Consider the following 102,990-nt stretch of genomic DNA (forward strand, 5'->3'; position numbering starts at 1 on the left):
TCAGGTATTGTATATGTTGGGAGATATAACAGCAGGTCCAGCGTATAGGTTTGCTCAATGGCTGGAGTTGGTTCGTAAGAGAAGTGGCAAGTATCGTGCCTCAGGGTTCCCGCACCGGTCTTACGGGCTCGAAACTATGCCCTCTAGGTCTGCCATCTCCCTCTCTCTATGTCATTATTTATATCAACCATCAAACTAATTATGGTGATTAGTTCTGATAGACTGAATGCTGATGATTTATTGTTAATTTTACTCTTGAGGCAGATAGTTAATGAGCTTATAAGGGGAACCTTTGAAGTAGATTTGCGATAATATGGGAAGTGAGATGTGAGAAATGTGAGTACAGGAATTTAAGGACAACTACCTTAGACATTCAACACAAAAGGGAACTTTTCTTAATTCATGTATGTAATTCTAGTGTTGATAGAAGTCATCTAGTTTTTGTCTTTAGATGTTTATAATTTTATGCTCTTGGGAACGATAGGAATGCATCACCAGCAGAGAAATAAATTGAAATTTGTCTCTCCTAATTGCATTTCTTATTGTCATGCCAAGAAGCGCCTACTATAACTATTGGCAAGAAGCCTGTGATAAACCACCTGCCTGTTTCATTACAGCAAGTGAATGAGGGGGAGATGTTGGGTAGTTCTATGATCATATAAATGAAACTGCAAACATTTCATACTAGTTTTTTTTGTTTTTGTTCATTAAAGCATGATGCACATGCTCTCTCTCTCTCTCTCTCTCTCTCTCTCTATATATATATATATATATATATATATATATATATATAAATACACTCAGAGTGAATTTTCCTTTCATCTAGTTGTCATGATTGCTATGCAGTCAGGGAGAATCTCTTGTTGATTCAAAAAGCCCACCTCCTGAGCAATCTCCAGAGATCAGTTTGTGGGACAGGCTTGGTAAAGCTGCTGCATTGGATATCGAGTTGAGCTCTTTTTCTTGGGACATGCTTTCTTCCCTTCACCACACTGAGCATAATAGTAGCAATGAAAATTCCGAGGATGAAATGAGCAAAGCCCTTGAAGTATGTTATCCAATTCACACTAGTATAGTTTAAACAGCATCTGCTTTTTAATATATATTATTAAAAGCTAAAGCACAAAGCCTTTGGGATGACATTATTCTTAAATGAATACCATCTTGATTCTTATTTTTCAAGGTAACTGACTAACCTGCTTATGAATCAAGGGTTGTTTTGGATTTGTCCAACTGAGTTTAATTTATTCAATAGCATAGACAAGTTCTCAGGTTATTGACAAGCTAGGATTTCTGTGTAAGACAATGTTGAACTGCTATATTTTCCATTATAGGGGTATCATTAAAGAATATTGAGTTTTGCCTGTATGTAACAGAAATTAGAGAAGAAACCAGTGCATCACGGTTTCTATTCTCATTGGCCATCTCAAATTCTCTTCAGCTGTGTGCATGTAGGTAACTGTAAATTCTGGGGGGGTTGTCTTCTTTGCCTTATTCAATCAACCTGGAAATGTTGATGCTTTTCATAAGGAAGCCGCAGCTGTCATAAAGTTTTCTTCTTCCAGGATGGCCACACAATCAGAACGTCTTGGCTATGAATTTGCAAAGTGGTTAGGAGTCCAAACTCCTCAGGTTACACTGTTATAACCCAGTAGTTACTGGTTTTTCTAAGACCAACCAGCATTGAAGTCTCTTCTTAAAAAATCTTGCCTGGCCTTTTGCTTCCCTTCTTAATGATGGTAAATATTTCTGCTGGAATGTTACAGGCTAGAGTCATTCATATTTGCAGCCCAGAGTGGCTCCAGATCAAGGAAGCTGGAGAGAAAGCAAGAGTTGTAGCAGCTTTGGAAGGAGATGAAGTAGGTGAAGTGACGTGTTCTGAACTTTTGGAAGCTCTTGAACTTAGCCGATGCCTTCTTCTGATGAGGTGAAACTAGAACCTGATTTGTGCATTACATATTATAAAGTGATATCATAAAAATTTTCAACTTCCTTCCCATGCTGTCTCCTTATCTAATAGGCTGAAAGGGGAAGGGTTGGGAAAAGAGATTTATGCTCTTTATAATCCATATCATGAGTGTGTGTAATGAAATTCAGATTTTTAGAATCATGAGGTGGCTACACTGACCTGAGCAGTACCGCACACCCGTTTACCAAGAAACTTAGGGACACCATAACTAAAAGTTTGAGCTAGTAAAGAGTATTACTTGATATCATCATATGCTGATTCCTCTTTCCTAGGATACTCAATCAATTCCCTGGTCTCTACTCCTTGTACTCTAATATTATAGTGATGGGGATGCACAGTTTTTCATATCACAAGCATTGCAAAATTGCCTTTTCCATTAGTGTTTCAAAGGCCAAAACATCCTGTTTTTGCAGCTATGTTCATGGATCTCCTTTATTGGAGAGCTCAAATTCATTTGAGTCACGTGAAACTGCAGAAAGAATTGCAGCAGCAATTGGTAGGGTCTTCCTGTTGGACCTTGTCATCAGAAACGAAGATAGACTACCTTGCCGTGAGCTCAGATGGCGTGGAAATCCCGCAAATCTGTTGCTGGCTGAGAAAATGACCCCGTCAAATGTCAATGCCTTGGAGGATGCTTTTGACTCTGCAATTAACCGATACCGACCAAGGGTGATTAAAGCTCTACAGAAAGAAAGAAGGGCAACTTCAGTGGATTGCAGGCTTAACTCTCATAATCAAGGAGGACCAGGAATGAAATCACAGGGCTCGGATGTTTTTGATATTACAGAAGCTCCAAAGTCTAACAAAGTGCTAAGAGTTCGAAAATCAGGAGAATCATTGTCTTCTGATCTCATTTCTCATGCTGTGGCTATTGATTCTGGTGTTCCTCGTTGGCCTCCTGCTGGAAAACGCACAAATGACCAGGCAAATTATCCTAAATTGATTGAGTTGCTTATCAACAGTTCTGATTACTCCTCTAATTTGTTATATGAAATAACTGGGGGGAAATTAGGAGCTCCTCCATTGGAAGGCACTGACTTCACTGATACACGAGTAACTGAAATGACTTCAGCTGTTCAGGAATTTCGTGGTGGGTTTCGTGCTGCTCTCAGGGATCTGCAAGGTTTCCATATATTCCTTCTCACTCTTCACCAAAAACTAGATAGTGTGTTACGAGTGTTTTTGAACATCACAAATAAAACATCAAGGGACTGTGACAGAGATGATTTGGTGGTCCCTGAGTCACCTTCACATGGAGTTGTTCATTGTCCTTCTCCACCGAGTAAGGAACGGTTTCTTAATGATAACCATCCAGAGTTTAGTGATTCAGATTTGCAGCGAATTGCTCAAACTCCAAGGTCATCTTCAGGAAATAAAGAGTGCTCAGATTCTAGTTCTCCCATGTCAAGAGAAAGCTGGCATGGAAAGTTTCCCAAGGGGAGTGTAGAGCCCCTTCGTTGCCTGCGTCTGGCAACAAAGCTCCGAGACATTCATAAATTTGCCAAGGTAAGCATGTCAGTTAACATGGATATGAAAATCATATGCTCACTAGGCTTAGATCACTGGTTATGGTGCTTAAAGATGACAAATCAGAAACCAAATAATCATGAAGCAAAATCTTGGTTCCAAAAATGTCTTTTTTCTCCAATTCCATGCTCGACTTTACTATATCTTACATATTTTCATAATTGAAAAAATGGACTGGTTAAGTTCTCATCTTTGTTGTTAATCAGTAGCTGGCTCTTTTAACCAATTGATGTGACGCTGCATATTTAGCAAAAAATGGCACAGTGAAAAAAGGGTAGAAACATGATCGAGGAATGCAAGAGGCAAAATGTCCAAATTTTTTAAGCCATCAATTGGATGAGAAGTAATTTGCTCATGTTCTACAGATTTTTCTCCTTCTTACATGGTTTTAAGAAGAAACAATTATTGCATTGATGCATCGTACTTCTAATAATCTTCTGCAAAATAGCCCCCTTTAAAGTGAGGAGGAAAAAACCAAAAAACCTCATGTGTTAAGAATCAAAAGAGAATAGATAATTATTGATACTTTGATTTCATAATTTCCATGTGGATCAATAGCAGGCGTCACCTCATTGAGTATAATTAAACATCATAAACTCTGAAACTTGACTGGAATAGAAGGTCATGTAGCAGGGGAACTGTTTAGTATTTAATCATCTTACTTTACTAGAAACTCTATTTTGTGAGAAATGTAGAGAAGCATGCCATGACATGTGCTAATTAGCAAGCAAATAAGCATACATTTGAAAAGGGCTGAAAACTTTAGTTACTGCATTGTGTAAGGGGAAGAAAATAAAGATGTTTTTCATTGTTCTAACATCTTAATGTTTGACATGCATAATTATATGCTCAGGTGGATAATGAATCAAATAAAGAACTTGAACAATGGAATGAAATGCTGAGAAATGATGTTATCAAACTCTGTCAGGAGAACAATTTCCAAACAGGGTTTTTTGAGGGCAGTGATAGTAACTGCGTCGTGGATGCATACGAGTTAAAGGTAATAGATCCATTCAATGTTCAGGTTGCATGTCTAATATGAAGTTTTTTATTTTTGTTTATCAATTCCTACTATAGAAGACTGATCCATGGAACATCTATTTTCCTTATTTTAGGATTTTTGTTTTCCATTTTAACTTGCAGGTAAGATTAGAGCACATTCTTGAGAGGATATCATTGATCTCCGAATCTGCAAACACAGAGAAGCCATCATCAATCACAAATAGCCTGTTTATTGGTGGCGCCTTGGCTGCAAGATCTGTGCACACTTTGCAACATCTAGGAATCACACACGTTTTGTGTTTGTGTGCCAATGAAATTGGACAGTCAGAGTCTCAACACCCAGATCTATTTCAGTACAAAAATTTTTCTGTGAGTTTTTCTTTTCCATTTGCATTAGTTCCATACTTCTGGAAACTATGCTCTGTTTTGTTTTATACGTATGACTAAAGCTGGATCAATTTGTTAAGTTTCCTTTACAAAAAGGAAAATTTTATTATAATGGTAGAAGCAGTTGCAGTTGTAGTGGTCTCGCAACTTCTTTAGTTTGCAACTATAACAATGGATAGAGCTTCATGTGTGCTCCTTTCTAGAAAAAGTAAATAGATTTTAGAAAACCTACTGTTTTTCTCTGCGACTTGTTTTTGTTTGTCGTCTTCTCCTAATATTGCAGCAGACTATGATCATAAAATTTAGAGATGATTTTCTTGATGTTTCTAATAGCCAAGTTTTCACATATTGATCTCTAAACAGCAAACACTCTGTATCATTGTTGATCAACAATCTTGAGCTCGTCATTTTTTATTCTTTTTCCAGCATATACTTGGAACCTGTCCTATATTCATAACACTACTTTCTACTCGAACAGATAACTGACGATGAGGATTCAAATATCAGCTGTATCTTTGAAGAAGCCTCTGATTTTATTGACCATGTTGAATCAGTAGGAGGGAGGGTTCTAGTTCATTGCTTTGAAGGGAGAAGTAGGAGTGCCACTTTGGTTCTTGCTTATTTAATGCTCAGGAAGTAAGTGAAAATCGCAAGCTTTTTCATTTTGTGGAAAAATTGCACAATGGAAGCTCTATCAGCACACATAATGATATTGAATTTCTGCAGTGGATAGACTGCTGCATCATAAGTTCTGTATGTTGAGCTTTTTCCTTCTTGATGCAGGAAACTCACTCTACTGGAAGCATGGAATGCTCTAAGACAAGTTCATCGGCGAGCTCAGCCCAATGATGGTTTTGCAAGAATTTTACTGGATCTTGACCAGCGACTGCACGGGAAGGTTTCCATGGAATGGCAAAGGCGGAAGCCAGAAATGAAGGTCTGTCCCATCTGTGGGAAGAATGCTGGTCTGAGCAGCAGCTCGCTCAAGCTTCACTTGCAGAAATCACACAAGAAGCTATCGTCAGGCAGTGTGGACAGTGCAATGACCATGGAGATACAGAAGGCTCTGGATGCACTGAAAATGACAAGAAGCGGCAGCGTCAGCCCTACTTTGAGGCAGTCTTCACCAGCTATAGATGACTAGGTACAGGAAATTCATTTCAGTGCGCAAGAAAATCAAGAACTTAACCCATTTCGCTTGTGGCCAGTTGTGAAACCACGGCATCTGTACACAGCAGCAAAATTTGCAGTATCAAGACATTGAATTGCAGCCCACATGATTTGTTGTACTAATTGAACACTGCAAGTTTTCAACAGAGGTTATCAAATAGACTCGGGTCAGTGCCACAGTGCTGATACGTTTTGGATTTTAGATTCAAGTAGACTGAAATGAGTGTAACATGCCCTTCATATTTTTCTAAGGAAAATTTGCAATAAATGGTTTTTCTGTATCCAAGCTTCATATTGAACACTTCGTGAAGAACCTTGACTTGCCATCTCTTGTATGCCTGGTAAAATGATAGTACATGATAAAGCATGCTAAGCGGCACAAATAAATAAAAAATAATCTTAAAGATTCCTCAAGATAACAATTTTGTGGGTAGCCATCATGAAATTTTAATGGTAAGGGACAATCTCCATTATAGAAAAAGCATGAACACGATTTTCCAAGTAAAATCACAATTTGTATTACTAGACGGTTACATAAAACAATCTTTCACGATTGGTCATTTCATTAAGAGAGCTAACCCAAACACCATATCCCCTAAACTATTCGAGCTATCATGGTGTAATACATACATATCCTTGAAACCCAGCCAGCGGTGAAGAAACAGCTCCCAGTTCCACTGCCAAGTAGTCCTTCGAATAAAACAGACTACACAACTATTTGCCAATTCGAATGAATACCGGAGTTACAAACAACATGCTAGCAAAGGTTTGCTGAGAAAGGAGTTGAGCTCTACGCAACATTCAACACATCCGGCAAGGCATCGGGAGCACCACCACTTTGACCATTGAGAACAATAACATTCCCATCAGAATCAACATCTATAATAACAGAATCACCTTCTTTGATCTCTGCTGAAAGCATTTTCTCAGCCATGCTGTCCTCGAGAAGCCTCATTATAGCTCTTCTCAAAGGCCTTGCACCATAGGCTGGGTTATACCCTTCATCTACCACCCTATCTCTAAATCTCTCTGTCACCTGAAGCTCTATTTCCTTGGCCTTCAACCTCTCAAAGACCTCCTTCAACATTATATCAGCAATATCCTTGACCTCCAGCTTGGAAAGTTGACGGAAAACAATCATCTCATCCAATCTATTTAAGAATTCCGGCCTAAAATACTGCTTTAACTCCTCTGTCACCAGGCTCTTAATCCGATTGTAACTGCTATCCTTCTCATCATAATCAAGATCAAATCCAATCTTGCGTCCTCCCTTCTCAATAACACTGCTACCAACATTTGAAGTCATTATCAGGAGAGTGTTTTTGAAGTCTACAGTCCTGCCCTTGCTGTCTGTCAACCTTCCATCTTCAAGAATTTGAAGCATAATGTTAAAGACATCAGGATGGGCCTTCTCAATCTCATCAAAGAGTACCACAGTGTAAGGACGACGCCTAACAGCCTCTGTCAACTGACCACCCTCAGTGTAACCAACATAACCAGGAGGCGAACCAATCAGCTTAGCAACAGTGTGTCTTTCCATGTACTCACTCATATCAAGACGGATCATGGCTTCTTCAGAGCCAAAGTAATACGCAGCTAGTGCTTTTGCCAATTCTGACTTCCCGACACCTGTTGGACCAGAAAATATGAAGCTAGCAATTGGTCGATTGGGATTCTTAAGTCCAACACGAGCTCGGCGGATGGCACGGCTGATTGCCTTGACAGCTTCATCCTGACCAACGACTCGCTTGTGAAGGGTATCTTCCATCTTTAGGAGACGGTCAGATTCATCTGTGGATACTTTCTCTACTGGAATGCCAGTCCAGGAAGAAACAATGTGCTGAATGTCTGTTTCAGTGACAGTGGGACCTACATCCCCTGCCTCTGTCTCAGCTTTGCTCATCTCTTTGCCTTTCTCCACAATAGCTGCAATCTGTGCTCTAAGGTCCATTTCTCTGTCTCGCAATTCCCCAGCCTGTTTAAGATCACCAATGAAGTGAGTTAGCTCAACAAATTGAGAAAAAAGATCAACATAAAGAAACAAAAGACAAGCAATGGGTGGTCTTATAGTCTCAGGCTGTGGCACCTCTCCTGAAACAACTTTTTCACTGTTCAATAATTAGACAACTCAAAAATTTGAAATCGTACCACTATAAATATTTTGGAAGTTCATTGAAATGTCTGATCTCATGGAAACAAGCAGGGTAGTCCTAGAAAACCCAATTAGACAATTGGAAAGCACAAAGAAAGAAGCAATCTGTACCTTTTCAAAGTCTTGGCCACGGACAGCTTCATCCTTTTCCTTTGTGATTTGTCTGACCTCTTTCTCAAGCTCTCTTGCTTCCTCAGGGACCTAAAAGAATAAAGTGGGGGGGGAAAAGAATATTGAAGGATGATGATGGATGATGATGGAGTAACTGGATACAAGACTGTACCTGTGCATGACGAAGCCGAACCCGAGAACCAGCTTCATCGATCAAATCAATTGCCTTATCAGGCAGAAAACGGTCACTGAAACAAATGCAAGAAAAAAAATATCAAGGAAGGGACAGCTTCTAAGGACTGTAATTATAGAGAGGGAGTAGATCTTTTGAAGGACTACTTGTACCAGACAGACATGGAAAAAATGAAAAAAAAAAAAATCTTCTTCTATAGAAAGGTACTTCATAGAATTACAACAGAATCTCATAGGAAAAAATTGTGAATTTGGGAGCATCTGATAGAATTAAAGCCAAGTGGAGTAAAGCTTCTGAAATGGTCCAAGCACATTTCTGGTGTATTGTGGAGGGTACAGTAGGAAGGAAAGAAAAATAGCAGGGAAAAACTTATTATGCACAGATCAAAAATATCAGCTCCAACAGAGACTGTCTGCAAGGTAGTCAAATGGCATCAATAACTACTGCAATTTGAAATGCTACCACTAGCTCTGCCAAGATGCATGTAAAATGCACCCCTACAGGGAATGATATGCCAGGTATTTTCATCTCTTTCCATTGATAATCTTGGGTAGCCCATCATATGGTATCTCACGTTTCAAGTAAGCTTCAAGGTATGCTCAAAAGACCTAACAATGGACTTCAGAAATACATTACTTGTTTTCTTAAGATATACAAGCAATGACTTTTCTCCTCTATAAATAAGCATTTGTAAAGCAATAAGCGTGACAAATGCCACAGATATGTGAAATTATAGAACATAAATGTGAACTAGAAAAAAAAAATGTTTATTTATGGCTCACTTACCTGATGTACTGGTATGACAACTGAGCAGCTGCTACTAAGGACTCATCTGTGTAACGGAGCTTGTGGTGGATCTCATATCGCTCACGAAGTCCTTTCAAAATCTGTATCGTTTCATCTACAGATGGCTCAGGTACTTTGACTGGCTGGAAACGTCTTTCTAAAGCAGGGTCCTTCTCAATGTGCTTTCTGTATTCATCTAGGGTTGTAGCTCCAATACACTGCATTAAGGAGGACGAATCAGAATCGAAGTCGAATTTGAAACTCAGAGCCACAAATTTCACATATAAACAATAAACTATATTGGCCATACACAGAGGGACAGTGGCCAGCCCCAAACGCTGGATATAACATTTTCAGTTATTACAACATATAATAATCAGGTCCAATAAAGACTCAATAATTCAAGGAAACACAAACCATGACAATTTAGAGACAAATTCATAGTTAATAAGAAGACTCGGTACAGGAAAGGCTTCAGAGTTTCCAAACCATTGAAAAAATCGGGCCAGAAATTGAGAGAAGGTATGATCAAATCAAGTTTAAGCACCAAAAGAAATTTTTAAAAAATATATATAAAAAAAAAAAAAAACTCAAAAGTTTCACACACAAGAGGCTCCAATGAACGGTTCATCAAGGTATGATCAACTCAACTTTCATAGTCAGCATTTTTTTGAAAAAAATAAGTGAAGCTTAATAGTCAGCATAGTAGATGTAACACTCAAACTGCATGCAACAAACTGATAATGGCCTCCAGCCATAGCATTTAACAATTACCCCCAATTACATCTAGCTGGTCCCCAAAACTCAGATGGTTAAAAAAAAATAGCCAGTGAATATCATGTGCACAAGACAAGAAAAAGTTACCTGCAATTCACCTCTTGCAAGAGCTGGTTTCAAGATATTAGCAGCATCAATAGCTCCTTCTGCAGCTCCTGCCCCTATCAGGGTATGCACCTCATCGATAAAGAGCATTATTTCATCACTCTGCTTGATTTCCTCCATTAGCTTCTTTAATCTTTCCTCAAACTCTCCACGGTATTTAGTTCCAGCAACAAGAAGGCCCATATCAAGGGTGATAACCTGGGTTACACCAAAAAAAAAATCAGTCTTTCTAGAGTACAGTATTCTCCTGACCAACTCAAAATTTAAATGGAAATCCTTTATAAAAACTTATCATAAATATAGCATAGCAATGCAAATTTCTTGCAAATTCTGATGGTTATGAGTAAGTACTAGAATGAGCAAAAAAAAATTGTCCATCAGATCATTGAATCTCCCATTTAAAACTGTGGTTTTAACATTACAAATGATTGAGAAAGCTTTGTTTATTAATAGGTGTGCCCTGAGCATACATGATTCGGTGCAATTGTTATACCAATGGAAGTAGACCTTTTGAAGTTCAAAAGTCATCCTGTAACAACTAAATAAAAAGTCATTTCACAATCTGTTATTTAAACAGAAAAGCAAGTATTCAGGTTAAAATTTAACCTTATAGCTTCAGAAGGGTCCACACTGTAACCATTTATACCAATAAGCACAACTAAGTAAGCCAAAAAGATGAGAAAAAAACCCAGATGCCCACCCAAACCATGTCAAGTAACTGAACCAACACGCACCTTCTTTCCCTCAATTGTCTCAGGAACATCACCACTTGCTATCCTCTGAGCAAGACCTTCTGCAATTGCTGTTTTTCCAACCCCTGGTTCTCCAATAAGACAAGGGTTGTTCTTAGTTCTTCGGCCCAAGATTTGGATGACACGTTCTATTTGTGGCTGCCTTCCAACAACAGGATCCAATTTACCCTGAAGGAGAAAGAAATCATCTTAAGACAAGCACCTAGAAGAGAAGTAGCTACATATAACATATTAACCATAAAAAATAAGCCTTAATATTAAATCACCTCCTCTGCTAGCTTAGTCAGGTTAGTTCCATATTCCTCTAGTGTAGGCATCTTGTTGTTACTGCTTCCAGGTCCAACAGTGGATCCAGCCAGGTTCTCCGTGCTCTCACCCACCATGCGAATGACCTAATCACAACAGTCAACACTTCATTGATTCTAAAATTACAAATTAAGTAGCTCAATGACACAGAAAATTAGGTTGAACTTTAAAGTTCCAAAGATGCATTGCTTGCCTGAGTTCGGATGTTACTAGGATCAGCGCCTAAATTCTCAAGAACACGGGCTGCTACACCCTCACCTTCACGAAGTAGCCCGAGAAGTAAATGCTCAGATCCAATGTAGTTATGACCTGAAAAGATTCATGGAGGTCGGATCTGGTTAACATTGAAGGCTTCATTTCTTGAAGCATCACACACAAACACATAACAGAATCACTGCCCAGTTGAGAGGGAAAAAATTGAGTCACAAGAACTGGAATGGACTTGAATTACAAGGCAAATTTTGTGATTCCATTCATTTAGCACAGTTCAATATCTCATTGGAGTTGGATCTCTCAACAACACATATTATGTTATGATTGCAATAACAGTTCCATGTGAAATTCTACAGTAATCTTCAAAAGTATTCATCCCAAATTTAAGAGGAATTAGTTCAAAATACACCTATGCCAATACCCAGAAACTAGGTTTTGCCCTGTCAAAGGCAGAAAAAGGGAAAGAAAAAGAATCTAACCAAGTTGGCGGGCTTCCTCCAATGATAGTTCCAAGACACGCTTGGCACGAGGAGTGAATGGAATTTCCACAGCAACAAATCCACTGCCCCTCCCAATAATCTTCTCTACTTCTACACGTGCATCTTTAAGATTAATTCCCATGGATTTGAGAACCTTTGCAGCAATTCCAGTCCCTTCACCAATAAGACCCAACAGGATTTGTTCTGTTCCAACAAAATTATGACCAAGCCGTCTCGCTTCCTCTTGGGCAAGCATGATTACTTTGATTGCTTTTTCTGTGAATCGTTCAAACATAGCTCTAGGTACAAATCGCTTAGCCTTTTGCTGCCTGGGAGAGATTGTAATTGCAACCTTGGAATGGAAAGATTGTCCATGTCTCAACAGTGTATCTAAACAGTTAGCACTTCGCAATCCCGAGTATCCACTCATTACCAAACCCTGAGATGGTGAGCTGGACATCATTTTGACAGAGGAATCTCTTCGTTTTTTAGATTCTTCAAATTGACAATGCCTTAGACGAGGAGCTATGGCAGGAATATTAGCAGAATGAACTAGCAGCCTAGCCATGTTATGTTTGGGAAAGAGTCTGCAAGTCACAATGGCATATGTCAGTGAAAACCTTAAAACAAAGGAGCAAAGAGACAAAAAAAAAAAAGTTCCTTAATACCAGCTTGAGGAAATTAATCACAAATCAATACCCAGAGTCTAATGATAGGAAAAGAGGAATCTTATCATAAAATCATACAATGAAAAGCAAAAACCCATTCATTGTTTCCGCATCATTTGTCGGCAAATGCAGCTTGTAACGATTTGAAAATCAAAACAGGTCAAGATTTCTCAGGGATAAAGCAATCCCCTGTTGAAATAGTTCATTTCACAAAGAATAAAATACTAAAATTTAGCAGAACCAGCATCGAAAACAGAAAAAACAAGCGACTAACATCATTCCCTACTATTTCACAAATTAAAACATCATTCGAACCTAACCAGAAAAGCAAGTAAACCTTGTCTGAAGACTCTCCTCACTATCTACCAAAATCAATTTTTTTTCTAATAACTAATTACCAACTCGAACAGCACAGTTACCCATAAAACAGACCGAAGCTCTTCTATCTACAAAAAAAAAAAAAACCTACCAGTTTTAGACTAACTATAATAATAATAGCCATAATAACCTTAAAACCTGATCAATTCAAGATATATATAATCAAAAGACACTAAATAAATAGAAGAACAATCGAATATTTACTCTATCTAGTAAAACCCTGAAAAAATTCGAAGTAGTTAAATTGAAACAAAAATCAATGAACAGCAACTTCTCAAAACAAACTAATATTTGACAGATTGAAATGTAACAAACAAGCAAAGAAACAAAAGAATCAATCAAGCTTACCGAGATTAACTTAAACGGAAGGATAACAAAATTAAACGGAGAGAGAGAGAGACCTGAAGGGGTCTATCTTTAGAGAAATGGAAGAAGAGAGGGATACATTACAGGGCCCTCAACAAGTGGGAGGAGGAGGAGGGGATAGAAATATAGATGGATGTGGTTTATGATAAGATATTATTATATTATAATAATATCGAACTGTTTTAATTTTCTTATGGACCCTTTATTTTTATGTTTGGTCATGTTACATCCTTTTAATTTTATTTTGGGTTAGATTCAACTATTGTGAAGATAGAAATGTGCTTCAAATTGTACTCACTAAAGGCTCAGCTTAGAGATTTTAAGATTGATAAACCGATACTATGATCATGTTTAAAAGCTAAAATTTTAAAGTCAACCAAATACACAAAGTATAGGGACTAAATATGATTTTTGACCCCTTCAGCTGCGTGACGGGTTAACGTTACAGCGGTCTTTTGATAGTTAATCTCACTGCAGGTTTTGCACCGTTTATTTCTATGGGTTACACGTGGTTTGTTGTGATCGGTGTCCATGAGGGTCAGAGTGGGTACTGGACAATCTTGTCCAGGGTCAAAGTCAAACTGGTTTAGATTTTTTTGTCACTGTAGCATAGTAGCACACGGGACTTGATACCTTGATTTTTTTTTCTTTTTTGATGGCGTGGAGTGATCCTTGATATTCTTTTCCCTTTTTTATATTTATATAGTTTCCCGTTATCTTGTTTAATATTTTATTACACAATTGGTAAATATTCTTTACCTCTTTGATGTTTTAATAGCTTCTCATTCCTGAAGTAATGTGGTAAGTTTCTTTTTTTTTTTAAATTAGGTAAACAATTACATATCAAGATCTCGTTAACTTTTTTAATTAGCTAAATAAGGTTGTAATCTTTAATTTTATAGTTTTAAAATGTATTTATCCATGTCTAATTATATCATTGATGTGAATTTAGGCATACATTCAGAAACGTGGTGGAAACCATATTTCTTAAAAATTTATATTTTTTTAGCTAAAAATTAATTTTTTTATGTTTTAAATTGTTTTGATACGTTGATTTTAAAAATAATTTTTTAAAAAAATATATTATTTTAATATATTTTAATACAAAAATACTTTAAAATAAAATAATAATCACATTCTCAAGCATATACTCTTCGACTGGAATGCATGCATAAAATGAAAACAGGTCTTTCTCATCTCAACAATTGAGTAATTTTATTAAATTTTACATGATATTATGACGTAATTTTTTCCATAGATTGTCTAGTATCTAAAATGTTTATTAGGAGGGGGGGGGGCGCTAAAACTAAAAAAAAAATGTGTAAATTGTGGAGAGAAATAGAGCGATAAAGGTTCTTAAAAGGGAAACTTGTAGCGTGTAGGACCACATATTTTTTGGAAATATCAATGACAAAATGTGAAGGGGAGACTAAAAATATCTAGAAGAAATGGGGGTCGGCAAGAATTTTTGGCCTTGTTGTCAGTTCTTGCACCATCTTTGAGTTTTCAATCGATTTTTTTTTTTCTCTTGCTCCAGTTTTCCGGGGGTGAAGGAAATTGGCTTAAATCCATCCACACAAATGTGAGGCTCACTGGAATTTATCCTTTCTTTATTTCTCAATCATCCATTTGATTTTATGACATATAATTTTGGTAACATCAGTTTAATGTTTTTTAAATAAAAAAAAAAAAAAAACCACTTCAACAAACAAAAAAAAAATTTTCAATTCCGTGCAAGAAATTTGTGAAAAAACATGTTCTCGTGGTACATGAAACAAACCCAGATGAAATTTAATATTTTTTTATTATTAATATGAAGTTTTCGGACCAATTTATATGTATCTTCATTAATTATACAAGAAATTATTAATTATATAACTTTCAATAACCCTAAAATTTACAATACAAAAACTGGTAATCTAGAGTTACCCTAATGTTCTTTACTTGGCTTCAAAATTGGCAACGATGAACAGTATGGGTAAAAAAAAAAAAATCATCAAACGTTGCGTGAATGGATGGATTGAATTGAAGTTTTCAATCAATCCGAGAATACGACCATTAAAACAAAAACAATAAGGAGGGAGTATACTTTTGTCAGTCTTTAAACTAGTTTATCCGTGGCGGCTGCAGATTAGATCAAAATACAAATTGAATATGAAAAAATTAACTTGCCTCTCAGATTCATTTTGAAATCTCTAAACTTACATGAGAATTGCTTTAACGTGAAAGAATTTACTTTATGGTCTAGAAAACAGTTTAAATTATCAATAAAAAAAAATTATAATTTGATTTAAAAAAAAATCAAGATCACTTTTTTTTTAATATTAAAATAATAGTATATTATATTCATCTGGATCTTACGACTTAACTTATCAAAATCAGAAATTCACATCATGAACTTTACTAGATTGAATAATTCTATTTTTCCAGCTACTTTTTTATTTAATTATATGATAATAAAAAGAAAAACTTGTAAAATTGAGCATCAATCAAGTATTGAAACTTTTATACGAGATTGTGATAACCTTGTAAAAATTATAAGTAATGTAAGAAAAATATAAAAAGTTTTTTAAAATCATTGAGATATTAGAAGATAGAAATGAGAAAAAAACAAAAAATAATTCAATTGAAAAAAAAATTCAGTAGAAATAGCAAAGAAGTATTTTATCCTGATTCTTTTTTTTTTATCAACATGAGTGTCCGAACTAGTTTACGTGTGCCTTGACTAATCCTACGGCCCCTAAAGTTAACAATTATATAAATCTCCAGTGGTCCTGAGATGACTCAAATTCGTAATCATTGAAGAGCAAACCTAAGGTCTGACCAGTTAAGGTACCTTTCAAGATTGTTTTATCCCGGTTTTTTTTTTTAAATTAACGTGGGTATCCGAGCCAGCTTGTGTGTACCTCAACTAATTCCATGAGCCACAAAGTTAACGACCATGTAAACCTCCAATAACCATGAGGTTTGTAAAACTCAAACTAGTAATCCTCTAAAAAAATAGACCTCAAAATATAAGTAATTGAACTATACCCATTATTAGGGTTTTATTTATCCCGATTCTTATTAGTATAGGAGAGAATTATTTGAAAGGAAAAGAAAAGAAAAGAAAAGGGTAAAGATGAAGTGTTCTGGCTAACGACAGGCCCATGCATGTTGAGTTGAGATTAATGGACTCGAAAACCTGTGCAGTTTGGAGTGTAGCATAAAGACATAAGCAAAGGCCCACGAGCTAACTAGTCTAGCCCACGAAACAGAAATCTCTTATGTTTGTACTGAGGTGAAGGTCAGGGGTTAAGACTTAACATTTAACTCGCTTTAATTTCGTGGTGGGGATAAAGATTCATTAATTTATTTCAAAAAGTTTTGAGATCATGTTTTTTTAAAAAAATAAATAAAAAATATCATAATATCTGAAGAAGTATCATGATTGAATAATCCATTCTCATCAATTGACTAGACAAATTAACCTTCAAATACTTCATATTTCAACTTAAATTTTTAACATTTATGTCATAGAATATCAATAAATTACTATTTATTTATTTTTATTCTAGTCGCTATTTATAAACTTGACACCATTATTTTCATACTTATCATTGGATAAGTTGAATTTCACAAATACAAAATCAAATTTTAAAGAAAGATTTTCTTAAACTTTCTTGCTTATTGGTATGGTTAAATAATAATATCATCTAATAAAATCTATTTAAAATATAAAATCTATCACCTGATTATAACAAATTAACCAATCTATCAATAAATTAGCGGCATCCATAATTGTTCTCTCAATAAACATGGAACACCTTGCAAGTAAAGATTGGAAGTCTTATTCTAGGAATTAAAATTTTTTTAAAAATAATATTTCGGTAAAAAAAAAAAAGGAAAAAACGAGATGTGTAATCGAGTTAGCAATTTAAACAATAACATGGTACCAGCTATTTAATTGTGTGTGTGTAAAACGACATCATTTTTTCCTGTACGAAGAATCATGGGGGTGGGGTACCCCAGAGTGTAGGGCAGTTTTACACATACATGTCCCCAGGTTCACGGGGTTACACGAGAAACATTAAAGGCAGCTCTCCTTCCCTAAGCCATAGCAGCCAAACTGCAGTGCAGCTCATTTAAGACTGATCATGTCACTCCCTTTCTCATCTCCTCTTTAACATTTTTTTTCTCTTCAATTTTACATTTATTTCAATTAAATGTGGTCCTTATCTCCACTTGCTAATGCATTTACAATGTAGATTTAGTGGGCCCATCTGGCTGTACGTGGTGTCTAGCATAATAATTTCATCATAAAATTAGGAAGATTAATGCTTGTATATACTTTATTTAATAAGCATCCAATTGCACAGTTTATTGTTAATATATAGAAAAAAGAAACAGGCTTCCGACTTCTTGGATCAGAAGGAGGATGTGGGTTTATATATATATATATATATATATATATATATATATATATATATATATATATATATTCATATCCTTTTAAAAGGATGATATTAGTTCCGTTTGGAATTTGTGGTTGCCCTTTTATTGATAAGTATACTTTTTAAAAATTAAATTGTATTTTTACTATTATAAAATATAGCAATGTCTTAACCATTAGACAAACAATTTATTGATTGTGGGATATATTAGAATTTAATAATTTATTCTCTATTTTTAGAGATGTATTTAAAAAAATTAAAGGAAATATCTGTCAATAAAAAAAGGGATAAATACGGCGGATAAGTAAGACATGGAAATGTAATTTAATTATGAAAAAATTGACTGGATGGTTGTTTTTTTATCAAGAAAAGAGAAAAGAGGCTTGATATTTACCAAATAATTGATTGATTGTTCTAGGAGTTGTCCAGAGGAGCTGGCAAAACACAATTTGACAACCTTCTCAAATTCAGATTACTTACGGGCTAGGGCATTCTATCATCTCAGCAGAGAAAGTTCATGACTTTATTTTGCATATATTACTTAATTTGACAATCAAATAATTATACAATAGTTTTATTAGTTTAAAAATTATTTCAGTAAAAATAACATTGTTTTTTTCCTTTTAATTTTTTTTTCAAAAAAATTTATCTGATTAAATTTGAATTTAACAGAATCATTAAAAATATGACCAGTGTAATCCATACTTCAACATATTAATATTGTTTCGCTACAACTTAAAACTCGATTTGAATCAAACTTTGTATCATGGTTTCTTCTTCTATTAATTTAACAGATCAGGCTGGTTTTAATAACTATATATTATATTTTTAAAAAATATATATATGTTATAATATATATGAAACAAAACATTGGAAATGGACGGAAAATAAAGGTAGCTATAAGAGAGCACGTAACAGAAAGGTTGGAGAGGAGGGGAGATGACGGTAGACAGGAGGGGGAAGAGGGGAAGTAACTGCTGACCAATCAAATCCTGAAAAAGAAAAAGGTTTTTTTGGGGGGCAGACAAGTTAAGGTTTTTGATTGGGTATTAGGTGCGGTGAAGTAAAAAGATTCACGAGATGCTTGGGGAAACGAGAGCAAATCTCTGCTTGCACACATCCTCCTCAAATTTATTTCCAAAAAAAAAAAAAAACATAAGAAAAATATCCAAAACCTTCTTGCTTTTTAAACTAGATTCGAAGCAATTTATCGAGAAAAATATATAGCATTTTGGAAACGACACCCTTCAAATTTAAAAATGTTAGTATTAATAAAGTTAATATGCTTCTTAATAATAACAACATAGTAATGGCTTTTATTTAGTGTTTGAATTACTATTCCATGATATAAAATATGAAAGACATGTATATTTTTTTTTTGAAAATATATTAATTTACTTTAAAATTATTTAAAAACAAATTCATATTATATTTATGTTTATTTCTTCAACAAAATACATTTATGTTTCTTTTGTATTTATCCTTTTTATATTTTTTAAAAAATAGAAACACAACCTTAAACTACTTCACGCGCATTTATATTTAATTTTTATTTTTATTAAAACTCTAATAAAATAGATATGTATTCAACATGTTTTTCATAAAAGTTTATTTTTATATTTTTAAATCTGTAAAATATAATTATTTTACCTAATATATATATATATATTTTAATATATTTTCAAGTTAAAATCATTTTAAAAAACAATTATTCAATCATCTTTTTTTTTTAGTTTTTTTTTAGTTTAACGTGGGTGTCCGGGTCAGCTTGCGCGTACCTCGACTAATCCCACGTGCCCTGAAGTTAATGATCGTGTAAGCCTCCAGTAGCCATCATATAAGCAACTTAAGGCTCGAACCTGAGACCATAGAGGAAGCAAATCTCTTGGTCTTAAATTTTTACTATTGAACCACTAATTAGATGATTATCATCTTTAATTGTACAAGTGTAAGGTATGAGGTTGGAAAGTGTGTATTTTGAATGTTCTAATTACAAGATCACGAATGGTACCTTTTATTTTGAATATTCAAATTCAAAATCACGTTCGTACATAATCCCAAGCAGGGAATACATTTCTGAATTGTTTTCCATATGATCGTATACAAAACGCAAAGGCCAGAAAAGTTCATCCAAAAATATCCCCTCCTCGACGCATATATAAGAAATTTCAGGGAAGTTACTGTGGACCGTTTGAATCACTCAAGTCACTATCTAATATCTGCCTAGATGAGAACAATTAAGAGGGAGGTTTTTTCAAGAAGACAAAAGAACTAGTAAGAGACATAATTCTTAGACAACATCTTTTTTTATATTATTAATATGGATATTTAACTAAGTTTATGTGTATCTTGACTAATTTTATAGGTCATAAAATTAACGATCATATAAGTTTTCAATAACTCTGAAATTTGTAAGACTCGAATTGATGACCTCTATAAAATAAATTTAGAATCTGACAAGTTAAACTACAACCCTCGAAGTTATTTTTAAACAACATCTTGATCCTTAATATAATTACCGTGGAAATATGTGTTAAAATGGTTACAGTCCCTTACTCTTCAATTATTTTGTCATTTAATCTTCCAGACAATATGTATGAGAGTTTTACAATATATATTGCAGTTTAAATAAAGAAAGAACCTACAGAAATAAACGTTCATGATCTAAAAAACTACTTCATATTATTATTAAACTCAATCCAACATATTAATATTGAATTTTTCTACTTAACTCTTTATCCAGGCTTGATTTAAAAATAACCTAGTAAAAATTAATTTGATATAATCTAGTTAATTTGATAGGTTAAAAAATAACATAAATGTAAAAAATATAATTTGACTCTTTAAAAGGTAAAGGTTTGATTTTAAAAAAATTCCAAGAAGATATTTCTCTAACATTAAGAGGCAATATATTGAACCGACCTTGGTTTTGCAATTTAAGTCATAAAACTTGTAATCTAAGTTATTAAATCTATTATTTTTTTAATTATTTTTTATTTTATGATATGATAACAAAAATAAATATTTGTAAAAATTAAGTATTTATTAAATATTAAGATATTTATTTGAGACTGTAATAATCATATAGAAACATGATAATCAATTTTAAATTAAGAAAATATTAAAAAAATAGAAAGTAAATCTTTTTAAAGAAAAAAAAAAACAAGTTCAAAAATCTTTTTTAAAGAAAATGGGCGAAGCGCGGCTTTTGAATTTTAGTAGAGAGAGTAATTAGCAAGCTAAATTAGTTCTGGAACTGTTCCCATTTTCGGCATGAAAGATATTTTTTTGGCAATAAACAACAATAGAATATATATAAAATCTAACCTTATAATCTATAACTAAATCATAATTTCCATGCAATGTTCCCGTACACGCGCGCGTGCACAAACACATCGTGTGAACAAGAAAGATGGAAATGGGGACCACAGCTTAAAATATACCGAGGCAGAAATGATTCTCCCTCGGTTTGTTGGTACCAGAACTACATTTGGCCGCTACTGAGGCAAGGTATGAATATGAACTCACAGCCATCTTCCTTGCCCTCACAAATCACTGTTATTAGTATCAGGTGTTTGGAAATATGGTAGCAGTTGCTTTTTCAAATAGCTTTTCATGTTGAAAAGCATGTTAATAATATTTTTTTTTATTTTTTAAAAATTATTTTTGATATCAACACATCAAAACGATCTAAAAAGTACAAATCCGCACTCAATTTTAGCAAAAAAAAAAAAATTAAATTTTTTTCAAAAACAAGTTACACCTCAATGCCAAAAAGCATCTTCCGCCAGGTGCATATCATATAATTGAGATGGTAGTAGGAGTGATGGTTTATGCTATTTTTGTACTTAAAAATATATTAAAATACATATATATTTTTTAGTTTTTAATAATTATTTTTAATATTAATATATCAAAATAATTTTAAAAAATAAAATAATTCATTTTAAATAATTTTTTTTTTAAATTTAAGAAAATACGACGCCCTAACACTCCCAAGCTTGACTCGGTTTGAACAAGTCATTTTAATAGATTAATTCATAATATAGTCAGCTCGGTCATGATGTTTGATTAAAAAAATAAATTAAAATCATGTTTTTATTTAAAAATTTATTAACTTGAATTAACTTAATGACTAAGGTATGAATTTTTTTTAGTATTAATCTACGTATTTGCAGTTGGATTCAATTGTAAGAATTTTATGAACTTGGGAAAAAAAAAAAAGGAATTTTGAGCTACGAAACTGAAATGAGATTCACAAGTCTCTAATTCAATGTCTACTCCTTGGTGACTTGAGTGGTGAAGGGATTTTATTTAAAAACGAAAAGTTTCTTGTTTCATGAAAATAATTTGCATTTTAGAACATTTTTTTTTAGTTATAATTCTAGAAGCACAACAAAATCAAATACCGCACCATGTTTCTAATTTTTTTTATTAAACAGTAATTTTTTTACATGTTTTGATATTCTAATATAAAAAATAATTTTTTAAAAATAAAAAAAATATATTATTTTGATATATTTTAATATAAAAAAATATTTTAAAAAATAACTGTGACTATACTATACTAAATAAGCCATAAATCTAACTAAGAAATTATGATCAATGCCTGTTGGTATACGCAAGTGATATTCGCAGTATGTTCTTGAGATTGCTTGCCCTTTTCTTTTCTTATTAAAAACGAAAGGAGGAGGGCTTTTATCATGAAAAAAAAAAAAAAGCAACAATTTTCAATTTAAATTCATTTTTTCGTTAATTCCAAGGAAAGCACACACACTCAAAACATAGCTTAAAATCATGAACGTGGACAATTCATACTCTATTATCTCGAATTCGAGAGAAAAAAAAAAAAAGAGCATGTCATTTTGTACACATTGTATTATAAGTATATAAAAAGGGTATTTTGATAGCGCAATTCAATAATATTTTTTAAAATTTTTAAATATTATTTTTTTAAAAAAATAAAAAATATATTATTTTAATATATTTTTAAATAAAAAAACACTTTAAAATATAATTTTTTCTACTATCTCAAACACCTTTAAAATAATTAATTATTGGTGTTGGAAACTATACAAAAGATGCCTCAGGACCGAATAATTTAAACCAGCAAGAGATGAACACATAAGCGGTTTGTACACATTAACGTTGTTTGATCTGCCAAAAACCTGTCAATCATGCAACAGCACGACAATAAATATTGCAACTGCTACAGAATTTTATTATATTTTTTGTCTAAAACTCGAGTAAGAGAGGACTTAAGTTTGTAGGTTAATTAAAATGCCATCTAGAGTGAGAAAAAAAATGATTAAATTAAAAAAAAAAAAAAATTAAAAAAATCAAATCATAAAAATAATAATTAAACCGATTAAAATTTAAAAAAACCAATCGGTTCGATTCGGCTTTATAAACACGAAACCAAAAAAACCAAGTCAAATAAAAAAAACAAGTCAAATCGGTTTGAATTGATTTTTGTCATAAAAAACCAAACCAATCGAAACCGTGGGTTTGAGCTGGTTTCAATTCAGTTTTTTTTTATTTAAAAAAAAATTGATTCGATTACTTTTTTTTGATAAAAATTGAACCAAACCGAAAATAATCACCCTTAATTCCATCTATGATCTAACAATTAGATAAAATCATGCTAAAGGAAAATAAATTGAAGAAACATATTCATTAAATCCTGCCGATCATGGAGGGTCGCTTTAGTGACTTTGTTGACTCAAATATGGCCCAATTTGATTTTTTTAAACCAGTTTAAATATTAATCTAGATAAACATCAACAATTTAGCATGTTAATTCACAACTGAATTGATTTAGTGAGGTACAAGTTAACTCAAAAGATTTTTATTTTATTTTTATCTAAGATGATATATATATATATATATATATATATATATATATATATTTTAATATTCATCCAAAGCCATATCATTTTAATTAAAAAGACAATGAAAGAGCATCGTTTTAAATTGATTTATTAATATAATGAGTTGGGTCCTTAACCAAGTGGCCTCGAGCCGAGTCTAACCCGGGCCTGAAAAATATGGCAGGAATAAATAACAATTTATAAAGTATGGTTTTCTTTGTTAGCACAAAGTAGAGCCTGATGCATAAATTTTAGGTAATTTATTTTTTTTCCCTGATCCCAAGAAATAATAAAAAAAAAAGATTTATGGGAATTAAAACGGCAGTCTCTTTCTTTACTTTGCTGGCAGATGGAGGAAGCAAAACAGGAACAAGATGCACAAAATTAAGGTTAAGAGAACGAGTGGCCCTGATGTGATTTCAAAAAAAAAAAGAAAAAAAAAAAGTTAGCCAGAAACACCGAAAGAGACAAAGGCTCGTAGAGTAGGAGTGATTAGTGTAACGTTCAAAGGGAGAGCGTGTCACATCCTTTCTCAAAAATGGACATCTTTACCTCTCTGGCTCTTAACAATGCCAATAAAGCAAGCTTCGCTTATAAAAAGCTAATGCCCTTTTCCTTCTGCAACGTCCTCTTCTCCCTCCGTCCCTCTCTCTCTTTAACTCCGTCTCTTCTCTCCTTTTCTTTTTAAGCAACTTGTTTTGTCTTCTTTCCTTTATAGTTTTCTCTAAAAAAGACTGGAAAAAACCATGCTTTCTAGACTAAATAGCACCAGTGTTTGGCTGGAAGATCATAAAGAAGAGCAAGATTCAACAACGAACCACCTCCACCACCACCACAACAACATTAACAACACTACTGCAGCTGGTTGTGGTGGGGTCATGTTGGAGGGCAGGGAAGAAATGGGTTCTCTTTCTACTTTCAAATCCATGCTTGAAGTGGAAGATGAGTGGTATGTGAGTAACAACAACAATACTATTCATCAAACTCATCAAGACAGTATCAAAGACCTCACCTTTTCACCAGGTCTTGGTGACCCAGATAATCTTTTGCTTCACCAAGTGGATTCTTCCTCATCTTGTTCACCTTCCTCTTCAGTTTTCAACAACTTGGATCCTTCTCAGGTACATTACTTCATGCATCCAAAACCGTCTTTGTCTTCACTCCTTAATGTGGTTTCTAACAACCCTTTAGAGCATGGGTTTGATTTGAGTGAAATTGGTTACCTTGAGAATCAAGGAACAAATTCAGCTGCAACAGCAAATGTTTCAGCTTTGTTAAACAGGGGAGGTGGAATTTTGGGAAACTTGGGGAATTTCTCGGATTTGAGTTCAAATAGTCAGATTAGCATTCCTAATTTATGTTCTGACCCACAATTTTCAAGTTCTCGGATGCTTCAGTTACCTGAAAATGGTCCTGGGTTAACTAGTTTTAGAGGGTTTGATGAGAATTCAGGGAATCAATTGTTTTTAAACAGGTCTAAATTGTTAAGGCCTCTTGAGACTTACCCTTCAATGGGTGCGCAACCTACTTTGTTTCAAAAGAGAGCAGCTTTGAGGAAGAATTTGGGTGATAATGGAGGGAATTTGGGACTTTTGAGTGGGATTGATAGAGATAAAGGGAAGAGTGAAATGACTCCAATTAGTGAAGAGAATGACAAGAAGAGAAAATTTAGTAGCGGGGATGATTTTCTTGAGGATGTGAGCATTGATGGGTCGGGTTTGAATTATGATTCTGATGAATTTACTGAGAATACCAAGGTGGAGGAGATTGGTAAGAATGGTGGGATTAGTTCAAAAGCGAATAGTGGTGTTACTGGTGGTGGTGGTGTGGATCAAAAGGGGAAGAAGAAGGGGCTTCCAGCTAAGAATTTGATGGCAGAGAGGAGGCGCCGGAAGAAGCTCAATGATAGGCTGTACATGCTGAGGTCTGTTGTTCCAAAGATCAGTAAAGTAAGAATTTTCCTTATCATTTTCTTGTGAATTAGATATTTCTTACCAGTTATTTTTTGTCCTTACAATCATCCAGCATGTTTGTGTGTGCTTGTGTCTGAAGAGAATGTTTGTAAATTGTTTTTTGAATGAATAGCATCTTCTGTTTTTGCATGTTGAGAAATGGATAAAAAAAAGTGCATTAATTCCTCTCACATGGACCCTGGTAGAGTTGTTTACTTTCACCATAATTTTTTGGGCCATTGTTAGGGTATTAAAAATTGTCTTCAACATAAAGTTGTTGAATTTCAGAATTTCTTCTTCTTTTCTTTTCTTTTTTCTTTCCTCTGAATTGGTTAAATCTTATTTTGAATTCCTTTTGCTGATATATGTTTTGCTATCTTCCATAGACTTAACATTTCTTTCTATCCGTGCCTGTTTGAAGTTCAATGTTCCTAAAACTTCTAAATTGTTTGTATTTTTTGCTTTCTTGTCGTGGCATACACATGGATCTCGATTTTTAAGAAATCCCCTTCCAATACACAGCTTGTGATTCTGACATGAGTTGCTGGCTTACTTAAAATACCTGAGATTGTGTTTTGAACAAGAGAAAAGCGTAAAGGTTGGGTTTTATTTTAACTTATTAAGCTTTAAAATACATAAGAAAAACACAAGATACCTTGAATTTGTGAAGGATCTGCCTAAAACCAAATTCTTCCCCTTGGGTCCAACGTGAATTGCAGCACTCACCTAACTGTTTGGATTTCCTTAGTTTCCTTGAATCAGAAAAGAGTTCATAACCTGATTCATTATACGCTGGTTCGTAAGAACACACACACTCACACACACACACACACACATATGCACTTTTTTTGCTAATTATCCTCAGAAATATCTTGTCATTTAATTTTCGTTCTCATATAGATTCAGGAACTGCAGAAGAAGTAAAAAATATTCAAAATAACCTATTTTCTTACTGTCTTGGTTGGCTGAACCTCTAGCATCTGTCATTGAATTTTTATCACCGGGCTGACATAACATGTTCAATAGTCATCTTGGGCTGAGGAATATTGAGATTCATAATGGACATGACAAGCTCTTGAAACAGTAGTCTTCAGTTTTTGTACTTTTTGTTTAATTTGGCTTAACTCGGTAATGCTTTCTCCAAAATCTGATATTTTAGGAGGAAAGCAGAACCCTGCCACTCTTTTAAGCCTAATTACTAGGAGATGCATTTGGATGTTGGAACTTCAATTTTTTTGCCTGTGCTTCATTAAAATAATAAGATGTGAGTTTTAATGGTCTTTTGCTGACAGATGGATAGGGCATCAATCCTTGGCGATGCAATTGAATACTTGAAGGAACTTCTGCAAAGGATTAATGATCTCCATAATGAATTGGAGTCGACTCCCCCCAGCTCGTCATTGACACCGACCACAAGTTTTCACCCTTTGACACCGACTCCATCAGCACTTCCCAGCCGTATCATGGATAAACTTTGCCCTAGCTCATTGCCAAGCCCAAATAGCCAACCTGCAAGGGTAATTTATTTCCCTCTTTGTGCTGTGATTTCCGTATTGTCCCTAGTGTGTCCAAGATGATCACCTAGATTTTTCGGCGCCCTATTTTCTACTGCCATGACATTCAGTTCCTGCTTCTAAAATATTCATGGAACAGTTCACTTGGATATGATATCATGGGCTCTGAATAACTTATCAAGCACAAACTTGGTTTCATGTGGTCTGTCTCTAATAAATATTGAAAATGGCTGATTAATTCTGAGTTACCCAAACAGGGAAGCTTGTTTTTATATGTAAATGGTATTTTCAAGCTTTCTTTTAATCTTCTCGGGCATCAACTTTTTCATGGTGTTAAACTTGTTTGAGTTTCTATTTTGCTAAACATACAGGTTGAGGTTAGAGTGAGAGAAGGAAGGGCTGTAAACATCCACATGTTTTGTGGCCGCAAACCAGGTCTTTTGCTCTCCACCATGAGAGCTTTGGATAACCTTGGGCTAGACATTCAGCAAGCTGTCATTAGCTGTTTCAATGGTTTTGCCATGGATATTTTCCGAGCTGAGGTACATTTTCTCTGTTCTCAATCTAGAATACAAAGCTAAATTGTAGACAATGTGTTGCAAGCCTTGTATAAACTGACGTCAACCCGCCACGTGAAGTAAAAAACAAAGTAAATGTCTAATTATTTATGATGATCCCGTTAGTTGGTACTTATTATCTGATAAAATGGAAGAGAAGCTACAGGGAGTTGAGCTTGTATGTTTGAAGTCTCTTTTGAAATTCTGGGATATATCATATAACAGATGCATGGTCTTGCATCTATCCAAGGGTTTTCCATCTTATTTAGATGTGCTCAGACTGGGTTGGGATTGTTGTATTGTCTGCTTCATCCCCTGGATTGCTGACATGACATATATCTTTTTGTTCCTCAGCAATGCAAAGAAGGGCAGGACATGCATCCAGATCAAATTAAAGCAGTTCTCCTGGATTCAGCTGGTTTCCATGGCATGATGTAGTGGTCAAATGAACTTGAAGAAAGCTTATGAACTTCAGTTGCCTATTGACGGGAAAAAGTTGCTCGATTGTTATCTTTTTGTCAATCAAAGTGGTCTTCTATACCACCAAATAGTTACTAGTTAGCTTGCCTCCAAAGGCCACCCTGTAGGATAGATGCCATGCAGAAAAATTCACCATTAGTTTTTAAGTTTTTGGAAGAATCAGAATTCTAATATTTCCTGCTTTTGCTGTAAGCATTTCAATAAAATTGGCCCGTTTGGAACAATACTCCCAAACTGTTACCATATTTTTGTCCATATAGGCTTGGCATCCTTCAATCTACCATGCCCATGTCTGAAACAGACAGTAATTTAACATGTGCTCAAGCGTATCAACACCCTGTTTACTTGAACTCTTTTCTTTTTGTAACATTTTCTTCTCAACACACCGCATGCCCTTCCTACAATTACGATAACTACCTACCCTCATTTTTCAAATTACACAGGCCACCGAGTTCTTATTTTAACATACCTCCAGAGTTTTAACTTCAGATTGCATTAAAATGAAGTCACATAATAATGGAAAACAACTCGAGACAACGTTGAATTCCAACAGATGGTAGATGGAATTCGTTGATAAAAAGCTTATTAGGTGACCCTAGCTGATGAACAAGAACCATAATCCCAGTAACGTCCCTACTTTGGATCTCATAATATCTGCAAGCAAGGCCTATCATAAACCATGTCCAGCTAAGAATTATCCCATTATTTACACGATACTTTGTATAGTACTTTGAATTTACTCGAGAGAACGTTGAATTCCCATCAACCAAGCAAGATACGGAACGAGAAAGACCCATCAGTGTAGTACAGAAACCAAAATTTTAAAGGAGAAAACTCAGGTCCAACCGCCCATGTCCTTTGATCCAATCCAATGAAAACGTCATACACATGCTGCCCTAGATAAGACAAGACGACACCTCCATAGTCCACATCATGCATTGGCTGCAACAAATGATAACCCAGTTTAGTTTTTACCTCATCTTTTACATGTGGACACCCCCTTGTTCCCCCATCAATGCTAACTCCTCGCCAAAGGGTACCCTGGCGGCATGGCCCCGCAACCCACATGCAGAGGACCGAGGCCCCTTATTTACTGGGATGGGTGGGTCAGTCACTCTTCTGTTCTAGCTCACAAGCCACAGCCACCCACTTCTCGACCGTTTCGTACTGTCGGCCTAAATCTAAATGTTTTCTTTACGGTCCTGAGTCCTGACCTTCAAGGCCACATGCAACACCGATCCAAGCGCCTCCATTACTACAAACACTTGGTGATGGCCACCAACGTTGGAGATCAAAGCTGATGAAGAAACTGAAAAATAAATGATTTGCTAGCAAGCTTTGAGATTGGTCAGGAATACGGAATCCAACATGTTTGGAACATTAGAAGATGAGCTAGACTTGCCCGAAAACCCATTAGATGATATGGATAAACATGTATACTTACATAAAGTGGTTGGGTGACGGTAAGATAGTTATGTACAAGGTGGGATGATTTGGAGAAAAGCAAGGATAATGATTTGCCTCGCTAGACATTACGGGGTATATATATTTATGTATAACTGGACACCATACAATACTAACTCCATAAAAGGTCCAAAATTGGATTATATATCATTCTGGCATCTATTTCTGATACCAGCAAACTTCACATCCTGAAATACGTAGAGTGGCTTCCATCTCATTCTTACCACATACCAACTGATATGACCATTGCACTCTCTAGCTGCCGGTACCCAAACCTGACATAGAGAACAGCACAGAAATTTCTTCGTCAACATCTATATTCAAAAGGAAGAAATTACGAGGAAAAGGGCTCATGGCATCTGAACAAGATTTGCTGCTAGGAAATGCAAGCACAGAAAAGTAAAAAATTGTTTTGTACAACTAGAAAATTACCTAGAATTCAAAAGAGACAAATCTAACAATTCATAGGGCTAGATGCTGTAGGAAGTGGCAGACGTTTGGCTTCCTTGGCATCATCCTCACCCTCCATATCCATTGGATTCTCAGCTCCTTTCGCACCTGGTTTAATCTTCTGTGCTTCCTCTTTGGTGTAAATAACTATCTTCCTAACCATGCCAACAAATTCCCTGTTTCACACACACAATGCCACCGGTTATACAAGGCCCTCTCAGAAAAAGACGGCAGATGGATGCCTATATCCGACTCCAGAGACAACTGACAAGACATTTTAAAGAAAATTTAAGAAAGGCCCTTACTGCCAGGGATCATCTCCAACAAGCATCATATCATCCTCATCGTCAGTGTACACAATCAGCCAATTCTTTTGGGGAGACATTAATTCACCATTAAATTCAAACAGCCTGTCCAATTCAGCAATCAACTCCTCATAGTTATTGAACTTGGCAAGATCAACAGACCTACCAAGTGCAATCCCCTGCTTCTGAACCTGAGGCAAATTAAAATAAAAAATGCAATTAGCTTCAGGTTTCTTCTAACATGCATTTATCAATATCTCATATAACCAAAAGAAAGACATTTGTGAACAAATGGGCAACCTTCGTACAACTCCTGGTTGAGCCATTTTGAGCTTTTCCATGGTTGTCCCTTGTTCGCAAATGACCAGCTTGGAATGGTTTCTCATTTTCATTTTCATCAGTCATCTTCGAACCCTTGGATTGTTCTGACTTCTGATCAGATTGAAATGTAAGTTGTTGACTCACAGGTTGGATATGAACATTCATCATGTTTGCGGTCCCTGCTGCCTCTGGTGCAACAGGTTTACTAATTTTCAAAGGAATCCCAAAGAGCTTGCAGTTTCCTTCCAGGGATTTTCCAGAATCATGTTCTTGCATCAAAACAGGTTTGGGCATTAACTCTCTCAAATTAGCATGATTATCAAAATGAGATGGCGGGGGATGCATCATCCAGTTTTTATGCGACTGCTCAACTCTGTGACCTTGAAGCACAGGATACTCACTAAACACATTTGCCCGTGCTTGATATGTTACATCGCTGCCTTGTACTGGAACCTTTGTATTCGACTCTGACAACTTTAGCAAGAGACCCGAGGACATTATGGACCATGGGCTGGCAAGCAAGTTAAACTGCCCTTGATCTGACAAATGTTTCTTCGTTGGATTAGCAGCCACATCAGTTTGGTCAACAAACGAGGCACCAAACCCATGGGATGAATCAGAATTTGTTCCAAAGCCAGATAGCAAATCTGTGCAGGTTGGTTCATGCCTCGCAGAGGACATCCACCTCTCTGATCCAAATCTTCTTGAAGTAGATAACACATTGATCCTCTCATCATCTGCTGAGGATGGCCACATAACAGACTGTTCAGCCGCATTGGACTCATTGCTCTCTGCAAAAGCGCTTCTCAAGGTCGAGAATTCTTGACCTTGCAAGACCCTTGAAAATCCACTTGCTGATGGAGGGTCTGCAGTTACTTTGAATGAACCTACACATTAATAGTCAAGATACCTGAATATCATTCTAGCTGCTCAAATTATCTACAAAAACATCAATGAGTGAATCACAGGGCTACCATCTCTCGTAAGAACTGAGGAGTCGGGGGATGAGGGCACCATGTTTGCTCGAGGCCTTTTAGGCCTGGTCAATGGAAGAGGATTTAGTGCAGGAGGTGCTAGAGCAGGCTCAATTTTCCATGGTGAAACTCTCTCTGGCCGAGGCATGGTAGAAGTTTCATCCCATCTCACCTGAAAGTACCATAAATAAAGCTGTTTAGCACCATAAATGAAAATGTTGCATGGCATCATAAATACTGAAGCACTACCTTAAGGCACCTCCATTTAGAATTCTTCCACCTGCCAGGATCGGCATCTTCAATTCCAACAATAGTGCCAGTAAATCTACAGCAGAGAATCATGAACACTTAAAATGTTATGTCTTCCATAGACACAAACATCCAATAATCCTACAAAGCTTAAATCACAAACACGAAAAGGCATGAAAAACTGGAGGTCTACTATTGAGAAGCTACCAGTGAACATTTAACTTCCAGATAACAGGTAGCTTTCATCACAAAACCTATAAGCAAGCAGCTGTCATACCTTTGCTCAGGAGCTTCTTCTCCTTCAAATCTCATTTTAAACCTCATCCCTATGGAATAATTATTCTTGACAGACTCCATGTATTGATCAAAGGGGACAATGAACTCTGCAGGACTTGTCCTGCAGCAAGACATTTAGGATATTTAAGGTAAGCAAATCAAACACTCAAATCATATTTGCTAACATGTTAGTATAATAGATTAAAGCCATGGATTCCCCTTTCAGTTCAGTTTACCAATATAATTTACTAAACAATAAGACTGGTCCTCTTCAAGGAATCAGACCATGCTAACCAAAATCCAAATCCCATGATGAACAACAATCAGAATCAAAGAAAAATGAGACCTGTACAAATTTACATGCCACAAATCCATACACACATTACTTGACCTGTAACATACTTATTCCCCTCAGAAAATTAGTAATAAACCAGTCACCTTGGCTTGTAATAAACAGTGAACAGGGTCCCCGTTGAAACAGCATGCCATGCTGTAGCAAGCACCCCGAGATGCATGCTGTGGCTGGATATGACAGATGATGGAACATTACCCTGCTGTCTCATTGCACGTCTAACACCAACTCGAAGTTCTCCATTCTCACCTCTATAAAATGCAAATACACATTTTACTCCACTCAGACACATAAATATTATACTAGAACATCAATGATATAAAAAGGAAACCAAACCTTAGAAATATAAACGCATCACCCGCAACAAGCCTTTTGGAGCTAACAAACACGCTCCATCCACTCTGAAGCAAGTGCCTCCGTGGTTGGCCTGGCATTGAAATCATTGTGCATATTAAGCAACTGGCATCTTGAATTCTACAACAACAATCCATGCCTTCATACTAAATGCACGAAGACTATATGACAGCATGTTAACATATTCATAGCAATAATAGTGATATTCATGCTAAAAGGGGTCTCGATAAATTCACAAATAGGTGGAAAGGTTTGCATGCATTCCTGCCATACTAGAGAGGATACCAAGTTGATTGTTCGAGTATGAGATGATTACCCCGAAAAATGTGTCGGAAACGCCATTCATTTCCATGCAAATCCTTGGCAACCAATTCCTGTGTCGGAGGCTGCCTTGACATATCCTGTAATAAAGCAAGGATTAAACTTCAAAATCTACAACCCAAAGTCCTAGTTCAACAAAACCCACCCATAGGTAGAAGCTGTAAAGCTCACCAAAGGTGGAAGACATTCATCTGCATGTCTTCTAAGAACCGAAAATCCACCATGAGTACTGGTATCCGAAGCAGTCAGGGTTTTACAAAATGAATGTACATGAAATCGCGGTGGTGGAGGTGGAGGAGGCTCCTTCTCCAACACATTCTCATCTTGCTAGCATTAAAAAAAACCAAAAAAATAATCAGAATTTCTATTCCAGTTCCATCCAGATTATCCAAACACTGCATAACCACAAATCATCAGTGAATACTCACGTTGTGCTCAGGAAGAAGAGTCACTTGCGCAAACACCTCATCAGTATCGGGTTCAGCCTAAAAAAAGTCACAGATTACCCCATCAACAAACCTCACACATAAAACCCTCAAAATCCAACACAAACTAATCAGCAGATTTCCCATACCTTCAACTGAACATTAACCACACGACATAAGATCTTCGGTGGAAGATTATACAGCGGCATCTGCTGGTCTGCTACCTGATTCGTTGATGCCTCCACCTACACCCGTTTCACAACCCAATCACATCAAAAATCTAACAAAAAAAACTTCATAAATCAAGAAAACAAACTAAAACCACAAAAAAATATAACGAAAACACTCTGAATGATTGCTGAGAATTCTCAAAAATGGCAAAGACAAGACAACTAAAACAAAGTAAGACCTGCTCTATATGTCCTTGAGGGAAATAAAACACACGATCTCCTTCACGAGGTACAGTCACTAAAGGACCGGCACAAGCATGCCATAGCTCATTATACAGCGCCGTTTCAGCATCTACAACTACAACACAAAACAAACTAAACATAAATAAAGAAAAGAAATCCACAAAAATCAATTAAAAAAATCCATTGAAGCTAGAATTGTACCTCTAGCTGAACTTGGATGAGTAGAATGATTTTTCTGCCCTTCCATGGCTTCACTGTAACCAGAAGTGAAGCTCTCTCCTCCTCCCCTAATGTTTCCACTGTTAGCTTTCGCTGAAATCTCTGAAGCCATAGAATTATCACAATCTTTCCTTCTCTTACTTTAGATCTCTTCCTAATCACCTTCAAACACAATAACTTAACTTTATTTCGCAAACAATCCAACTCCAATCCACCATTTCTCCACTTTCTCTCTCTAAAACTAACTTTCTCTATCTAAACCAGACTATCTCTCTCTAAACAAACCTTCTAACCTTCACGGTTACATACACAGAAGCAACACTAACACCATAAAAACTACTTCTCTCCCATTTCTCCACCAAATTTCTGCATCTAAACTTCAATTTTGCTCTTCACTTCTCTCTATTCCCACAGTTCTAGTTACCAATTCAATCTTGCTTTCACGCTTCTCTGTATACACACGGTGTTCTCCCCGTACACACACGGTGCTCTCTCTCTTCTCTCACTTTATCTATCTGCTTTGCCCTTTGTGTGTGTTCCTTTTTTTGTGTGATGTATGTGAAGGAGGAGAGTCTTTAACCATCTCTGGTCAAATGTTAACCGGTCACCTGTATTTGCATTGCATTGCATTGCCTGGAATGTTTGTTTTTGCTTCTTCTTTTTTAATATTTTTTTAAAAAATATATTTTTAGAAATTTTTTTATTATATTTTCAAATTATTTTAATATATAAATGTTGATAATAAATTTTAAAAAATAAAAAAATATTATTTTAATATATTTTTAAATAAAAAAAAATACTTTAAAAAATAAACAATATTATAATACCAAATATATAACTTTTTTTTCTAAGTATTGTTGATGTAAATAGTAAAATGAGGACCTCTGAGTGCACTTAATTATTTTAATTAATTTCATTGTTTAATTTTTTATTTTTCAACTTTCAATCTTATATTAATATTTATATTCAATTTGAGAATATTTTTTTAAAAAATAAGATTTTATTTTAATTATATTATAAATTGATCTAAAAAAAACTTTTATGATAAAAACATTTTTAATGTGATTCAGATTTATGGGTTGTTGGGAGTGAAATTTGATTTGCTTTTTATTAAAATTTGATTTTTTTTAGTGTTTTTTATTGTTTTGATATACCAATATTAAAAATAAATTTTTAAAAATAAAAAATATATATATTTTTAATATTTTTCAAATAAAATATATTTTAAAAAAACAACTAATACTTATAAAAAAATCCTTCTACTTGTGTTTGTGGTTTCAAAATTGTTTCAAAATCTGTTTAGATTGACCTCGAGAGAACGAAATACAAGCACCAAGTTGTTTTGTTATATATTAAAATTCATTTAAGTTAAATAAAACTGGAAAAAAAGGCTTCGTTGATTTTGACTTTCAAAAATATTTTTTTTAAAAAATTACTATATGTATTTTATATTTGCTTTTCTAATAAAAAAAATAAACCAAAACAAACTTATAGTATTTGCATAAGTATATTGCATAGTTAGGTGCTAGGTGGTGTTTATTTATGTGATGGTATTTTAAAAATCAATTATAATACCAAATATTACCTCCTTATACTTGGAGAGATGTGATGATTTAGTAACTCATTAATTTAAAATTTGATCTCAATTAAATTTATTTTTTCAACTAATTTAAAAGGTAATTTGGTCGATCTTAGTTCATTTAGAAGGTGAAGACTAAGCTCAATAACCTGGTAAGTCATCTATATTGATTATTTTTTAAAAAAAAAAAACCAGTCGTTTGATTTTTTTATACATGTTTAATATTATAGTGTATGGTTTTTTTAAGTATTTTTTATTATTTTAAATATTAATACATTAAAAATATTAAAAAATATATAATTTAATTTTTTTTTTTAAATAAATAAAATTTTAAAACGCATCTAATCGCAAGTAAAAACACAATAAAAAAACATAAACTTTATCTGGTAACTTTGAAACAGAGGTAGGGGTGTCCAATTTATTACCGGGTTAGGATATAGTAATGAATTAAACTACAATTAAAAACCGAATTTTTTATTTTCTCGGAGCTAACGGAGTTGACTTAGCCGTTAGGATGTGTCGTAAAATGATAGGAGTTTTTGAGTTAACACTTAACAGCGTTTCTTGAAATGGAAAAGCTGTGCTGTTTTTTATGGGGAAGTGGTCTTGTCGTACTATTAACGGGCAGGTTTGGATGGATGTGAAATGGGTGGGGTGTGTAGTTAACTCACCCGGGCGCATGTTAGCAATGTCTTTATTCTCTTGCGCACTATCCTTTTTTTTACTGCGTTTTTCGTAGTTATTACGCCTTGTGCTTTCGTGCGCCATGGGTGGTAGGGGTACCAGAATTATGAGCAGCTATTGGAACCCATGCTATCTCGCACGATGAATTTATCGTGATAAATTTAAATGGCGATTTGATCTTTTGCTTTATTGATGACTATAATGTTTGTTTTCATAAAACCGAGTTGGTTACTTTTGCTATTTTTAGAAATGTTTGAAGTGCTCTCACAGAGATAAAGTTATGTAGTTTAGCTATATTCAATTTCTTGCTCCATTCTCTAAGAGACTTAATACGTGTTTACAAGTTTAATAATGATTATTTTTTAAAATATATTTTATTTAAAAATGCATTAAAAAATATTTGTTTATTTTTAAAATTTATTTTTAACGTTAATATATTAAAATAATTAAAAAAAATAAACAAAAAAATTTTGAATTTTGACATGCCTCCTGCAATCTCAAATGAACACTGAAATAGTGTTCGGAAATGTAGTAATTTTTGCTTTGAGGAGCATTTTAAAAACATATTTTACTTTAAAAATTATTAAATTAATATTTGTTTTATAATTTTGATACACTAGTGATAAAAACAAAAATAAAAATCTTAATATATTCCCAAATAAAAAATATTTTATATTATAATATCAAATATCATGTAAAACCAAGCCTACAAAAGCTGTAGCTGTAATTAAGACGAAAACATCATTTTCCAAAGGGAAAAAATTGATTTTTGAAATATAAAAGGCTGTGAAATAAAATAAATAAGAATAAAACACAAATGGTTTCAAATTCATTGATTTTTATTTTCCCTTCTATGTTGTTTTATTTTGTACGCAATGTACCTTTTTGACATGGTCGGTGATTCAATGCATCTCGGAGCAAGAAATGAGGCGATAAATATTGTAAATTAAGTAAGATAACGTGGGGAAAAAAAATAATTTCTGATTTTGATTCAGGTTAGGTTCACCGTGTCACGCGTGTTTTATTTCAAATAGGTTTTTATAGTCCATTTTGTTTTGCATCAGCAGTTAAAAGGTGTTCTTGAGACCCATTTCCTCTGCTCATGAAAGGTGGAAAAATAATAAGTAATTTGGATTTTGATCTGGGTTAAGTTCACCATGTGAACCAGGTGCTGTTTCAAGTAGACATATTCACATCACCACCAGCAAGTATTTATATCAATGATATGTTTACTATTATGATTTAAAGTATTTTTTATTTAAAAATGATTTTAATAATATTTTTATTTTTACTATTAAATCTTTATTTCATTTCAAAATCTTTATTCCCTCATGAAGCAGTGGTTTGAAAGTGATATCAAACTCACCATAAATCATGTTTTTTAAATGTATTGAGTAGTAAATAGCACATTTCTAGACTTCACAACAATCAATGGCTGTTTAATTTTATTTTGATAGTAATTTTGTGTAACTTTATTGATGTTTGATGCCGTGAAAGATGCTTAAAACCAATTTTTTCTATTCTTGATGAAACGATGGTTTGACAATAATATTAAATACATCCTAAATCATGTGTTTTTAAATATATTAAGTAGCAAATAGCATATTTATAAACTTCACAACAACTAATGACCATTAATTTGTTTTGCATGATAATTTCGTGCAACTTTATTGATGTTTAATGCGTGTGGGAGTTGTCTAAAACCTATTTTCTCCACTCTCATGAAACGGTGATTTGACTATAATATTAAATACATCCTGAATCATTTTTTTTGGATGTATTATATGATTAAATAGCATATTTATGGACTTTATAACAACCAATGACCGTTTTATTTGCTTTTCATAGTAATTTCATGCAACTTTATTGATGTTTGATGCATGTAAAAGGTGTTTGAGAGGCATTTTCTCCATTCATTGAAGGCCGTTCATTTATTTAGACAACATCTCTCAAGTATTGATAAATACAAAGTAATTTGAAAATGAATACTAATTTAAACATTTATGATATGCTTGGTTTGATATAATATAATCAATTCTATAACATAACAACAAATGCAATGTAATGATATTTTTTTTAATTATAGATGTATAAAAGATGATTTTATTATTGTTTATTATTGTCACGTAAGTTGTAAAAATAAAAGAATCGCACTGAAAGATCAAGTATTTTGTTTGCTATATAGGTGCACGAGAAATAATTTTACCAGTATAATTACACCAATCTCAATAAAGATGTATTTTACTTTATATTCATATAAGATATCTCATCATCCTAGCGAATAAAAATACAAGTTTCACATAATAAATGATAAATTTTATTATATTAAATGTATATTTATTGAAACGCTACAAAGGAATATATCTGAATATCTACCATTTGGTTTTTCATCTTTTTTAGATTATCAAAATATTCTTTATTATAATAATTATAAAAAAAATGCTTAATTTATTTTAAAATACAAAGCTATTGTCGATTTAACTCGTAACTAGTGTAACAATTATTGAAAAGTCGAATAAAACATCACTTGAACCATGTGGTTTATTAATATGATAATCATTAGAGACCCGTATAGTTATTAACTTTAGGACTCGTGAGATTAATTAAGATGTGTGTAAGTTAACTCGAAAACTTGTGTTAATAAAAAAAAAATAATAATAAAGCTAGCAAATCTCCAATAAAAAGTTTTTTTAATTTATCACCAATAAGAACACTCGAATTTGAATAAAAAATGAAGTATATCCAATAGAATACAAACTTTGTTGCAAAAATCTATACTAATTAATTTTGTTATGGCAGAGGAATCTTCAGTAAAACACGAAAAGGCCTCCACACAATCAAATTAACTCTAGATGCCAAGTTGACATGAATAAAACTACAAAAAAGAAAAAAGGAGAAAACTTTGAAATTAAAGTGCTTCTCCTGAATGGAAAGGAAGCAAACTGGCAGTTGAAAGTTTAAAATTTTTTCAAGCTCATTTAATTAGTTTGGAAAGTAAATGAATATATTTTAAGCTTTCTCTCTCTCTCCAGAATATCGACTTAAAACAATCACATTATTTCTTAAAATAAAAGGGAAAGGGCATTTCAAAACTATTGTCACTATCCATGCTAAGACTCCAATTTCATTGACTGGTCAAAATTAAATTATTTTTAAAATTAACTAATATTAATTAAATGAAATTTAGATGATTCAATCATGTGATTTAATTGGGTTAATTTTAATAAATTTCATTTTTTTTTATCTAAATCATGTTGTTTAATCAGGTTGAATAAAATGTTTTATTTTTAATTTTTCACGTAAAATAAACTGTTTTATTTAAAAAACTAAAATGATATATAGTTTTATAGTTGACTGAACGCGGGATCGAAAACTATTCAATTAGGTTCTAACTACGCGTAAACAAGGTTGTAAGAGCATTTTAAAATATCGTCGAGTTGGATACGAGAAAAACGAAAATAGGTTGCCAGAAAACGAAGGGCAAGCTCACGTGTTGGACCCAACTGGCAACGGGGAAGAAGAGAAGCAGTAACATCAAGTGGGGCCCACATGTATTGTTTGTTTGCAGTTGTGTATGGTATAAAGCAACAAATGAAGGAATCTTTGTCCTGAAAAGTTTTCTTCATACATAAAAAAAAAAAAAAAAATAAATTAAAAGAAAATCATTTTTTTTAACATCCTCTCATTTTATTTATTTATTATTTTTACCCTACCCTCTGGCTCTACCACCACTGCTGTCTCCGCACAATAAACTCTTGTTTATTTATTGCAAGGTCATGGGAGTTTAGTTTCATCTTGGCCCCTTGTCCCGACCAAGGGGAAACTCTGCTGGGTCAATGTCAGAATTATCATCGAGGCATGGGGCTCGTTGTGGGTGAAGGCCATACATAACCACCCACGTCATTTTCTGGGTAGCATGGTAGAGAGAGAGTATGTTCTTGATAATTAACATGGGTCTCGAATCTGGGAAAAACTCGGCAGAATTAGTGCTCAATTACTTGCGAAGTTCGGTGGCTTTAATTTTTTGATAGGCGACCCAAGGTGACGATGAAGGATTAGATCCAAGATGGGTTTAAATTCGATAATAATAATTATTGATGGTAGATGAATTTAGGTGCAGATATCAGTGATGGAATAGTGATTTATTGTCTAAACCAATGATGGGAGAGATGATATAGACGAATGTTGATGGAATTGAATGATTTAAACGATAAGGCAAAAGGTAAGAGGTTAAATCCATAAATTAATTTTTTTTAATTAATGTTGATGTTGGTTTAGTTTAAATGTATTTCAATTAATTTTATGAAATTTAAAATTAATGATTATGTAAATCTTCAATAATCCTAGAATTTATGAGATTCAAGTTAGTAATCTCTAAAAAACAAATCTAAAATCCTGACTAATTGAATATTTTAAAGTTTAAATTCATATTCTTACTCAAAAAAAAATCCTGTCCATGCTAGTTTTTTCCATGTTAATTTTTATTTGTTGTAGTAGTTATTCTTTAAAATATTTTTTATTTAGAAATATTTTAAAATAATGTTTTTAAAATTTTTAAAATTATTTTTAACATTAAATATATTAAAATAATTTAAAAATATATAAAAAATAATTTTAAATTTATTTATAAAATAATTTCAATTCCGTTCCCAAAAACACAAAGAAAAAAATTAAAACTATTCATTTTTTTTTTTTATCACTATTAGTTTCGGAACTTTACATTGCAAAGCTATGGCTTGGTGTAGCTATCACAACTACCAAGCCTTAGGTTTCTACTTGTGGGAGATGAAACTAGGTGCCTGAACTTGCTTGTATGAATGATTCACGATTGAAAAGTGAGCAATTTGGAATTTTTTTAAAAAAAGGGGTGTATATATATATATATACATACGTGGCATGTCTTCAACAATCAAGATAGTTGGAGAAATTCTCCCCATTCACCAAGTGAAAGGATTTTTACCCCGTTTTTTCATGGGAATTTCCGAAGACTTTTCTTCCACTTTCCTTGAAAGAGGTTTAGAACAAAATTATAAATGAGATATTTTAAAATATATAAAAAAAATATTTTTTATTATTTTTATATATCTAACAAGTAAAGTCTCGAATAATTTTGTTTTATACTTGAATCTTTTTATCAAGAGTGAATATAATTTTTATTTTAAAAAGGTATTTATTCCTGGCTCGGCCGGCTCTTACCCTTTGTAATACGATTCGTGCTTATGTTGAACTTTGCCGCAACAATGCTTCTTATTAGAGGATACGCCGTATCTTTTAACAAATCTAATTCGGCAAGATATGATTGATTACTCGGTATAAAACGTGATCATTTCATAGTTGAGATACGGTTTATTAAAATATTTTTCATAACAGATCCCATATTCCACTTCCCCTGATGCTTGTATTATCTGTAAAAATATTTATTTTTTATACTACTATATTAAAATAATATAAAAATAAAATAATTTTTTTTAACAAAAACAATTTTAAAATACAAAAACAAGCTGAATTTAAACTATGTTTTTTCTCGGAGAATTGTGTGTCTATTTTGGAACAAACGTTTTGAAAGTGAAACAAACTAGGGAATCAATGCACTGGTACTTGTATTTTTCCTTAATTTCCAAGTAGATGTCTGGCAATACTTGTATCATTGCTTGCTCCTTGTCATCTTCAGAGAAACATCTCTGCTCGCTCCTATGCCTTTGCTTACTCTTTCCTCATTTTCAAAGAACAATCCCTGCTTCCTTCTATGCAGATTCAAAACAATCATATCAATATAATAATTTAGAATTAAATATAATAAGGTTTTAAAAATAATTTTATGAGGTTTAAAAAATAAAGTTTAAACTTGTGCTTAGTTTTTCATTAATTATAATAAAATAGCAAAATTTATATTCATGTCTACTTGATCAATAAAATTTTGAATATTATTTTAAAAAATTAATTTAATTTAATAATTAAACTGGTTAGATAAGATAAAATAATAACTTTATATAATCTCAATAATAATTTTATATTACTCTCTAATAACAAGGTATTTTAAGTATATGCTCTTGACTTGTAGAAATTATTAATTAAATTGACTGGATCTGAATTTTTTTTATAAGGATGTCTATATATGATTGAGTTATCTTACTCTAATCCCAGATTATAAACCAAATCCAAGTCAATAATAATGCTCACAATGAAATTGATATGATCATCTACATTCCTGCTGGGTTTTCAAAGCTTCGACGGTGGACCGACTTCCAGAAAGAACAAGATATTTCTTTGAAGTTTACTCGTTTGGACCAAAATAGGGAAAATAACAAATTAAACAAGCATTGACCCCGTGACAATCACCTGCCGGATGCCTTCAAGCCTTTTATTTTCTCTTTTAAATTATTGATAATTCCAAAAACAAAAAAACAAGAAGCTTGGACACATTGTGATTGACCCGCGGGTATTTTTCAACCATGATATATACGGATATTTTCTTTTATCCTATGGTAAAAATATAATTGAGTTAGTTTTTGCACACTGAGTCTATCCTCTTTTTTTTTCTTTTTTTTTTTTTATTTACATCGGTGTCCGGGCCAGCTTGCGCGCACCACGATTAATCTCACGGCTCACTGAACATCCTGCAAACCCAGTGAGCATGTAAGGCACCACGGGAGTGACAGACGTGCACGGTGAGATTTGAACCCAGGATGTAAAGGAAAAGAACAAGTCCCTTCAACCATTGGGTCAAGACCTCAAGTGCTCTTTTTTTGTTTTTTTTTTTTAAAAAGGAAGGTGTCCTGGCTGGCTAGATGATGATTATGGCACCACCCATAGATCAATACTCATTAAATAATATACCACCACTCTCATCAACACCCCTAAATTGTGTTAGTTTATAACCTAGAGATTTAATTTTAAGGGGACAATCTGGTAATTAAAGATGCATTTATTTTTAACTTTTTGAGTTTGGAGATAGAAGTTGGAATAATTTGTTGAATTTCTTTAAATGTACCGTGTTGATATGAAATATATGTTTTTAAAATCGTTTCATAAAAGATTTAATCTCAGCTAACAAGCTTAAAAAAAAAAAAGATTTAACACCCCTGGATTTCTTGTGCAAAAAAATTATTTATCCTTTAAATAAAAGAAAACAAAAGGCAAGTTGAATTCTTTTCAACAAACGCACCCGTGGATTTCTTTCACTTTGTGAATTTGTTGGACTTCATGTGTTATTGATTGCAGCGATGAGAGTTTTTTGTTTAATATATATATATATATATATATATATATATATATATATTGAAATAATTATTTGAATATATTTTTAAATAATATATATTTTTAAAACCCATTAAAAAATTAAAATAAATTAATATACCCTCGAACACTATACTCTTATTTGTAAGAGTGAAAAATATCTAAAAACATCCTGAGAGGTAGCTTAATTTGTCAAACTTTAAGTTTGTTTCTTAGTTGTCACGAGATCGAGTCCTTTCAACGTCACTGAAAGTTTAAATAATTATTAACTTTAAGAGTTATAAAATTAATTGAGATACACATAAACTCATATATTCATTTTAATAAATAAAAATTACATGTAAAGGAGTAATAACTCATATCAAACACCACACGTGCATGCCCACCTCCACAACACGTACTCAAATCAATAATTTAAATCTGCTGTCTAACATGGTCCCCGTCTCTTTCTCTTGTGCCTCTTTACATTTCTAAAAATGTATTTTCCTTGCTATACAAACGTAGATTCATAAATTGTTTTCAAAAAAAATATTATATTTCTCTACAAGTAAAATTATAATTTTTTATATATCTAATAATTCTATCAGCTTAAACTTTAGTTTATGAATTTAAACCAAGTAATTTAATTTAAAAAAATATCATGTACTTAATTATACAACTATAAAGTATTTGATTATTATCTTATGATAAAAGATACGAGGAAAAAAAATGACATGCTCTCCTTATCTTTTACTGTAAAACAAAGAAATTGATTCTAAAACTGTTATGAATTCATATTTATTTTATATTATTGTTTTCGTGTCTTTAATTACATTTTTATTTCTTTTGTATGTTTTTTATCTTGAAAAACTAAAAAAAAATATTTTTTTAAGTCCTATTTATTTTTGTATTTTAAAAGTGTTTTTGAAAAAAATTAAATTAAATTATTTTTTTTTTTTTAAATTAATTTTTTTTTTGGTGTTTTTCTATTTTTTTGATGTGTTGATATCAAAAATAATTTTTTAAAAAATATAAAAAAATATTATTTTAATATATTTTCAAATAAAAAATACTTTAAAAAGTAACCGCAGTCATACCCCAAACATCCCTTAAAAATACATTAAAATAATAATAATATTTTTTATTTTTTATATTACCCCATCAACACCATAGAAAAACACTAAAAATCATTAATTTTATATCTTACTAAATAAAATATATTAAAAAATATAAATTACCACATTGCGAAATACTCAATTAAAAGTTAGGTGAGGCAGGGAAGTGATGGCGTGGTTAATTTGGTAATAACACAGAGGTAAGCAGGAGATGAGACATCAGCGTCGGCGATGGAAGGGAATGGAATGAAAGAAAGTCAGCTGGACTAACAGGTGAGCCTTGAATGAGAGAGAGAGAGAATCAAGCAGAAAAAATAAAAAAAGATATTTAAGACCCAAAAAATGGGACCCACAAATTTGTCCCCTGCTTAGTTTACACTAATCTAGGCTGTGGGCCCACTTTAACTCTGCCTCCTCACATCTAGCAATTCAGACAATCCCTTAATCCTCTTTTCTTTGATCCCTAACCAACAGACCAAAACCCCATGCCCCCCTCTCCTTGCTAATCTCTTCAAATTCCATACCTGCCCTTAAATATTTTATTTCTCCTTTGCCTAGTCACCATTCAATGTTAAAGTCACCCATGGTAGCAGTTCAATCTCCCACCATGTCACCAATTCTCGGTGAACAGTCACCTCAGCACGGGGTAGAAATGGTAATCTAATCCAATCATTGATTGACTGATGTTTTTTCCTCTACTGAGGCGGGTGTTTGTATCATGTTTTTTTTCTAATATTTTTAATTAAAAATAAATTCAAATAATATTTTTTAATTAATTTTTTATATTTTTAATTATTATTTTTTAAAAAATATCCAGTCATTAAATAAGTGTGCACTTGTGTGATGCATTAGCAAAATCTACCAAAGCAATTAGATCTGTATGACTTTAATTTTTTTTAATTAAAATAATGTTATTTTGAATTTATTATTAAAAAAAAATTAATTTAAGTTTTGATTATTTTATTCAAGTAAATATGAAATTGAATTTTTTAAACTACTAATCAGACTAGAGTATAGATAAATACTAGGCTTATTTAATAACAATATGATTTATTTTTATTATTGTGCTTTATAGATATTGAATCATATCGTTTTTTATTTGAATTATATATTTTTTTTAAAAATTATTTTAATAGATAAATATCAACCGTGTTTAATAACAATACGATCTATTTTTATTATTATGCTTGTTAGATATTGAATTTGAACTTATTTTTTATTAATTTTTTAAATCATTTTTATTATTATTTTGATATATTAATATTAAAAATTTTAAAAATATTATTTTAATATATTTTTGCAAAACTTGTTTTTAAACTAGAAAATGAATAGTATTTTATTAATAAATTGTTTGTGTTTTTTTTTTAAATTTAAAAGTGTTTTTTAATTTTATTTATTTTTAATTTTTTTAATGTATTGATATTAAAAATAAATTTTTTTAAATAAAATTTTTTTTTAATATATTTTAAAAGAAAATATAAAAATACAAAAAGCCGACGCTGTCAGAAACCCAAAGTTAGTTGCTTTAGCCTTTTCAAATTGCTAGTAATTTTTAATTGCGGTCAATTCAAACTTTTACAGAAAACTAAGTGAAGCAATAGTTTCTTGCCACGTTTCCATATATTCCAAGAAAGTGCCATGTGGGTATCTTTTGGACTTTGGTTACGTCTTGTTACGCAGGTATCGTGATCGTGGTTAGGTGAAGATAAGGACGCTACGGGATCACGTCATACAAGGTACGAATGACGTCATTTAGTTGTTTTTGAACAAATTAACTTTAATGAATGATTATCCAAAGTAGCAATTAGTAATTTTGTGTTTTTTAAATGATAAGAAATATATTTTTTAAAATGTTTTTTATTTTAAAATATTAAAATAATATTTTATATTTTTAAAATTTATTTTTAATACTAACACATTAAAAAAATAAAAAATATAAAAAAATAATTTTAAATTTTAAAAAATAAATAATTTCTTAAGTATAGTTGAACTGCAATGCAAATAGAATGCCTAGTATTGTGGTATATTATGTTTTTTAAAAATATTTATTACTTAATATATATATATATATATATGTATTATTTAATATTGTTTTAAATAAAATATATTTTAAAAACACATATATCATTGTTCATAAAACATCTTAGTAGATATATTTATTTGACATTGTGATTGTGATTGCTTTTGACATCAGCACATTAAAATGATTTGAAAACACTAAAAACATGTATTAATTTAAAGTAAATAAAAAAATAAAAAAATTTTCAATTTTTTTTTAAAACACTTTTAAAACGCAGAAATAAACAGACGTAGTTACAATAATCTTAGGTTATTTATTACCAAAAATATAAACACTTGTAAGCTGTGTCAATTTTATGCCTAAGGAAATTAAAAAAAGTGTTAAACTTGAAATCTTATAATTAAACCCGAAATCTCAAGTTTTTACAGCCGGTCCATGTCTTGTATTACAAATTTTACTTAAACAAGCTACAAAATAAAACCAACTTATTACTAATTTTATAAGTGCTAGTGTTATAAGTAATTTAATCCGAGGAGCTAATTCATAGACTTTTGGAAATCAATCAAAATTAGATTAATTTCTGAAATCTTATTTTCCCACCAATCCTTGATCAGCTGCACAACAGCAAATTTCATGTTACTTTTTAATACATATATTAAACCAATGTAATTTTGCCAACTCGCAACCTCTTATCTTCAATCATCCTAAATTTTAAACTGTAATAATAATAATAATAATAATACAACATAACAATAACATGAATATATACACAATGCTCTACTTTAAAATTTTAGGAAAGAATTCATAAAAAAAAAAAAAAACAATAATCAATGAGGGTGTTTTCATGGGAAGCTCCCTCTTGGAAAACAATAACTTAATTTCGACGAAGGGAGCAAAGAATAATGACAATGGCGGCAATCCTCATTGGTGCGAGGAAAATTGAACCTCTAAAAAGGGAGACAGGTGGGCGTGAGGGTGATGGGGTTGCACAAGGAATGATGTAGAGAGGATAGAGGACAGGAACATTAATTAACAACAATAAATCTCTAGTTAATTGATTTAATATTTTTCAAATTAATTTTAGTGATTCGGAGATAAGTTGGCACGCATGGTTTACACTTTAGGTCAATAAAATGAGACTTTTATTTGCATAAATATATACTTTGATTTTCAAGTGGGTGGATTGGTGGGGAAAGAGTGAGACCAGGTCATAAAGATGAAGAAAATTTCACAAAAATATGGACCCCCGTTTCTACCATGGCCCCCCATGTGTAATATTTCTTGCTCGTGGACTGCCTTGCTTTATTTTCAGCACAGGGACACAAGAAAAGCCTGCTGTGTTCTTGTATGAACGAGGAAACTCCGCGTAAGCTCACTGCCGAGACACCTCCCCATTGATCTGGTTTACTTTTTCCACCACTAGCTTTTCCTGTTTGTGTTTTTATCCAGTCAAGTTCATCGTTTTACTGGCTAGTAGGGCCTCTCATTCTTGTTGGCCTCCAAAAAAAAGAAAAAAACAGACTTTTGTACAAGTTCTAGTCAGGACAATATTATATTCTCGTTGAAATTTAAAAGTCCAAGACGTGTTGATGAAATGCATGCATCTGTTGATAAGCATGAAGTTTTTCAAATGTGAATTAAAGAAATTAAAGAGTGTTTGTGTGGCAGTTCATGTCAAATTTCTTATACGAGAGGGCACTGGTGATGATGACATGGATTGATTTTCAACGTTTATAGACTATAGTTAAATGATTATAAATGTTAGAAATAAGATAGTATATTATGATTTAAAGTGTTTTTATTTATTTAAAAATGTATAAAATAATATTTTAATACTGGGTACAGTCCTGATTTTATTTTCAAATCCAAAACCTTGCTTCGGTGAACTTTCGAGTAAGATGCAGATCGTCAATGTCAATAATTGTCGCCATGAAGTTTATTGCATCCATGCATGCACATACCATCCATTCCAAACACAGAATTATCCCTTCGTAGAAGCTTGCTTAATTAATTTATGAACACCATATTAATTAGTTTTAGAAGCTAAAAAACATGCTCCCAACTTCATGAACTTCAACGCCATGTATATACAAGGTGAGAGTTATTACCAAACATGAGTATCTCAGTGGATGGTGATGAAGAAGAAGAAGAAGAAGAAATCTTGCTCTACCTGGGATGAGATCACGAGACATGTAGGAACCAAACCTATAGACTTTCTGTCTAAAAGAAAAAGAAGTGTTGACATTTTATGATAATCTCACGCAATGAGCTAGCTAGGGTTAGCAAATCAACATCCATCATTATTAACAACCAGAAATTAATTACCACCTTTTTTTGGGTTAATTCGATCAGTATTCCCATGATTTTTGCATTATTATTAGCTGTTTTCAACTATAATATATATTTTTTAATTTAACTCTTGAGGTATTTGGTTACCTCTGCTATCACCATAAATGGTGGTGGTGGGCAGCCTAACTTGAACCACTATATAAAAAGTGCAAAATTCACCCTTCTAGGTATAGATATAGACACCATGCGAGCAGGTGGGCATGCATGGCCTGGCTAGCTAGCTACTACCCATTAAAGGATGATTATTGAGGTTATATGATCGTTAATTTCAGGATCCGTGAAAATTAGTCGAGATGCGCACAAGCTGACCCGGACACCCACGTTAAACTAAAACAAAAAAATAAAAGGATAATTAATTAGTGTTAAAGTTTTTTTTTATTAAGGAAAACCAAATTGTCAAACCTCGTAATTAACACTACTGTAAATAATCTATGGTGCTGAAGCTCCTAGATATTGTTTGAGATTAATAAAGAGATTATAAAATAAAATCTATGTATGTTTCGATTATTTTTTTATAGTATAGTGTGACGCTAATATAAATTTATACACAAAGGGTGTAGCCACACGTGTGGTCAATTAGGTATCCCAATTATGCTGGAAATAATATCTTATTAGCATCTTTCTTTTTCTCCAATAAATAAAAGATAATCACTTGAAGTTTTTTTCAACCCCCACCACCATTACTCAACAAGTAGTAGGGTCCCTTTCACGAAGTTCAAACCTAGCGAGCAGGGGGTTGAATTTGTCCTATGCTGAAGAATAGTAGAGGATCGTATTTCAATGGACAGAGTTGTCTCAGCCCCACATTCTCTTTGAAATCAAAGCTAAAAATACGTAATGTCAAGGTCTTTTGAGACATACATTATCATCAAAGCTTCCAACTTTCAAGTGGCAAGAAAGTAATGTCATGGCTTCATGTTTATCGATCATTAATTTAGTTTATATAGTTCATTGGTCCAATAGTTCTAGGAGATATAATATATATAATTTGCAGGGTTAATCATTAAGTTTATATTTGGTATACAAATTCTTGTAAATTTACCCAAGTTGTTTTTCACTTTTGACTCAAATAAAAGTAGTGTGTTTGATTAGAAATAGTTTTTGAATTTTAATTTAATTAAAAATTAAAACTTTTGACTTTTGAATTATGATTTATACCATATAATTTTTTTTTAAAAAAATTGAGTTTTGTTGAAAGTTATTTATAAGAATCAACTTTTGATTAATTATGGCTCAAAATAAAAAAAAAATCATATCAAATAAACACTAAATACTTCTTATACAATATAACCTCTATAAATTAATATTTCATGAATCATTACAAACTCTAAATACTCCATATAATATACATACATAGATAAGGCATGCAAGGCATGATCAAGAGATCTAATGCTTGCCACTAGCGAAATTAAAATGGAAGCAAGATTATCACAGGAGTATGACATGGTTTCTGATGAATGTAAACAAAAATACCATTCAACAAACTTGGTAGAAAGAGAACAGAAAATGGGAAAAAATAAACGTTTAGATAATGGTAGTGGAACAGATTAAACAGAGAGAGCTGGGGGCAAAGACTATTCATGTCCAAATCAAGAGTCTAAATTTGAAACCCTACAACCCACCTGCTCATATTTTTCATGTGTTCAATTATTTTAGTGGGTTTCCACCCCTTTTGGTGGTTCTGGCTGCTGAGCAGCTTGGCTTGTTCAAACCCAGCTCAAATTTACGTTAAAAAAAATATAAAGAAATTTAAACAATTTGGCCACGTTTCTTTCTACTCTACACAGAGACAACGAATTAAACAATCCGATCAGCAGATCATGGCCGGCGCCGGAATGTCATTGTTTATGAGCAAGATAGTACTGCATATATATGTCATCCAGTTTTTTATCAACCCAGATACGTACCATGTCCATATGTCAGGAATCATGTGATTAATCGGCTGCTATATATAATCACCCCTTAATTAGACCTTAGTATTAGTAAACTCCAGTTGCCGACATCGACCAATAATTCTCCTTCTCGAGACTAAAAAAATAAATTGATGTTAATCCCGTGTCGAGGGAGTTGTACTACAAGAACCATTTGATTGCATTTGCATGCAGAATTTAACAAATAATTGTTCAAAAGGGTAGGAGTTTTATGACACATTTTAGCTATCTGTCTTTGTCAAGGAAGGCAATCACCACCTGCTATGGTTATGGGGACATCACACATGATAAATTAATAAGTCCCACCGCCCTACACATGCTTCTTAGTTCTTACACAAGTAGTGACTTCACTTCTAGCTTAGGTTTCTCATTTTCAGACCTGAATTTAGTGACATATCGAACTTTTTAATTATCTAAGCTCAAACTCTGCCTAAATTGCATTTGGTTTGGGGTATAGGGGGTGAGATAGGGCAAGTGCAAGCAATTGTATGCTTATGAGTATAATGCTTTGTATAATTATACCATCTAAGTTGGGTTTAATTAATGATTCTTCCTATTAAAAAAAATAAGGATATGTGCAGGAAGAGATACATTAACCAAGAAAAAAAAGTAATGTTAAAGGACCATTTCAATTCAAAAGTTTAAGTTGTTAGATGAGATTTTCAGATGTGATTTTATATTATTTTTTAACACACTTTTTTTTTATTCAAGGAAACCTCATTTCTCGGAAAACGCATTTTATGAGTCTAGATGAGCGAGTAAAACATCGGTTATCCCAGATTCTTACAAGAGGTGCATGCCTTGACTCAAACTCGAGACTTACTGTGCAGATTTTAAGATTTTTGCCATCATACCACGCCTCTTGAAGATAGATCCACATTACCTTATGCTTGATTTTTTTATCAAATATATGGGGACGGTGAGATTCGAACTTGTGATCGTTTAATCATCAGGGTTTTGATACTATGTCAAAAAATTATCTCACTCCAAAAATTTAAGCTGTTAGTGAAATCTCAAGATGTGATTTTATATTATTCTCAAACAAGTAACAAAAAAAAAATATATTTTTTTTAAATGATATGTGAATGATATGACCATTATAAGTTTTGATATTATATATTATTTTTTAAATAAATCCAAATTTAAAGTTGAATTAATTTTGAAGGTAAAAACTCAAACAAAGTTTAACACGATTTCTCCACTTCTTTTAATTAACTTTTTTTTTTTGGTGTAAAAACATGCATGTTATAGTTGCTTTGGGTTGATTATTGATTTAAAATAAAAATTCAAGAACTTATATTTATTTTCCCAATAAATTAAATTAAATTAAATTAATTATCACTATAATTTCTAGCAGTTAACTACTTTTTATCATGAAACTACAGAATAAAAAAAAAACTATCATTAATCCTTTTGTAATTAGTCTGATGAGTAGCTTATACTATGTACAATAAGTTTTAAACCTGGAAATTAATTGGTGTTTATAAAGTTTAAATGTCTGCTGCGGTTATTTGATTCTATATAGTTGTGCACATTTAATTATTAATTAAGTATTATTAGTTGTTTATTTTTTTAAAAGAAAACTTTTTGAAAGACTGATCTTCTACAGCAACTTGGTACATCATGGAGCTGTCTTTTCTTGTGTATGTAGAATTGCAAACTACGCTTAAGCATGCTTGTAATAAATAATATAATTGACAAAAAAGATAGGTTTCCCACAAAATATGCAAAGAAACTTCTACTTAAAATTGACGTGATGATGATGGGAAATTGATCCTTTACCAGATGTATAATATATAGTAATTATGAAATGATAACTACCATTTTGTTTGCTCATTATTTAAAAGCAAAATTTTAGTTTTAATTAAAGTATAAGCTAATCTAAAAATATTTTTTTATCATTGAATGAAATTTTTTTCTATTGATCAGTATGCAAATTTCTTATTATTAGCATATGGAATCTCTTAATATCATGATGTTGGCTTGGTAGTTCGGGAATAGTCTCTTTTCTTGGTCATGGGAATTTAAATATATATCAAGATTAATTTAAGTGAAATTATTATAATTTTGTTGATTTTGATGTGAATGATGTTCCATACCAGAAAGGATTGAATATATATATATATATATATATATATATATATATATATAATTCATATATTACCGTTCAATGTTCTTATTGAACTGAGTAGGAATTAACTAATTTTTTAAAAAATAATATCATTTAAACTTTTTTGTTTACAAAATCTCTTAAAATGGTATAGTTATTGATGGATAAACTCAACCCGTGTAAAGTAAGTTCTATAGCTAATGCTTTGAAGGGAATGTTGTCCGAACACGGCACTAAAAAATGTATGAATCATGGAATGGGCTCACAGCGACCACAGCATCCAGCATCACCTCCCTAAACACAAAGCACTCATAATCTTGTCTAAATCTTACCTTTTTTAATCTTTCAACATAAAAGAAAAATGGTCCAAGCAACTTAAAAAAATAATTAGAAATTCCTTTTTCTTTCTTTTTCAGAAGTGCACACGTCCACACAACCAGTTTTGCTCAGTTTTTTTTTAATTTAACTTGATTTTTTTTAGTTTGGGTTCGGTTCGGTTTTTTTAGTTTCAGACTTATAAAACCAAAACTGAACCGGTGAGTTTTTTAAAATTTTAATTAGTTTAATTAATTTTTTTCACAATTTGATTTTTTTAATTATTTTTTTGTGATTTTCTTGATTTAATTTTTTTTTTATTTTTTTTTTTACCTTTTATCTTCATTTGTGTGGACGTGTGCACTTGCCCGCTCTCTCTTGACCTCTTCAACGGCAAGACACACGTTTACTGATCTTGTTTGTTTGAAAGTCTTTGGGAGATTTCTTTGCCGAATGAAAGTATACACGTGGCACAGCAAGTCTTTTCCGTCGACAAGAATTAATAGCCAGAAGGGGAAAAAAATGTAAGCGTTCATGCACCCACGATTTAATATTTGATTGTCAGGGGACTCTGATGATTTTTTTTTTCTTTTTTTTTTTTCTTTTTAAAGTTATGTTTGAATTAGGAATTGAAGAGTAAACAAATTATTAATCTCTCCTCCGTCCACGAGGATGTTGTGGAGACACACTTGTTACGTGTTTCTTGCTGAGAGTGTGAATCGAAGGAAAATACCTACGGTGTAACTACATCAACTTCATTCGTTTTTTGTGATGAACACTTTCACATCTCAAATTTCTCATTACACGAAAACAATAGTGCGTGCGTGTGTGTACTGAAAGAAGAGAAAAAAACCGAAAACTTATTGGGCTCTCACACATCTAAGAGGGCAGCCCATGGCCCATTACTTCAAAATTTAAATTAATCTGAACCCATTCAATGCAAGGGATCTTTTGGGCAGCATAATAATAATAATCAGCGGCTAATTAATTAACTCGTTAGAGTATTAAAAGATCACCAATAGCCATGGTTTAAATGGATGTTTAAGAAGTAATTAGTAATTTTTTAATAATCATTTTATAAGATTCTTTTTAAAGAAATAAAGATAGATAATTAAGAGAGATAAATCCTTGATGATTATATTCTTATAACTTTTGGTGGTAACTTGTGAGAGTATTAAAAGATCATCCATGGGCTCACAAGTAATTTTACGATATTCATGAAATAACTAGTAATCACAGCGACAGTTTTTATTTTGTGTTATTTAAAAAAAAATAAAAAAAAAATAATTAATAAAATATCACCTGTTAATATTATCACCATAACCATCATTTTAACCCTATCCTATCCTCTCTCTCTCTCTCTCTCTCTCTCTCTATATATATATATATATATATATATATATATATATATATAAAGTTATAAAATTCACTCAAACAAGTAACACGGGTCGGTTGTTGAGGTGAAAAGACTATGATCTATTCAACTTTTGCAACTTTAAATAGACTATAACATACACGCAACTTAATAATATATATATATATATTATATGTTTCAAAAGTTTTAGAGTTAGTATGGGAAGCAAGGGCTCTTTTTTATGATTTCTTCTCAAAATTAAATGAAAAAAGTGTTTTGTGAAGTCTCAAGAACTACTATAAAAGTTATTTGAAAGTCAAAAGCGAGGAATCACAATATAAATTCTTCTAACCTTTGAGTATATTATAAAAGTATTTTAAGGTCAAATATATTTTTTATAACCATAACAGTAACACTTAACCACCATGATCATAATTAAAGGGACATCTCGTAAATCATACATGGATTATTCAAGTTTTGTTAAACATGGATCTATATTAATGAATTATATTCAAATTGTTTTAAAAAATAACATCCACAACTTAAAATATTTTAAAAAATAAAACATTCAAAGTACTTTATTCCTAATAGTTAATTAATATTATAGAAACAATTAAAATTTTTTTGTTTAGTTTATAGAGGAATTATCGAGCATTATATTATATGTTTTATGTTTATTGAATCAATTATAGAAATGGAAAGCCAAAATCTAGAGTTCAAAAATCTAATTTGAAAAACAACCCATTGGGTTCTGTTGTTTCAAACACCATTTGTAAAAGGCCACAAATTATTCTTTTGGCCCATAAAAAACCCAAATTGTAATGAGAATTGACTCGACGATGTCGTTTTATATCCGAAAGACAGGCAGCTTTCAAAGAGCGAAGTGAAGCTCGCAATTGCTCTCTGCAATTTCACATTCCCCTGTTCTTCCAATCTCCGTCAATTTTTTTTTTTTTTTAAATGGGTCTAATCTGTCATAAGAGGAACCTCAATTTCTTAAAAAACACAATAACCTTAAAAACAATAACCCAAAATCGTAAAGCCACCAACTTTTGCTCCAAAACCCAAAACAACAGCAACATAGTCAATGAAATCACAACGTTTCTCAACCAAAAAAATTGGGAGTCTTTATTACCCTTGGTATCAAATAAGCTGAGCCCAGATGTTGTTCACTCAGTTATTACAAAACAGGTAAATGATCCTAAACGTTTGTTAGATTTCTTCAACTGGGTTCAGTTTCAAATGGGTTTCTCTCAAAAGTTACAATCCTTTTCGATTCTTGCATTAATTTTATGCAATTCAAGGCTCTTTTCTAGGGCTGATAGTGTTGTAAATCAAATGATAATGATGTCTAGTGGTGGATATTCAGAGATTTTGGATTCATTAATTAAGTCTTGTAAAGAGTTTGATTTGAATAATGGTAATGGTAATGAAAATAGTAATAATAATGATCGCAGGGTAGTTTTTGAGTTGTTGATTGATGGGTATAAAAAGAAAGGGCTTTTTGATGAGGCTGTTAGTTTTTTTTTGGGCGCGAAAAGGAATGGTTTTGTTGTTGGCTTGTTGTGTTGCAATGGGTTGTTGAGTGATTTGCTGAAAGCTAACAAATTGGAGTTGTTTTGGAGATTTTATAATGGGATGTTAGAGGCTAACGTGTTGCATGATGTCTATACTTATACCCATTTAATAAATGCACATTTTAGAGCAGGGAATGCTAAGGAGGGTAAACGCTTGCTTTTTGAAATGAAAGAGAAGGGCTCTAGTCCTAGTTTGGTTACTTACAATGTGGTGATTGGTGGGTTGTGTAGAGCTGGGGAGGTTGATGAAGCGTTTGAGTTGAAGAAGTTGATGGACAAGAAGGGTTTGGTCGCGGATGTTTTTACTTATAGTATACTTATTGATGGGTTTGGTAAACAGAAGAGATGTACTGAGGCGAAGTTGATGTTGGAAGAGATGTTTAGCAAGGGTTTAAAACCTGACCACGTTGCCTATACTGCTTTGATTGATGGGTTCATGAGACAAGGTGACAGCGGAGAAGCATTTCGGGTTAAGGAGGAGATGCTTGCTCGTGGAGTTAAATTGAATCTTTTTACGTACAATGCTCTTGTTAAAGGGGTGTGTAAGTTTGGTGATATGGAGAAGGCAAATGCTCTTTTAAATGAAATGATTATGGTGGGGATAAAACCTGATACCCAGACTTATAATAATATGATTGAGGGATATTTGAAGGAACAGAATACATCACGGGTCAAAGATTTATTGTCTGAGATGAAGAAGAGGAACTTGGTGCCCACTGCATACACTTGCGGCATGATAATCAATGGTCTATGTCGTCATGGATCTATTGAAGATGCCAGTAGAGTGTTTGAGATTATGGTTTCTCTGGGTGTGAAGCCAAATGCTGTAATCTACACAACTTTAATAAAAGGTCAAGTTCAGGAAGGGAGATTTCAAGAGGCAGTGAGAATTTTAAAGGTAATGGATAATAAAGGGGTTCAACCTGATGTATTGTGCTATAATTCTGTAATCATTGGCCTCTGCAAGGCTAGAAAAATGGAAGAAGCAAAGGATTGTTTGGTTGAAATGATTGAGAGGGGACTTAAGCCAAATGTGTATACTTACGGGGCTTTAATACATGGATATTGCAAATCAGGGGAAATGCAAGTAGCTGACAAATACTTCAAGGAGATGCTAGGCTGTGGCATAGCACCAAATGATGTTGTTTGCACAGCCCTGATCGACGGGTACTGCAAGGCGGGTAGCACTACGGAAGCCACTTCAATTTTTAGATGTATGCTAGGACGGGCAGTGCACCCAGATGCGCGGACTTACAGTTCCCTCATCCATGGTCTCTTGAGGAATGGGAAACTCCAAGAAGCAATGGAGCTGCTATCTGAATTTCTTGAAAAGGGATTGGTGCCTGATGTCTTTACCTACAACTCTATCATTTCTGGGTTTTGCAAGCAAGGTGGTATAGGGAAGGCTTTTCAACTTCATGAATACATGTGCCAAAAAGGCATCAGTCCTAACATCATCACTTACAATGCTTTGATCAATGGACTTTGCAAGGCAGGCGAGATAGAAAGAGCCAGGGAGCTGTTTGATGGAATTCCAGGAAAGGGTTTGGTTCATAATGCTGTGACCTATGCGACTATCATAGATGGGTATTGCAAATCTGGAAATCTAAGCAAGGCATTTCAGTTATTTGATGAGATGACATTGAAGGGGGTCCCACCTGATAGCTTTGTCTACAGTGCCCTCATTGACGGATGTCGCAAAGAAGGAAATACTGAAAAGGCCCTGTCCCTATTCTTAGAATCAGTGCAGAAGGGCTTTGCTTCCACTTCTTCTCTCAATGCTTTGATGGATGGGTTCTGCAAGTCTGGGAAGGTGATTGAAGCTAATCAGTTGTTGGAAGACATGGTCGATAAGCATGTCAAACCAGATCACGTGACCTACACAATTCTGATTGATTATCATTGCAAGACAGGTTTTTTGAAGGAAGCAGAGCAGTTCTTTGTTGATATGCAAAAGAGGAATCTGATGCCAAATACTTTAACATATACAGCACTTTTAAGTGGTTACAACATGGCGGGGCGCAGATCTGAGATGTTTGCTCTTTTTGAAGAAATGATTGCAAAAGATATTGAACCTGATGGTGTTACCTGGAGTGTAATGATTGATGCTCATCTCAAAGAAGGTGACTATGTGAAAACTTTGAAGCTGGTGGATGACATGTTGAATAAGGGTGGTAATGTGAGCAAAAACGTGTGTCATGTGCTAATTGATGCATTGTGCAGAAAGGAACATATTTCTGAAGTGCTGAAGGTACTTGAGAAAATACAAGAGCAAGGATTAAATCTCAGTCTCGCTACTTGCAGCACTCTAGTACGCTGTTTTCACAAAGCAGGCAAAATGGACGGTGCAGCCAGGGTCTTAAAGAGCATGGTCAGATTCAAATGGGTTCCAGACTCCACTGAATTAAATGACTTAATCAATGTGGAACAAGACAGTACAGACTCTGAGTATGCTGGTGATTTCTTAAAGCAAATGGCATGGGAAGTTGCTTCCCAGGTGCGGGCCTGATTGCTTGTAATTGGATGAGGGAATTGTAGTTGTAATCCTTCAAACTGTTTTCTTCCTGTAGTTTCATGGGATTATGAATCTGAGCAACATTTTCCAGGAATTAAGTGATGGGCTTAGGCAGCAACGGTGGCAGCTAAGTCTCATGTTCATACAATGTTGGGTTTCCTTGTGAACTAGTTATCAAGTCACATTGGAAGACTTGCAACCTTCAATACTAAAACGGTGTAACAATAAATTTACACCATGTATCTTTGCTTGGAAGGTTACCAAAACAAGGTTTTGGTTGGAGAGTTTGGAGAGAAAGGAATGCCAACTACAGACATCACAGAGGGACGCTTAATACCTCGGGGATAGCTACAGTTTTTCATGAGGTGCTGGCCATTAGAATTTGAAATGGACCACCATTGGTTAGAAGCCAAGGCCTTAATCTCTCCACCAGGTAATGACTTTTACTCTTCATCTTAAATTGGAATATCTCCTTGTTTTGATTTTCTTTTTTTCTCATTTCTCTTTTTCTTGGAGATAAAGCCAGAACTGGTTTCTGGATTTCCACTACAGTTTGAACAATTCCATTGTTTGAAATGGGCCAGACATCGTTTTTAAGCCATTTTTTCTTTGTTGTAGGGATGCACGCCAGTCCTTGTAAGTTTAGTGACTGTTTTCTTGTTAACTTTGTTTCTAGCAGGAAAATATTATTAAGAAAATTAGGCAATGTTGGAATCTGACTGCCTCCTGACATGAAAAAATTTGTCTCAACTCTCAAAAACTTGCCTTGATAGGTTAATGATCTTAGATTCTTTATTATCTTTTCTCTCTTTCTCATCTTATGGTAAACGGTGATTTTACTTAATGATATTTCTGTTGTCTCCCATCTCTAAATAATTGAACTTCAATTGGGGCGGTAAAAAATTCACATGTCAAAAAAATGTATTTTTCTGGCTGTACCTTGTGAAATTTCAGGCAAGGATAAGGAGGTTTGCTTGTGCTGACAATTTGCCTCTGTGAAATCTGTCCTAACAACTGCTTTACTTGGAACAGGTAAAAGCAGAAAGTAGCAAGTCAAAGGGATAAGAATAAATGCATGAGGCATTGATTTGGTTTAGTTGCCATTGACCAAGATAGCTGATGAAGGCTTGAAGCAGGCTGCTATCGCCACCAGCCTTTGGCGCTGGCAGCAAATATAAAAATTTGCAGCTGAGGCAACTAAGTAATGGCTTTGAAAGCGAGCAGAGCAGCGCCAGGAAGAAGATGACGATGATTTTAACTTTTGTCATGTCTTCCAGTTCTCTGTGTAATTGAGCTACGAGGTTGTATACCCTCTTGCATCTAACGATGCTCTTTTGTATCTTCAAGGTCTAGACCTCAGCAATGTTCAAATTTAAAGCAGTTTCATCCGAGGTGCATTGCATGGGTAGTAGTATTTTATTCCTTTTGGTATCCAGCTAAACAATAAAGAAGACAAGAAACCTAGCGACCTGGAGGATTCCTGCAAGGACAACGTTGTACTGATGTTTCGTTACTCTATGTATTAACTACAATTATGATTAAGACATGCTCTTGGACCATCCTTCTCTCTCACGCTCCTTGCAGAGGCCATTATCTGCCCAATCATCTTTCGCTGGTGGGATTTGAACGTGCACCGGGGACAATAGAAGTATGTTTTTGTGGCCAAATATGACTTTTCTGAGACACGAGGAGTGGTGGAAAATGTCTCTCTCTCCAGCTCACCTGGTTTCCTGCATTTGTAAATGGACAGAATTCGGCATTTGTGCTCAAGTTGTAGGACAAGGCTGCCAAAATTCATGCTGAAACACTGCCCGATCTTTTTATCATGAACAATGCCACCGGTTCATGTCTCAATTTGGAAGACAGGCCACAGACTCTTGCGAGGGGGACCTTCTCACGTCAAATTACAAATGTCTTGTCGAGTACGTAATTAATAGAATATTTGGATATTTCATCAATTAATCTATACGTGGGGAAATTTCAGAGAATAAATTATTCCATCTGATTGAAGAGTTATTCCTGATTCGTAAGTGTTTCTTGATCATAAAATTTAATGGGTTATTTTTTGATCGTTTTCTAGAGTGCGATGATACACTGAAACCCAGTTTTGGAGGAAGAACAACCGGGGTAACTTGGAAACAACAAGACAGTAACTTTACAACAACATCATGTCAGAATCCTAAGGAGTTAAGAAGATAAGGCTGTGCAATAACTTTACAGCTATAACCTACCACAATCCTGATGGGTAAAAAAAGGTCAGCTTGAAGGGGAAAGTTTAAGCACCTATTTTGGCTATTACACACAGACTGAACTCGTATACATCTCATGAAGTTGGAAGATTGGCTTAACAGCCAATCACCGCACTTGTAATCAAACAGATTTTGGTCCCATTTTTTTATACAAGAAACCACTTTACAGTAACTAGAATATGATACAGAACTTGTCCCTTGATTTGAATTGGAGACTCCATTCACCGTCTTTCGGTAAAGAGTTTGCCTGTTAACAGAATAACAAGCTCGCCGTCATCAATGGATGATCCTGGTGCAAGCTGTAATGCTGTTTTACCTTCGTCATTCACGGCTCGTGGATTGGCCCCCCTGCATTGTCAGATTTGTAAATGAAAAAAAATGGAAAATGATAAGCATTTATTTCCAAAAAAAAAAAAACATGCATTCAATTTTCATGAAAGTGTCCATGGAAAAAAGACTGGACATGAAGGAAACGTTCTTCCCTCCTACACTAGGATAGTCTTTGAAGTGAAATATAACTGTGTAGGATTTTATCCGCAGAATCATAAAGATCAGCATTGCAGCTATGTGGATAGTGCCATTGATGCCACTACAAAACATAGCGGACGGAAGTGGCCTAGAGACCTGCAACCCAACCAGAGGTCTTATGACATAATTATATGGTAGCTCAAAGTAAGAAGTATGGAGATTCTAAAGGAATCTTCTACTAAAGTCACTTGATCTTAAAACTAAATGTCTGAGGAGCTGTAAAAAGTGCAGAGAGAAAACAGAAATAGGAGCGCTAACAACTATATTAGATGGCCCTGTGTTAAACAAAGAAATGTATTTTTGCAATGCCTTTTCTTGTTTCATGACACTTCACATTCAATGAAATTATCTGACATTGTATTCATGTCATTGCTTCACTGTCTAGACATTATATCAAGCTATCAACATTAGAGGTTACAAAACAAGACACCGAGAACTATCCAAATCTATGGTTCAATTGTCGGAAGCTATTTTTTGGTGGTACTGGAAGACCTTGACATTGTTGTTCACTCCTATAAAGCTCTCAACCAGATCTTCAAGATGTTCGGTACAAGCCATTTCTTGGTACAATGTTAAAGTCTTTGGCTTGCAACCATAATGGTGGAAAGTTTAAAAATGTCACGAGGTCTCTCTGAATTCTCCCTCCAGAATTCAAAACCATACTTCAAAGCCATTATAGGCTATAACTAGTTAATGGCCTTGTATCAAAATGTTCAGTGCATGGAGCATTATAAAAGGAAAGGAAGACAAAACGAAAAAAACATAAAATTTCATAAGAGAGGCTCTTAGAGAGATCAAGGAGAAATGATAGCCTCCAACCATGAATAAGTTCAGATAAATCCAGAAAATTATTGACAAAAACCTAATTATAACATAAATACACAACATGGATGCTTGCCGATGTATTCACAGTTTTACACTATCAAATTCCTTTCCCCCACAATACAAATAGCAAGCAAGATGGAATTTTGATCATGGCATAGAAAGATGTTGGTAGGGAAGTTCAAGAAGCTAGCAGCTTAACAGTGGATGAAAAAACTTTCCATTTTACCAAAGCCGATAGAACTACTTTAAAGAACCCAAGTGCAATGTAGCAAAGCGTAAGGAAGATGTGATGGGTCCTTCTCCAGAATAAGACGATCTATAAATTTTTGCTGGTTAGGACATGAAAAGCAAGGGCTAGAGAAAAGAAAGAACTACCTCCTAAGAAGCAATTTTGCAATAGGATATCTCTTGCTGATAATGCAATAGTGCAGTGCTGTATGACCTTTTGAATCAGAAGCATTTATATTTGCACCATATTGTAGGAGTAGTTCTACCATGCCATTGTCAGCTGTTAGGCAGGCAAGGTGAAGCAAAGGGCATCCATCAGAAATTTCCTTTATGAGCTGGTCCTCACTTCTATTTAATGACGTCAGATAGCTTGCTGATAGCTTGTTCAAAGAATCACCTGCAAAGCAATCAAACTTGAGATCAAGGTTTTCCAGCTCTTCCAACCACATTGGCCATTGTTAAGGACGTACTAAATGATGCTTGTCCATGGATGGCATTGACATCAACCCCAGAGCAGACAATATGGCGGTAAACTGCTTTCTTGTCATTAGCATGGATGCTTTCCCACATCTGTTGCACCACTGGATGTTGATTGTCCCTTGACTTGAATACAAAAACTTTTTGTGCATACTGCAATACAGGAAAACAATTAGATTGAGTTAAAAAATGACATAATCTACTGGCTTATTACAGCTAACCTACACTTACTCCCTAATGAGACATTTCAATCAATAAGCCATAAAAAATTGACAAGGTAAAAAGCAGGGCTAATAACAGGAATTGGATGAACACACATGCCAAAGTAAAGAGTAAAACACTGCAAATTCAGGATGCATGTCAGAGGAAGTTGCAAAATGTGTTGAACTTTAAAATTAGGAATTTTTACATGCATTCTTGCATTCTGTGAGCACATGGTTTCCCCATCATGAATGTAGGTGACAAAAAGCAAAAATCTGAATGGGTTAGGAAGAGGCTGAAAAGTCAAATTGTTTGAAGGAGGCCAGAAAGACAAATCATGAGGATGCCAAATTATCTGTTTCTTTAATACTTAAGTTGACATATATTCGCAACTGCTGAAGCAACAAATGGAATAATGATCAAGTCACTTTATGCAAGGTAATAGTTATTCCCAAGGCACCGACATGTCTTGACTAGGAAGAAACAAACCAAAACCTAAATTACCACTCTAACCAAACTTCTAAACACAGACATGTAGATGCATAATCCCCTAAAGGGACCATACAGCCTTGGGCCCACGCTGCCAGTTAAATGCTTTAAGAGTATTATGATGGTTAGATTAGGAGCTAAAGACCATCAAAAGACTGCTACTGTTGTAAAAGAATCCACATATGAGACAGCTCAGTACTTGTGCCTTTCTTATCTGCATCCTAGTTGCGAGCAAATCTCATTCAAATCTTTCACCATTTTTTTTGTCGTCTCCTTACTTTGAGAAAAGTATCTAAGAGCCTTCATAATCTACCTTTAGACCAAGAACTGGGTCTATCCCCACCCATTCCCAAGTTAAGCCCATAAACTAACTACAGACATTCATTACAGAACTATCAGTGTGAGAATGGTATGTATATGATAAATGACCAATTAGTTTACTAACAAATTCCATTTCTTTTTCATTCTCCAAAAAAAAATCCATCTTTGGTTAAAAAATATATTAGACATGTTCTCTTTTCAGAATGAAAGTCATCTAGGGAGCAAGAGAAAAATGTCACATTGTCACAATCTCCACTGATTGGTTGGGATGTTCTTAAATAAGACTGGGGAAATAAACATGAGATGTCCAAAAGAAATGGAATTATTCAGAGCAATACCTTTGCATGAATAAACTGCTCCTTCACTGAGATAGGATCATCTTGATTGGGTTTCCTTGTGCGGAACTGCTTGTGTCTATCAGATTTAGAAAATCTATGCCACCAAAACTTCCAAATTATTAGTATTGAAAAACAAATCTTGAAAAAAAGAAGAAAAAGAATAGAAAACACAACAGTTTAAAGCATATCAAACTTCTGCATTACTGACCTGAGTGCTTCATCAGAAGTAGAACTTGTTGGATGCAACAACTCTTCCCAAATTGTGTTTGCACAATAATTCCCCAGTGATTGAAACAAGTTTAAGATAGATGGATCCCACACTTTTACATCAAGTGTTAGTGATCTTACCTGCATTGAAGAATTACCACAATGCAACATGAATGTGCAAAAAGAAGGAAGAACAGAGCAAAATACCATAAGTGTAAATATACTCAAACATCAATGAGGCCAAGCTCAAATAAAAGAGAAAGCAAATAAAACAAAAATACATCAAACAATTATAAAAGACCTGGATTTTTCTCTCTCAACACACCCAAATTCAGATATTAACAGCTGTAACAGTGACAGACTTTAAATGATGTGAAAGTTTATTCACTGTAAACTTATTAGAGAGAGATAGAGAGAAGAGAATTGTATGGAATAGGAGTTGAGTTCACACACAGTAAGAAAATGGAGCAAAGACTCATCCATTTTAGGTTCAGGTTTGATGTAAGTATATTTAAGACTGTAAAGGCAACTCCAGGAACACATTATAGTTGCATGTAGACTATTGTTCACACAGAAGAATACAAATATTTCGTCAGTGATGATCTTAATTTTCCTACAAAAATATCACTGGCAGCCTCAATTATAGATCAACTTTCAGGACTAGTAAAAAGTAACAGTTAAATGAATCTGCAGTTTAGTCCCCTCAAAGTTACTAAGAGAGAGAGTGGTATCGAATGGAGTGGTCAAGTGTATGCACACAGTAAGAAAAGTGAAGCAATGACTGATTTTATTTTCGTTTCACTTTTGATATAAATAGATAGACTATCTATAAATAGTGAAGGCATATCCAGGAACACAATATAATTGCAAGTGGACTTTTGCACAGGCAGAGGAATGAAGTATTTTCTCGGTACTGATCTAACTTTCAAATAAGAATATCACTGGCAGCCTCAATTATAGATCACTTGGACATTCAACACCACAAAAATGTAACAGTTAAACAAATCTACGATCTAGTACCCTCAGAAAAGTTAGTAATACCTTGCTTACATGCCCTAACCACCTTATTCCTATTAGCGAGAGAGAGAGAGAGAGAGAGAGAGAACATAACTGTATGGAAAAGGAGTCAAGTGTATACACAATGTAAGAAGAATAAAGCAAGGATTCATTTGATCTAGGTTCAGTTTTGATCAAAGTGTATTTAACAGTGGTGGCTTGTGCATAAACTCAAGAATTGGTGAGGTCAACTGGTAAATAGAAGCACAGTTTTCTTTTAGTATACTTGCTTGCAGAGACATGTGGATGCAAGCATGTCCCCCTCATTCATGTTTGCCTGTGCTTCTCGTGAAACATTACTTTGAAATACAATGCATCTAAGGTTCATGTCTTAGGTTCATCAAAGAAAAGCACAAATTTCCTAATTCTTATCTGAAACTTATCAAGCATTGATAAATTACCTTTGATATATGTACCCCAAGATTACGATGAACACCAGAACATTCAATGCATATAAGAATACCAAGGTTTAAGGATGCCCAGTCTGGTTCAGGTGCACCACAATCAGCACATCTGTCATTCCCAGGTACTCTTCTCAACACATCAATTGGCTTTTCAATTTTTATGGTGTAATCTTGTCGTCGCAAACTTCTAGTTGGATGTAAATGACTTCCAGTATCAAATGTGAACTCCTCAATCTCTGTCTGATCAGGAGAATCTATGAACGAGCCACTCTCACTAATAGAGTGATGGTCACCACTTCCCATCGGACTATAAGAAGGAAACTGACAGATAAATGGGCCATGTTCATTAATATACAAATTGACATAAAAGTTACAGAGTATTGAAAAACTGTAGATATTTACTCTTTCAGTTATCTGGGAACTCAATAACGAAGTGATCACCCCGTTTATCTTTTCAATCCAATCCATTTGGTCTAGTGCATTCTCTGCCTGCATTAAAATCCAATACAATTGAGAACCTTTACAAACTTAACCTATTTCTCAAATTTACAAACTCATTCCTGATTGTAATTTACAGCTGGAAGGAGAATAAGTTTTTTTCTTTTCCTAGTTCTTTTTATATTCAACAGTCAATATCCAGTTACATGTTTGAACTACATTTCGATGACAAACCTGCAAAGTGTAGACTTTCATTGGTGAAATAATTCTGAAGCAGAATCTTAAATCTGATTGATCTGCATCAACCTTTATTGTTGATGTCAGAAGGTTCACAGTGTGATGAGCAACAGATTTTTCATCATGCACACCACCATGGTAGTGAGAAGAAAGCCACCGACTCAACAATCCGTGACCATTTTCAGAAGAACAATTTCTCTGTACTGCAGATTGACTCCCACCTGACTGAAATAAAGCGGTGCATAACATCCAGTGAACAGATATCAAACTCTAAAAGAGGTATATAATTGACAGCTCTCAACATTACATGCTATATTTCAGTGAATGGCTTACGGATGACCAGTTGAATGGCTTGCGATAGTAGTAAAGCATTCCTCGATTATCAAGAACAAAAAACCTTCTTTTCCAATCACCTCTCAAATTTGAGGAACGCTTTGATAGATATCCTTGTCGAATGGTTTGAACCTGTATAATTGTAGTCTTAGCTAGTCATGCAAGCAAAGATTCTTAGCTAGTCATGCAAGAAGAGATACCATGAGGATGAAGTAATTGTAGGGAAAAGACAAAATTTTCAAATTATAGACAAAATCATGTTAAAGGTGAGCTACACTTGCGAACTACCTTCCCTTTAGCAGCAGATTGCATAACCTCCTCTATCACTTTTTGTGAACTCCTAGCAGCAGGTCGCATGCTATCTTCACGAGGAGAACTGAAAATGTCATTTACAGAATGCCTACTTTCTTGATCAATATGCTTCATGAACTCTTGCATCCTTTCATGAAGGGATACTTGATCATAGTTGGAACATTCTCTACATTGTTGTGCATAAGCCAAGACCTATAACATAACAACCAATGGCTCATATATTGTTTCAACTAAGAGAAATTTAACAGGTGAGGCTACAAATATGAAGTAGCCAACTTCTGCAACAAGGAGAGACAATCAAAGAAGAGGACAAGAAAGAATGTTCTGGCTTAATCAGATTAATGGATACTGGAATTTAGAACCTCATGTAGGAGGCAAGCCACAAAATTAACCTTACAAAAAATTATATTAATTGAAAGTCAGTCCCCTCTATAAGTGGGGCAGAATTGGTCGGGTATTATTGAACTCAAAAGACATAGTGCTTAATTGGTACACTTCAATTTCAAGCAACCCTTCATAAACCAGACATTAAGGGCTTTACCCTTTCTGTTCATGTTGTTTGACCAGAAACTTTTATACTCTCCTTTTTTAACCAGTCCTAAAGATGTCCCAAATGGCATAGACATTCTTTTGTTCAAATGGTCAATTAGATCTTCTTAAATAAGAGTTGAATGATGGTAATAATGATTATAAGATCTTGTAGTTTCTTTGAAAAATGCCTTTTCAACCCCATAAAAAAGAAAAATGAAGAAAAAAATGAAAGCTTTTTCCAGGTCACTTATGGACAACTCCACGTTACAAGAATTAAGGACTTGAGAAATTGTTTTTGAAAAGAAAAATGTGCTTTTTAGGGAAACTGAACTAATTTTTTAACAGTATAATTTTGCGAGGGAACAATTAAAATTAAAAAGGACCTGGTTAATGAAAGGCTCCATCTGGTGCAATAGCTCATATCCCTGAAACAATCAAGAATTCAAAGTCAACAACATACAGATTCGAGAATGAATTCAACATTAATATCATCACATGATCACCGAGGTACCTGCTTGAAGAATCTAAGATGAGCATCCATTGTTCCACTAACAGCCTCCAGAAACTCAAATCTTCTCTTGGCCTCGACAATAGAAAGAGCACTAATCTAGAGATAGAAAATCATGTATTATATTTAATCCAAGCTGCTTATTGAGAAATTTATAGGATCCATGTTACTCGGTTGAATAAACTTACCAAATTAAAGCGTGCTTGCTCAAAGGAGGATCTTGCATTGTGCAGTTCCTGGAACGGTCTCTCTACCAAATTAGATTTAAACTGATGGTTACCTATGATTAACTACCTGAACAACCTACACACAAAACTAGATGGTGCTTTAGTATTAGAAGTCAGATGCTATGGATTCTACCTCCTGTATAGCAGAAGCTACATCCATCCTAGTACTCTTCCTCAGTGAAAGAAACTTATCACGCGCCTGCAGCACAACATCAAATTGGAACTGAATTTTGTCATGATCAAGTATATACTGGGCAACACAATCCTCGAAAATTGAAGTATATTAATCATAAATAATTACTCATGCAGAAGAACCCTCTTCAGAAAAGAAAAGAAGTCCTAGCAACACTTCTGAATGGAAATGAAAAACCATTCTATAAAACGAGATAGAAACTAATCTGAAAGAAATTAGCGAGGTTAGACCTAGAAGATGATAATGATGTATTGTTATTAGCTTTATTGGTATGATTATTATCGGATAAAAAAGAATATATAATCAAGAGATTGAAAACCTAAACATGAGGTGGACTTGGATTACAGGTTGCATGTAAATCAATCAATTCTAATGTCCCTTTTCTATGAGTTTTTTCATTCTTGTTTGGGATATAAGCAGCATCTACCACGAGCACCTTTCTCCTGCAACTGCCAGTATATTTTGCCCCTGTATTAGTCTTTCAAGTCCAAGGGATATGAGTTCACATTCCAGAAAAAAACAGAGCAAATGAATCCATAAGGCAGATGGGAAAGGTACACTATGAGGAAATCTATTATGAAGGGCATTTATTACTTGGACCATATTTGTAATTATTTCCATACTTGTACATAAAACACTTGGAAATTTTGAATTTCACAATTGCTGCTTCTATCGGCTTACTAAGAATCTGGATATGTAAATATCTATCTGCATGCAAAACATATGCATTTACTGGGAAACCAATATCATCAAAAATTGAGAGATATTGGTAAATAATTTACTCAAGTTTTCTTTTCTATATGATGATTCTTGGGTTAAGCTTGTTAGTACCTTTGTACCACATAATTTCTCCTCAACATTTAGAAAGGAAACCAGAAAAACATGTTTTGAAATGTTAGTGTGCATTTACAATGCCTTTGTGCAAAAACAACATTGAGATATGACCCAATCAGGAATGAAAATGTAATCACGAGTAATGCAAGCCATCACAATGCCAGCTGAATTACATGGAATTTAGAGAATGAAAACCACAATAAGGTTGCAACAGAGATTATCAGCAGACAAGACACGGAATTTACATGCATACCTTCAAAGTTATATCATAGTATTAGATGAACAACCCACCTGATCATACATCACGGAAGCCTTGTCAAAACGTTTCCGTGCTTCCTGCAACAATAAAAGATTAACTGTAGCTAAGCAACAGTCTTTTTAGAGATAAGTCCAAGATTGTTCTCAGAGCTTAGATGATGGTCAATGAAAAATGGATATATTTCTGATTATATATTATGAGCACACTATAGTTTCAACAAATAAACAACGAAGTCAGTGTATAAGGAATTTTTCTTAAGCAACAGTATTATGAAGTCCAAACTTGCAGGCATTGACTTTTTTATACAAAGAAAGCATCTATTTGACAGGAAATACAAAGTACCTTGATGTCTTGCAGATCAAAATTAACAAAGTGCTGCAACTTATCATTTAGCATGTGCTCCACCTGAGAAGGCCAATTTCAAATGGCGGTACATCAAATCACTTAAAACAGTTTTCCATATTCTGTATTTAGATGGACAAAATGAAAACCATATCTAGCAAGTCCAGGAAGCATGCAAACCGTGTTATAAATTGTCTACCTGTGACCGAAGAACTTCCTTGTATGTACCAATTTCTCTCAACGTGATTGTGAATTTGTTCATAACAGGACCTAAGGACGACCAAAAAAATGCAGTACTAGGTTATGAACAGCTAGTGCATTGAGTTGTTTATTATGTACCTTAGATTTTTTTTTGCTTTTTTGATAGAATAGGTCCCTTGAATTTTACATTTAACAGAAATTATGGTAAATATAACAGCATTTGGAAAGAAAAAAAAAGTGATAATGATAAAAGCATGAATAAGATACATGTAGCAGGCTGCGCAACAATACATGTTGCTTCATCTTGACTGGCCAAGAGCTAATGTGATTTGAGTATATTTCACACTCTAAAGAAAAAACCCCAAATCTAAACTCAAGACTGGCTTTTCAAAAGCTAATGTGATTTTATTAACATTGATCCTGTCATGAAAGTGATTCAATATTAAGCTACGCCCAATTACAGATTACCTTGGCTAAGTATCACTTAATTATGCCCTAAACTAATAATAAAATTATCCATTCCAGTTAAAAATGCATGCATGCAACAAATGAACAGAAAATTTTGACATGCCGCACGAACATTTGCACCATACTATGGAGCAAGTCAGCTAGTTACACCAGTGATTATCTTCACATAATATCAGGATAAAAATAAGGGACGATTTCAGTTGGAGGTAGATGTTGAATTTCAAATGCAAGTCAGTCCACATACTTCACAGCAAGTAACCATGTATGCTTTCTATCCGTCAAAGTTACAAGACAAAGCAGTTCACTCAACTGGGGCAATAGCTAACTCTCTACATAGCGACACGAGCAGAGTTACAGGCAGAGCATTGCTCTTATCCAGCAACATAAAAAGCAACAACAAATTCACTTGATAAGCAAAAACAGAAAACGTGGATATTACCTCCAAAAGCAACACAAATAGGATCATTATGTCCTCCTCCAAAAGCTTCAAGCGCACTCGCAAAAGCAATATCCCCATCATATCCTTCTCCAAGCCCTTCTCTGCTTTCAACAAAACAACACTAAGCAACGTTTTCGACATCACAGAATAAACTCCAAATTATACGAACGACAACTTAGACTTACGTGTACTTTCGACATCCTTTGTAGAACTTCAAACACCTCCCTCGTAATGCCTCCGCGCTTTCTTCCATGCATTGCATCTATTTTCACACCAATTTGCTACAAATTAACCATAATCCAAACACACACATACACTTGAAAAAAAACGTGCATAAATTCATATTGTTCACGTGCAAAATTCACAATAAACACATGTCAAGTAAAATTTAAAAAATAATTACAGCAGAATCCTTAATGCTGAGTAATTACAAACAATTAATTAATAAGGTAGCTTAGCATTTGGAATTATATTTCTTGTCCGCCAGCTAAAATTAATGCAAAAAAGAAAATGTTTAAGAAAAAAACTGCGTTCAAAATGCTATCAATGCAGTGTGGAATTCGTGGAGATTAAAGGATCAGAAACAGGAAATTTCGGTTCAGAATATCGGCGACGAAACTAAAAGAAGAGAGAAACCTGTTGCCGAAACATCGGCGAATCGTCAAGTTTAGAGAACTGCATTTTTATTTTTTTTGAAATTTTTCTGCAATAATAATTCAAAATTCTTCTTCTTCTTCTTCTTTGTTTGTTCTGTCGTTTTAGCTTTCGAATGTGTGCGTAAAGAGAGAGGCGGAGAGGAGACAGCTCCTTTTTCTTTTTTACTAAAAAAGGAGAAAATGCGTGTAGTTGATTAACGGCCGCAATCGATGGAATTTTTGCGTTGATTAGATTAGAAGGATTTATCAAAGCAGCCTTCTTTTTGGGCGAACTTTAATGGCTGTCTCTCAAAAACCGCGCCCCCGCCCTTTGTTTTCGCTCTCTCTAAACAAAAAGAAGAACCTCTCATTTTCGTCCCTTTTTTGTATCAATTTAGCAAATGAGTCCCTGTATAAAAAATATTTGGTCCTGTAATATATCACATTTTGTCAGTTTCACCCGATGAGAATCCATTGCATGTTTAGCTGGCTTACTTGGCTGTATCATGAAAGGAAGAGCTTATGGAGAAAAAATTAGGTTACAAATGTGTTTAGTTATATGTGTTAATGAATAGCTGTTTCAAATAATCCCTATTGAATTTCAAAATCCCCTTTTACAACTAAAAATTAACAATATTATTTATAAATTTAAAATTCTAGATGAGAGGATAGAATTCTCATAATATTAGGAGTATTTAGCGCTAAGATTAGACCATGTTTTTTTTAAAAAAAAAAAAATTGTTTCAAAATATTTTTATTAATTTTTGAAAGTTTTAATATATTAATATTAAAAATAAATTTTAAAAAATAAAAAATATATATTATTTTTATGTATTTAAAAAAATATATTTCAAAATACAATCTTTGCAACTTATCCAAACACCTACAAGAAAGATCACATGAAGCCAATTGAGGCCTAGTACTAAAAGACAAGGCCCTCTTCCATCACCAACGTAAAATTTGGAATCTCATTTCAGCAGCAAAATATTCAAGGCACAATCACCATGTTCACCTAGTTTATGAGAGTTTGGAAATAAATAAGCAAAAAAAAAAAAAAATTATCAATCCCAAAATTCAAAAGGAATTGTCAACAGGGAAATAAACTAAATACAACTAAAATCCCTCCAGCTGATCTGACTACGAAATGAATACACCCAGTGCCTCGAAAAGGAATCCCCCGCCTCTCTTTTGGTGGGGGAGGAGGTGTCTAATCAAACGCTTCATCAACAGAGCTCATCGCCAGAGCCTACTCATGAAGCCCTTCTTGTCCTTCTTCATCCTGTTTTCTAGAGATGGGAAATCAATGCAGTTATAGGCAAGGTCTAGAACAATAGGATTTCGAGGTATTGATTGGAAAGCTGGAGGGAAGACTTCGATGCGCGGAACACTCTTGACATTTGGTTCCCCAACTGCTGACTCGTAGACATCAAGTTTCTCAAGGAGGAATTTCTCCACCTGATACGTTCAAATCAGCAAATCAACCAAGATCAGACGTGCACAAGCAGGAGCTGAAGCGACTCCCTTTAATTATTCATAGGATGTAACAAACATTATGTAATGATCGCAGACAAATAGAAGCACTAAAGTAAAAGAGAAGCTATAAGGCTAAGGCTAATAAGGTGAACTCATATTAGAACAAACTAACTAATTAGAATTTATAATTTATTCATGACATTATATATCAACTTTATAGTTGGTCAGGATAGCTTAAAAGTATTTGCAGAATATTAATGCAAAGCTTATATCAGAGACTCTGTCTATAGAAACCAACAAAGAACTCGGAGCGTTGTCTGGTACCTGGCTAATGTAAGGTAAATCAACATAAGACGCAAAAAATAAGAAGTTGACAAATAATGTTATATTACCCATCCTGTATGCCAGCTTACTCTCTTTTAGTAAACGATAAGGAATGGTGGTCCTCGTCTATTCTGTGAGAAGCAAAAGGGAAAAACAAAGCCCAGATGGTTTACCTTCTTGTCCACTCCGCTGAGTGATATTGTGGAAACTTTCTTTGAAAGATTCTCCGAAACCTTCTCGTGCTCCATGATCCCAGTAGCATGCTCTATGCAACTGTTAGCTCTGCACTCGTTGTATAGTGTTCTCAACTCTTTGATCGTTACCTGTTATACAAAATCATTAACAGTCCAGGTCAGATATTTGGCATGTCATACAACTTGCACGTCATGAATCAAAATCACACCAAGAAAGCATCAACAAGAAAATGTTCCCTAGGGTACAAAGCAACTAAAAAAACCACAATATATGTAAAGGATTGCCCAAAGTTTTAGTCTCCTTTCTTTAGGCTACATCACCTCATCAGTGCTCGCCACAGTTTGGAATTTCTTTAGGGCATTCTCAGCAAGGGATCGAGCATGGCAGTATAATACATATGCTTCTGCTCGCTTTCCAGCTGAACTATATGATTTTGCCAAGTAGAAGCACCTGCAAATATTTCAGGAGATGAAAGATTAATAAAGATCCTAAACCTGGCAAGGGTAAATTGATTGGCTCTTGGAGAACCAGCTTCGATTGTTTAATTCCAATAAGCAGGAATGTAACCGTTGATGTGCATTGTGAAGGGCATAATCAGGCAAGTACGTAAGAAAAGATCATTGGGAAAGCAAAGGATGATTAAAGTTGATGATATGGGAGGATAAGATATCTAGCCATCAAGTGATTTCTTGAATAGCACTTATAACACCCCCAAACACGAAGGGAATAGTCAAGAGATTCAACCGATCAAGAACTATCAATTGGGGAAAAATGTAAGTGAAGCAGCAAAAAAAATCAATCTAATGAATTGGTATAAATTTCAAATCCTAACCTTTGTGCTCGGAAAGTCGTACTTCGAAGATCACAGTCTTCAGTGAATGCTACTTCTTCAGGTTTTCGGTCTCTTCCAGAACTAACTAAATCAGAAAGGTCAGCTGTATTCTGTCAAACATAACATTAATAGAAATACAAGAGGTTAGTTATTTTGCAGAGATAGTGGCAAGTTTTGTATTCAGTAGTAGTTCAAATCATTCCTTTAAAAAGAAAATACATGTTGGAAACACATGCATAAGGAAAGATTGCTAACCTGTAATAAAAGATCATACAAGCGAACAAGCTCTTCTGGCTTGGTAACTTTCTCATTTTTGTCATCTCGGCGCCAGGTAAGTTTACTCTTGGCAATGCTAACCAACAACTGGTTACGCTCAATGGTACGCTGTCCTAGTACAGCACTAACAGCTTTATCAAGCCCATTTAACTCATCTTTGACACTGTCAGCATTACCAGCACTGACCTAAAAAATAGTGTACAAAAAGTTAATTATGGAAGAATTGGAATATAAAATGATTAACAAAACTAAGAAAATAAAAATATTTAAAAAAACAACCAAAATTGTGATGGTACAAGCAGGAAAAAAGAAGGAAAACAATTAACAAGATTTGGCTGAACTTCCACACACCAAGTCACTGCGAATGAAGCTCCTAGCCTCATGATATGCCGTGAAAATTTTGTCAAAGACAGCTAATTTTTTCTCAGCTGGGATTGAATCTGCTGTAGGACCATGCAAATCCTTCTCCAATTCTTGTGCTGAAATAATCATCAGACAAGGGACAGTTTCAGGCTCTGTTAGAGGCATAAAAATAATTGAGAGGGAAAATGGCCAGCAAATTATGAACATTCAATCCACTTCTTAATGAAATTGATGAAATCTAGGTATAGTAACATAGAGATCAATCTCTCAATAAACCAAAGAAAATTCTAATAATCCAACCTGCTAACAAGTCAGTACATTAATGCATCACTAGCGGAGAAGAAACTATTTGGCATATATTGTCATCACCCACGTTGAATCATGCATTCCCATTCAAAGATACACATGAACAGAATTTATCAATCAACAATCAGTTCATAAAATTTAGAGAGAAACAGTTTATAAAATTTAGAGATGAGAATCATTAAAAACAAGGAGAAATAGCATAATGACCATCCTTGTAATTGCTCAAGAGCTGCTAAAAGAGAAGATTTCATAGCAGATATGGAATTTTTCTAAAAAAACAATTACAGGAGGTGATTACACACCCACCACAAATATAGTCCATGATAATATTCCCGCCTAAAGTTTTACTCATAGAAAGAAAATGTGAACCTTTTAAAATGGCAACCCGCGTTTTTGCATTTGAAATTGGAAATCTGTGACCAAGCCAATGAAACTCTGTCAGGGATGCAGCCTGTTGAGATCTTGCTTCAGCCATAGCAGCCTACAAAACAGCGCAGAGCATTCTTAAACGCAAGAATGAAAATAACAAATAAATATTCATAATAATTCCTCAGGAATAAACTATAGAATAGACAAAAAAAGAGTTTAGAAATACAAATAACCACCTAGTAACATAATGTTCTAGACAGAATCCAATGCAGTCAGAATCACTCATGCGTTTAATAAAGGCTAGATTTAAATTGGTCTAAAATAAACATTCTGGAATGTATTAACTTTTCAAATGAGAGGGCAACAGAAAAAAAAAAAACAGACAACTACTGAAGACATTAAAAGTAGGAGAACAAAATAATGGAGACACAAGAAGAAACAATAGGTCATGGACAAATTCTGATAAAAGATCAAATCTCACCTCCAATTTTGCTTTGAAAAGGTCTAGCGCAGGACCTTCCATCTCACCAATTTGTAAGAGCTCAGAAGTTTTCAGATTTGACTCGCCGATTTTGTGCCTGCAGTATCTAATACTAGGTTCCAGCTCCTCAACACGCTCACGGCACAAAACTTGATTCTCTAAATCTCCATATTTCCCCAGTTCCTCATAAACCGCTCTATAAATACATTAAGCTAGTCAAGCACAATATTCAATATACAAGCCAAATACTTATTGACCAAGCACTGAATATATGTTTTTATACTTGGGAATTATTAGATGAGAGGAATTTAGTCTGAGAAAGTGATACTCGGTATCAAAATGTTAGCCTATGAAAGTGTCAATGTTTTAAAGGGACAGTAATCATTGCATCCACACTTGCAAATTTAATAGTGATGTTTCAAATAAACTCTGTTAGTTTAATTTTGATATCAAAAAAGCACGACAGGCAATTTATCAAACAGACACAAACTCAATGTTAACTATTTGAAGTGGATAATCACTAATCATTCGCTATGGGAAAGATGAAATCAGGCAGGACAGACATAGCAGAATGGAGGGGGTACTGAACTCGAGTGCATGGAATTGTGTCTTTAGAGCATAGCTACCATATACAAAACTCAAATCCCCTCAAGAACCAGCTTGGGAAGTACCTGGCTGGCCAATGGCCCTTTTTTCAAGAAACATTTATTGACAGGGAGAAACACTGGAAACACTATTAAAATGTGAAAACAGTAGTGATAATGATTTAATATGATAAAGATGAGAATAACCTGGAACTTATAAAATTCTTCAACGCAGTGTCCCAATTCCGATCTTGTTCAAACAACAGAAGCCCATTCATATATGATGCGTAGGCCTACAAATCAGGCGTCAAAGCATTGTTAATTGAGAATGAAAGAGCCATCTCAATATGAACTAAATTAGAGGAACGCTCCTCAACAGGCAGTACATAGAGTAGTTATTAGCAAAGCACAGAATCCAAAGCAACTTGGTGCAGTTAAGTTATCAAGAAAATGATCAAAATATCTAAAGGTAAATTATGATAGATGACAGAACATATGCATAGACTCCAGTCTTGTATATATGATCACATCCATGCTTTTGCATCCTCAAACTCCTCAAAACAAGATATTCTTGAGACAAAACAGAAGAGCAAATTCTGTGGTCTTTAGTGACAATGCATGAGGTTAGAACTATGAGATCTCATTTATACTTAAAAGACCTACAAAGCTACATCCATTACTTTTTAAATATTTGAATTCACATAAGCAACATGTTAATAGCTAGATAACATGTTTACAATCCCATAAGCACATTTGGCATACTCTAGTTTAGATAATAGGCCAAACTATGCAAACAGGTACAAAAGAATGGCGACGAGATCTGCCTTACCTTCATTTCCCATTCCCGGCAAAACCTAATCTTTCAAAGTTGCCAATGAAGCCAGCACTGGTGAATTCAATTCAAATAGCATTGAACTCAATGGATTCTTTCATAAACAATGCTATGCAACAGTATAATGATTCTGTAGCGATCTAATACAAGCTCTAGTTGAATCTCATCTCACCAATGCAAAACAGCAATGTTTATTATATGTTATGCTTTTAGCTTCAAAAGCTGAAAAACAATTTCCCAAATGACTTGTTTGCAAGATAAGAAATAGAATTCCAAATGAATTAAGAGCAAGAAATAGGAAAAATTGCTTTGACCATGATCTATGGTCATGCTCACCACCACTAAGAACAAACTTGACAGGGAAGTTCATCCAATTCTTTGTGCAAGAATTAGAGCAAAACTTCTTGCTGATGCAATCAATACACAAGTAGACACAATCTGTACTAACCTTTATTTGAATAATTATTAGGAGGTATCAAAGCAATATGATTTGAGATGACTAAAATCATAGACACACCTCTGCTTCCAAAGATGTTCTGGAATCTCCCTTGGCAGCACATAATCCTGAAAATAAATCAGCCCATTTTACTGCTTTCCTCAGTCTCCCAATCAAATAAATGCGTTGCTTGGCATTTGGGCCATCTAGAAGTTGTCGTTTCTCCATAGCATGGCTCCATGCTCTCTCAGCCGTATAAAGAACCATATGCAGATACCTGTTCTTCTTCAAACAAGATAGATTATAATCTTGACAGACTATGAAACAGAAATATCATTTTCAATCTCTCATATATATAATGTTTGCTAATCCATGAAGATAAAGAAACCTCAAAAACAATGCAACCAATGGACGCTCGAAATAGTTAATAAAGCAACACAACTACCACTATCCCCAACACAGGATGCTCAAAACCGATTCTTGCAACAAAATTAGGTTGCCAAATGTACTCTGTGACAGAATTGTTATCATTTGTTTCATAAATTCTAACTCTTACTTGATCAAAATGATCCCAGTCCATTTCTCTACATTATCCCCTCACTATCTATACTTACAGAAACAAAGTGCATGTTGCATTAAATTAAGGAAAAAACAACAATACAGGATTAAATGAACAGTGCTGATTTCTATAAGCTATATATATCAACAAACATAGTGCGCAAAACAAATAAGAAAAAAACAATAATCAACAAGACACACCTCACTTCCGTAACAGTGGACTCATTTATAGCTCTACGCGTATATTTACCACGGCCATGAGTAAACTTCAACGATTTATATAACCTCCTTAACCGCGCAGTACAATACCTCCTGTACTTCCAATAAAATTCAACCAGTTACATAACCAAATCAAAATTCCTTAACAAACAACCATCAGAGTCTAAAAGCTAAATTCACATACCGATAACGTGCATAATCCCCATGCCTCAATCCATGCTGCATTTGCGCAGATTTCAGCAATTGCAAAACTAATAACCAGAATACTTTAATTAGCAAAATAATAAAGTAAATAATTTCACTCAATTTAAGCTTAATTCAGTTAATTTTTTTGTTTAATTTAAAATGGCAAATGAGATTGCATATTCATTTGATTGATAAAAAACAAAGACAGTGGAGATTTAAGAAAAAAATAATAACCGTTGATTGAGTATCTCGGATTGATCTGATCAGGATTATTGGATTTCGGACCGTCGACTTCCATTGCGGTCGCTTCATTCTCTTTCCCCATGATTCCTTCAAACAAACAAAAAGCGAATCACAACAATCAAAGAAAAAAAAAGTGTCATATTTAGATCCGGAAATTGGCGATAGAATTTAAATATAAGAAGGCGCGTTGGAGGGGGAATTGAACAGATGCTACCTTGCGGTGGTGGTAGTGGCGCCGCCTGCTGCTTGGCGGTGGTGGGTCAAATGGTTTCAGTTTGGTTTTTAACGAGCACTGTTTTTTGAGTGTTTGGTGTTGTGTGGGGTTTTGGGGTTTTCTATTGTTTTGTTGAGTAGAACAAAACGGTCCGGATCTTTGTTCTATCGGGTCGGGTTTTTTAAAATTTTCAATATCATTAAAAAAACAATCTGAATACCAGTTTTAAAATGAGATGGTAATTATATTTCCATTTTTCTTTGACTTTGTCTTATTATTCTCTAATTTTTCCTTTTAAACATTTCCATGATAAATTGGAAAATTGTTATCGGTGTAATAAAAAAATAGATGTAAATATAAAAAGAATACTTCAATTAAGAAAAATCTTAATAAGTTAATGCCCGGAGAATTATGGAAGGTCATGCAATTTAAGGAAAAACACGTATCCATGTGCATGAAAGGTTGACGACAAAGCATGATGATATTTTTGTTAGAGGTATGGCTGTATGGGTGATACGGTCATATAACAACATCATGAATTTATTTATTTTTCTTTGATTTTAATTTTTTAATATAAATTTATAAAGTGGAGTTTTATATATATATTTTTTTTTTTTACAGATTTATTTTCATCTTAAGATTTAGATAACTGGTTTAACAGATTAACCCGAATTGAACTCATTTATTTTTTTTATATTTTTTTAATTAATTTTTTTTATCTCATCCCAATACAAGATTGATTAGAAATTTATTTTTGTTTTATTTTTTATTTTTTTTACAAGATTATCTAGATTTAATGATTGGATAGCAAGCTGACTTTATTCATTTTATCTGGTTCTTTCTAATTGAATGTATTTTTAATTATCTTCACAAATTTTTTAATTTTTTTTATATAGAGTTATTTTATTCTCATGGTCGGTTTGGGTCACGAATTTGATAAGTTATCTCATATTGATTCAGTTTTTTTATATATATTTTAACTTGATATTTTTATTTTTATTATTTAATATTTGATTAATTAAAAATTGCCTTTTATAATTTATTTTTTTATTTTTTACAAGATTATTATGATATCATGAAACGAGTCGTAGATTTAACAAGTTAATATAAATCAATTTAATATATTATTATTTAATATTTTAAAATATATATAATTTAATATATTACCGTATTAGTATTTAAAAATAATATCCTTTGACATATATTATATTTAGAGCTCGTGGTTAATTTTTTGGGAAAAAATGTTTCAATATTTTTTTAAATTAAAAAAAAAAAATTTGAGCTCGCATCGCGGCACGAGGAATGATATCTTTTAATACGTACCATCATCCTTTTCTCATGTCCCTAGTATATAAAGGAGAGAAAAGAAAATCACATTAAAGTCAGTATCTCAACCCATCTTTTTTCTATAAAAAAACCAAATTAATGTTGGTATTACTAAATAACTAAACCCATTTTTTAACAACTAATTAAAACACGCTCAACAAATACACCCACCCAAACTCAAAAATGGGCCAAAAAAATCAAGCCTAGATAACTTTTCTTATCCGCAAGATATAACAAAATATTAAAAATTATCACAACCCAAACTCAATCTCCACGTACGTATCAACCCTCTCCTTGCCGGCCGGGAAAATTTGAAAAAGCCCACAATCCAAAAATTAAAATTAAAATGGCATTTACATCCTCAATATTCTCTCACATTCCCTTAAACAACCAGAGAATATACTCTCCGAGTTTCCATAAACCAAAACTACTCGGAACCACCGTCACCGCCGCCTCAATCGCCGCCTACATCGACGGAGACACCTTGGCCGTCATCGGGGGCGGGTCGGTGGCTGCATTGGCTGCCGCCATATCACTCAAAGACCCCGAACGGCGGCGGCGCCCCCAGGCGGAGGAGGTGGGCGGCTGAGACAAGGAGGTGGTGAGGGAGTACTTCAACAATTTTGGGTTTCAACGGTGGAGGAAGATACATAGAGAGACTGACGATGTTAATAGAGTGCAGATGGATATTAGGCATGATCATTCAAAGACTGTTGAGAATGTGCTGAAAATGTTGAAAGGCGAAGGGTCGTTGGAGGGTGTTAGTGTGTGTGATGCTGGGTGTGGTACTGGGAGTTTGGTTATACCCTTGACGAAAGAAGGGGCGGTTGTTTAAGCTAGTGGTATTTCTGCTGCTATGGTGGCTGAGGCCGAGAAACAGGTGAGCTAGCGGCGGCGGCGGCTCTTTGTTCCGCTGTGTTTTCTTTTTGGTTCGTTGTTTTAGTGTACAAGTGTTAAAGGTTTTTTGAAAAGCTGCTTAAATTGGAAATGTGGGTTTTATGTGTGTTTTTTGTTCAAGGAAATGATGTTTGGTTTTTGTGGATAAAGAAAGTGAATTGCTGGTGATTTTTTGGTGGATGAAATTTGGTTTCGCTTACCATGGATGGGTTTGATTTCATGGGTTTTTAGGTTGTTTTAGAAATGCAACGGGGATTTCACAGAATTGATTCTGGTGCATTCAATTTGAAGAATGATGAGGACGGTTGAGGGTGTGGCGACTGTGCAATCATGGCTGCCACACTTGCACATGCGCGGTGGTGAATGGACAGTGAGCACAACATGGCGGTCTGAAGTATTTGTGACCATTTCGTTAAGAATCATGAGTCGGATTCTTGAATGGCATAAAATTATTTGGTAACGTGCATTGATTAATTCCTGAAGAAGTTATTGAAACCTAACTTGGTTTCCAATTTTGTGCAGGCAAAAGAGCAGCTTCAAGCAGGAAGTGAAAATGTAGTGCCTGTGATGCCAAAATTTGAAGTGAAGGATTTAGAGAGTTTAGATGGGAAGTATGACACAGTGGTATGTCTAGATGTTCTGATTATCTGATACATTACCCACAAAGTAAAGCAGATGGGATGATTGCTCATCTCGCATCATTGGCTGAGAATCGACTACCTTTGAGCTTTGCGCCAAAGACATTTTATTATGATCTATTAAAGAGAGTAGGGGAGTTGTTTCCTGGGCCTTCAAGGGCAACAAGAGCCTATCCACATGCAGAGGCAGATGGAGAGTGGGCATTGAAGAAGGTTGGGTGGAAAATAAGGAAGAGAGGCCTGATCACTACCCAGTTCTACTTTGCAAGGCTCGTCGAAGCTGTTCCTGTGCAAATGGAATCGAGGTTAGATTTGAAACTTGGCATCATTGCGCTTGCTCTGTTGCAAGAAATGGTTAGGGTGTTTGTTATTAATTTGTAGAGCCTTGAATTTTCTCTCTATGTTGTCATTATACTCCTTTACTGTTATGTATTTCAAGTGTGTACTAGATGACCGTGTATCTAATATTTGATACAGCTAGCAAAATTTTGCTGCTCATCTAAAATATCCTTTAATTGTTCATTTGATCATATGATGACACCAATTTGCTACTTTAGGAAATGCTGTTGATCCTTTTTCCATTCAGCTTTATGTTTGCTTCTCTGTGTGCAATATGTCCATTTTACATGTTTCATTTCAGTAAACTAGATGATAAGAGAGTGACTAGCATTGCAGTTTTTAGGCCTTTGAGGTTCTTAAACAGATATGTACTGCAACCTGTTGATCTTTTTTGTCCTTTCTAAATTTAAAAGCACTTATCAAGCAAATTTTCATGCTTGAAGATGAATTGATGTTGAAATTTAAGGAGGGCAGAATTATTCAATAAAAAAAATATGATGTCTGATGCCAGTCACATCGATTATTTTCATAAAGAAGAAACTGGAGCAAAACCCAGGCTAACACATGTCATAATGCTCAGCTACAATGTAGGAAGCTTCACAAACATCTCTTTGTTTTGAACCATTAGCTTATAACTTATCAGCAATTTTTACTATAGCATCTGTGAGCTTATTGAGAGCACCGACTAAGCTGTCATTATGGTCCTTCCTTTGCTCTCTATCCAGCTGACAATTAATATTTTGAGCTTGTAGTTGGGAGTTCAGCATGCTCATGTTCCTCCCTAAAACTTTGATCAATCTATCCTCAAGATCAGGGTCCTCGCTTTCAACTGATGATAGGCGCCTCTTCTTCCCCTCCCTAGACATTGATCCTTTCGATCCTTTCCTTGTTTTAGTTCCTAGATTTTGTTTTTTGGTTGTACCTGCACGCACTGCACAAGAAATCATTTTGTGACCAACAAAAAAGCATTGAGATTGAATTATATTGTACACTTTTAATATTGAATATGGTCTCAGAAACAAGAATGATGTATGACTATGATAATAGTGATAATAGCCTCATAGATAATTTTCACAGAACATAACATAAATCTGCTTCTGCAATCTAACATTAATACATTACACGAACATAGCAGGCTAGTCTTTGTTAAGATAGTTACAGTTTTGAGCATGTCAAGATATAATTCAGTATGTAGCATAAGCAGAGAAAAGTCTTGAAGAGAAAATTGGACTGAGAATGAGAACTTAGTGGATATCTTTTAATATAACAGTTGACTCAAAATGGTTATATTTTAGGTTGGAACTTGATTGTGAGTGATTTATGGATATTCAATTTGCAAATATGGAAACTTTCAGACTTAAGTAAACTACCAGGGGAGGATTAGAACGAGGCTGTGACACATAATACATGTGAAAATATTTTTACCGGTTAAGCAGCTCTGTGATTGGAAATACAGATTGGGCAATCAGAGGATAAATTTAATTGAAAGCCTTGCTGATTGACTTTTTTATTTTATAGTGAAACCGAGTCCTTTACCTTAAACATTGGTAACCACACTAGGCAAAGGCCTAGGAGTCAATCGAGAGGAATTGTTTTGGGAATTGCAAGTGTGAGTTGTTTCCCATATTAAGGTCCAAGAATTAGAGAATTTAAGAAGTGATCATATTTAACAGATTTTCCCGTTACCTGAGTTAAGAGTACCCCAAGCCCCTAGCAGAATTCCATGCAAAACATTCATACCAAATTGACATTGATTGAGGTACAAAAAGGAGCAAAACTTTATTCTGTAATTCACCTTGCAACACAATTTCTCTACCTGATGATATGGGCAATGGATTTGCCCGTGTCTTTCTGAGATTCCCAGTTGCTGTAGTTTCCTTCTTGGAGCTCCAGTAAGTTTTATCCTGTCCAGGCTCTTCCCATTCCAGAAATAAACCATCTTCTGCTCTAGCACATTGACTGCTATCAAGATTTGCCTCGGTGTATTCATGTTCCTCCTCCTCCTCCTCTGCTGTTGCTGCCTCGTCTCTGTCAATGCAATCCATTTGTTTCTTGAAAGTGATTTGTGACAATGGAATTGCATCAGTAGTGATTGCCCTCCCGTCCAAGACATAGTAAACTTCCTTGTCAAAGAAACTGGGCAGTTTCCTTTCTCTTCTCAACTCATTCCTCATCATCCAAAATGATTCAGCCTCGTTCATCTGCTTAGACTCCCATGTTTTTATCTTCTTAAAATCACATAGCATGTTTCCCCATCTTTTCCGGCATTGAACAGGTCCTCGGTTCACACCGTGCTGTCTACAATATGATGAAACTGAATCCCACTTGGATTCAATCTGATCTGATCCCAAGGCTGAAGTGGATCTGCGACTCCATTGAAATCGGTTCTCTATAACATTCTTGCTCTCAATGAGGACAAAAGTTTCTTGCCTAGTCCATCGAGGATGTCTTGTTCTAGTTTTGTCATCCACATATAGTGCTTTTTCTTTACGAACTCCGTTGGGTCTAGACAATTCCTGTGTTTCTTGTCCATCATTTGACTCTGACGCCATGACAAATGGACTGTGTATGACAGTAAGTAAAGCTCAAAATGTCTGAATGGTCTTAAATCAAAGGACCATTCAACTTGCTGCCTGAGGTAGGAGAGGAGAGAAGGATGTACTTCCTGTGTCTGGATAGTATCATGTATGTGGTATGGATTAGTGCCTTGTTTCTAAGGGTAAACCCTGAACAGTTTCATATCTTTTTCCATCTAATCAATTTTCTACTCTAAAGGGAACCTCACCCACCCCCAAGTATTTCAGAGTTTAATAGGATACTTTCTTTGGTTTGGATACCCTAAATTAGTATCCTAATCTCTCCTAATTCAAAACATAAAGGCTAATCCCTTGCATTATGGTCAATGGAGGCCCTAATAGTTAGTGTTGTTTTTTAAGATTCTACCAGAAATGGAGATACACTTGCCTAATAGGGATGTCACCTTCTTGTTTTGTCTCGGAAAGATCGAAGGGCATCCAGTTTCTGTTTAGCAATACCATAGCATTGTGTGTCCTTGTATTTACACCTCTCTTTGAGTGGCTTGTATGCATGTCTGTGCGTGCACACGTGTGCCATCTCTCAATGGTTGGCCCCGTCATGGTCTCCGTCTTATGGGGGGCAGATATTGGTAAGGCAATTCCGGAGCCTGAGGTACTTCAGGGAGTGCATTTTTCAAAACCAGTTTTTATGGAAATTTTCATTTACGGCGAGTTCTTAACTTTGTATACGCAGCATAATCAACTTTGGTGTTTAATATCTGACCGTTTCCTGTAGTTTTTTTTTTTTTTTAATGCAATATTTTTCATGCGTTACTTCAGATTTGCAGAACTTTTGTTGTATCCATGGGGAGTCATTTGTGTCTATAGCACCCTATGGTTAATTATACTACCTTACATGGAAAAGGGGTTGTTTAAAACTCCGTTGATTACCAGATCAACGAAATCCACCCATTCCATGTTTTTCACTGCAGACAGTCTGGACAAAAAAATCATGATTTATTAACGCATTGATTCACCAGGATTCAGGTGCTCTCAAGTCCAAAATCCTACTTCATTAGGGGTGCTAGGAGTGAGAAAAAAACTAAAAAAAATGAGAAAACTAAAAAAAAAAATAACTGAAAAAACTGATCCGTGAAAAAAAACTGATTAAAATTTTGAAAAAAACTGTCTGGTTTGGTTTGCTTTTATAAGCCTGAAATCAAAAAACCAAACCGAAAAAACCCGGAAAAAAAACAAGTCAAACCGGAAAAAAAAAAAAAAAAAAAAAAACCAATTCAAGCTGAAAAAATCAAGCCAAACTGGTTTTAACCGGTTTTTATCCTAAAAAACTGAATCAAAACCGGTTGGTTTGAACTAGTTTTTGGTTTTTTTTATATATAAAAAAAATTAATTTAATTAGTTTTTTATATATAAAAATAAAAAATAAGAGATGTCAAGCTAAATTTGGTCGTCTCCATTTATAATTTGGTTATGAAGAAATTCCCTATAGGCACAGGGTATAAAGCTTGTATATACGGTTGGCTGATCAATTTCTTGCAATGTACTAACCTTGTGTAGGAAGAAATTCATTACGGAAAAACAAAACGCATACATCTTTTTATCTTTTCCTGCACTGCAAATAATTCTGAGACATCGGAAGCTATCTTTTAGGAGAAAATGAACTTTATAATCAAGATGCCACAGCAAATGTCAAAATGAATTTCATAATTTAAACCTTCATCAATTGCACAATTTTTTTTTATAATTTGTGTGAAAGTAGGGTATCAATAGTGTAGTCTTGAAACAAGCTCAACCTCTAAATGTGTTTGGCTGGACAGTTTAACCTGTTTTTTTTGTTAGAAATTGATTTTTTTTTTTATGTAAATTTTTTATATATATATTTTTAGATTATTTTAATATACTAGAGTAAAAAATAATTTTAATATATTTTCGAGTAAAAAATATTTTAAAAAAATAACCATTATTATATTCTTAAAATACTTTCACCCTTTTTAATTGCAATTATTCTCACCCTTATTGCTTGAGAGTGAGAAGGGTGAAATTGGATGATGGAAAATTAATTTTTCTATCTTGGAATGTTTAGAGAATAATTATGGCTCCATATATCTTCTTAATTTCAAAAGATTTTCTTTAATGACTTTACAGTTTTATTTTAATATTGATTAAACTTTAAATAAGTTATATTTCTTCTTCTTCTTCTTCTTCTTCTTCTTTTCTCATATGCTGTGAAAGAACATGCACTCAACAAATTTTTTTAAAAAAAATTATCTTTTTTCTTTTTTTACCGATCAGGTAACCATCTAAATCTTTAAAATTGAGGAATTGAAGAGCACTGTTAACCAGTGGATACATTCTTATGTACATGAATTCTATTTATTTTTTTCAAATAAAAAGTTAGGTGCTAAAATATCCCAAATCTCAAGGAATAATTTAAAAAAAATACTAAAAACTTCAACATTAAAAATTAAAAAACTTACCTCAAACTTCAAGTGATTAATTAATCATTTTTTTTCCCATTAACAGGTCCTTTAAATCTATTCAATTTTAAAATGTCAAATACTTCTTCATTAAAACTCGGGTACTTAAATGAAAACAAATGTCAATTTTAACTTTGACGAAGTATGCAAATATCGAGGAGGTAAATTGTAATTAACTTTTACATAACCCGATGATGCTGATGACATGGCCTGTGAAGTAGTCCAGGTCATCAACTGAATTAACTAATACCGAGGGGAAACCGTTAAAAGGAGAAAGGCAGTCCCCATCCCTCTCCCTCCCTCCCTGTCTTCAAGGATCTCCCATCTCCCTGTCTTCTCTCTGCAACTAATTAGGGTTTAAAGTCACTCAAATAATCACAATTATCGTGGTTTTTCTATCAACGTCAAGGTTAGTTAGTTTATACTCTTGACGTCTTAAATGCATCATATGTTATTGATAGTGTAGGTAATCTGTTTGTAAGAAGTCCTCAAAGAAGAAATTTATAGGTTATTTGGAGTGAAATTAACCCATTTCATTATCTTTTTAAAAAAGAATTCTTCAAAAAGTGATGAATTGGATTTTGGTGACTTGGTATTTTTTATTGGGTGTTTCCTGAATTCAGAATCTTTTTGGTAACTGTTGTTTCGCGTGGGTCATATCATATATTGTGAGTAATGTAGTCAATCTGTTCGTAAAGGTTCATTGTAGAAGGTCATTAATTATTGTTTGAAACTAACACATTTGATACATTCCTGTAATCTTGCTATTGAAGGTGGTTTTTCAGAATTTTGCTGCTTGGTAGGGTGTCTTTTGTATTTAGAATTCTTTGGTCATTGTTGAAAGTTTTTAACTGTTGCACATTTTGTAGTAATTCCGAAGTTTAACATGGAAGGGGGGAATGGAAGCGAGGTAGAAAGAGAAGAAGAAGATTCCATGAGCGATATTCTTCAAGACCGATTTAGACTCTCTGCCATATCCATTGCCGAGAATGAAGGTTCAGTTTGTTAACATGACACTCTTTGCACTGCTACTTGGTTGCTTATGTATTAAATGGGTTTTATTTCTTAGTCCAATTTTAACGGTTTTGAACATGCCCTTTGAGCAGCAAAGAAAAATGGCGTGGAGATATCTGAACCAATAACTTCTTGCATTGCTGATTTGGCCCTTAATTATACAGGTAACAGACTAAAGCTGCACCCAGTTTCTATTGCTTTAGTTTTGTAGGGCTTGTTTCTATTGCTATCCATTTGAGAACAGTTCATATTGGTGTGTTTCTGATTTATTAGCATTTCACATGACCTGCAAATCTTTAGCCCATGCAGTTAGCAGAATTTAAGCAATGTTTTGAGTATGGTATGGTATGTCTTTACAGCGATGGATTTTTAAATTTAGCTAGCTGTACAGTACTTGGTTTTGTCAGAGCCATCAAGTTCCCCAATGTTTGTTCAATTCAAGCATTGCACCAAACTTGAGGGAAACAAGTTTATGCATATGTGACAAAGCTGATTTTATGGTGATTTATTTACCGCAGTGCATCATCTCCAACACTGTCATTTAGCACACTGTACTGTAATATGTCTGATGATTACGTTCCTCTTTGGGTCATACCTGCACTAGCATGGACCGAGTTAATGCTGATTTTTGTTGGTGCAACTATGAAATGATGGTTGCACGCTTATGGGGAACAAGTATATCCTTCCATCTGATTCTTTTGAGCTTAGTTTGACAGAGGCTTGGTCAAGCTGACGAGTAACAGCTCATTCTTGTGATGTTAACAAACTGAGCTGGGAGGTTTAATGCTGCTCATTGCATATTGTCTTCTAATTCCTTGTATAATTCTTCAGTGGCAGGTCAAACTCTACTAACTGATCAGTAATGGAACTTGCCATAAGGAATAACCACTAATAAACAATCATTCCTAAGCAGAATTATGCATTTTATGAATACAATTCCTTATGATGCTTCCTTGGAAAAAATTCTAAGCTGATGGAGAAGTTTTATTTGTTCATTGTTAGATAAATCTTGATTAAATTAATGAAGTTGGTGCTCTTTTGAAAATCAGAACAACTTGCAAAGGAACTTGAGGTATTTGCACAGCATGCCGGTCGTAAATCTGTCAACATGGAAGATGTCATACTTTCTGGTGAATTTTGTGACTCCTCGGGTTTGACTGTGCTATTAGTCTATGAAAAAGAATGACATAGTTGTTGTTTTCTGTTTTATTTTTTTTCTCTTTCGTTGTTTGAGTACTTTTTAATAACGGGCTTACATATACTTGCTATGAATCTTCTAGCAATTATTATTATGATGCAAGTGGTATTTTTGCTCTTTTCTCACACTTCTGCCAAAAGATCTCAAATAGAGTGAGAAGGAGTGGCGTCCCTTTTTTCCATTTAAAATGTGAGGAGAAATCATTAGTATCCTCATTCTAATGTTCTGCATTTATTTTTTCTTGGTTTCAGCTCACAGAAATGAACATCTTACTGTGTTATTGAGGTCATTTTGCAATGATCTGAAAGAAAAAGAGCCCCAATCTGAGAGAAAGCGGAGGAAAACATCAAAAAAGGAAGATAAAGCCACTACAAGTGCTGTAAATATTCCTGATATTTAACAATTGCACATCTCGATTTTTGGGAGAATCATGTCTGGTGCATTGTAATTGTATGTACACAGAAAGATGATTTCTATAATTAGGACTGGATGTAATGTTAACTGTTTAAGCTCTTTGCAATATGATGAAATTTCTAATGATCCTCCCCCTACTTGCTGCTGTTACCAAATACTCCTCCACTTCAAGTGCTTTGCACTTCTCGTTTTATACTTTGCTTGCACAGTCTATATGCTTATTATAACTCTCTACATGGATGATGGATAAGATATGATTTCATTTTATTTTAAAAGGATGTCATGTCAGATTTACATATATACCGTCTCACATCCTTTTGCTGACTTCCCAGGTGGAAAACCAAACTAAGCAAAACGAAGTCTTCAAAAAGACCGCTGATTCTGGTCTTTATCTATAGTCCGCGCGCAGCAATCATTATTCTCAGCTGATTGTATCTGCCTGCTTCTGTGGTGTTGAGGTATGGCCACATCTGACCTCCAATATTGAATCAATTTCCTCCTTTTTAACGTGAAGCTCGACCATGTTCCAAAATATTACATGGGAAATTTTTCAAATTTTCTGATTTTGTTATATGGAGTCGGTCAAACGCTCACAAGAATACTCATATATACAATCTCTCTCACTTTCTTTGCATCCTCATGCATTTTTTTCCTTTTATATTTTTATTAATTTAAACATCAAACAGCCTTGAATTCTGGCAAGAGACTTGTATTATTGCCAGAAACACCAATTACTCAAAAGATATTGGATAGAATTGAACGATCGGCCCTCTCTATTCTTGAGCAAAAAGCCCATATTGTTTCTCGCACTCATAGTGGGCTGTGTCCATCCCGAAATATTCTGGCTTGCCAGACATTACTAGGGTGTCCATGCACTCTCTGTCTTCCATGGGAAAGGAAACTCCAAAATTTCCTCGTGAAGATGCCTAAAAATCTAATCTTTGGTTACGAGGCTGAGGGGTCAAGTCATATATCATCATACAAAGCCAAGAAAACGACCATTACCAGGGAATATTCTAATTTCTACATTGAATTGGTCCTCTAACCACTGACCACTGACCACTGACCAACCAGCAACTGGCTCATTTCCATTTTATTTTTTTCTTTAGCTAGCCTTTGTGAAACGTGTAAAAAGGGCAATGATTGTGCAGTTAAACTTGCAAATTTCTTTCTTTTTTTCTTGAGTCTTGCTTTTCACTAACTCCAACGACAAAGGCGGGAATTCATTTTCAAGCACTCGTTTTCAAAAAATGCACTTAAGTTGGCAGACTTTTACATTACAGAACAAAAACTTTGAAATTAAACTGAAGGTAGATGGATGACGTAATTTGTGAGGCAGGGTCATCGCATACTTTTTGCAGAATCTTTAAGCTACTCCAGTAGCAATTGCAGAAGAGTCAGAGTCAGAGAGAGAGAGAGGGGTTTCCTTTCAGTGTTCAGTTTCAAATACTGTATTCGATCAAAATATCGCTGGGATTTTTTATTTTCTTCGTGCAGTTACAAAATTAATGATTAACGGAATATAAGAACCACAACGGAATGAATTTAACGTCACCTCTCACGAACAGTGATATAAGATCCGGCTAGTCTAACCGGTCATTTTAGCAACTCCCTCGGGCTTGACTGGAGTTAAATCAATAAAAAAAAACTTAATTTTTTTTATAATAAATAATGTTATTTTATAATAAAAAAACTAAATTAATATCATTTCGGGTTATATTTATATATAAAAAAAAAACTTAAATAAAAATAACATTGTGTCATGTATTTTTGTTTTTTTAAAAAAAAAAAACAAAACTTAAATTAACTCTCATCCTACATGTCAACTCACCCAACCCGCTGCTCTAACCTTGATTTTGTGTAATGTTTCTTGTTCCACTTGTGCATACACACACGAATTGTAAAACGAAAGAGTAGATTAATACTTGAATTTTAAACTAAGATATAACTCAGCCCTTCATGTTTGAAAATATATATGCTTATCCTGGACTCTTGTTAGCCTTTGTTCTTATAAAATAAATATTGATTTTATATCATTAAATTTTAAATTTTGGACGTGAGAAAAAAAAAAACAGCAAATGAAAGAAAGATTAAGTTAAAACTGTGCTCAAAACCTAGTGTTTAGCCAATAATTTACCGGAAATGGGGACAAGCTGAAGAGTGTGTTTTTTTCCACTCAAAATGTATTTTAAAAAAAAAAAATTCTTTCTTCAAATTAATTTTTATTTATTTTAAATTGTTTTATTGTGTTAATATTAAAAATTAATTTCTAAAAAAAAAATTACAAAAACCAAATTCCTATCACCATTCCCAACACTACGGAAATTATTTAGCTACTGGCCACTTTGCACGCGCATGAAAATGAAGTGGGGCCGGGTCACTCGTTTCTCTTCTTACCCGACCAATCATGATACAAGAATTTCTGTCCTCTTTTTTTTTTTTTTTCAATTACACAGCACAAAAGGAACAGTTGAGAAGTTGTCTTTGTTCACTTCGGGCCCCCGACACTGAATCTCCATCATCATTTACAGACTACAGCCACATGGACAAGGTGTGCTCGGACACTGTCAAAGTGCGAGCAGTGAGCTATGGTAATGGAACCTATTGTCCGATCCCCATCAAGTTGGCGCACATGTGAGCTCTCGTTAAATGTTGTTTACAACTTTACACGGAGATCCCAGCAATGCTGGAGCTTGAAAAATCCCCAAAAAACCTAATTTTTTTATTACAAATGCTTATTTAGTTATCACACGCTGTACATCAACATAATTAAAAAATATTAAAAAATTAATAATAAATAGCACACCGAACAAAAAGGGGTTTTCTTTAAAACGGAAGTTAAAAAGCTGCTGCTAATCAGACCCTTCGTGTTCAGGCTTCTGTTTCACCTTTTTGTGCTGGACGTTCAAGTACAAGCTTCAGGCCCACTATACTAAAACAAAATTTCCAATAAAGCCCTGTAATTAAGTTGTAGCCAAACCCAATTTATGACCCAAAGTATGCTAAATAAAAGCAACACTGGCTGTGGTCCATGCTCTTTTCAGCCTCTCGTTCGCCTCCTCACATGAATCTCCTTTTCTTTTCTTTTCTTTTCTTTTCTTTTCTTTTATTTTATTTTCCTTTGCCCCTGAAGGTGGATAAGATAGGCTGACAAATCTCATAAATAGGCATTAACTATTGTATATATAATTCCATTGGGATTGGGATATGGTATGAAAACATATATATTTTTTAAATTTATTTAGTTGATAATTGAAGGATATTTTATTGGCTGAGTTTGGAGTTATATATATATATATATATATATATATATATATATATATATATATATATCCATTTTCACGTGCATTGCATATTCATAATTTAGTTAAAATACAATTATCGTCAAGAACATGATTTAAATATCTAGGAAAATCAAACATAAGAAATACTAAAAATGCAATATGTGATCTCAAATCGAATAAGGTTTTTACACGTCTGCAATTACAAATAATAGGTCAAGGCACATTTACCGTGTTTGTTTTTGCTATTGGCCATATGTTTCAAAAAATAAATAAATTTTTTGTTTAATTATTTTAATTTGTTGATGCTAAAAATAAATTTAATAAATAATAAAAATATTATTTTAATATATTTCTAAATTAAAAATACTTTTTAAATATAATTCCAAACAAAAACAAATTGTAGGAAACATTACGTTTCTTCTTGCCTCAATGATTCATTCCACTCCATGATCAATGCCCATTCCTGTGTCACTTTCATGCATGCAAGGCAACAAGATGGAGAGAGCTAGCTAGCTGTAGATCCAAGGGCCAGGAAACCACCATTAACTCGTGAACCTTTTTGCCTTCAACCGTTTCTCCCCCCCCTCCCCTCTCTTTCGCTTTCATTGCAACCGTCCGATTTACCGGAAGTTTACTAGAAGCTGCTGCGTCACGGTATGACCCTGCCTGCCTCGTGTAGCCACATAAAGACAATGTGTTCTTCCATAGTGGGTGTGTATTTTAGCACATTATGTCATGCCCATTGAATTTCTCAGACCTAATATGCTCTTGCTTTTCATCGGATTTATTCATTTTTTTTACTTTTTTTTGGTACCACACGACAAGATTGATATTTCTAGGCTATTTGGCTAATATAAATGATTCTTCCTGTGAGCAATGCCGCGATCGGATCGTTTATCCTTACTAGAATTTTAAATACTTCTAAATAAAAAACATATGCTCGCGTGTATAGATTAAATGATGTAAAATGTGTTCCGTTAGATGTATAAAACAATGTCCCTGAGAAATCTAAACGCCTTAAACTTACAATTTGATAAAAACAATCATAATTTTTTTTTATATATTAACATTGATATTTTACTTAGTTTGCATGCATCTCAATTAATTCTACAAGGTTTTGAAGTTAACAACCATGTAAGTTTTCAATGGCTCTAAGATTTGTAGAACTTGAATTAATAATCTCTATGAAGCAAATCCAAAACCTAACCAGTTGAGTTACATCTTTTAAGGTCAAACAATAACAATTTAATTCTGTAGTTATATTGATTTCAAATTTTATAAGATATTTATAGAGACCTAGTTATATACAACAAGAGTAAATTCAAAAATCTTCAAATTACAACTAAAAATGATGTTTTTTTTTAATTATTTTTCTGATTCATTTAAAATTACTTTTTTTTTTTTTTTCAATTTTTTTATATTTAATATTATTTTTTATTATAATATTATATTTTTAAATAAAAAATATTTTAAAAAAACAACATCAGCAACACCTTTATTTCCTGCCGGGCCACGCTTTATTGCAGTTTTCTTTGTATTTTTGCTCCTTTTACATCTTTCATTGGTCCCTTTAAATGTACTGACACGTTTGATTTGTCTCCGGCACACAACGTTCTCCTTAAGCATCGAGCAAATACCGCATGGCTTTCAAGCCTTTCTCCTCTTTTCTTTTTCGGTTTTCTGAGCCTTTTTTCCTTCTTCATTTCTCAGGACAGAGAATCACCATTCGCCGTGTATACTTTTAATGTTAAAATTCATTAAAATAATATATTTTTTATTTTTAAAATTTTATTTTTATATCAATACATCAAAATAAATCAAAAAATTAATTTTATCGGCTAACTGGAGATTAAAACCAGGTCTGATTTATTAAAAAATAAAAGTAATTAAAAATTTAACTGACCCGGCAAGATCCAATTAAAAACCCGGTGCAAACCCATTAACTATTATTTATCAAAATAATATCATTTTGATTTATAAAAAATTAGAATTGACCCGAGTAACAAGTCATAACTCATAACCTAAATATTGGACCGGGTCAACACATATCCGGGTTTTAAAAACATTAACCCAATGCTTGTTTATTTTTGAATTTTAAAAAAAAAAAAATTAAAATTTTTTTATTTTAAATTAAAATTTTTTTTATGTTTTTGAATCATTTTAATATATTGGTATTAAAAATAATTTTTTTAAAAATCAAAAATATTTTAAAAATCAAAAAGTTAACCAACGCTATTATTTTGGATAAAGTTTGGAGCTTCAGTACAATCATTAGATTGTACACGTACACAGGGATTTGCCAACCTGTAGAGAAAAATTGTAAATCTTGCCAGAGGTAAACTGTCTTGCTACACTGTAGTCTCTTGAATTAGTAGGTAGGTGGGACCAGTCCAGCTCCATCTAATTTAGCAGGCTCTAAATACAGTAACCACGTGGCAACTCAAGACACCTGGCAGATTTCGAAATCCAATTTTCATCCAATAACTTGAATTTCTTAATATATCCTCCCTGTAAGTGGGGCTTTATCAAATTATCAAGAATCCCCTTGAAAATCTGGTGGATAGGAGCTCGTGAAAATTGATTTGGAAAATGATCTCTTATGCTTCATCAAATACATTAAACCTTTTTATTTTTATTTTTATTTTTTTATGTCCCGATCTCTCTACCTACTAGATTGCTTCCACATTTGCGTTTAAGCTCTGGAGATTGAATAGTCAATTAAATAATCATGCTCTGTTGAAATTAAAAATATTTTTAATTATATAATTTATAAAATATCGAAAAACGTGGACCTGAATTATTTCCAAGTTGCGTCAAATTGAGAGCTTGGAATTGCCACCCCATCAAGAATCTTGAAATCAAACCATTTTCTTTTCCGGCAAGAAATGCCTTGTAGGAGTTAAAAACTTTTCCATTTCATGCAAAAACAAATTCAAAAAAATAAAAATAAGATAATCCCTCAGCGAACGTAATCGTCCTAGTAGCGTCCCAAGACAGTATTTGACAAAATAAAAATGTTTTTTTATTTAATATAAAAAAAAAAACAAATAAAAAAAGCTACAGGAGGAGAAGAAAAAGTAAAAGTGGCTACGATCCTTTTCCTTAATAAAAACAAAAGAAGGTACTTCAAGTTCTATTCAGCTTTTGATAACTCGACCAATGAAAAGACAACACATGGGATCCTCGAGAATAGAACTACGAATAAATGCTTTTCTAATTCTTTACGCAGAAACCATCTTTCAAAATTCTTGCCCCCGGAGGTCCATGGCCTCATTGAGGCAATGACAACGACTCGGTCTCTTTCCTTCTCACTTGCTTGGCTTCGATGGCTTGGCTTTGTCCATGTTCTTTCCTTTTCGAGCAAACAACATCTTCACATGATCCATGTTATTGTCTTGCTTACAGTTTGGTGGTGATTAGATGGATGGTTTGACACGTTAAGAAATAGTCATTAGTAGATAATTATGCGAGAAGCCAAATCTAATATCATGCCAAGCACTCTTTCCCTTCCCCCCCTTTAAAGTATGTTAGTACGTAAAAAAAATATTAAATTAATATTTTTTAATGTATTGATATTAAAATTATTATATTATATTAAAGCCACCAATAATTATGGGACATGTCGGCAGTGAGGTTAAAATGTTATTATAGGGATTTAAACAGCAATTACTCGAGTTGATTAAAGGTAAGCAAAATGCAAGAAAGTTACTGGTTTAGCTAAATTCAGGACAGGGACAAATAATGAAAGGTTTGGGCAGAGCATCAATTGCATGGATGGAAGTAAAGAAAATCTTGGAAGACAGCTCTCCGCGCGGTGAGAGCATGATCGAGTCATTTTAAAGGGGAAAATAAAATATTGCGGTGGTTAGTCGACATGAAATGATTAGGGCATCTATTAGGGGAGGATTTTCCTAATAATTAATAAAAGGGATTGGCCAATAGGGCATCTAGATTGGTACATGTCAGAAAAAGGTACCGGTGAGTTTGGTTTCGGTGTCTCCTCTCCACACAAAAGCGAAGCGGCAGCATTCCCATTATATTTTTTTTTATTGATATTGCATAAGAAAATCAAATAAATTAATACATGTTGGAATAGATAAGGAGTGGGATAAAAAGACATCGGTGGTGCTTATCAGTTACTTTTAAAATTGTTTTATGTTTGTAGATATATTAAAATATTATTATTATTTAAAAAAAATATTTTTAATATAAAAACAATCTAAAATCAACAAAAAAAATATTAATTTTGAGCATTTAAAAAAAAACATGATTATACCGCAATAATAAAGAAAATTCTTTAATCTTTCTTGACTGCACAACATGTACTGGTTAAGGGAGTTATATATATGCCAAACAAATTTTCTAATGTAAATGGGTATAACTCTTAGTTCTATCATTTTATAAAGCTAACTAGGTATATTGATTTGTGTTTCGCCATGGGTTAAACTAGTTTTTTAAAAAATATTTAGAGCATGGAATTTTTTTAATTGTGTTATTGAACTCAATCAAGTGATTAGGTTTAATTTTGAAAAAATTTTTCGAAATCGATTATTTGCCTAACTCGAATTTTTTAATTAAATTATATAAATGTTAGTTTGACTCAAATCGATCAATTTTTCATATGTTCAAATACAACCTTAATAATAGATAAAAACATAACTTAACTTTTAAAAAAACTTCAAGATGATTTTTTTTAGAAATGAAGACAATGACATATTAGATTGACCCTGTGACCCGTGCATGGACTCTACTAGGTTTGATAATTTTTTTTCATAATTTTTTTTTTAATTATATGTAAAAATAAATGCTCACAAAATTCAATACCAACCTAAAAATAGACATGTGTTTGAGACAATTGCCCATAGAAAGCAAACAAAAATCAACAAAACAATCCATTTCTCAATCAATTAAATATTAAATGATAAAATTAAAAAATAATAAATTAAAAACAATTAAAATGAAAAAAATATCTTGTTGGCGGATAAACTTGTTAAACCCGTAAACCGGGTAAGCCAGACTAACACGCCAGACAAAACCTGTGAATTGGGTTATAGACTCTACTGGGATTATAATTATTATTTTTCAAAACTTTTTTTTATTTAACTATATGATATCAAAAATAGATGATTGTGAAATCAAACACTAATACAATACTGGGATAATTTTTTATAAATCGTGATAATCTCATAGAAGATGAAACGAAATCAACTATAAAACTAAATTCCTAATATCCAATCATAACAAAAAACTAATTTAAAAAAGTTAAATTCACAAACCAAGTTAACTAGTCAAACTTGTAAATAGGCCCATGAACTATATGAAGCTCAATAACATAATTTTTTCATAAAACTATATATTTTTTAACTAAATAAGAAAAAAATAAATAATAAAAAAATCCTTGTTTAATTAATAAAATATTAAGTACAAGGTAACGCGAGCCTGTGTAAGTTTCAAACCTAAATAGTTTTCATTTGAGGGGGTGTTGGGGAATAATATAAATCATATATTGAAACCTCACCTAACAACTCAAGCTTTTGTGTTGAGAAGGTTATTTAACAGTCTATAACTGCATTCCACGCAATATTTTATTAAATTTTATATTTTTTTATTGTTTTGATGTATTGATATGAAATATAATTTTTTTTAAAAAATAAAAAAATATTTTAATATATCTTTTTTTAAAAATATTTTAAAAAATAACAACTACCGTAATTATAGACACTACCCTAGTCAACCATGAGAAATATCAAAGGGGCACTTTACTGTTCAAAAGTGTTTTGGTATCATTTTCTCGCCTTCAATTTCATAACTACCCAATACCGAACTCCCCAATTTCTTAATTGCATGGTTGTCTTCACACGTGTCCAACCCTTATACTCGAGGAAGATTATGACTCACTGTTCACTGCCTTGCTGTGTCGTCAAGCGTGTGTACTTCTAGCTTAATTGAGGTTCGTCTAATTTATATTTTATGATTTTTTAAATTATTTTTTTATATATTAATATTAAAAATAAATTTTTAAATAAAAAATATTATTTTAATATATTTTCAAATAATCACTATCACATTTTTAAATATTGATTTCATACATGAAAAAACAAAGTAAAGGAAATGGTAGCTAGCTGATTTTCAATTTTCTGTCCATCTGGGCAGGTTTGACTGAAATCATTTACCTATTTGCATCTCACTTGATATGGACTGAATTCCTTGTGTAGATGAAAATAATAAAATAATAATAATCTTGTGCAGCAGCGAAGGTAAGAATGTTTATTAAAGGAGACAAATCATATCAATAAATATAAATTTTATTTTTTAATCAGTATATAAAGGGACGGTTCATTCACACAGGCAAGTAACTTGAATTATTTATTACGTGCATATTCAACTCTTTGATCCCAGATCAAGAGTATTTTTTATTTATTTATTTAAGAAGCCGTGATTTTCAACTCATACTTGTAATTTAAAATATCTTTTTTTATATATATAAATTACTCGTGGCATGGACAGTTTAAATAGATAAAAAGTTTTTGAAAAAACTGTCTGTGGATAACTTGTTATTATTTTTGGACCGGGCACCTCTCCAGATTTTAATGGCAACGTCTCCTGAATATCCCTGGATGTTTGTTTTTGTGTTATAAAGTATTTTTAAAAAAATATTTTTTATTATAAAATATATTAAATTAATGTTTTTTTGATGTCTTTTTAAATAGTTTTGATATGTTAATATATATATATTTTTAAAAAATTAATATATTTTTTAATTTAAAAACATGTCTGAAAAACTATATTCACCACATACTAAACACGCACTTGAATTTAGGCATTGTTTGGAAACGCGGTGCAAATCAGGTTCCTAAAAAATTTATTTGTTTATGTTAAAAGTTAATTTTTTGTGTAATTTGAATTGTTTTGATATGTTGATTTTAAAAATAATTTTTTTAAAAATAAAAAAAACATAATTTTAATGCATTTTCAGCATGAAAAACATTTTAAAAAGCATCCTCCAAACATCCCTTGCATTTTTTTTAATGTTCATCTTTTTATTTCTCTTGCTGTAATTGTTTAGTGAACTTCCCTTCATTACATTGATTAAGTATGCATTCAATACTTAAATATCCCATGTAATGAAAGAATATTCGTAAAATAAAATAACACCAGCAAATAATCCAGAAATCTAAAAAGGAAAGAAATAAAGAAAGATAAAGATGAGATCTGACAGAGAATTTCTCTAAGATCAAATTCAGACCTCGAGGAAATTAGAATATAGCCAATTCTTTTATTTTTTAAAAAATATAGATAATACGAGTTGAAATCAATAAATTATTGCCAACCAAATAATCCCTTTTTTTAGTTAGAAAACAACTGGCTTCAATTTAGAAATTTATTTATTTATTTGAACCAAAACAACTGCCAGCCAGATACACTCACAGCTTTTATTTTAATTAAAAAATCAAAAAACAAATTAAAATCAATTAAAAAAAAAAACAACCCCAAAACACACCATTAATCTTGAGGCAAATCATGTACAGTTGGAATACATGATAGCGGCAAGCCAGCTCATTAAACATTTCCGTGACTTCAAAGCATCAACAAACAGCACCCATTGAAGCTTAATCGAGCCACCAAGCCACAGCCACCCGATCCTTTGTCTTAGCTAGTAGTAGCTGTAGCCAAACAAACCGGCTTGAGCAGCTGTCCAGGCGATCATGCTTTCTCTTTAATTACACCAGGAAAAAAAAATTCTTAATATCCGTATGGATAACTCCACTTCCGCCAAATTATAGAAACAAACTTACTAATACTATTACTGTAAGAACCTTTTTTTTTTTTAAAGCGGCAGTAGCAACTGAAATTATTGTTGTTTTTTACATTTTAAAAAATATATATATATATATATATTTATTTTAAATTAATATTTTATTGTGTTTTCAAATCATTTTGATATATAATATAAAAAAAAATTTAAAAAATTTAAAAAATTATTTTAATATATTTTTAAATAAAAAATATTTTAAAAATAACCACAACTTAACTCTCAAATAATCAATCCTATATTTACTCCCATGCAAAAAATATCATGAAATCTATCATAAAAAAATTCAAAATTATAATCTTAAATATAAATACAATTCCCATACACGCAAAACGATTTTTCTATAGTCAAACCTCCTATCATGTTTATAAGACCCGATCTGACTTATGATTCACTTCAAAATTCAAATAGTGAGCTGGGTATGTCAAATTCATAAATGGCAAAATTACTCTAATTTATTAAGTTTTTTTAATAAAATAATATTATTTTTAATAAAATTAAAGAAAAAAAATTAAACATACCTAACCAAAATTTTAATTAGATTTGATCAAATAAAAAAAAAAATCTAACTTGGATCCACAAGTCATTCAGTTGATCTAAACATTTAATAACTATACTTCTAACATAATGGTGTTAATGTAATATTTGGTATTGTAATAATAATTATTTTTTGATATATGTTTTATTTAAAAAACATATCAAAATAATGTAGGGGAAGTTTAAACGATAAAAAACATTAAAAAAATTAATTTTAAATAATAAAAAAAATATATTTTTTTAAAAATACAGTCAAATTATAAAAACAAATACTATTTAAAGTTTGTTTGGAAGTGTTATAGATATTATTT

The 102,990-nt window shown here is 33.4% G+C and overlaps 9 protein-coding genes and 1 pseudogene across 17 annotated transcripts in view; 5 read left to right on the top strand and 5 right to left on the bottom strand.

Annotated features, from left to right (window-relative positions):
- The window catches only part of LOC118037736 (dual specificity protein phosphatase PHS1), a 7,309-nt gene extending 973 nt beyond the window's left edge, over positions 1-6,336 (top strand). For both annotated transcript variants that reach the window (XM_035043821.2, XM_073404877.1), the window contains exons 3-11: positions 5-147; positions 847-1,048; positions 1,456-1,632; positions 1,767-1,927; positions 2,383-3,475; positions 4,350-4,496; positions 4,640-4,867; positions 5,364-5,521; positions 5,669-6,336. In XM_035043821.2, coding sequence (XP_034899712.1) covers positions 5-147; positions 847-1,048; positions 1,456-1,632; positions 1,767-1,927; positions 2,383-3,475; positions 4,350-4,496; positions 4,640-4,867; positions 5,364-5,521; positions 5,669-6,029 — 2,670 coding nt within the window. In that variant the 3' untranslated portion in view covers positions 6,030-6,336. The remainder of the gene's footprint in view (positions 1-4; positions 148-846; positions 1,049-1,455; positions 1,633-1,766; positions 1,928-2,382; positions 3,476-4,349; positions 4,497-4,639; positions 4,868-5,363; positions 5,522-5,668) is intronic.
- Positions 6,337-6,548: 212 nt separating this feature from the next.
- Positions 6,549-13,509, bottom strand: LOC118037737 (chaperone protein ClpC, chloroplastic). 2 transcript variants are annotated; one of them, XM_035043824.2, is made up of 10 exons: positions 13,377-13,509; positions 11,930-12,516; positions 11,431-11,546; positions 11,198-11,323; positions 10,914-11,099; positions 10,162-10,377; positions 9,298-9,515; positions 8,491-8,566; positions 8,319-8,408; positions 6,549-8,030 (listed from the first exon to the last, which is right to left on the bottom strand). In XM_035043824.2, the coding sequence occupies exons 2-10, from the start codon at positions 12,495-12,497 to the stop codon at positions 6,846-6,848; spliced, it is 2,781 nt and encodes a 926-aa protein (XP_034899715.1). In that variant the 5' UTR covers positions 12,498-12,516; positions 13,377-13,509; the 3' UTR covers positions 6,549-6,845. The 2 variants fall into 2 exon arrangements, with proteins under 2 accessions (XP_034899715.1, XP_034899714.1); XM_035043823.2 differs by having other exon boundaries at positions 13,324-13,484.
- Positions 13,510-24,170: 10,661 nt separating this feature from the next.
- On the top strand, positions 24,171-28,373 carry LOC118037739 (transcription factor ICE1). Its single transcript, XM_035043829.2, has 4 exons — positions 24,171-25,593; positions 26,889-27,113; positions 27,482-27,652; positions 28,022-28,373. The coding sequence occupies exons 1-4, from the start codon at positions 24,391-24,393 to the stop codon at positions 28,103-28,105; spliced, it is 1,683 nt and encodes a 560-aa protein (XP_034899720.1). The 5' UTR covers positions 24,171-24,390; the 3' UTR covers positions 28,106-28,373.
- A 1,129-nt stretch (positions 28,374-29,502) lies between these two features.
- LOC118037738 (auxin response factor 2) lies at positions 29,503-34,857 on the bottom strand. Of its 2 annotated transcripts, none has more exons than XM_035043827.2 (15): positions 34,253-34,857; positions 34,048-34,166; positions 33,788-33,883; positions 33,642-33,698; positions 33,385-33,540; positions 33,209-33,293; positions 32,875-32,965; positions 32,625-32,789; positions 32,188-32,307; positions 31,911-31,986; positions 31,662-31,833; positions 30,646-31,574; positions 30,367-30,557; positions 30,044-30,237; positions 29,503-29,886 (listed from the first exon to the last, which is right to left on the bottom strand). In XM_035043827.2, exons 1-14 carry the CDS (start codon positions 34,380-34,382, stop codon positions 30,066-30,068), a joined length of 2,559 nt encoding a protein of 852 aa, XP_034899718.1. In that variant the 5' UTR covers positions 34,383-34,857; the 3' UTR covers positions 29,503-29,886; positions 30,044-30,065. The 2 variants fall into 2 exon arrangements, with proteins under 2 accessions (XP_034899718.1, XP_034899719.1); XM_035043828.2 differs by having other exon boundaries at positions 30,667-31,574; positions 34,253-34,855.
- Positions 34,858-55,812: 20,955 nt separating this feature from the next.
- LOC118037740 (uncharacterized) lies at positions 55,813-60,601 on the top strand. 3 transcript variants are annotated; one of them, XM_073404924.1, is made up of 3 exons: positions 55,813-56,133; positions 56,646-59,467; positions 60,067-60,601. In XM_073404924.1, exons 1-2 carry the CDS (start codon positions 56,105-56,107, stop codon positions 59,026-59,028), a joined length of 2,412 nt encoding a protein of 803 aa, XP_073261025.1. In that variant the 5' UTR covers positions 55,813-56,104; the 3' UTR covers positions 59,029-59,467; positions 60,067-60,601. The 3 variants fall into 3 exon arrangements, 2 of the variants coding, with proteins under 2 accessions (XP_073261025.1, XP_034899722.1); XM_035043831.2 differs by having other exon boundaries at positions 55,813-59,467; XR_004685662.2 differs by lacking the exons at positions 55,813-56,133; positions 56,646-59,467 and adding an exon at positions 59,474-59,670.
- A 561-nt stretch (positions 60,602-61,162) lies between these two features.
- On the bottom strand, positions 61,163-72,626 carry LOC118037741 (ADP-ribosylation factor GTPase-activating protein AGD1). 2 transcript variants are annotated; one of them, XM_035043832.2, is made up of 20 exons: positions 72,316-72,626; positions 71,865-71,941; positions 71,680-71,780; positions 70,771-70,841; positions 70,572-70,634; positions 70,262-70,306; positions 69,077-69,142; positions 68,905-68,952; positions 68,720-68,815; positions 68,592-68,633; positions 67,654-67,869; positions 67,366-67,497; positions 67,030-67,257; positions 66,760-66,846; positions 66,355-66,678; positions 64,899-65,038; positions 64,691-64,784; positions 63,335-63,494; positions 63,012-63,261; positions 61,163-61,631 (listed from the first exon to the last, which is right to left on the bottom strand). In XM_035043832.2, the coding sequence occupies exons 1-20, from the start codon at positions 72,358-72,360 to the stop codon at positions 61,505-61,507; spliced, it is 2,412 nt and encodes an 803-aa protein (XP_034899723.1). In that variant the 5' UTR covers positions 72,361-72,626; the 3' UTR covers positions 61,163-61,504. The 2 variants fall into 2 exon arrangements, with proteins under 2 accessions (XP_034899723.1, XP_034899724.1); XM_035043833.2 differs by lacking the exon at positions 70,771-70,841.
- Positions 72,627-73,254: 628 nt separating this feature from the next.
- LOC118037743 (uncharacterized) lies at positions 73,255-80,355 on the bottom strand. Its single transcript, XM_035043834.2, has 14 exons — positions 80,206-80,355; positions 79,983-80,078; positions 79,747-79,813; positions 79,545-79,655; positions 78,867-79,062; positions 77,725-77,810; positions 76,934-77,129; positions 76,453-76,564; positions 75,766-75,893; positions 75,394-75,600; positions 75,139-75,248; positions 74,627-74,756; positions 74,285-74,434; positions 73,255-73,769 (listed from the first exon to the last, which is right to left on the bottom strand). The coding sequence occupies exons 2-14, from the start codon at positions 80,071-80,073 to the stop codon at positions 73,548-73,550; spliced, it is 1,806 nt and encodes a 601-aa protein (XP_034899725.1). The 5' UTR covers positions 80,074-80,078; positions 80,206-80,355; the 3' UTR covers positions 73,255-73,547.
- Positions 80,356-81,731: 1,376 nt separating this feature from the next.
- LOC118037744 (magnesium protoporphyrin IX methyltransferase, chloroplastic-like) lies at positions 81,732-84,090 on the top strand (annotated as a pseudogene).
- On the bottom strand, positions 84,035-86,108 carry LOC118037758 (trihelix transcription factor ASR3). The gene is made up of 2 exons (XM_073404974.1): positions 85,222-86,108; positions 84,035-84,336 (listed from the first exon to the last, which is right to left on the bottom strand). The coding sequence occupies exons 1-2, from the start codon at positions 85,955-85,957 to the stop codon at positions 84,035-84,037; spliced, it is 1,038 nt and encodes a 345-aa protein (XP_073261075.1). The 5' UTR covers positions 85,958-86,108.
- A 2,414-nt stretch (positions 86,109-88,522) lies between these two features.
- On the top strand, positions 88,523-91,684 carry LOC118037745 (protein MHF1 homolog). 3 transcript variants are annotated; one of them, XR_004685663.2, is made up of 6 exons: positions 88,523-88,828; positions 89,289-89,414; positions 89,526-89,597; positions 90,483-90,563; positions 90,883-91,081; positions 91,378-91,683. XR_004685663.2 is itself a non-coding variant. In XM_035043835.2 (6 exons), the coding sequence occupies exons 2-6, from the start codon at positions 89,306-89,308 to the stop codon at positions 91,441-91,443; spliced, it is 456 nt and encodes a 151-aa protein (XP_034899726.1). In that variant the 5' UTR covers positions 88,523-88,828; positions 89,289-89,305; the 3' UTR covers positions 91,444-91,682. The 3 variants fall into 3 exon arrangements, 1 of the variants encoding a protein (XP_034899726.1); XM_035043835.2 differs by having other exon boundaries at positions 90,883-91,010; positions 91,378-91,682; XR_012168046.1 differs by having other exon boundaries at positions 88,524-88,828; positions 90,883-91,216; positions 91,378-91,684.
- Positions 91,685-102,990: the final 11,306 nt, after the last annotated feature.

Source organism: Populus alba, chromosome 15, assembly GCF_005239225.2.
Source record: "Populus alba chromosome 15, ASM523922v2, whole genome shotgun sequence".
NCBI lineage: Eukaryota > Viridiplantae > Streptophyta > Magnoliopsida > Malpighiales > Salicaceae > Populus > Populus alba.

Bases quoted from the DNA above. Each gene is read 5' to 3' on its own strand.
- LOC118037737 (XM_035043824.2), bottom strand. From the start codon at position 12,497: ATGGCTAGGCTGCTAGTTCATTCTGCTAATATTCCTGCCATAGCTCCT. The intron at 11,100-11,197 runs GTGATTTAATAT...TTTCTCCTTCAG, and splicing joins TGACTAAGCTAGCAGAGGAG to GGTAAATTGGATCCTGTTGT. The intron at 8,567-9,297 runs GTAAGTGAGCCA...CATTTGTTTCAG, and splicing joins TTGTCATACCAGTACATCAG to TGACCGTTTTCTGCCTGATA.
- LOC118037739 (XM_035043829.2), top strand. From the start codon at position 24,391: ATGCTTTCTAGACTAAATAGCACCAGTGTTTGGCTGGAAGATCATAAA. The intron at 25,594-26,888 runs GTAAGAATTTTC...TTTTGCTGACAG, and splicing joins TTGTTCCAAAGATCAGTAAA to ATGGATAGGGCATCAATCCT. The intron at 27,653-28,021 runs GTACATTTTCTC...TTTGTTCCTCAG, and splicing joins TGGATATTTTCCGAGCTGAG to CAATGCAAAGAAGGGCAGGA.
- LOC118037738 (XM_035043827.2), bottom strand. From the start codon at position 34,382: ATGGCTTCAGAGATTTCAGCGAAAGCTAACAGTGGAAACATTAGGGGA. The intron at 33,884-34,047 runs GTCTTACTTTGT...AAACGGGTGTAG, and splicing joins CTCAAGGACATATAGAGCAG to GTGGAGGCATCAACGAATCA. The intron at 33,699-33,787 runs GTATGGGAAATC...GACTTTTTTTAG, and splicing joins TGGTTAATGTTCAGTTGAAG to GCTGAACCCGATACTGATGA.
- LOC118037740 (XM_035043831.2), top strand. From the start codon at position 55,903: ATGGGTCTAATCTGTCATAAGAGGAACCTCAATTTCTTAAAAAACACA.
- LOC118037741 (XM_035043832.2), bottom strand. From the start codon at position 72,360: ATGCAGTTCTCTAAACTTGACGATTCGCCGATGTTTCGGCAACAG. The intron at 71,942-72,315 runs GTTTCTCTCTTC...GTGTGAAAATAG, and splicing joins CGCCGATGTTTCGGCAACAG to ATGCAATGCATGGAAGAAAG. The intron at 63,262-63,334 runs GTACGTCCTTAA...ATTGCTTTGCAG, and splicing joins CCATGGACAAGCATCATTTA to GTGATTCTTTGAACAAGCTA.
- LOC118037743 (XM_035043834.2), bottom strand. From the start codon at position 80,073: ATGGGGAAAGAGAATGAAGCGACCGCAATGGAAGTCGACGGTCCGAAA. The intron at 77,811-78,866 runs GTGTGTCTATGA...CCTGATTTGTAG, and splicing joins GAACATCTTTGGAAGCAGAG to GCCTACGCATCATATATGAA. The intron at 75,894-76,452 runs GTTCACATTTTC...TGATTATTTCAG, and splicing joins GCGGGTTGCCATTTTAAAAG to CACAAGAATTGGAGAAGGAT.
- LOC118037758 (XM_073404974.1), bottom strand. From the start codon at position 85,957: ATGGCGTCAGAGTCAAATGATGGACAAGAAACACAGGAATTGTCTAGA. The intron at 84,337-85,221 runs GTAGAGAAATTG...TTTCTTGTGCAG, and splicing joins TCCATTGCCCATATCATCAG to TGCGTGCAGGTACAACCAAA.
- LOC118037745 (XM_035043835.2), top strand. From the start codon at position 89,306: ATGGAAGGGGGGAATGGAAGCGAGGTAGAAAGAGAAGAAGAAGATTCC. The intron at 89,415-89,525 runs GTTCAGTTTGTT...CCCTTTGAGCAG, and splicing joins ATCCATTGCCGAGAATGAAG to CAAAGAAAAATGGCGTGGAG. The intron at 90,564-90,882 runs GTGAATTTTGTG...TCTTGGTTTCAG, and splicing joins GGAAGATGTCATACTTTCTG to CTCACAGAAATGAACATCTT.